The sequence below is a fragment of the Nuphar pumila genome, chromosome 12, assembly GCF_984573655.1.
Source record: "Nuphar pumila chromosome 12, dmNupPumi1.hap1.1, whole genome shotgun sequence".
Classification (NCBI taxonomy): domain Eukaryota; kingdom Viridiplantae; phylum Streptophyta; class Magnoliopsida; order Nymphaeales; family Nymphaeaceae; genus Nuphar; species Nuphar pumila.
In genome coordinates, this window is record NC_143260.1 from 93467693 (window position 1) to 93611871 (window position 144179).

Genomic DNA, 144179 nt, shown 5'->3' on the forward strand with positions numbered 1-144179 from the left:
TGCTGTCGGAGAGTCTTAAAGAATGATATATATTATTTGTCACACAAACTAAAGAAGCGTTTGTAGTCCAACGGTTAGGATAATTGCCTTCCAAGCAATAGATCCGGGTTCGACTCCCGGCAGACGCATTCATTTGTTTACTTCTTTTTATTATTTTCTTTGTTCTTCTTCCTCGTAGACAAAAATTTTCGTCTTCCCTCTAGCTAGGGCTGGACACGGTCTTAAACCCGACCCGCCAAACTATCGAGTCGGGTAAGGCCCGTAGCCCTTCTTTGCTTTGTACTATATTAAATACACAATTAAGTTAGTAAGGCTAAACATAATTGACTAAATTGTAACCTTTCTAAACCTAATTACCTAATTAATTAATAATAATCTAAACAGAAATGCCCATCTAATAAAAGAAATGCTAAAGATCCAACAAAAATAAAAGAAAGATTGTTTTTCCTAATGTTGAAAACTTGCCATTTATTTTTTACTTTTCAAAATTTTGTTAAAAATCAATGAAATATGAAACTTAGGATTTAAAGTAAACAAACCTGGCCCGTTTTAAGCCCATAAAACCAATGGGCGGGCCACGGGTTAGGAATTAGGCCTGGGCCCAACCAGAACCGGGCCTAGACCTGGCCCAATTGGTCAATGGTCCTGGCTTGACCAAATCTGAACGGGTAGGGCTCGCCCAACCCGCCCATGGTCCAACCCTACCTCTAGGGATGCAAACCATAGTTTCCAGGGTACGGGTACTAATACGACTATGTGAGGGCTCAAAATGTTTCATGTATGTTTTTATTTGAAATGCATATTGAAACGATTTTTAAAAATATGGATACCCAAAAAATATACATTGATATGGTTTCTAAAAGAATTGGAAAGAGTCCCTCAAAAGTTGATGTGTATAAAGATACCCAAAAAATAAAATGGTTAAACATAATATGTAAATCAATCATTACTGTAAAATGATTTTTTACAAACAATAATATTTATTACTCTTAATAAGAATATTGTTTTTGTAAAATAAAATTTTTGTTGGTACGCAAAAATGCTAATAAAAATGAACTTGATGCTCGTTTATAATGTAGTAAAAATGTGTTTCTATGAAAGAGGATATGCGTTTCTCAAGTAATCAAGACGGATTTCTTAAACATTTGATACTTCAGTTTATGGTTTCGGAGATGGTACTAGTACACTTGATACGTGGTACCCTAGGGTGCATGGAGTACCAATGTAATTATGATGCAAATTTTTGAATTTTGAATTGAAGTTGGGTCTAGAACTGCCAAAATTTGCAAAAGCCCCATTCTGATTTCAACCCATTTGCGACCCTACTTCCCTCTGGGGAAGTTTTTATCCTTGAGTTTGATTTAGTTTCTTTTTCTTCTTCTTTTTTTCTCTTGAAAGTGATAAACTCCTCACATAAGAATAGGGGTGTCAATGGGTGGTGTTTAACTCCATTCCACCCATACCAAACCTTACAGGGTCAGGGTTTGGTGACAAAGAAGAAGTTTCGGTTAGAAACCGGGTCAGACAATATTTATCTTGAAAGTGGTGCACTCACTACAAGAAAAACTCTAATTAGTGATGGATTTTTTTCGTTGCAAATTTGTGACGGATTAGCTAGAGAAAACTATTCATCGTTAACATTCGAATTATTTATGGAATTAGCGACAGACCAAATTCCATCTTGCATCCGTCGCGACTTAGCGATGGATTCGCGACGAAAACATTCTGTCTCGAACTTCGTCGCAACTCCGCAACGGATCATCAGTATAAATTTTATGTCGCTACTCCGTCGCAAATTTGCGATGGAATTTTGTCGTTGCTAAATTTCCCGTAAATCCCTAATGCAAGCCTCTTTTCCCTTTTTTTCATTTGTCGCACACCCGTCGCCCGTCAACCTCCCGTCACCCGACCGTCGCCTATCGACCTCCTGTTGCCCGCCTGCTGCTTGTCCACCTCCCGTCGCCTGCCTGCCCGCTCACCACTCGTCGACCTCCCATTAACCGCTCGTCACCCGTCGACCTCCTGCTGGCCGGTGACCTCCTCTATCGATGACCTCTTATTCCCTCTCCCGTTGCTGGAGGGCCGACGACCCCAGCCCGCCGGCAAGTAACCCTCCCCCTTTCTCCTTTCCTAGAGCCCCCCCCCCCCTATGGTTGTTGGAGGGCCAACAGAGGCCTGACAACCTTTGTCGGGCCCTCCCCACCCATCTATAGTCGGTGGGGGCTGGCATAGGCCCCGGTCGTCTTTGCCAGGCCCTCCCCTTGCCCCCAATCTCCGACAGGACAGGGGGCTTCGCCCCTGTGCTTTTGAATCCTGACAAGGCCCCCTTGTCCTCTTGACTTCTCCTGCAGACGGGCTCCACCCCACTGCCGGAGAATGATCGGCAGGAGGAGAAGCCCCCTTCCCTTTTATTTTCCCTGGTAGGGGGTGGATCCCCCCCCCCCCCTGTCCTCGATAATTTCAACAAAGGGCGAAGCACCGAAGCCCCTTGTTTGTTTTCCCGACAGGGGCAGATCCTCGTACCGAGAAATTTTGCCTCGGCAGGGGGCCATCACCCCTGCCTATCTTTTCAGTAGAGGGTTGCATCTCTCTGTTCGGGCTAATTTTCGGCAGGAGGCCTCCTTGTCATCCGCTAAATAACAATCATTTTAACACAATGTCTCCTACAGATTTTGCAACGGATCCCGCTTGTACCCCGCGACCCGTGGTAAGTAAGTGACAAAAGCAATGCAAATCGGGTAAATACCCGTGGTGAGTAAGTGTTGCATGTGCATCACAGGTTATTTAATTTCTTGGATGCAACACTTTTATGTTTACACACTCACTTAATTGTGGATATCTATGACTGCTTTGATGGGGTTCAGAGATTATACTGATCATGCTTTTAATGTATGAAAATAGAAGTGTTCTTATTTTTGGAGTTCGGATTTCATGTTAGTCGTGGTATTAGTTAGCGAGATATTGAAGTGTGTTTGTTGCAGGTACATGTTTGACATTGTTTTGATATAAATGATTTAAATGTATTGCAATGTTTGATGTGATTGTATTCATGCTTACATGAAGTTACTTTCAATTTGATTATGACTTTCATGTGAAATTGTATCATGAAAACATGCTTGAAATGAATGTATCGTGTTATAAATGATTTTGCAGATGAAAATGAATGATAAGTTATCAATGCTTTGCACATGAAAATATTAAGCTATCAATGCATACATCATTGTTCTTATGATTGAATGACATCATATATATATATATATATGTGTGTGTGTGTGTGTGTGTGTGATATATATCAAATCATTACATCTACCACGAATGCATGATAAATTTGATATTTTCTTCATCATAGCATTCTAATGATTCTCTTTTAACTGGTTAGGATAATATTTGTAACATCATACGACAAAATGACTGTGAACCGTGAATGGATGTATCGTAGGATAGTTGGCAATGAGGTATCGCTTAAATATATGGATGGTATTGACAGTTTTATTGAATTTGCAATGGCAAGTGTCAGTGGAGTGGATCTCGCAGGTCGGATTAGGTGTCACTGCACGATGTGTAAGAACAATCAATTTATAGAACCTCATGGCATTAGACATCACCTATATAGGAAGGGTTTTGTGAGTGATTATCAGAATTGGACAATTTATGGTGAAGAATTTAGGAATAATTTTGACGCACGGGTGGATGTGTTGCACAATAATCCATATGTAGATTTGATATTTGATGTCGTAGGACCAGAACTGGGTTCTGCTATGGGTCTTTGTAATGTACCAACTGGGGTAGAGAAAGAAGCACCAAATGATGCAACTAATAGATTTTATGATTTACTTAGAGATGCTGATAAGCCACTTTGGAATGGTTGCGAGAGTCACACTATCTTGTCTGCAGTTCTTTAACTACTGAATTTGAAGTCTAAATATAATTTGAATCAATCATGTTTTGACCGTCTATGCTCTATTGTGAAGAGTATGTTGCCCATAGATGAAAAATTGTGATAAAATTTCTATCGTGCGAAGGTAATGGTCAACGCTCTAGGTATGGGGTATCAAAAGATAGATGCTTGTTCAAATCACTGTATGTATTTCAAAGATCAAGAAAATAGCAGATCATGTCTGTCATGTGGGCATCCTCAGTTCAAGCCTAAGACAAGAAGCAATGGTAGCACGAGATCAAAAGAAGTGTCATACAAGTCTCTCTGCTACTTCCCTCTCACCCCTAGATTGCAACGATTGTATATGTCTTCAAGGACAGCTAAACACATGAGATGGCATGCAAATAAAGTTTGACATGATGAAGACAAGATCACACATTTTGTTGATGCAGAAGCTTGAAAGCACTTTGATTGTACTCATCATACATTTGCAATGAAAGAAATTTTAAGCTTTGTTTATGTACAGATGGATTTAATCCATTTGGGTGTAGATCAACTTCATACTCGTGTTGGTCAGTATTTGGCACCCCATACAACCTTCCTCCAAGCTTGTGTATAAAGCGTAAAAATCTTTTTTTGTCTCTATTGATCCATGGTTCGACCTCTCCGGGCTAAAATCATGATGTATATTTAAGGTCATTGATTAATGAACTGAAAATATTGTGGGATGACAGTGTTCTCACGTACGATGCCCACCAAAAACAAAACTTCAATATGAAAGTTGTTGTTTTATGGACAATAAGTGACTTCCTTGCATATGGTATGTTATCTGGTTGGAGTACACATGGGAGGTTGGCATGTTCGTACTGCATGGAGGATACAAAATCATTTAGATTAAAGCATGAAAGGAAGCCGTGCTGGTTTGATTGTCACCATCGATTTCTACCCAACGACCATTCGTTCCGACGACAAAGAAATGTGTTTCGAGCAGGCACAACTGAAATGGAAGGTCCACCTACAAGGTTGTCTGACATAGAGATTTTAAGAAGATTGTGATACTTTCCATATGAACTGACAGATGCCCGTAGCCCGATGCACTTCTTTGGATTTAGGAAGGATCACAATTGGACAAAGAAATCTATATTTTGGGAACTACCATATTGGCCAATCTTATTGATACGACATAATTTGGATGTGATGCATGTAGAGAAAAATGTGATTGATAATGTGTTCAATACGGTAATGAATGTGAAAGGAAAAATGAAGGATAATCCGAAGGCGCATATGGATTTAAAAGTAATATGTAAAAACCAAAATTGAAACTCAAAGAGTACAATGACAATAAACCATACGGTAATGATGTACTCCTCACTTAGGTGTAGGGTTGTCAATGGGTGGTGTTTGACTCCGACCCACCCATACCAAACCCTGTAGGGCCAGGGTTCGGTGACAAAGGAGTTCTGGTTATAAACCAGGTCGGACATTTCTCTTGAAAGTGATACACTTCTCACTTAGGAGTAGGGGTATCAATATGTCGAGTATGACTCGGGCCTGACCCATACCAAACCCTATAAGGTTAAGGTTTGTTGATAAAGAAGGAGTTCGAGTAGAGGTCTGGGTTGTATATGGAGTCATATATGGTTTGGGAAATTGTATACCAGACTCGAGCTTGGTCCTTTTTTTTCTTTATTCTTCTTCCTCATGCATAAAAATTTTAGGGATATTTTTGTCCTTGAGTTTGATTTAGCCCTTTTTTTTCTTTCTTTTCTCTTCAAGTTGATGAACTACGCACTTTGGAATAAGGGTGTCAATGGATCCGGTTTGACTCGGATATGACCTGTGTCAAACCCTATATGGCATGTGTTTGGTGATAAAGAAGGAGGTCTGATTAAAAACCAGGTTGGATTTGAAGGGTCCAATTTGTATGTTGAGCTGGGTATGGTTTGTGAAATTTCATACCAAATTAGAGTCCCACATGACTTTTGATTAAGATCCATGATTTTTCAATGTAAACAAGATAAAAGTATTATTTTACTGTATATAAACTAAGACTAGTTCATGTAATCATTATGGAATCCAGGTATGGTTTTTCTTTTGGTGAACCTCATCAGACCCGAGTCTAGACCCAGTACAGCACGTCAAAGTCAAAGCTAGGTCCAGACAGATCCGACCCGTTGACACCCCTACTTAGGAATGCTCCAAAGCACGAAATACGAAAGCTACAACCGAGAAATGTATTGCATCTATCATTTCAGTTTTCTCGATGAATCGATTGTACGCTAGGCCTTATCAACCAGCCAGATCTTACCTAATCATACCAAAAGAATTAGGTCACGTTTGTTGCATGGCAGGGTCACATAAAGAAACTTGCGCATGAAAGCCACCCCGTGTGGGAAAATGCTTCCCGATAGAGGGCGGGGAAGAATAATTTTCATATGAAACACAGTTTTGACTTTTGAAATGAATGCTATTAGGTGGGCCTTGTTTCACTACCCGTGGGGAAGTGACCCTCTTTCATATGAAAAAAACAGTGTTTTGGGGGTGAAAGAAACGCCCCTTGGGGTTTGGATCATTGTGATAGGTCTTGCTTTTGAGATTTTCAAGAAACCAGATCATGTGAAATCACATTGCACAAATGCAATGTACTCCTGCACCTCGCTGCCCTCCATCTGCAGTTGAGCCCCACCTCTGACAGGCTATCTGGGAAAGGTGGCAGGTGGTCAGATGCAGCAGCACATTGCATCTGTGCAATGCGATTGCACCTGATCTGGCCTTGACTTTCTAGGCAGTTGCGAAAATATGAATATTATTTTAAAAATATCAAGAAAATACAACCCTACTTATCATTAAAAATAATAAACATAACAAAAGCACACAAATGATTGATTAGAAATCTATGAAAATGATAGGGTGTAGCAATATGTTTGAATCAGATATTTTGAAATTCTTGTGATGTTATCAAAATTGCTTAATCCGCAAGATTTTCTAAATATCGACGATATTTTTTTTATTTGATTGGCAAGCTGGGGTTGGGCAGACCCCTACCAGACATCTCTTAAGACCCATGTTACAAAGGGATTCAAACCTGGGCCTTCAACTTGGCACAGGACCCCACTTACCACATGGTATACCACCTTGGTAAATATCAACGATATTTATGGCTATGGTCTGGACCTACCGAAGCAGGTACAAGTAGCTAACCAGGTCAGATCCATAAGATCCAAGTAGCAGATAGAACTAGAGCTGGTAATCGAGCACAATGAACCAGACAAAAGGTGTTTGGGCTCGGCTCGTTGAACATTTTGTATAACTCGAACTCAACTGGTGTTCACCACGAGCTGAACTCAGATCGTTCTATCACAAACATTATGTGTTCATGCTCATTTCATGAACAGTTCGAACAAGACTTTCAGATCGGCTCAGGTTCGAACTCACAAGATTATTTACATGTTCAGCTCGTAAGATCGTATGAGATCAACATGAACTCGAGAGATCGTGAGTGGCTTTTTGAATTCAAATATATAAATCAAAACATGTGCCTATTTGATACAATTAAATTGCATAAAATAAGAAACAAAATAAATTTTGTTGCACTATATATAACAAAATTAATTTTTTTTATTTATTTATGAAAACTAACATTCACAATGATCCATTTACTTTCGAGAAACCCTTAGAATCAATGCTTTTTGTTCACACATTCCAGCTGAAAGAAGTTTCTTTTGCCTTTTCCTTGCATGCATACCGTGGTTGAACTGATGTTTACCTTTTGATGCTTTATTCATTCTTTAATTTAAAATGGTGAACAATTCCCATTTTTTATTACATTTCATTGTTATACTCCAGATTCCCTTGGTTTCAAGTTTTCATTATATTGATCCTTTTTCATTCCTTTTCCTGGTTGTTGTTGGGTCCAGCTCTATCCCTCATTAATGGTGTGGGAAAGTGGAATAGCCACCCACTACTTCCCATTAATGCAGGAGAAGTTGAAGGGCCAGCCCTATCCCTCCATTAATGATATGGGAAAGTAGAATAACCACCCACTTCCCATTAATGCAGAGGAAGTTGAAGGGCCAAAACCCCTTCGATTTCTGGAATGAGTCTAAAAGGCTTTATGCCATCTATAAATAGGGGTGCAGAGGTTGTGTGCTAGTGCGAGAAGAGCAGAGTGGTTGTGTGTAGCGTGCAGAGAGAGAATAAGTAAGAGAGAGAGAGTGGAGAGAAGAAGAGGAAGGAAGAAGGTTCATTACCATGCATTGATCCTCAGAGAGAGGTGTTGGTTGTAGTGTGGGTTTTGACTCGGGTTGTAAACCCGAGAGGTAATCTTGTATCCCTCTCTTCCTGTGATTTCTTTGTTGTTATTCTCTTTAGCTTTGGACAAGCTATTAGACGTTGTACTCTCTACTCTTATTATAGTGTATTATTCTCTCTGTGCTTCGTGGATGTAGGTTGGGTTGACCGAACCACGTAAACCCTTATATTGTGTTTTGATTATGCCTTTGTTAAATCTTATATTGCTTCCGCGAAAATTTTTGTTACCCGTATTACTCAACAAGTGGTATCAGAGTTAGTTCGTGGAAAGTCATGTCTTCTAAGTCAGTTAGATCCAAGTTTGAGATGGAGAGGTTTGATGACAAAGGAAACTTCTCTTTATGGCAAAGAAGGGTGAAGGCTCTACTTGCACATCAAGGGTTGCACAAGGCTCTTGTCGAGAATGCGAATAAGCCAGAGACTATGACCGATGATGAATGGGATGATCTTGACTTGAGGGTCGCTGGTGTAATTGAGTTGTGTCTATCAGATGAAGTTATGTGTAACGTGATGGAAGAGAGGACAACGGTGAGATTGTAGTTGCGGCTAGAGAGCCTCTATATGACCAAGAACTTGTCCAACAAGTTACACCTCAAGAAACAACTTTATAGTCTTCGTATGAAGAAAGGTACTCTCATTCTTGACCATCTCAGTGTGTTTAATAAGATTATTGCTGGTCTGTTTAGTTTGGATGTTAAACTTGAAGATGAGGATAAAACTTTGTTGTTACTAACCTCATTATCCTCGTCCTATGAGCATCTCGTGACAACCATAATTTATGGAAAAGAAACATTGGATATGGAAGAGGTCACAGATACGCTCATTTCAAATGAAATTAGGAGAAGACCATCACCAAATGAGGATTCTGGTGAAGGATTGATGGTGAGTTCATCCAAAGGCAAGGGTTGGTCAAAGGACATGAAAAATGATCGCAGATATAGGAGCAAGTTCAGGTCAAGGAAGAACATCATTTGCTACAATTGTAAAAAGAAAGGGCACTTTCAGAATCAGTGCAAAGAGCCAAAGAAAAATCAGAAAAAGGGAAAGAGACAGAATCATCAGAAACCAAAGAAGATACCACAGTCACAGTTGAAGGTGAGCTTGTGATTTTGTCTACTACTAATGATCCATGTACCTATGTGTGCCAGGATACATATTGGGTCATAGACACAAGAGCCTCGTACCATGCCACACCACGGAGAGAGTATTTCAGTATATACAGGACTGGTAATTTTGGTGTTGTCCGAATGGAAAACATAGGAAAATTAGAAATTATAGGGATTGGAGATATTCATCTCCGGACTAGTCTTGAGTACATGTTGGTGCTTAAGGATGTCAGACATGTTACAGACTTAAGGCTGAATTTGCTTTCAGTAGGAAAGCTTGATGAAGTGGGCGGAAGTAGTGTTTTCAGCCAAGGACAGTGGAAACTCAGCAGCGGGTCATTGGTTCAGGCCAGAGGAAAGAGGTGTTCTACTCTTTATAAGATGCAAGGCAAGGTATACAAGGGACAGTTGAATATAGCTGAGGACTCTTCTATTGATTTGTGACACAGTCGATTAGACCACATGAGTGAGAAGGGCTTGCAGATTCTTGCTAAGAAGGAGCATCTTCCAGAGTTAAAAGGTACACATCTAAACCTGTGTGTTTATTGCTTAGCTGGTAAGCAACATAGAGTATCTTTTGTTAGAAATTCCTTTCATAGAAAATCTCACATTCTAGAGCGAGTTTATACTGATGTTTGTGGTCCTCTGAGAATAAAAACTGCTAATGGTTTTACTGATGTGAAAACTTTCAGTGATGTATTTTATTTTGTTACTTTTATAGATGACTTCTCCAGGAAAGTTTGGGCATACCCTCTGAAAACCAAGGATCAGGTTCTTGATATATTCAAGCAATTTCATGCTATGGTTGAGAGGAAACAGGAAAACGGTTGAAATGCATTAGGTCAGATAATGGTGGCGAGTACACAGGTCCATTCCATGAATATTATAAAATTCATGGAATTCGCCATGAGTTGACAGTTCTAGGTACCCCTCAGCTTAATGCAGTTGCAGAAAGGATGAACCGTACAATTGCAGAAAAAATCAGGTGTATGCTTGCACAGTCCAAGCTACCAAATAAATTCTGGGGTGAGGCTTTAAGGACAACAGTTGATGTGATCAACTTGTCTCCTGCTCATGCCTTAGCAAATAATGTTGCAGATAGGGTGTGGTCAGGAAAATATGTGTTCTATAAGCACCTGAGAGTATTTGGATGCAGGGCATTTGCACATATTCCCAAGGAGGAAAGGTCCAAGCTTGATGATAAGATGAGGCAATGCATTTTTCTGGGATATGGTGATGCTGAATTCGGCTACAGGCTATGGGATTCAGAGAAGTAGAAGGTATTCAGATCCAAAGACGTGGTATTCTTTGAAGACCAGACACTTGAAGATATCAAGAAAGAGGTGCCAATTCAGACTTCTGCAGGTGGATCTATCCACTTGGATCCAGTTACTGCTCCAGTGGCACAAGTTAAAGGAAGAGCAATGTAGGAAGATGATGCAAAGGCTGATGTTGATTTACCTGCAGGCCATGTTGAGCAGGAAGAAGTTGGAGAACAACCTCCTCTAGAACCCTAGCTGAGAAGATCTTCCAGAGAGTCACAACCTTTCAAAAGGTATTCTCCACATGAGTATGTGATGCTTACTGATGCAGGTGAACCAGAGAGTTACCAGAAAGCACATGAGTGTGAGCAGAAAGAGCAGTGGCTAATAGCTATGCATGATGAGATAGATGCATTGCCTTATGACTTGGTGGAACTACCAAAAGGTAGATAGGCTTTGAAGAACAAGTGGGTTTTCAGGTTGAAGACTCAAGAACAAAGTTTTCAACCAAAGTACAAAGCCAGATTGGTTGTGAAAGGCTTTGGTCAAAAGCAAGGTATTGACTTTGAATAGATTTTCTCTCCTGTTGTTAAAATGTCTTCTATTCGTGTTGCTCTAGGTATTGCTGCTAGCCTGAACTTGAAGATTGAGCAGCTAGATGTGAAGACTGCTTTCCTCCATGATGATTTGGAGGAGGAGATATACATAGAGCAACCAGAAGGCTTCAGAGTCAAAGATAAAGAAAATCTTGTCTGCAGGTTGAAAAAGAGCTTGTATGAGCTGAAGCAAGCTCCAAGACAGTGGTACAAGAAATTTGATTCATTTATGGTTGAAAATGGATACAATAGATCGGCTTCAAATCATTGTGTCTACATAAAATGGTTCGGTGAGAATTTTGTTATTCTCTTATTATATGTTGATGATATGCTTATCCTTGGAAAAGATATGTCTATAATTGACAGGCTCAAGAAGGAACTGAGTAAGACCTTTGCAATGAAGGACATGGGGTCATCAAAGAAAATATTGGGCATGTAGATCTCTCGTGATAGAAAAACCAAGAAGATATGGTTATCACAGGAGAAGTACATCGAGAAGGTGTTGGACAGGTTCAGTATGAACAATGCAAAGACAGTTGGTTTTCCTTTTGCAGGTCACTTTAAGTTGAACTCAAAGCAGAGTCCATCAAGTGACGAGGAGAAGGAGAAAATGAAGAAAGTTCCTTATGCTTCAGCAGTCGAAAGCTTGATGTACGCGATGGTATGTACGAGACCAGACATCGTATATGCAGTAGGTGTTGCTACAGATTTCTTGCAAATCTAGAAAAAAAGCATTGGACAGTAGTAAAGTGGATCTTTAGATATCTTAGAGAGAGCTCCAAATTTTGTTTAAGCTTTGGGGGTAGACCACCTGTCTTGACAGGTTACACAGATGCAGATATGGCTGGAGATATTGATATAAGAAAGTCCACATCAGGTTTTGTACTCACTTTTGCAGGGGGAGTTATATCATGACAATCAAAATTGTAAAGGTGTATTGCTTTGTCTACTACTGAGGCAGAGTACATTGCTCTTACAAAAGCTTGCAAAGAGATGCTATGGATGAAAAGATTCTTGAAGGAGTTGGGTTTAGAGCAAGACAAATACTTGGTGTACTGCGAGAGTCAGAGTGCCATTCATCTCGCCAAGAATCCAAGTTTTTACTCAAAGTCAAAGCATATAGATATCAGGTACCATTGGATCCGAGATGTGTTTGAGAAAAAATTACTTCATCTTGCAAAGATCTCCACAAATGATAATGTTGCAGATATGCTGACAAAGGCCTTATCGATGGAGAAACAAAATACATGTTGCAGCTGGCCGGCATGGACTCCAATTGATTAGTTGAATTGGAGTATCCCCTTGGGTTAGAGGGGGAGATTGTTGGGTCCAACCCTATCCCTCATTAATGGTGTGGGGAAGTGGAATAGCCACCCACTACTTCCCATTAATGCATGAGAAGTTGAAGGGCCAGCCCTAACCCTCCATTAATGATGTGAGGAAGTAGAATAGTCATCCACTTCCCATTAATGTAGAGGAAGTTGAAGGGCCAAAACCCCTTTGGTTTCTCGAATGAGTCTAGAAGGTTTTATGTCATCTATAAATAGGGGTGCAGAGGTTGTGTGGTGGTGGGAGAAGAGCAGAGTGATGTGAGCAGAGTGGCTGTGTGCAACGTGTAGAGAGAGAGAGAGAGAGAGTGGAGAGAAAAAGAGAAAGGAAGAAGGTTTATTACCACGCATTGATCCTCATAGAGAGGTGTTGGTTGTGGTGTGGGTTTTAACTCAGGTTGTGCACCCGAGAGGTAATCTTGTATCCCTCTCTTCCTGTGATTCCTTTGTTGTTATTCTCTTTAGCTTTGGGCAAACTATTGGACGTTGTACTCTCTACATTGTACTATCTACTCTTATTATAGTGGATTATTCTCTCTGTGCCCTGTGGATATAGGTCGGGTTGACCGAACCACGTAAACCCTTGTGTTGTGTTTTGATTGTGCCTTTGTTAAATCTTATATTGCTTCTGTGTGAATTTTTGTTACCCTCATTACTCAACAGTTGTAATGTTTCCACTTCCAGAAACTAGTTACCCTTGCCAAGGGTACAATAGAAGTTTCAAGCGAAAAGGATCCAGAACTGTTTTATCTGGCACACTGTGGTTTTGGAGGACTTGGTGTGGTAGCTGAGGTAACCATCCAATGTGTTGACAGACATCAACTGGTTGAACACACATTTGTCTCAAACATTAAAGAGATAACAAAGAATCACAAGTAATTACTGTTTACATCTGATGAATTGTTTATCATTTTCATTTTGCTGGAAAGAGGATTGCCATGTTTTTGTCAAGCAAATAGGTTTACTTGTATGGACAAATGGTTTGTGAGACATTTGGTTCCAGTGACTGTAGCAGTGTCAAATTCCTATTCAGTTTTTTTTCTGTTTCACTTTTCAGAAAATGGCTAGCAGAGAATAAGCATCTTAAATATTTGTGGATTCCATACACCGACACTGTTGTGGTGGTCCAATACAATTCCCCTTCTAAAAGTAAATTTCCACCAAAGTTTGTCCCCAAGTATGGGAAGGATGAAGCACTGCAACATGTCCGTGATCTATACCTTGAATCATCTAAAAAATACAGGTAAAACCAACTATTCTGATTTCAATTGAAAATGGTAGCTTACTATTCCAAGATTCAGATGGACTTATGTTTTGTCTTGCCCACCGGATTACCTAAGAAAGAAGTGGTTTTTTATTTCCTTAAATTTGTCCCCTCTTTTCCCCCATAACTTGTGAACCGCTCTATAAAAGAATAGCAGCATCAACAATAGTAACAATAATTGCAATGGCAACAAGACAGCAAAAATAAAGATATTGTTAAAATATGGTTGTTTTGTATATATATATATATATATATATATATATATATATATATATATATATATATATATATATATATATATATATCAGGGGTATTTTGGGCATTTCATTTTTTGTAATAGGGTCGGCCGAGTAGGGGCAGTTTTGTAGTTCTGTTTTTATCTTTTTGTTTATTTATTTCAGTTCATGCGACTGTTGGGACAGACCAACTAGTCGTTGGGCTGCTCCCAACGGTTATAAATATGACCATTGGGGGCTAGTCCAACAACTAGTTTGACACCTTCCCTTTTGTGTATGTGTGCTTTTTCTAAGCAATTATTGTGGCTCAATACAAATTATATTTTTATATTGTGATTCTATTGTGATTTTGCGTTTTGTGATTATCTCCATTGTGACATTGTGATTGACCCATTAGTGGTCATTTTGTATTTGTGCTCTCTTGTGGCCCTTAGTGGTATTCTCTTGTATTTGTTGTTGTTTCATTTCAAATATAGCAATGACTACAATGTTTATTATTGTTATTATTCGTAGTAGTAGCAGGACCAGTAATAGCAGCAGCGGCAGTAGTGGTAGTGGTAGTAGCAATAGCAATAGCAGTAGCAGTAGCAGTAGTGTTTCCTATCATCTGTTCCTCTTGTTATATATGTGTACTTCTGAATAGTATGGCATGGCTACTTGCATCTGTTTCTCATGTTATTGTATATACTTATAAATAGTATCGCATGGCTATTTACAGAGTTGGAGAAAATGCAAGTGACAGCCCAGAAAAGGAGGATGAGCATGATGTTAATGAGCTTTCATTTACAGAGCTTCGAGATAAGCTTATTGTACTTTACCCCTTCAACAAGGACTATGTGAGACGAGTGAATCTTGCTGAGGCTGAATACTGGAGGAAGTCAGAGGGTTACAGAGTGGGTTGGAGTGATGAAATTCTTGGATTTGATTGTGGAGGTGATCAGCAGTGGGTCTCAGAGACATGCTTTCCTGTTGGAACACTTTCAAAGCCTAGCATGAAAGATCTTAGCTATATAGAAGTGCTGAAGAAACTCATAGAGAAAGAAGGGGTACCAGCTCCTGCCCCTATTGAGCAGCGTTGGACTGCTAGAAGTAAGAGCAGCATGAGCCCAGCTTCAAGCTTGGCTGAAGATGACATATTCTCCTGGGTTAGTCACTTTGGCAACCTCTATTTTTCTAAGTATTTGTTTTACCCTATTCACAGAACTAGGTCAAGCTTGTTTGCCAGGTTTTCACTTTTCAGTAAGAAATGTTAGTTCATTTGTCTTCCAGTTTATTTTCAATTGTGCATAAGGTCCTCTGAGTTCAGCATGAATCAGTTTGGTGATTCTTCGGTATCCAAAAATCTAGTGACTTTCAAGTTTTTCATTTTTTTATTAGTTCCCATTTAGAGCCAGCCATTTAATAACTCTGCATCAGTAGGATCTATATAATGGTGATGGGTTGTCCCTGCATTTAGAGCCATGCTTTTTTTCTTTTATTTTTTCATAACCTTGTATTTCTTAAGGTAAAACTTAGATATTAAACTCTGTTACTATTTTGATGATTTTACTTTTTAACCTCAAAATAGGAACAATAAAAGAGGATTCAGATAGAGGAAATTTATAACTTCAATATTCACGATGATGCTGTCAGCTATGGCTCGCAAATTCTCTTGTTTCTTTTGTTTTGTAGGTTGGTATAATCATGTACCTGCCGACTATGGACGCATGACAAAGGAAAGAGATAACAGATGAGTTCTTTAAGTACCGTGATTTGACACAAACTGAACTATGGGACAAGTATTATGCATACGAACATTGGGCTAAAATTGAGGTCATCATCAAACTAGCTTGAGTATAGAAATTTTTCTTTGGTTTGGGGCAAGCTGTGGTCAAAAGCTATAGTTGCTTAGTCAACTAATCTTCTATTGAATTTTGAATAAGCTTTGTTCTAATTCTATTGCATCTCATTGCTCATTCCTGGGCCAAGTCCACTGTTATTTCTGTTTTCTAGAGTTCGTGAACTTTGTTCGTTCACTGGACTGTGGAGTATTGAACGATGTCACTTTTCTGTCCTGCCACTTGAAACAAAGCTATTTTGACATTCTTTGCTACATTGCAGGTTACAAGAGACAAAGATGAGCTCCATGAGCTACAAGAAAGGCTCAGGAAACGTTTCACTGTTGATGCCTATAACAAAGTACGCAGCGAGTTGGATCCCAACAGAATTCTTTCCAATGGCACTCTGGAGAAGTTATTCCCATCAGAGCAGCTAGAGAAGTCGACATAAAATTTGTTTGACAGTGTTGATTCTTTGTCAGTGGAGTGGGTGGATTCGTTTACTGTTGCTGCTATCGAGCTCCTCTTCTTTCTGCTAGTCTCCACCCCTCATTGCAGCCATATCTTCATCAAGTAGCGATGGTTGTATGAGTAGCTTTTTCCCAAACTTGAAATCATAATAAGGATCACATATTCACGTCTCTTTGTTCTCCCTGGCAACCGATCTCTCTCTCGTTGTCTCCATTGCCCATTGGCCCTCTGAGGATCTCTTTTCATTCCCTTTAGAGATTTGTTGTGTTTTATCTTTTCTTGTTCATTTTCTATTAGCTACTAGAATTGCTATTCTTGTTTTCTTGGTCGCAGCAGTAAAAAAGAATAAGCAAATTTTGGGATGTTTCACCTCTATTAAATGGCTCCCATATAATTATAATTTGTTATATTTTTTCCAAGGGTGTATGGCAAATTTTAACATGGGATGTCATTTGTGTAAACTGGGTTTATCTTAGTAGTGATGCTTATGGGCCGTACATCTCAAGAAAAATGGAGATTTGTCCATATTGATCCACAGCTGATCATGGTACTACTGCAATTCTATGCAAACATCGGAAGCAGAATTAGTGCTCCAAGGATATGTAGGACTGCTTTATATAGCAGGGCCAGAGGGGTGTGTGAAGACCAGATCAAATCCCGCTGCTGCAAGTGTGTTCGTAGCTTTTCGCTGGTTGGGGCACGTAAAGCAGGGTAGTCGTGAACTCTTCCCAGGTCTATCTCACAGGGGGCAGCCCCATTATGCAACCCAGTTCTCTGCAAGGTTCCTCATCATTTAAAACAAAAAAGAAAAAAAATGGACGGGAGGAATCGACAATGCACGGTTCCCCTATCATCTAGAGTTCTAATGGTAATTCATGTCTGAAACAACCAAATGGGCATTCTTTACTTTTCCAGTTTAAGATCTGGAAGAGTAAGTGTATATGGAACTTACACCTGGTTATTCAAATTCTCAAGGCAGGTTGTGCTGTTTTGGTTTGAGAAGTTGCAGTGAAATCACTTAGGTTTGAGCAGAATTATCGTGATCTTGCTTCTTCTTCTTTTTTTTTCTCTGTAACGCAGAGAGGAGAGAATTCAAATAAAGAAAACTTTAGGACCACTCCTTTACAGAGTGTGTTTGGACTTTGATAATGTGGTATAGTCTCATATTAAAGAATCTCAAGAAAGTTGTGGGCTTTATAACCTACATGAAGATTCTAACACTTGTTCCAAATAACAAGGGAGTAGGATGACTACCATACACGTGTGTGCGCCCGCCGGGCTCAGGTAATTAAAGAGTCATATTTATTCTAAGTCCAATGTCCTTTTTGTCCCGTATTACTTTTTTTATTTGGATTAAAATAAAGAGAAAAAGCAGAATGAATAATGGATCGATCTGTTGGATCGAATGGTAACGGGTCTCTTCCACGTCTTTTGTAACCGTTCAGTGGTTATAAAAAGGGCATGGTTAGAGGGTTACCGCAGATATTCACAGAACGTGAAAGGTTTCTGCTTTTATCTCTCTCTCTCTCTCTCTCTCTCTCTCTCTCTCTCTCTCTCTCTCTCTCTCTCTCTCTCTCTCTCTCTCTCTCCTGCGTTTTTCCAGAAAGAGGTTTTCTGCAACAGCGATTCTAAGAGGTTGTCTTCGAAGGGCGATATACCATCGAAGTGCACCGATCCAGATCGTCGGGGCTATTGTATCCTGAGGGAAGGACGTCGGACCTTTTTTGCACCGTATGTGGGGGCAAATCTTTTCTAAGGGGAGTATTTTCATACGCCTTAGCCTGTTACATAGTATTAACATGTTACTGTTGTTTTTATTATGTTTTGTGCATCTATTTGGTCCTTTGTATTTGTCTGAATTTCGGTATAATATGGAAATCGACATGTCTGCTCCCTGTTTTTGTTTCGATCGACTGTTAATCATGTTTATTGTGTTAATACCTATTTGAATTTATATCATGATGTTGATTGTGAAACGATGTGATCTGAAATATGATCTATCAGTCTTAGAGAAGATTTTAAGCATGTCGACTTCATCTAGTTTTATACCGAAAGTAGACATGTCCGGTATGCCTGAAAAATTTGTCAATTAGAATTTTACTCATTGGCAACAACGTATGAAAATCTAATTCACGACTATAAGCTTGATTTCTGTTCTGGAATTCGAATGCCCTACTATTTCTGAAACCGTACCTGATTCAGCCTCTGTTACTGTGGCAGTAGCATGGAAAGAGAAGGATGGTATATATCGTGGTTGCATTCTGTTGTCCCTATCCAACACTTTGTTCGACGTATACAGTTCCTCCTCTACCACTGCTAAAGCTTTATGGGATCAACTTGACAAAAAGTACAATACCAAAGACCAAGGTCTTGAAAAGTACTCAGCTGCCAAGTTTTTGAAGTACCAGATTGTTGAGGGCAAGTCTGTCACTGAACAGGCACATGAGTTTTTGTTGTTGCTCCATAGTTTGGCTGAGGCTGATATGAAACTTTCTGAGAAGTTTCAAGTAATGACCATCGTGGAAAAATTTTCTAAGTCTTGGGTAGACTTTGGTATGTCTCTCAAGCACCGTAGATGAAAGATCTCTCTGGATGATCTTATGGTAGCCATAGCTATTGAAGAAGAGCATAGGAGTCAGAAACAAGTTGTGATACCATCTGAACAGCTTAAAGTCAATATGATGAGCGGATCTTTTAAAGGCAAGGGTCAAAAATCTAAAACTGCAATGAAAAACCAATTCAAACCTAAGGCCAAAATCCAGAAAAAGACAAAGAGCAAACCGTGTTGAAATTGTGGACAGGTTGAGAACTGGACCAAGAAATGTTCTTCCAAGAAGGCCAAAGCTCATGGGACCACAGATGATACTCCTCAAGTCAACATGGTGACTCAGGTCTCAAGTCAACTTGGTGACTGAGGTCGTTGGTACCAGCACTGAGTATGTCTCTGTTAACCCTCAAATTTATCTTGCTTATGAGCCAATTGGGTGGTTGGTTGACACTGGGTCTAATGTGTACGTATGTGCTGATAAGTTTGTCTTTCTCTCATACCAGGCTGCTAAAGGTAGATTCGTGACTAGGGGCAACTCCACTGCTGCAAAGGTGTTGGGGATTGGACGTGTGGATCTAAAGTTTCCTTCAAGACGAGTTCTTTCTCTACATAGAGTACATCATGTGCCTGTAGTTAGAAGGAATATTTTAAGTGGGTCATGTCTAGTTAGAGAGAGTTATGAATTTAATTTTAAATGTAATAAAGTTGTTATTTTACATTCTGGAACCTTTATTGGCAAGGGGTATTTAGATAATAGTTTGTTTAAACTTCGTGTTGAACATGTTTGTAGTAATAAATTAGAGAATAATGTTTCTTTTTTATTCATTGTCTAATGTTATTTATAACATAGAATCATCTGAATTTAAATAAAGAAAACTAAAAGAAATACATTCTTGAATGTACCTGCAAAACTAAAAAACTTGTTAGTAAAGATATATTGGCTTTTCTAGATTTATCCAGTAATATTTGGAAATTACTATATTTATCTAGATATAAGCCATTTCCATGATTTCCCTGATATAAACATAATGAAATATGAAATAAAACTGAAGAAATAATATAAATAAATAACTTTAAAATTTGGAATTTTGGGAAAATTGACAAAAATACCCCTGAAAACAAGACTACTGGCTTGAAATCAGGATTTTCAGAAAATATTTTGGTAAAATTTTGGATTTAGGGCTCAAAAAGGCTCAAATCAAAACCAAATCGAATATGCAATGTCCTAGCATGATTCTAAACATGAAAAAACCCTAAAAACATGAACTTTTATGAAGAAAATATAAAATATCACAAAAAACATGATTTTGTCAGTGTTTTAGGATCCTCTGGGCACCCTATTTTGAAATTTAATCAATTTGAGCATCAAATGAGTTTTAAAATTGATAATAATCGACACCTGCACTTCTGATAACCCTAAAATTAAATTATAATCATAAAAATTCAATTTTGATATTATTTCAATTCAAAATTTGCATAAAAACTCTAAAATATGCTATATTTACCCACGAACACGTACCTGTCTCAGTGTTAGACCCAAATTAGGGGTCAATTCACTATAGAAATTCATAAAATTTTATAGAGAACTAATAGACAAAACAAAAAAGATTCTCTTTTTTACAAATTGGAAAAATCATCTTCGGTTAGGGAGATATCGCTCCGACAATCTGTACTTGAATTTAACAAATATAAAATCTATCAAAATAGATACTTCTGGTTTTAAATACAGGAAAAAATAACAAACCATATCAAAAAATTATAAAATTTTATCAGTGAATAGAAGATAGATAAATAAAGAGTTTCCTTTTTTATAGATCATCAATCAAATCTCCAGTTAGGGAGATACGATCAACAAAAGTTGATTTAGGGTTTGAATAAAGCATAACGAGTTCTAAGGAGTTGATCCTACTTTATGACAGAGAAAAAATAGCAGACAGTAGCAGAAAAATATAATAAAATTATAAAAAAGAATAGATTCTAATACAAAGCTACTACAATTTACAGATCATGAATCGAATCTCGAATGACAAAAATATCACATCTGCAACTTACACCTGAATATCAATAGCGATTTTAAGTAACAGGAATCACGATTTGACTTTTTATTTTTTTTATAGAATTCCTGAACCCAAAACCTTCTGATTTTTTTACAAAGACTTACTGACAAATCCATGGACTAAACATAAAAAAATCAAAATTTTCTACTGAATATTTAAACATGAAACAACATGATTTCTACAAACCTCGAATCAAAACACACGAAAATCTAATAAAACACTAAAAACAACTAATTTAAACATGAAAACTAATAAAAAATACATGAACAGACTAACAAAACTTAATTTAATGCTAGAATATATGAAATAAATACTAATATAATAAAAATATAAAAATATATATAAGGAATCCATGGATGGAATTGATTTACCCTTTGAAAATATGGATTTAGCCCATTTAACGGGTAAATCGCATATTTCATCAATTAAGAACATAAAAAAATGTATTTATAATGATTTTAATGGATTAAAATCTTAGAAAACATCTCCAAACTGAGTTAGATCATCTTTTTTATTCATTTTTGGGGTTTTTGGATGAGATCCATGGTTAAAAACTATGAACAAAGGGGGCGTCCATAGTGAAATCATGATAAAATCATAAAAAACTAATAAAAATTATGAAATAATGTTATAGAAACTCACCTTGGGGGATGCAATTGCTAAGAAGGAAGGAGAGGTGCTGGAGAGGAAAGAGAAACTCCAAGAATTGATGTGATAGAAGAATAGGGGTCCCCCCCCCCCCTCTTGCTTCTTTAAATAGAAAATTCTAAACCTAATTAGGAAGAATTCTAATTGTTTTAAACTCTTAAAGATAGGTCAAATGGGGGGGGGGGGGGGGGTGAGAGATTACTATCCTACCCCTATAACTAACTACCTAATATGAGTCCTAATTAAACCCTAAAAGATCCCAATGTGGCGCCACCTAGTGTGGGCCCCATTTAGGTTTTTGAAAACCCTAATTTTTAAAGCTTTTAAAAATCAAAGTTAAAAACAAAAGTAAAAATGGAAGTTTTAAAAATAAACTTTGACTCACCTAGACATCTAACCTAAGTAGGACACTGACTAACCCTAGTCTAACCCTGACTTCTTCAAATGTGGTACTACCTCGAGTGGGCCCCACATGAATTTTCAAAAAGAATTTTAAAACTTGAAAATAAGAGGTTTTTCAAAAGATATTCAAAAGTAGACTTTAAATTGAAAGTTTGAAATGACATAGAGTCCTGACTGGGTCAGAACTCTTCCAGATATGGCATCAACTGAGTGGGCCCCACATCAAAGTTTTTGAAAAATTTAAAATAAAGACTAAAAATAGCTTTGAAAAGGGGTTAAAATCAATAGCTGAAATTCAAAGATTTTAAAAATAAAGTTCTAAGCGAACTGAAACTCTGAACCAAAGTCATGAACCAATTAGGACTCTGAGATTTTAGAATTTTGAAAGCCAAATGATAAAGTTTTTGAATGATTTTATCAGAATTGGTAAAATAAGTCAGAAAATACAACCAAAGTTAGAGTTCTAACTCAATCAGAATTCTGAAATAGAGTCCTGAATCAACTGAAATTCCATAAAATGACCTAATTATTTTAAAAAACAAGTTAAGAAGGTGAAAATGGAGGTAAAACAAGATTCAGAATAGAGTTCTAATCAGATTAGGACTCTGAGACAGAGTCTTGATCGAACTAAAACTCTAGAATTTGAGTCTTTTCTAAAAAACAGATGAAAGCTTTTGCAAAAGCAGTGAAAATAGCAACGAACTGTGAAATCAAGACAGAGTCCTAATCCAACTGGGACTCTAGGAGCAGAGTCCTAATTTTCCTAGGACTCAAAATTCTGGATTTTCTAAGAAAATAGATGAGAAGATTTTGGAAAATAGGTGAAAATGAGGTAAATATTGAAGTCAGGTTAGAGTTCTGGTACAATCAGGACTCTAAAAAAGAGTCCTAATTCGATTAGAACTCTGAGAATTTCGGTTTTTTGCAAAGCAAATGATGAGATTTTAAAAAGAACTTTTGAAAACCAGTAAAAATGAAGTGAGAAAATGAACTCAGGATAGAGTCTTGATTCGATCAGGACCCTGGGATAGAGTCCTGATTCGATCAGGTCTCTATAATAAAATCCTAGAATTTTGGAACCATGTGATAGAAGTGTAGCAAATTTGAAATTTGGAAAGATAAATAAAGAGATTTTGGAAAGATTCTCTCAAAAATGAAATCAGGGTCAGAGTCCTGATCCAACTGGGACTCTTCGAACAGAGTCCTGGTTTAACAAAAACTCTGAGTTTTTTACTTCTCTTTGAGAGATTTTGAAAGATTTGGTTCAAAACAGGCAGAATGGCGGTAAAAGATAGAGTCATAATCTGATTGAAACTCTGGAAAAAGAATCCTGGTCCAATTAGAACTCTAGAATTTTGGCTAAAATAGAAGGTTTTAAAAATTAGGCGAGGGGGTTTTGAAAACAAATGAAGAACAGGAGTAAAGGGTGAAATCGGGATAGAACCCTGATTCGATTAGGATTATGGGAAAGAGTCCTAATTCGACTTTCACTCTAGAATTTTGGCCAAAATAAAATATTTTGAAAGGTTTTCTCAAAAATATGTAAAATGGTAGTAAAAGGTAGAATTCTGATCCGATTGGGACTCTGAAAAAAGAGTCCTGGTCCAATTAGGACTCTGAAAAAAGAGTCTTGATCGGATTGGGATTATGAGATTTTGGCCAAAAATGATATGAATGGGCAAGGGATATGACTATATCTGGTTTAAAATCAAAATGGAGTTTTAAAAAGATGAAAAGACAGAGTTTTGATCCAACTAGGACTCTAAAATTTTTGAAAATTTTTGATAAATAAAGGAATCCAGAAGCAACACCACCTAAGTGGGTCTCATCTGAGGATTAAAATCAATTGAAATTGAGTTTAAAACCAATCCAGATTGTTTTTTTCAAGAAAACAAGATCCTGGGGGTTAACAATTAGAAAATATTGATGCAAAAACCCAGGTTTGTGAAATTGATCTTGAAAGACAAGTTTTAAAATCGAATCTGGATTGAAAGATTTTGAAAATAGGAGTACTGGATCTCGAAAATGAGATGTAATGCTACGCAATGCAGTGAGGTGATATGTTAAATGCATGCAATGATATGCAATGGCACATAAAATGCAAACACTAAATAAGGGTGAAAATTGGGGTGTTTATAGAGTTACATTTCTGCATAGAATAGGATGCATTGCATATAGTTTGCTTTCATAAATTCTGATATCTGAAGAATGACAATTCATGCATTTTTGAAATCCACTATGGTTGACATGAATAACACGTGTATGAGCTTTTAGGGAGTTGACAAACTCAGTGGAATTTGTATTTATGGCCATAGTCAGAAAAAGAACGAGACTCAGATTTGTCATCTTCGTATAAGCCACATTCAGCCTACACTCTTAGGATATTTTGAAATTCACTGCATTTCTCAAATGATTTTCTTAAATTCCTCAGAAAATATTCTTTGAAGTTATATTCATTCATATTGGCTAATTTTGGCATTCAGCATGAAATTTTCGAGATTTATTGACAAAAATTGCTACATGAAATAACGATTGTTCTACACGTATGAATTAAAACCTATAGACCACTAGACAGTTATTAATGAAACACATGTAAAACAGTAAAGTAAACTAAATGCAATGCCTAGAATATGCAATCTACATGAAAACAACAATAAAACAAAAGAAAATCATAGAGATACGATATTTATTTGATATTTGTTGTTGAAAGGAGAGATATGATCCATCTATCGGACATATCATCTCACTCGCATAGCATTGACATTTAACATCTATTGTTTCATGCTTGTTCAAACACATAAATAAAATTTTCAGCAGTATGACACAGATCCCTATGCTGTGAAATAGAAAATGGGCATTAGGTTCCTTGGGACCTTAGTTGAAAAGGACTGGCTGGGTGTCTCCTTGGGTTTACACTTGAACCGGCTGAAGGGCTGCAATGGAATGGCTGAAGCAAGGAAGAGCTTGAAGCAGTTAGTTGCACCGGCTGGAGGGGCTGAAGCAAGTGGTTGCACCGGCTGGCGGGGCTGAAGCAAGTGGTTGCACTGGTTGGAGGGGCTGAAAAAGAGAAGAAGCAAAGGGAGCCAAGGGGGAATGCGTGAAAGAGGAAGAGAGAAAGAGAGAGAGTTCCAGCCGTGGGTCTCTTCTTGTTGTTGGGGAATTGGAAAGAAAGAGAGGGATTAATAGGAGAGGGTGGCGATAAAGAGAAAGGAAAGAAGAGAGAAGGAAGAAAGGAAAGAAAGGAAGGAAGAAAAGGGAAAGAAGAGAAGGAAGAAGAAAGGAAAGAAGAGAGGAGGGGGAAAGGAAAGAGGGAAAGGGAGAAGAAAGGAAAGAAGAGAGAGGGGAGGAGGTCAACCTCCCTAGTGGGCTCCACTTCCTCTTGCTAGAATAAATGACATAAAAAAAAAGAAATAAGGAAAGAAAGAATTTCTTAAAAAAAAGGTTTTTGAAATTATTATTTTTTTAGTGTGGCGCCACCTTAGAGTGGGCCCACATGTTTTCTAAAAAGAAAATTTTAAGATAAATAAAACCAAATGATTTGAATGTGGCGCCACTTAAGGTGGGCCCACATTCGATTTTTTTTTTTTTGAAAAGCTTTTATTTAAAATTTGAATTTGGAATTAAAAAGAAAAATAAAAGATCTTAGACTCTATTTTGGAATTTTTCTAAAAATTCTAACCTAAACAAAAATTAGTAAACTAATCCTAACCTATTTGAAATTTTCTTTTAAATGTGGCGCCACTTGAAGTGGGCCCCACTTATTTTCAAAAGAATAATAAAAGAAACATTATTTGAAAAATCAAAAGGGGTAGAATGATTTTATAAAAAAAAAATAAAAAAGAGTTTTGGACTAAATGAAAGATTTTTGAAATTTTTGCAATAAAGTTCAAAGTTTGAAATTTCATCCCCCCTTTGCAGAGCAAATCCAGTTCAAAAATTTGAAAATCCAGTTGAAAAGGAATCCAGATCGCTTTCTCGAGAGAATATTTTGAAATACAAGGTCATGGGGGTTTATCAAAGGGTAAAACTGTCAATTTTGAAACCTAGGGTTTAAAATTGATTTTGAAGGTTTTAAAATTCAGATCTAGATTAAAAAAATCTCAAAACTAGAGTTATGGACCTCGAGATGACATGTTGTGCATTGGAATGATGCGAAATGTTATACACTGATATGCAATGATATGCAATGAACTCTTAATGATGGATTTGAAATCTCAGACCCCTGACACAGACAAAATTTTGAAAATTTCCAGTTGAGGATGAGTGTTTGAGCCAAAATAGAGAAATATTAAGAATTTGAAACAAAAATTGGACCTCTGAGTGATCCAAGCTCAGGTGTCAACCCATTTGATTTTCGGAAGTCCCAGAGAATAGATCTCAATGACCTGTATGAAAGTGTTTGCGAGTGTGAGTGAAAATTTGGGGTGTTCATATCGGGTCAAGTCCTAAACTACTCGTCGAACCCAGAATGGGGTAGGTAGGATAATGGATCGAGTTGTGGTGTGAGAAGGCCTGGTTTGAACTCGATCTCTGATCCATAAAAGGATGGGTCTTGTTTTGACCAGGCTCAAATTCAAACTGGAGCTTCGTCCGGGTCCGATAGGGGTTTGGGTCGGCATGGGATCCATTTTGGGGTTCAAACATAGTGGGTTGGGTCTGATTCGGGGTGAACCGCGAATCGAACCCAACTGGGTAGGTCAGGTAATGGGTTTCGGAGCTCGGACCCCCCCCATGAGGCCCAAAGGATGGTCCCTTGGATCCGGGTCTTGGGCCTGATAAAACTGGCTCCTGACCGGACCCTATCAGGTTCGGTCTGACCCACAAGGGTCCACACCCCCCGGCACGCTGGTGGGCTGCGACTGATCCACCAAGCACGTGCGACGGGAGGGCTGTTAGGTCAGCCCTGACTCGGGCCAATGCAGGCGTGCTTGCAGCCTGGCCTCGCGTCTCATTCGAACCCTACAGGCCATGCCTGGCCTACAGCCCCTGTGTTGGGGGTTGATGTCAGGCTTGTGCACTCAGGCTGGCGTCAGAAGGCCTTATGATGACCCCCGCGTTCGACTGGAAAGTGTTGTTGATCTGGTTATTCGCTGCTATTGGGACATGGTTTAGAAATGGTACCGCCGGTGGGAATGTCGCATGACCAGCATCCCTGCGCAAGTCCTCCTCGGTGCCTTCCGGTTGCACGGTAGGCTGACAACTTAGTTGAGTGGGATCGATCACGGTAGTATTGACGATATTGACTACACTGTCGCCCACGCCCGTACCCATTTTTGATGTTGACGTCATGTGCGGCTCCACTGGTGACTCTAGGGCGATGAGCCGACCTTCAATCTCGTCCAGCCGTTTGGATATCTCTGCCACTTCTTTGTTCATACGCAATATGTTTTCTTGTATTTTGGTCATCATCTCCATTATACCCAACATCGGATCTTCGTTGCTGATTTCCTTATGCTCTTTTCCACTTGTAGGATCGTTCCTCGCCTCTTGAGCCATGCCGCTGACGAAGGAGAAAATTGTGCTCTGATACCACTTTAATGCAGAGAGGTATCATGTTGCACGTGATGCAACGTTTCTTGCTTGCAACTTGGCACGTAGGGGCTGAGAAATGAGATTCACAACTGCACTAGTCATGAAGTATGCTGAGAATGATATTGAAAACCACCCTTGAATGAACAGTGGTTGATTTTATTATCAGTAATAATCAATCTAACAAGGAAATGAAACAAAGAAACAAGCAGGTAAGGAGAACAATAAACAAACATTGAAAAAAAGGTTGATGAAAGGCAATCAGAAAACTCAAGAAAACAAAGCCTGCGATAATCCAATATTTTGTGTGTGTTTTCACGCAGCCCTAGACTGGCCCTTTTAAAGGGTGCAGTTGGATCTAGGTCTCGGGTCTAGTTCCGGACCCGAGACAACTTCTGTTTGTTGCTGGATCTGGAGCGTATGGGCCTGTGCTCCCTATGCTCGTCTGGAGTAGGTATGCAGGGATCTGGGGCATCTCGATACCGATTGGAACTGGGTCGGATCCACTGCTTGGGTCTGATCCTCGATCCCATCGTGCAGGTTTGATTCCCTACCATGGTCAAGCTATATGGATCTGGGTCAATCCTGCTCTGCATCATCACCTGAGTATAACTGGTTTCTGATTCAGTTCATTCCAATCATATCTAGTTCAAATTAGTTTAGACCAGTTTTGTACCGTGTTTCTACCCCTGCAGAGCAAAAACCAAAAAAATACAAATTTCTTTAAGACACTATTTTTGACATTTTTCTGAAGTAAGACAAGTCCCAATTCAGACTCGGATCAATTCCTTCATCTAATATCTTATCAACATCCAAGATCCAATCCATTTCAATTCGAATATTGGATCCAATGCTGGATTTGGTGTCTAAATTTCATCCTGAACCTGGATTTTTCATATGATTCCTTCAGAAATCCATATCTAGAGTCCAATTTATTCTTTGAACCTGAAATATCTCATCAGATATCTAGGATCCAATTAACCATTTCAGATCCATTTCAGTCTGGATCCACCTTCTGATTCGTTCAGAAGGTTGATTGAATCAATTTCTGAACTCAGATTCATCTAACATCTGAGATCCAATTTTACCTCTTGGATTCTGATCCATATCCCCAAATCCAACTCCATTCTTTTAGCTGGATCCAAGATCCAAATCCAAAATCCTAATTTTCAGTATGAATTTGGGATTTTTCATTCTTCAGAAATCCATATTCAGGGTTTGATTCCCATTTTCGAACCAATTTCGTTTAAATCGAGATCCAGATCCAATCTTTTTCAAAACCTCGAATCCAGATCCTTTTCAAAATTCAAATTTTATTCTAACTTCAAAATTAATTCTCGAATTTTTTAATTCAAATCCATCATTTGGCAAAAAACTTTTGAAAAATACCTTGGATCCAGTTCATAATTCAATTCGGATTTTGAAATATCAAAATGGATCCAGATCCAGTTTTAAAATCCAATTTTTATTCAAAATCAATTTGGGGATTTCAAATTCAAAATCAAAATCCAATTTGTATCCCAAATTTCAAAAATAATCTTTGAATTTTAAAATCCAAAATCAATATTTTTGCAAAAGTTCTAAAAATTCAATATGGATCCAGTTTTAACCCAATTTAGATTTTCGAAAATCAAAATTGGATTCTTGAATCCAATTATTTCCAAATTTCCCTTTTTATTTCACTTTTCATCTTAAATTCAAAAATCAAAAAGAAAAATATATTTTCAAAGAAGGGTCGCCACTTGGCATTTTAAAAAACAAACCAAAGTTGTTTTTAAAATCCAGTTTTAAAACCCCGTTTTGCTTTTAAAAGCACACATGGGCATCACTTGCCAAGTGATGCCATGTGTCAAATTTTCCATCAAATCCCTTTTCTATCCATTTACAAAACTTCAAAAAGACCCACATGGGCACTCACTTGCAAAAGGGGTGCCACATGTGCATTTTTTGCCAAAATCACTTTTTTGCCCATTTGCAAAAAGAAGAAATACCCACATAGGGTTGGCACCAACATGGGAAGGGGGGGAAATATTTTCTATAATTTTTGCCCAAAATGCTCCCATTTCAAGCTATAAATAAGACCCTTGGGGTCTCTCTTTTCATAAGTTAAAATTTTGAGAAATTGAGAGAATCAAAAGAATTCTCTCTTTCTCTTCTTCTTTCCTCTCTCTCTCCTTCCTCCTTGGGATTGGTGCCAAATAGGAAGAAGAATACCCCCTCTTCAGCCAAAGGTAAGTCCTTCTTCCCCCTTCTTTGATTTTTTATTTCTTTTCTCTTTCTTTTCTTCTTTTTTCCATTTTCAATTTTTGTAAATTAGATCTTTTCTTTTAATTTCTTTCTAATTTCAATGTAGATCTATCTTAATTCCATGTTAATTTTCATTCTATGTTTTTTATTCACTCAATTTGCTATTTACTTTGTGCATTTTCATTCTGGCCATTTAGAATTATGAAATTTGATCTTCAACAGATCAAATCTTATATTCAATGGGCTAAATCAACTTCAATTTATGCCTCAATGCTTTTCAATTTAATTTTTAAATATTTTAATTCTATTTTTACATCATTTTCATCATCATCCATGGTTTGAAATCATGGATCTCATGTTTGATTATTGGATCAATTCATTAATGAGATGTTATTCTATTCAATCATGTTTAGATGATATTTTTCATTATAGTTCATTTTTATTTTATCAATTCACGTATAATTAGGCATTATTTTTGTCTGGACATTTTATGACATCTTCATGCATATGTTTTTGGGATCTCCACCAAAAATCAAATCATTCTGAGTTGGTTTGGTTTCTCAAAAAACTCAAGATTCGAACCCTATCATTTGGCCTTGTCTGATTTTTTTTTGAAATTGGATCAACTTGTTGGAGTGATTTATCCCTAACCAGAGATTATCTCTTTAATCTATAAATGGAATGTCTCAAGCATTGAATCTAATTTCTTCATATACATTTTCATCAATTTCTATGGTGTTTTTATATCTGATTTTAATAAAAAACCACAACCCTATTACCCTGTATCATTTTAATGGTTCAGATTTTTGTCTATTTTGTCAGAGTTATATCTCCCTAATGGGAGATCGTTTTTTAGATCTTTAAAAAGCGCCTTCTTTATCTGCATGTCTAGTTCATACCAATAAAACTTCATCAATTTATATAGAGTATTTCTATTTCTTCTACAATTTAAGTCGTAACCCTTTCTATTTGTAATCTCAGGTGTTGCTTAGATCCAAGATCAACTTGTTGCATTCATATCGCCCTAATGGGAGATCATTTTTCAAATCTGTAAAAAGAAAATTCTTTTTTAAAATATCTAGTTTATGCATAATAATTTTCATAAATTTTCATTTCCTTTTCATTGGCCATTTAAATAAAAAACCAGAACTCTGTCGTTTTCTTTGTCAAATTTTTTATAAGTTTTTGGCCAACTTGATCAGATTGGATCTCTCCGATGGGAGATCATTTTCTAGATTTGTGAATTATATCTTTCTCCTCTGTTTGTTTAGTTTATCCCTGTAAATTTTCAATAATTTCTATGAATTTTTCATATCTAATTCTGATCGAAAATCAAAACCCTATCATTTTGCCTCATTAAGTATTTCTTAAATTTTATCTTAACTTGTTTAGATGTGTCCTCTCTAATGGAAACTTATTTTCAAAATCTGTAAAAAGGGTTTTCTTTTATTTTGGGTCTAGTTTATCCATATCAAATTTCATAATTTTTATGGTCATTTGCCTTTCATCCATTGCATTTTTTAAAACTGATTTTATAAAAGGCATTGTTTTGTTAAAATAAAGTTAAATTAAGCATTTTTATCACTTTTTAATTTATTTTCAAACATAATTCATGTATTTTATGAATTAAAAATAATTTTGATTAAGTTAGAATGCCTTAACTTCATTTTAAACAAACTTTAGAGTTTATTTGCTTTTTATTTCAATCATTTTCAATACATTTTCATAAAAATCTCAATTTCAAGGTTAAATTCATTTTAAGCTCAAGTTTTAAAATAAGCATAGATGTTTTAAACCCCAATTTCAAAATTTTAAAACTTTAAAACATATTTTCAAAATATTTTTACAAAGATCATGCATCATTTGCATTTATTTTTATTTTTTTTAGTTTTTTTGGGGCATAAAAGGCTAATTTGGATATTTTCTTTAATTTTTTAATAATTGAAGAAAATTCATAAATGCCTATATTTATTTTTAACATGTTTGCTAATTTTGCAAAAAAAATCATTTCTTTTTCAGTTATTGTAATTAATCCAAAGGTTGTAATAATTTCATTAATGAGATTTTTTATTTTATGCTTAGTTTAGAATGAATGATCATATAGATTAATTCCATATTAATGTGTTGCATTTTATTTTTCTTTAATTTTAAATACACTATGAAAAATACGAATGGCACTTGCACCATTTAATAAAAGATAAGTAAAACTAAGTAAAGTTCATATTTATGGCCCTAGTCGAAATACGAATAATACTTAGAGTTATTATTCTTTATTAAATAAAAAATCGTCCTACACTTTTAGGTCATTTTCAAAAATCATCGTTTCTTTCAAAATTAATTCTCTTTTCTTTTTTTATTTGAATTAAAATAAAGATTAATTTTAAATATATTTGTGTCTCTAGTCAAGAATATATTATAAATTAATTTTGTTTTAATTCTACAAAGGCACAAATTTTTATTTTCTTTCTTTTCTTTATTAGAATTTTAAAAAAGATTAAACCAAAGTATATTTGTGGCCATATTCATGAATATATAGAAGTTTAATCTTGTTTCAATTCTATAAAGCATAAAATTCTCTTTAAAATTCAAACAATTTTTCAAAGAAATGACATATTCATCATTTAAGATAGAATTGCATCATTTTTCCAAATTATTCAAGTCATTTTCCTAATTTTTAAGTGATTTTTGAAATAATTTTCAAAAACAATTTTCATTTCAAAATTCAAAACCATTTTCATTATCAAAATTCAAAGTCATTTTTTATTTTATTTTCTAAATACAAAATTAATTTTTGATTTCATTTCCTAATTCAAAATCATTTGTTAATTCAAAATATTTTCAAAATCATTTTTAAAATTTCAAGCATTTTCAAAATGTTCTCCAAGTCACTTTCAATTCATTTTCAAATGTTTTCCAATTCTTAAAATTTCTAAAACCTTATTTCAATTTCAAATATTAATTTTAACTTTCTCAATTTCTAAATTTTGATTTTTATTTCAAATACCAATTCTTAATTTCCATTTTCAAGTTCCAATTTTAATTTCATTTTTTTTTTCAATCTCCCATTTTCAATTTCGTAATTCCATTTCAAATTTGAATTTCAAAATTCAATTCTCAATTTCAAGTTTAATTCCAAACTAGAATTTGAATTTCACTTGAATTTCCAGTTCTAAATTCCAATTTCATTTTAAAATTTCATATTTGATTTTTAATCTTTCAACTTAACTTTCAAATTCAATTACATTTTCAATTTCAAATCTTCAATTTTAAGTTTTTAAATTCAAAGTTCAATTCTAAATTCTGATTCTCAATTTCAATTTTAAATTCCAAATTCAATTTCAAAAATTGATTTCTAAGTTGAGTTCTGATTTCAAAAATCATTTCAAATTTCAAAATCAATTCAAAATTTTAATTTCAAACTCTGATTTCCATTTCAAATTTCATTCCAGAATCAAACTCAATTTTCATATTCTAATTTTGATTTCAACTTCAAATTTCAAAGTTCAAACTTCAACCTTTTCAATTCAAACTCAAATTCATTTGAGTTTCGAGTTCAAAGTTCAGATTCAATTTCAAGTTCAATTTTCCAATTCCTTTGTAATTCCAAAACTTTCAATTTTGATTACAAAATCAATCTCAAGTTGTAATTTCAAAATAATTCTAAGTGATTTTAGATCAATTTCTAAATCATTTCGAGTCATTTCCAAATAACTTTTCCAAATATGTCTTCAAATCCTTTTCAAAGACACTTGAAAAATCCAAATTTCTAAAATATTTCCAAAAGCATACACATTTTTAAGCTTCAAAATCATAGCACAAGCATGATTCTTTGTGCATTTTAGGACTTAGAATAATTTCTTAGGCAAATTTGAACAAGTTAAAGGCATAAATTTGATCCTTGGTTCAATTACCCCTGGTAAAGGCGTCAGGAACGGTTGAACCTCGTACCGACGAGCGAGCCCCATCTCCTCATTTTCCTGCATTTTCTAAAAAATGGAGATGAGTAATTTTTCAAAATCTTTTCAAAAAGTCAAATGGACCTTGCGAGAGTTTTCTCTTTGCCTAAAAAGAAAAGGAAATTTTTTGCAACGATCACACTGAGGCTAGGTATTACCTAGGTCGGGTAGGGCCAGACTACCATAAGATGACTCTCCTTTATATGGCTTAAGGAGTGAGATATGGAACACAGGGTGAAACTAGGCTCCTATCAGTAGGTCCAAGTGATAAGCCAATGTAATGACCATTTCCAAGATGGGAAAATGCTTGTAGAAGTGAGGTGCCAACTTATGTTGTTGTACTCATCATATTGCTCATTGTCAGTGGGGCAACAACTTAAGGAGCACAAGGTGACCCTCCTGTAACTGGTGCGGTCAATGTTTTTGATCTTATGCTCTCTTTATCTTCTTCTAGGCAGCAGACATATTCTTACGCAACAAGAGTAAGAGGTGGTCTATCTCTATAAAGGTTAATCCCACTACTTTCTCTCCTGCAACTCCACTAACATAGTCAGCTATGGTCAGAGAGGGTCGCCTGTACACGGCTTGAAATGAGGTCACCTGTATGGAGAAGTGGTGGGTTGTGTTATAGGACCACTAGACCCACAAGCGGAGCCTCACTCATGCCTTGGGTTGTCACCTACAAAGCTGCGAAGGTAGTGCTCCAAGCACTGGTTCAGTACCTTGGTTTGTCCATCTATTTAGGGATGATAAGTAATACTCATGGTCAACTTGGTGCCCTGTAACCTAAAAAACTCTTCCTAGGAGGTACTGATGAACACTGAGTCTTTGCTACTAACGATAGTATGAGGCATCCCATGCAGACAAAACACCTTTCATACAAACAACTCTGCGATAGATGCAACAATGTATGAGTAAGACACCACCAAGAAGTGTTCATACTTGGACAGTCGATCCACCACCACCAAGACTGTGAACTTTCCTTGCATAGAGGGAAGCCCCTCAATGAAGTCCATAAATATGTCCTCCCAAATGCGGTCTGACACTGAAAAAGGCTGCACCAACCTAGTGGGGGAGGTAGCCTCGTACTTGACCCTCTGGCACACATCACATAGCCTCACAAACTACCAAACCTGCTTCTTTATAGCCCTTCACGTAAACTCTCTACTCAAACACTGATAGGTTTGTTGGACCCGCTTATGACCCACTATAGGAGTCGCGTACTACTCTACAAGAAGAGTCGCCATATCCGACTTAGGTGAAACTACTATCCGCCCATGGTGCATCATCAAATTCCCCTGAATCTCAAGTTCAAGCACCTTCCCTCTCTGAATATGTGCTCATGCGGTACAAAGGAAGTCATATGCCATATACTCTCGCTTGAGGTTGTCCTAGAAGGAGAAAGTGACTACGGTCATTCTGAGATACGTCAACTCATCCTCATATCCCTACCGCAAGAGGGCTCCAGCCACTTGATTGTTGCCTCCCTTGCGGTACTGGATCTCAAAGTCATACCCCAAGAGTTTTGAGACACACTTCTACTGGGTAAGAGTGCTCACCCACTGCTCAAGCATGAACTTGAGACTCCTATGGTATGTTCGGACTATAAAGTGTTGACCAAACAGATATGATCACCATTTGTCCATGGCCAAGATAATAGACATAAACTCCTTTTCGTACGTGAATAGGCTCTACTGAAATAAGTGAGGGGTGTTCATGCTACATAAGAATAGCCTCTATACCAAGCCCGAATGCGTCAATATTAACCACTAAAGCCTTCATAAAATCTGATAGGGCCAAAATGGGTGCCCGAGTCATGGCCTTTTTTAGAGACTCGAAGGTTGCGGTAGCCTCCCGGCTCTAGTGAAAGGTGCCCTACTTCAAAAGGACCGTCAAGAGGTGGGTGATCTGAGCATAGCTTTGAACAAATTTCTGGTAGTACCCGGTAAGGTCGAAAAATCCCTGCAGCCCCTTAAATGACTAGGGTATTTGCCAACTTTGCATTGCCTCGACTTTATCTTGTGTAGCTCAAGATAACGTGTCCTAAGTAATGGACATGGGACTGACCAAAGCTACACTTGGTTCACTTAGCATACAATCGATGCTCAGCGAGGATCTTTAGGGTAATCTGCAGGTGGAGCATATGGTCTTTCCAAGAGGAATTATAGATCAGGATGTCGTCGAAGAAGACCAGTATGAACTACTGAAGGTAGGGTCATAACATATCATTCATCAGACCCTAAAAGGTTATTGCGGCATTAGTGAGACCAAAATGCATTACCAGAAACTCGTAGTGATTGTCGTGAGTCAGGAACATAGTCTTATGCACATCGCCTAAGGCCATGCATATCTAGTGGTAGCCAGATCAAAGATCCACCTTCAAAAAATAATGTGCCCCATGCAGTTCATCCAGCAACTCATCGATTACCGAAATTAGGTACTTGTCCTTAATCATGATCTGATTAAGAGCTTGGTAATCTATACAAAACCACCAAGATTTGTCCTTCTTCACCAAAAGAATCAGAGAATAATATAGACACTTGCTAGCTTTGATGATCCCATCTGAGAGTATCTCTCTCACTAACCATTCAATCTTCAATTTCTAATCATGTGGATATTTGTAGGGCTCAACATTTGCCAGCTTGGCCCTAGGCTTAGTCAGAATTGAATGGTCATGAGACTAAGAGGGGGTAGAGCAAGGCCTCCAAATCGCTATGTGTCTCTGCTAGGGTCGTGGGCATATCATCCACTACCATCATCACAAATATCTATGACACCCTCTCAAACCACCTTGGTGGGCTATTTAGACTCAGCCAGGGAAGCAGGTGTTTGTGAAGGGGCTCAGATCGACATAGCTTCCGTAATCAAACTCTATAATCATATCCTTGAAGTTCCACCAGATAGAACCCAAGGATTGGAGCCACTGCATCCCCAACACCACATATGCACCCATAATTGATAATACAAACATATTTGTCATCGGGATCATCCCTTGGATCTCCAACCGAACTCCAGGGCATAGGATGGTGCATTTAAGTTTGCTACCATTCCCAATTACTACCTCAAAAGGTTGTTGAGGGGAAGTCTCATACTTGGCCTTCTTAATTATGCCTCATATTCAATGATGTTGCTCTGTTGGCAAATCTTGGACAACATAACGTGGTGATTGGCGTTTGCTGATGGTTCAAACCGAATCATCAAGGCTCTAGAAAACCCTTCCCAAGTTGGTGTCCCCAAATGAGTTTCCAACCAGTGGTACCAACTGATAGCCTTTTTCTCTAAGTAGATCGAGGCAAAAGCTAACGAGTCTTTGTTAGGCATCTTCGCAATATGAAAGTATTGCTTGGCTTGAAACAACCAACTTGAGGGGTCCACTCCAACCAACTTGTGGGGTCCAACAAACTTTGAAAACTCCATCCTAGTTTGTCGAGCCTGATAGGGTCCATTTGAGGAACCCAAAGACTGGCCGCCCGAGTTGGACTCTCTGTGATGATCGTGTTGTTTGTCCAACTGGTTTTGGATACCATCCATAGCCATGATGAGTTTTCGGAAAAACTTTGTCCAGTTTCTCATTGAGCACCACCACGGTCCCCTAGAGGTCACTCACTGTCTAATTCAAGTCATTGATTTAGTCGTCCACTTTACCAAACTAGGTCTCAAACGTAGTACATAGTTTCCCTACCATCTCCTGAGCTCTCGTCATGTCATATGTCTCCAGGTTTACGGATTCAAGAAGGGCTTGGGCGCTCACTGTCTAGGTTCATATTAACGTGCTAACCTGGTCATTGGGACCAGTCCTAGGGAAACACAAAGTTGATGAGGTACATAGAGAAGAAGTACGATAACGGTATTAGTCATGTCAAATGCATACAACAGAGTAGGTGTGGGGCTCCTACACTTAAGGCAAACACGTCCCAGAACAAGTATCGAACACTTGGGTTGCTTACCCTCCCAAAAGTAGCTAGGTTTTATTAGAATACTGCTAACTCCTCCAGACTCAGGGTGGATTAGCGTTGGGTCTGGTCTAACTCCACACACAAAAAAGATTCTGATGCACCGAACAAAGGCATTGAATCGAACTTGTACAAAAACTGGGAAGGGAGTGGTCCCTTCTTGCGGTGTCCATGGCGAACAGAGGAATGCTGTGGTTCTCAGGATCACTAGATGCTTTGATTGATACCAAATGTCAAGACCCAATTCTCAAAGGGGTCAGTCCTGCAGGTCCAGGTATGTCGATCAGGTTGCGGCTCAGAAGAAGGGAGCTCACATGGGGTCACAGCATGCCAAAAGGCCTGCTTGGTTGGTGGGCTTGCAAACAGACAGGGAGTTGCACGTGGGCGTGGCTCGGGCATGGTGTGCGGCAGAGGAAGGCATGTGGCAGGAGGGAGGCACAACATACTGGGGTGTCAGGGAAGTCGCAGTAGTGTGCGGCTAGGCAGAAACGTTGGACCGTGTCACGGGGCAAGGACACGGTCACAGGGGAAAACACCTTGGGGCATTCAGCAGGGGCGTGTCCTGGTGGAGGACATCATCATGAAAGAGAGAGATAGGGACATCTCCAGGGCAGGGGACATAGTTTTGGAGAAGGAGAAACAGACAAGCAAAGATGGATGGACAAGTGAGGGAGAAGCATTGTTCCCTATGGAGAAATCACACAACCAGAACTAAATTTAGAGGAATACTCAACAAATCTCATTAAAAAACAAACTAAATTGTACACGCCTACTTATAGAGTCTCGGAAGGACAAAAAGGTAACTGTACAGCTACAGTCCTACTATGGATGGGATTTTAGGGGGTGTCCTACTAGAGTCCCAGCCGGGGCAGGACTCTAGGGTGGACAGGTTTCTCAAAGAGTCCTGGGAGAAGTGAGGACTCTTTCTCTCTCTGCGTAATCCCAGCTGGGCATTTCCTATGGGGCAGATCCAGTTAGACAAATTCTAAGGATACAAAATCCAATTCCCATTAATAAAGATATATATCACATATATGGTGTTAGAAGTGAGAAAAAAAAAAGTCATTCGCTAAGTTGATAGTAAATACAATCAACTATAGCAAACATTTTAGGTGTGTATTGGGGGTGCTTCTATAGTGGTATTGTACCACCATAGCTTATAGTGGTACACAATTAATTTACGTTGATGTAAATGCAAAATCTTATCGTTGGTTCATGTTTAGCATGCTCTATTTATTATTTTCATGTATTAAAGTTGACTCGAGTATAAGATTTTATAACATGTTTAAACCACCCTTATTTTCATGAATTGTTAGCCATTGATTTTTGCGGTCTCAAAAATGTAATAGACTTTTGCCATCTCAAAAATGTAATTTTATGGCATATTAGACATGACAAAACATTCTAACATGGTAAATAAACTATGATAAACACATATATATGGTTAGATTTACCATTTTGTGGCTGGATGTATGAAAACAATTGTGTGTACCACCATATGGAATCATGGTACATAACCACCATATATTTTTTCCTATATATGTATATATAGGTAAATATTAGCTACTAATGAAGGTAAAGAACTATAGTAAAAATCACTTTTTTTCAAAAAATTCCAGTTTTTTGTTGATCAAATGTTACCCATATGATCTACATGGTTTGTTTAATGGGAAACTTATTTTGAATCATGTGATTATGACAAGTAATTAGATTTTTAAAGGGGTCTAAAAATCGGCAGCCTACAACTTGCCAAAATTTCTCAAAAGATCACATTTTTACATCACAAAGTCACGATCAAAGGTTTGATCCTTAGCAAACAAACCATGCCGAACACATCTATGTGTTAAGATTGAGTCAATACAACTTGAACTTATGATTTCTGGCTCATTAATTCCCTATCTTTATTATTATCAAATATTTTTCCTATATATATGTATGGACTTATATTTAGTTAGGGATGCCAACGAGTAAGATATTATTCAACATTCAACCTGAATCCAAATATAATTAATCAGATTTGTTTGCCGAATTAGGATCCTATTGGTAGTCAGATGTGGACTCAGCATTAGATTTTGCGTCCGAATCGGAGTCTAAGATTTGAATCCACATAGAGTTTGAATCCGAATACATGTAAATGCTAGATTTTAAGTTAGTCAGATCTAGATTTCACTTTAGCTGATCCCATCCAAATGTGAATCAGATTAGGCTGGACTTGGTAATGCTCAGATGCGGCTCGAGTAATCAAAGATGCAAACGGTATGGTCTCAATCTAACGACGTAGATGTGTTCAACATGGTTTGTTTAATAAGGACTAAAACTTTGGATTGTGTTTTTTGACAAAAAAAAAAAATAGTTTTTGAGTTGTGAATGTTTGGTACATTGTCAGCTGTTGATTTTTAAAGCCCTTGAAAAACCAGCTTACATGTTACAATCATATTATTTAAAATCCAATTTTAGTTGATCACGTCCATAAGGTCAAATCTACTAAAATAACTAAGATATATGAAAAAGGTGATTTTTACTTAATAATTTCGTACCATCATTAGTGCCAAATATTTCTTACCATGATTGGACAATCTAAAACATTGTTTTAGACCAAACAAACCATATAGGTCATATCATCCACAAAAATTTGATGGAATCGGTTGTTTCTACTAGAGGGTAGTACACTTGAGGGTAGCCAATCTAGTTGAGATCTCACAATGCAAGTTATTCTAACACTATCCTCATGGGTTTTAGATCTCTCATTTGCATATCTGATGCTTCAAATGTAATTTGCAAGTTTGGTGTAGTTGAAATCACCCCTTGGATCATGTTTCTCATGTGTATGTTGGGTTTTTTTGAAGATTGAGAAATCAAGGGTCTATAATATCTCTAATTTTTAGTCCTAAAAAATTGGTACCTTTGCATAAAAAAATGCAATCCAAAGGATGACCTTCATTTTTGTCCATGTCCAACACTTCCATTGGGTCGTATTTAGTCAAAACAACCTCTCCACATTTCAGCTAGGGGTTTGAAACCGACTAGGGTAGCCAATATTTATATATACAAAAAATGATCATAGTACTGTATGACAAAAATGACATATTTTTTTAAATGTCTTTAAAATTATCAAATCAATCTGTTGTCCAAAATCGTAAATATTGATATTTTTATGACCTTTTTGCCCCTCGTACTTATCTTTTTTATGCAAATTTTCTTCATATGTGATTTTCCTCTATCTCCACTAGAAACTCCACCATCGCAAATACTTGAATTATCATGCATTAAAAATTTACCAAATTCGCATAAAATAAGTGTGAGCGAACTTTCTTTTAAAATGAAACTGACAAACATCGCAAATACTTGAGTTACTTCACATAAAAAATTCCTAATTTTTCATAAAAAAATTGCAATTTTCTTTTTAACTCGAACCAACAAACAACGTAAATACCTGAGTTACCTCACATAAAAAAATGAAATAATGGTCTCATAAAAAATATATGTTTTTTTTTAACTCGAACTGTTAAACATCGCAAATACTTGAGTTACATCGCATAAAAAATATAATAAAGATTCATAAAAACTCTGCAAAATTTTTTTAACTCTAACCGACAAATATCACAGATAATTGAGTTACCTGATATAAAAAATCTGTAAAAAAATTGTTAACTTGAATTGACAAACCTCGCAAATACTTGAGTTACCGCACATAAAAAATATAATAACATCGCATAAAATATGTGTGAGTGAACTTTCTTTTAAACTCGAACCTCCAAACATCACAAATACCTGAGTTACTTTGCATAAAAAATAAAAATTGTTGCATAAAAAATCTTCAAATATTTTTTAAAATTTAAAACGTGCACCTTTTTAATGCGTTTGAGATGGTATCATGTCTGGATTAGGGTTATTTTTGCTTAGGGTTATTTTTGACCCAGTACCAGCACCTCAAAATTTTTACTTTTTTTTAAAACAAAATCTAGGGTTCTTCGTGGTCCCCAAAATCCCCTTCGCATGATTTTTTAGTTTTTTTTTATCTTCGATCGGCATTCTTCCCATTGACTCCTCTTGTTATATCGAAAGGTGAGTTCTTTGTAGTCCCTAACCTGTGGACTACAAAATCTCCTCCGCACATACAGTTTAGGGCCTTTTTATGAAATAATATAATATGGTTGTTTTCAAGATTTGTGTTTGCTTTAAAGATGCTTTATTTTATAAAAAAATAATATTTTTGCTTCTTTAAAGACCATTATTTTATGATTTTTTAATTTTTTGTATATGTGTATTGGGGCTTGGGTTGATCGTGTACAATGTGTTAATGTGGGTAGTTAGTTTTGCAGAGTGGTTGTTGTATGTATTTTATTCTCAATAGATGTATATTCCATGTGGTTGGTGTAGGTATTTAAGATGGCTTTAGTATCAGCTAAAGTGCACTACCATGTCGCTGATGATCATAATTGAAGATCTTTAGTGGTCCCTAAAAACATAAGCTTTAATGAATTAGTGGCTAGGTTGTCTCAAAAAACAAGACTAAGTGAAGAGTTAATCAACCTCTGGTATGCATATTTGATGTCCATAGGTGATGAACCAGGTTGGGTAGATGTTTTTGGCGATGATGATGTAGTATGGATGTTATTTAGTGGGGATGTTTACTTAGTAGTTCACATAATGCAACAAGTAGTTGAAAATGATGTAAAACAATTTATCAAGTTCATTGTGTTGTTGAACATCACACTATCCAAAGCAGTGAATAATGTTGATAAACCAAACATTCAATTGTCCCAAATAATAAACAATAGTAATGTTGTACAAGTGGAGAACATGCAGTTGCCCAAACCAATTAGGAATATAGATATTGGACCTGCAAACAACAAAAAACTTCTACGAATAATTAAGGGTGTATATTAACAGAGGATCACTAGTGAGGATGCATAACCACTTGGGCACCCTAGTTCTAGTGATCTGTATCCCAGCAATAATGCACAAATGACCTCTGAGAAGCCCAAACATTAGTATGTTATGTGAGTTTTGTGAGCATTTGTTGGGCTTTAGAAATGTTTTAGGTCTATACACTAATGTTTAAGGTTTACTAGGTTCTCAATAGATGGGTTATCTTTCGCGAAAGAGCAATTAGCATTCTTTGATGCAGAGATATCTCAACTGTATGAATAGATGAGTAAGGAAAGGCTTGATGATTGCGAACAATTTCAGTGGCTATCAACAGAGTCCAATGATCGGGAGGTTATTATCTACAAAAGGTTTAATGATGTCAATCATTGTCGTGATTTTTTGAAAGATCATGTGATCAGGAGCAACTACAAAATAAAATTCAAGAAGAGCTGCAACAACATAGTAAATATCGTATATACACAAAAGAACCTGCAAACTAAAATTGATTGCACCTAGAGGATCCATTGTACAAAGGTGCAGAGAGCAGTGTTCTTTCAAGTGAAGAAGTATCAAAGGGAGCATACATGCAGTAGATTATTGGGCAACCTAGAAGCAGAAAACATATCTTCCAAGTGGGTTTCATGTGTTATTCATGAACGGTTGCACGATAACCCGAAAATAACTCCAAGAGAAATCATGAATGACATAAGTCACGAGAAAGGTGTAGAGCTTAGTTACAAACAAACTTGACATGGACAAGAAGTAGGTAGGATAGAGACAGTTCATTTGAAGACTCCTTTAGGTTGCTTCCTGCCTATTGCAATCATTTAAAGATGATTAACCGAATATCGAGGGTGGTTATTGAGACTAATACGCGAAATCGATTTATGTACATGTTCCTATCTTTTCGTCCATGCATCAATGAATTTATTAAAGGATACCCTCCAATTCTTCTGCTAGATGACACCTTTCTAAAAGCAAAAAAGATATGGAAAAAGTGATGCAAAATGAAAAATTAGTATTGATTTTTTGACCCTTTCAAATGAGAGAGACTTTTTAGCTGAGAGAGTTTTTCTAAAAAGTATATTTTCTCATAGAAAACAATCCTCCAAAGGTGGAGGAATGTTGCCTACCAAGAGAAAATTTAGTTTTGCACTCCCCACCATCATCCATCTCCCCACCACTACCACCACCCATAATCTCACCATCACCACCATCATCCATCTCACCACCACCCACCACCATCATCACCACCCATCTCACCTCCCACAAGCACTTAGATTCGGCAAAACTTTCTTTTTTTATGAAAGTTTTTCTTGCTTCCAAATGTACCCTTAAGGAAAACTATTTTTGAAACTGCCTAGTGTTTCTCAAACATGTGAAAGACTTAAAAATGCAGAAAAAATCCATTTCTTATAAAGTGAGAAACTTGATTTACATTATATACGAAACTAATTTTATATGAGAAATTTGGCTTAGTCAAAAAGGCTAAGGAGAGAGAGAGAGACTATTGGAGTGATAATTTTCCTTTCCCATGTAGAAAACTAAAGGTTGGCGATCAAAGGACGCCTCTCTTTTTATTTATGTGCAGAGATGAGCCCATGAGGCTCTCCTTCTTCTGCTGCTTCTTCCTCCCTCCCTTATCCTCACCACTCTCCAGCTTCACCCTTCTTGACTCTCTCTCTCTCTCTCTCTCTCTCTCTCTCTCTCTCGTGGACGCCCTTCACCGAACCCCCAACAAACAAATCCCTCTCTAGGGTTTGCTCTCCCTCGATCAAGCACTAGAATCTCCCTCTCCCTACCACCCCTAGTGTTGCTCCGATCTTCTTCTCCTTCTTCTTGGCCTTAAGGATCGATCGGAAAATGGAGCTCGAGGTTATCGTCAAGAAGGACGTCGAGAACGGAGGGGAGAAATCGAGCCCCACCGGGCCGGCGCTCGTGCTGTCGAACTCCGGCAAGAGGATGGACCAGGCCGGGACGCCCAAGAAGTACGTGAAGCAGGTCACTGGGAAGCACAACGACACGGAGTTGCACCTCGTGGCGAAGAAAGGGGACCTCGCCGCGGTGCGCCAGGTCCTCGCAGGGATAGACGAGCAGATGGTTGGCGCAGAAGGGGCGGAAGCCGACGCGGAGAGGGCCGAGATCCGGGCTGCCGTGTTGAACGAGGTGAACGAGCTCGGGGAGACGGCGCTGTACATCGCAGCGGAGAGGGGGCATCTGGATATGGTGAAGGAGCTGCTGGGATGCTCGATACGGGAGAGCGTGGCGAGGAAGACGAACGCAGGGTATACTCCGCTGCATATCGCCGCAAAGAAGGGATACCAAGGTGATAATCCGGTGCTGGTTCTGTTATTTATGAGGTGATTTTGGTTTAATAGTGAAAAATCGGTGACCGGTTCGATCATGCCAAGGTAAAAAAAACGTGGTTTAGCAATCTTGGTTACGTTTAATGAAGTTAAACTGCTCTAGGTAATTGGATGAGAGCATTGAAACTTCAGATTCATATAAAGCGCCTTGATTGGGACTATTAACCTAGTAGTTTTGATGTCCTTTTATTTTTCGGTTCATATGGCTTGTGTAAAAAAAGAAGCTTGTTTTACCTATTCGAGATATATGTGGTTGTATCAATAGATAATATCGTCCTTATGTTGGTGAATAGTTTGTGATGTTGCTCGTTGTAGGTTTTGGGTTTGAGAAAGATGAAGTTCAAGATTCATGAATTGGCAAGAGTAAAAAATGCCAAGATGAAAAGAATGGAACTTGGAGTATATTGTGCAGTTCTACAGTTTATAGGAAAGTTCTTTTTTTTTTTTAATTTATGTACCTAATAAGATGGGTAGGCAATTGCAATGAGGCCTTGAAATGATTCGTTGTAGGTATGCAGTTGGTAGTTTATAGAAATATTTTTTTAGATTTATGTATCTGTAAGATGATAGACAGTTGCAGTCAGGCCTTGAAATGATTTACTATAATATTTGTCTTACATTTCCGTTAAAGAAGATTTATCTAGGACATTTTTGTGTGCTTCATTAATATCTTTTTGAACACAGACATCACATTGAAAAAGTTGGTTAAGAAGAAAGAGAGCAATGAGGAGAAATAGAATACTTGATAGTACACAGAGTGAGGAAAGTGTCGGGAGAAGAACAACAAGGAAAAGATAAAGGAAGAGTCTTTTAGGTTTCTGCCATTTCTACACACATACAGAGAAATAATAAGGTAAAATTTATTAAAACACAAGGAGAAGATTGAAGAAATACAAAAGTTACAACAGGGTGATGAGCATCACCTGCAAGGTAAAACAAATGACGCAAATGAAAAATCAAAAAGTGTCAAAACAGTGACAGTTACAGTTCCACTCGTACTCCCAATCCAAGAAAAGTCAGCTCTAGGCCATTTGATGAGAACACTGGTTAACAAATCCTCTGTGATTTTTTGTGTAATACTGTTCCAACTTCCAACTTTATTAACAACCTCGGAAATTTCATAATTCTGCTGCAACCAACTTCTCCACTAAGCTGTGAACAAAACCACCTTCATGCCATTTGCATTTCTTTTGTTTATCTCTCATCAAAGGATCTGGGATCAAAGTCAAACTACACAGTGTGATTCTCTGATTTAGAATATATAACAATTTCAACCAGGCTAGAAGGAAGAACTTTAGGGGAAAAAATTAAGAGAACAATACCAAAATAAATGCAATGAAGATTGACATCAACAATTGGACAAACCTTTTGCTAATGATAATGTTTGATGTCCATGAAGAAATGGATGCCAAAAATCATGGAAGAACCAAGATATTGGACAAGATAGAATCTAAAAAATTCATATATTCCTCATTTGAAACCAGTGATGGAGTTGATTTGGTTCAACGGGTTGGCAGTTGGTCATACATTTTTTTAAGTTAAATCATATTAAAATCCCATTTGCTGTTAGTTATTATCCTTCTCCCAAGAAAATTTTATGCAGGTGAGGACCTTTGTACCAAGTTGTAACAACCTTCACTTGGCCGGTCTCCTTAGACAGACCACTAATGCAGTTGAACCCAAATAAAATTGGTTTCTGCAAAGTCACTCTTTAAGAGTGACTACTAGAGCCAAGAACACAAACACCAAATGTGCACACACAAAACTCTCAAATATAGAAAATGACTTAAAGTCATAAGTTGGTTTTATTGAAGAAAGGAAGAGAAGGGTGTAAAAAACCCATGCATACAAGAGGGGAACACCTCCTCTATTTATAGAGGAGGAGGGCACTAAGAAGGGACCACATGGGGGCTCCCTTGTAGTCGTTGGGAGCCCCCAACGGTCAGAAATCTGACCGTTGGGGCCCTAACGACTACAAGAGTGGGGCCCCTTATGGTTCAAACAAAAAGTAAAAAAGAAAAATGTAAAAAGGAAAAAGAAAAAAGAAAAAGTAAAAAAATAAAAAGTACATTTTGCAGTTTTACAAGAATACCCCTATCGGGTATTTCACTAAAAAGAATATGTATATATATACATATATGTATATATATACTTATATATATACGAATGTGTGTATATATATATATATATATATATATATATATATATATATATATATATATTTTAACACGCCCCCTCAAACTTTACGGGGAGAAGATCGAAAGTTTGCTAAGGAGAAACATAAATCGTGGAGTTGGGAGCGCTTTGGTGAAGAAGTCAGCTAGTTGATACTCTGAAGTAACATATGGTAATGAGATAGTCCCTCTGAGGTATTCGTCTCGAACATAATGGCAATCAATTTCGATATGCTTTGTTCGCTCATGAAAGGTGTGATTGCTGGCAATGTATATCGCACTTTTGTTATCACAACAGAGCTTGGTAGAAGTGGAAATGAGGACGCCCATGTCAGCAAGGAGACTTCTGAGCCATACGATTTCCATAGTTGTCATCGCCATAGCCCGATATTCAGCTTCAGTAGATGATAAGGAGACCTTCTGCTGCTTCTTGCATCTCCACGAGATGAGAGATTCACCTAAAAAAATACAAAGACCCGTAATTGAGATACGATCATTGGGATTTCTTCCCCAGTCAGCATCAGTAAAAGCAGTCAATTCATGAGATGAGGAAGAGGATAAGAAGAGTCCCTTGGAGATGGTATTTTTGATATATCGCACAATTCTCATTACGGCCGCCATATGAACCATGGTAGGTGCGTGCTGAAACTGGCTCGCTGCATGAACCACATGAGCTATGTCAGGACGGGTGATGGATAGATAGGTGAGGGATCCAATTAATTGACGGTAGGGAGTTGGATCTTCAAGAAGAACACCATCTTCAAGTCTTAGTTTCGCATTGATAATTTCGGAAGTCTCAACTTTCTTTTCATCAGATATTCTTGATTTGGTACAAATTTCTGCAACTAACTTCATTTGAGATAAGATGTATCCTCGTGCAGAATAAGCCACTTCAATTCCTAAAAAATATCTCAAATAACCAAGGTCAGACATATCAAAAGTATCTTTTAGCATAGACTTAACATCATTTACTCCCTTTTTGTCATTCCCAGTGATGATCATATCATCAACATACAGCAGAAGCATAATAATGGAGTCACCTGTTCTTTTAACAAAAAGAGCAGTGTCAGTATAGCAAGAAGAAAAACCTAAATTGATTAATACATTACTAAACCTGCCATACCAAGCTTTAGGAGCTTGCTTAAGTCCATATAAAGCCTTTTTTAATTTTAAAACTTTTTCATTTAAATTCATACCTGGAGGTGGTTCAATATAAACTTCTTCATTTAAATTGCCATTCAAGAAGGCATTTTTAACATCAAGTTGAAAGATAGGTCATTTTTTAACAGAAGCTATAGCAATAAGGGCTCGAACACTAGTCATTCGAGCAACTGGGGCAAAAGTTTCATCATAGTCTACCCCATACTCTTGGGCATATCTTTTGGCTACCAACCTAGCCTTATATCTTTCTAATGAACCATCACTCTTAGTTTTTACTTTAAACACCCATCTACATCCAATGAGTTTCTTGCCATTGGGAGGATCAATGATTTCCCAAGTTTGCGCCCTTTTAAGGGCATTAAGTTCAAGTTCCATAGCTTCATTCCAATGAGCATATTGTTTAGCATCATTGTAATGAGATGGTTCGTGAAAGGAGTGAAGAGTAAGTAGACATGCTCGATTATTAGGAGAAAAAGAGTCATAAGAAACAAATCTATTTGGTATCTTGGGAATGCGATTTGATCTTCTTTGAGAGGTTTCTTCTAACGACTCACTTTGAGAAAATCTTTCAAGAGCACACAGATGATTTCTTTCATTCCTTCTAGAGTAGACTTGTATTTGTCTTGAAGCATTTTCTTCTAAGTTTTGATCATTATTTGGATGTTCAACAAGATCTTCATCAAGAGATTCACTAGGATCAACATGATCATCTATGATGTTTTCTTGAGGTAACAAGTCAAATAAAAAGGAATAGTCAATATTTTCATTTGGTTGATGCGAAAAACCACTTTCTTCTTCGAGGAATGTGACATCTTTTGAGATATAAAGTTTATTCTTAAGAATGTCAAAACATCGATATCCTTTTTGTTTTTCGCCATATCCCAAGAAAATACATTCAATAGCCCTAGGAGAAAGTTTATCATTTTTGCGAGTTAAAACAAAGCATTTACATCAAAAAATTCTTAATCTTTTATAATCGGGAGACATATTGTAAAGTTTTTCAAATGGAGAAAGATTTTTCAAAGAGGATGAAGGGATTCTATTGATGAGATATGTTGAGGTTAGAACCGCTTCGGCCCAAAAGGATTTTGGGATATTTTTTGAAATCAATAATGTTCTTGTAGTTTCTATTATGTGCCTATGCTTTCTTTCCGCAAGACCATTTTGTTGCGGAGTGTTGGGACAAGAACGTTGATGACAAATTTCATTTTCTTTTAAGTAACTTTGAAAATCATTAGACATATATTCACCTCCCGAATCGGACCTAAGAATAGATAGATTTCCCAAAAATTGATTTTTAACCATTGCATGAAATTCTTTAAAGAAGGAGAAGACTTCGGATTTGCGACTTAGGAAGTATATCCACGTAAATCTAGTGAAGTCATTAATAAAGACCACATAATACGAAAAACCTCCTTTAGACAAAATTGGGGAGGGTCCCCACACATCGGAATGAATAAGTTCAAATGGCCGAGTGGTAAAGTAACTTCTTTGAGGAAACAAAATAGCTTTAGATTTCCCAAAAATGCAATCTTTACAAGTCATGTGATTGTCTTTACACGTATTGTTCAAAAAAGGGAAAAGAGACATTTTTACAAAATTTGGATGACCAAGTCTCTCATGCCAAATTCCAATACTTTTGTCTTTAACAAGATTGCAAGATGACTTAGATGAAAGCGTCAAAAAGTCCATAAAATAGAGATCACCCCTTCTATGGCCTTGCCCAATCAGCTTCCCTGACTGGAGATCCTGCACGGTGCAATCTTTAGGTGAGAAAGAGACTTGGCATTCATGGTCGGTGATTTGAGAAACAGAAAAGAGATTTAAATTAATTTTTGGGACGACTCTTACTTTAGGAACAAAAAAGTTTTGAGATTTTTTGAAGTCAAGTGTTCCAATACTTTCAATTTTCAATGATGTTCCATCGGTCGTTGAAACATAGGAGGACATGGGTTCGGAAAAAAACATTTGAAAGAGAGTTTTTATGAGATGTCATATGAAAAGAAGCACCAGAGTCTAGTATCCACATACCTGGAGGTGATGAAGAGTAGGTGATGGCGGCTCCGGATGTTGAAGGAGAAGACTTGTGAAGGTGTTGGAGAACTTCAGAGATATGATTAAGAGTTTCTTTGATATCTCCTTCTTTGGTACTTTCTTCCTTCTTTGGAGAACTTTCTCCAACCGCGGCAACCTTTCCTTTAAGCTTTGGACAAACCGGTCTAATGTGCCCCGGTTCATTACAATAGTGGCATATAATTCCCTTTCTAGGCCCATTACTATTTTTGTTAAAGTGGGGAGGTCTATATGCTTTAACATTCGATCCGGGCCTATTAACGACCAAAACTTCATCACTCCTAATGCTCAAGCCAAGTCGAGTTTCTTTTTGACATATCTCGGCAAGGGCATCTTCAATAGGTAGGGCTTTGCTTTTATGGAGAAGAGATGCCCTCACTTGTTCAAATTCCGGGCGAAGTCCATGAAGGAATTGAAAAAAGTGCTCCTTTTCAATTTGTTCCCTTCTTAGTTCAATATCTTGTAGAGCAACCCATTTAGGTTCAAGAAGGGCAAGTTCATCCCAAAGAGGGGTTAGAGAGCTAAAATAGTCCCGGACACTCATATCCATTTGTTTGGTGGAACGAATTTTTTCTTGACAAAAAAATTGCCGAGCAAGATCCTTTTAGGTATACATACCCTTAAGGAAAAACCAAGCCTCATTGGCCCTTCTAAATTTGGCAATATTGGCACAATTTTTAAGGTCTACATTGTTCATAAACCATGCCAAAATTTTGGCATGGTTACTTTCCCAATCCTCAATTTTGGATTGATGTTCATTAGTGGCTTTGATGCGCTCATCGCCATCTAAAGCCTTTTCAACTTCATTTTCAATTTTGGTAAGAACAAGAGAGGGTTCGGGAGTAGTTCCCATAACAAAACCCCAAAGTTTCTTACCTCTTAGATGATTTTCCATAGCGGAGGCCCACATGAGATAGTTGGACCCATTTAGCTTGAAAGAAAGCTCCACTTTAGAGTCACGTTCCATCGGCACCAAATATTCTTCCTTTCTTCAAAACTTTGAGAGGCACGCGTTCCAAGATGACAAAGAAAAAGCCCCAATCACCAACCGAACTCTGATACCATATAATGAAAAGAGGCGGAAGCACCAATAGAGCAAAAAGTCACTCTTTAAGAGTGACTACTAGAGCCAAGAACACAAACACCAAATGTGCACACACAAAACTCTCAAATATAGAAAATGACTTAAAGTCATAAGTTGGATTTATTGAAGAAAGGAAGAGAAGGGTGTAAAAAACCCATGCATACAAGAGGGGAACACCTCCTCTATTTATAGAGGAGGAGGGCACTAAGAAGGGACCACAACCCTTGTAGTCGTTGGGAGCCCCCAACGGTCAGCCCCAACGACTACAATAATGGGGCCCCTTGTGGTTCAAACAAAAAATAAAAAAGAAAAAAAGAAAAAGGTAAAAAGGAAAAAGAAAAAAGAAAAAGTAAAAAAATAAAAAGTACATTTTGCAGTTTTACAACAATACCCCTATCGGGTATTTCACTAAAAAGAATATGTATATATATACATATATGTATATATATACATATATGTATATATATACTTATATATATATATATATATATATATATATATATATATATATATATATATATATATATATATATATTTTAACATCTGCTAGGCCAGTGGATACTCCAAGCCTTGTGTACCTAGCTCCACTTAAATTGGTTGGAGCTCTCTTTGAAAGCAATACTCTTTTCAAGGACTATAGGTGCTAATTTTCTATTGTATGTGCTATAATAACATATATGTTTTGAACCAATGTTGTAAGTGTGATATGTTACAATGGAATAATAATTTTAGAAAACAATGGCATGATACACCCCTAAAACTAGTTTTCATCGGTATAGGTATGTATTGCACAATACCCTAATATGGGGTGCATCTTACGACCTTGACATTATCAAAATTGTGATTCTAGGCATTTCTTTTTTTTGGCACAAGTTTAACCAATGTTTTAATTATCATATCGGAACTCGTATTGGATGGGCCTGATATACAAGTATATCGTATTGTAAGATATATAAAAAATTCGAAAATCACAAAAAAACTGAAAACTACAAAAAAGGACAAAAATCTCCAAATTTTATAAAAAATTCAAAAAATCATTGAATTCAATAAAAAAATGAATATGAATATAAGCATTACGAGCAGTATTGTTAAAAACGTGCCTCAAGGCGCAAAATGCATGTCTCGTCTGAAGGCAAGGGCCTTTTTTCCTTAAGGCGCAAGCCCAAGGCACAACTATGGTTGAGACATGCACCTCGTATGCTTTGAGGCACATGCCTCATTTTGACAAGGTCAAATGAGGTCAAAATCCTCATTTAAGCAAAAAGCCATGTAAAAAAGAACTACACAAAAGGTGACCCGATGTTAGGGCATTCCCCTTTCGTCTCCTCTCTTCTTTTCCTCTCCTCCCTCCTCTTCACTGTCAAAGAAGAAGAAGAGAGGAGTAACTGCATGCACCCTCTCTCTCTCAGGTACGTACTCTCTCTCTCTGTTACTTCTTCTCCGTCTCTCCCTCTCGTTGTCTCTCTCACTCTCCCTCTCTCGTCTCTCGTTTCTTGCTCTCCCCTCTCTTTCTCTCTCATCTCTCGCTCTCCTCTCTCTTTCTCTCTTGTCTCTCCCCCCTTCTCTCTCTGTCTCTCTCTCTCTTGGTGTCTCTCTCGGTCTCCCCTTTTTTCCTCTCTCATTTCTCTTTTTGTTTTTTTCTGTTATTTTTTCTTCTCTTTTTGTTTTTTTCTACACAAAATTGGTACCCATCTCATTGTTGTTTTATAAAAGTTATATGGATGAAAAACAAAATCTTTAGTTGAAACTTTAAGAAGAAGTTTGGAACCCAAATGGGTGATCTTTTCTTTTTTCTTTTTTGTTCTTTCTCTAAATGTAAGCCTATACTTGTGTTATGATGAAATTGATGCATATTTCTTTGCATATAAATAACTTGGTGTTATCTTTATCATTCAAAAGTATGGAGAAATTGATGGAGATGTAAATCATAGGATAAAGGTTGGGTGGATGAAATGGAAAAGTGCAACTGGAGTGTTGTGCGATCGTAGAATGCCATTGCGGTTGAAGGGAAAGTTTTATAGGACGACTATTAGACCCGCTTTACTATATGGTACAGAATGTTGGGCTGCCAAGCGACATCATATTCAAAAAATGAGTGTAGCTGAGATGCAGATGCTTAGATGGATGTGTGGAAATACAATAAAAGATAAGATTCAGAACGAGGAGATACGTAAGAAGGTAGGTGTTGCACCCATTGAAAATAAGATGCGAGAGAATCGTTTACGGTGGTTTGGACATATTCGGCGAAGGCCTAATGATGCTCCAGTTAGAAGGTTGGAGAAATGGGAAAATATATTAGTTAAAAGAGGTCGGGGTAGGCCTAGGAAGACTTGGATGAAGATGATAGGAAAGGATATGAATGCTTTGAACCTCACCGAGGACATGACATTGGATATAAATGATTGGAGGAAAAGGATTCATGTGGAAGACCCAAAATGAATTTCTTTTTTGGTTCATATCGTTGACCCCAATTGTTTTGGGATGAAGGCGTAGTTGTTGTTGTTGTATCTTTATCTCTTCTTTTTTGTTTAAATGCATCAAATTCTAAAATTTCTCTAGTTAAACTATGGTGGTACTTGGCTTGCCACATATCCTTTATATTTATACCTTAGTCAGCAATAATATTAGAATTTAAAAAAAATATATAATTAATAATGAAGAAAAAAATAGATTTTATTGATTGTTAGAGATTTTGTTACTTAATTTTTTATTAAATGCTCATATTTTATTTCTTAATACTTACATAGATCAAGTTGCTGCATTAATATTACTTTTACATGTTAATCTCATAATATTCAGTATTTATTTGAGATTTTCTATTTCTAATTAGTTGTTGCTTCATTAATAAAGCATTTTATTTATTTATTTATATTTTTAGATATTTTAAAAAAAAAATTAAGTTAAAATTTATTTTGAGGCTTACGCTTCACTTCAATTTTTTGGTGGAGCACCTGGCTACGCCTCAACGCTTTTAACAACATTGATTATGAGTAATTAAACATAAACATACACTAGTAAAACATTTGAAGCAAAACTAATAACACTACTAACAAACTTAGTTGTCAAAAGGGTGCCTAGGCGCTGCCTAGGCCGTCTCGGTGGGCTAAACATAGGGCAACCGCCCAGGCTTATGGGTCTAAGCGGTAGGTCCTTGTTTTTCCACCTAGGTTGTCCCCGCTTAGGCTGCAAGGACATGGTTATCCTTTTTTTTGTCTCTTTTTTTTCTTTTTGTTTTTTTTCTTCCTCTCACTCCGAAACACTTTCTTTTTTCTTCTCCCCTTTTCTTCTTCTTTCCTTTTCTTTTTCGCCTTCTTATTTTTTCTTTTTTTCTTATCCTTTTTTTCTTCCTCCTCTTTTCACCCATCCACCTTCTTCTTCTTCTTCCCTTTTTTCCTTTTCTTTTTTTCCCTTTTCCTTCTTTTTTTTTTCTTTTTTCTTCTTCCTCCTCTCACCCCTCCACTCTTCTTCTTTTTCTTCTTGTTCCCCCTTTTTTTCCTTTTTTATTTTTTTTCTTTACATGGATGCATGTGTTTTTCACACACACATATATAATGTTTTATGTTCAATGTTATGCAATTTTATGAATTTTGTGATATGTTACGTTGAATTACACACTTCTTTTGTAGTTACAATCATATGTTTGTTACTAAATTTAACTATTTATTATAATATTTTTGTTTTTTATGTTTTATTTATTTGGTTTCATCTAGACCAACTAGTCCTGCTTTGGCCCCAACTAGTCCTTTTAAAGGTCTTTCGCCTAGGCTTCGACTAGCGCTTTTGACAACTAAGCTAACAAACATCTAACAAAAGTCACAACTCACGAGCATGATTGTTTGATATTAGTCATATATTGCATAAAAAAATAAAAAAGAAGCATCCTAATCTATCTATGTTTATCATCATAACAAAAATGATATTCAAATGATGGATCTTCTTCTTCTGAGTTGTCTTCTTCTCCTACTTCCTCATTCAGCTTTGGGCCAACATAATCATTATTTTCATCATCTACCTAAACCTCCATCTCAACCTCTAGTTGCCTCCGATCCTCATCATCATTCAAGATACCAAGCTCTTTCTTCTATCTACTCATCTAATATGTCAACATTGTCACTATTGATGGGGTTGTAGTTGCTCCTTTGGTGTCTTCTTGATTCTCTTTGTATTTGTCTGCAACATTCATATATTAATTATAATGCAAGTTGTATAAAAAATCCACTAATATATCTTAATGTTACCTTTTTCTTAATCTCATATTGTAGGCAACAAATACAAGATCATTCAATCATGAATAATGCAATCTATTATTTTTCTTTGTGTGGATGTGCTAAGAAAAACTCCAATGTTTCTCACATTCACTCGCTTTGCATCCCTGACTCAATATATGTTGTGAAAACCTAGATAATGTAGGAGCATCTCCACCAAACCTATTTAACCATTGATATGAACCAACAAAAGAAAAACATATTATGAGATAAAATCCTTGAAACATAAAAAATACATAATTAAATATAATTACATTGAATTTCAAATGTATACCTGGCCACAATGAGCTAGGCAATGGGATTGTGTTCCTTCTTCCAAAGTCCCCATCATTTTGTTCATACTTAGTTAACTCCAAATGAAATTGTTTTGCAGACTATGATCTACATTTAGTTTCTCAATGGAGTTTAAGATGCCCTTTTTCACTTCTTTCGTATACGAATGTGGGGGAGAATTTGTTAGCAGGATTGAAGAGGCAGCAACATAAATGTCTTGATGGAGTTGGTCAGTCCATCTACCAACTACCTTCCAAAATGGCATATAATACTTTTTCTTGTCATTGAAATTTCCTCTAATATGCTCTTTTGCCCTGTCCATATCATCACAAGTAGCATAGCTGGGTTCTCATCAATATCCACTCTCCTCAACACTTTCACAAGTGGTATTGTCATCCTAAAAATTATGCTGCACCTCTTCTAAAACTCCATAGAGAAGACGATCTCCACCTATGTCACATGGATACAGGTACAGAGGGTACGACATGACAATTTTAGAAAACACAGGTATGGGGACACAACTATATGTATAATGTTTTGAATTTGGATTGGATTAAAATCCATATCTATTAAAAAATAAAAAAACTTATTTTTGAAAAATAAAAAAAGATGGGAAAGTGGTTACCCCCTTTCTCATCTTTCGTCTCTCTTCATAAAAGAAAATAATGAGGGTAATTTTCGAGAATGGCCTTGCCTTACTCCCCAACCTTCATAAATTAAAAAGCAAGAAGTGGGGCAAGGGATTCTCTGGAATACCACTTCTTTTTCTTTTTTAAATGGAAAAAAGAAGGGTATTTTCGAGAACCTCTACCCCTAATAAATGAAATAGGTGGGCCAATGATTTCTTGAAAATACCCCCTCTTTCTCTCTTTCTCTCTCTCTTTAAAAGGAAAGGAGATGAGTAATTTCGATAACCCCATCACCTCACAAGTCAAAAAAGGTAGGTAGGGGGCCTGCCTTTCATAAATTAAAAGGTAGGTAGGGCCTGCACCCTCATAAATGAAAAAGGTAGGTGGGATTTTCAAAAATAACCTTCTCTCATATAAAGAACACAAAAAACAAGGAAAGTAAAAAGGCACATGGGTTGTAACTGGACCTGGACCCAGACCAAACCCTTCACGTACCCGTGCCACACTCAGTACTTGTACCCATGTTCGGGCATGTCGACACAGGTACGTGAGGGCTAGAGCCGTGTCCCAGTGACAGATCTCCACTATCTCAACCCCAATAGGTTTCTATGCAATATTTATAGCAAACCACTCATTTAAAGCAAATATTTGCTTTAATTCATCATGATTCCTAGAGTTGGGAATTGTGATTCCCAGAGTTGAGAATCGTGATTCCCAGAGTTGGGAATCACATTTCCCCCAAAAGAGAGCCACCCTTTCCATTATCAAGGAAGTGTGCTTCCCTATGTCACACAGACTCTTCTAACAGGGCACCGCACCCGCACCCAGGCGGGTGCGACACTTGGACACAACTTCCTTTGTGTTAGGTGATGTCAACCACACTGAGGTCCATTTGTATCCAAAAGTAGATTCAGTTAACCCTAATCAAGTCCATTTTTATCTATATTATATATATAAATACATAAATACACACACATAGACGTAGTGTTAACTTAAAACTGTTAAAAATTATATATATATATATATATATATATATATATATATATATATATATATATATATATATATATATATATATATATATATACACCCTTCCCGCACCCCTGCACCCAAGTTTTTTTAAAGTGCCACATCCACACTCGTACCCGCACCCGCACCTATGTGACATAGGTGCTTCCTATTATTGGGAAGCTCGCTTCCCTTAAATTGAGAAGTGAGCTTCCCTTTCAAAAAATGTGCTTCGCCAAACATTTTGAAAGTGTTGTGTTTTGCACATCCAAAACGTGTTTCGGGGAAGCGTGCTTCCTCATGCCTACTGGTGCTTTCGATAACCTTCGGTTCAACATCCTTCACTACTATAAATATCACAAACAACTTATTTGTAGTCTTTACTTAATTAGATATATCAATAGATTTAAAAAACATGACACCTTTATGACAAGAAACAAAAAAGTTTATCAGATTTCATTGTCTCTTGTTTGTCCATCCATCTGTCATGATGGTGCAACATATAGTCTTTCACTTCTGCAATAGCTTGCTTCAAAATCATGTCCCTCAATGCATGATAGGAGGGCATCTTCTAACCAACTTCTATATTGGCTATTGCATTAGCCATATCCTGAAAATGATATTAGTTTGCAACGTTGAAAGGTGTGCAAGTCAAATAAAAAAATGCTCAATTGCCAGATCTGTCTACTCAATCATTTGTTTGGAGGTCATGGCAGAACGTATATTTGGTTGAGCTTCAGTGGTCGCCTTAAGCGAGAAATAGGTACCAATCCCACATCCTGGACTTGTAAATTCCCTCATGCACAATGCAAGATGTTAGAGAAAATGTGTTTTTGATCTATATGTTGACCACCATGTGATAGGATCTATATCATCATCCTCTCTCGCTAGTATTGCTTGGCCATAAAATCTCCTAGGGGAAAACTTTTCAAACTCGAGTATGGCTTGCTTGCTTTGTTCTCGAAAAAATTTTGTCATACACATATTATCATGCTTTGATAGCTCTAGATCTAGATTTGGAGGGACATGACCAGAACCTCTTGACTATAATTGGTAAACCTAGTGAGTCAACTTGGGAATCACCCGAGTCAACTCCGATCGGACCCCAAATGGGTCACCTATTAAGGTTACTGATCCTAATGCCTATTATAATCTTTTTGTCATGCATTTTATGATTTTAATGAACAATTCTTATATAAAGGCACTTGTTACGATTAATCTAATACTGTTAAATGAAAAATGTTAATGATCATGTATTGTTATATGTTTTTGTAGCTTAACTATTGACATATTACAACTTGAAGTTTAGTTATTTTCATGTCTTATTCATGTGCTTACACTATAAAATATAGTCCTAACTCATTCGAGTCATTGAGTGAACCTGCTAACTCGCGAGTTAAGAGTTGGTCCATTCGATTCTGAGTCACAAGTTTGCCAACTATGCTCCTCACTGCCACTTTTTTCCATAATATTTTGGATTGAGAGAATGCATCATTCATTGCATATGAGTGTTGCTTTTATCCCAAATTGAATGTATATGATTGCAAATTTTTGAATCAAGTTCATGACCTTTTCCTTCGTACTTAAAAATTATAGCTAGAACTTTTTCAATCATATTATACCATATTTCATAAACTTTGTCAACTTCCCTCAGCATTTCTCGAATAGGTTGTGTAAACTCAAGGAAGTACACAACTATATCTCAAAACTCATCATCAATAATGCACCTTTTTTTATTTTTTGGGCTTTGGCAACATCTAAATAATAAAATGACCAATTCTCATTAGTTACCATGTTAATCAATGCATTTTGGACTTAATGTTTTTCACCATCACAATGATGAACGCAAAACGTATTTCAACAATCTTCAACAACTTCAAGTTAGAATGCTTATTAAATATCACATTAACTTGATGGTGGTTGACAATAAATTTTTTAATATTTTTGACATCTCTCTCTAATTTCTCAATCCATGAACATAGTATATATGCAGGTGAATCTTCTTCCTTTTTTAGGTTGCAAATGCTCTTGAGGTTCATATTCAAGTTATGTGCTATACAGGAAGTCAAAACAATGTGAGAGAATTCATTTTGTAAACTCATTACTGCACTTTTACAAACTGGAGCATTGTTTGTAATAATCAACGCTACTTTCTCATCACTTATTTCTTTTATCACTTCCATAAACAACCCCTTTAAATTCTCAACATTTTTATATTGCCTAGATGCATAAACTGATTTCAAGAATATTAGCTCACTAGGCGAAGAAGCAATGAAATTAATTAGTGGATACCTTTGAATATTCATCCACCCATTAGAGACAATAGCGACCTCATTTTGCTCTCATGAAAATTTCTTAACTTTTAGCAGTCTCTCAACATTTGCCCTTCTCTTTTTCAATAATTATTGTTCATAGTTTTTTTAAACTTGGAAGTACATAGCCACTTAAATTATAATTTGCCAATAAAATAATTAAGTCCTTCAAATAAGGATTTATAACTATATTAAATGGAAGTAAACTAAAACAAAAGTACTTTCATGCTTTTCTATCCATCTCCTGCTTCTCATATGTATTGAATTTTCCTTGTGTCGTTTCTCTACCTCCTACATCCACTTTTCTTTTTTCATTTTTGAGTATCTTCTTTGTGATTTAAAAGAGATGTCTTGATTGTACAAGAATCAACCATTTCTTTACTCTTTCCATATTCATCTTGCATTTTTTTGTATTGTCTTTGTGCTGCCTTGTCAACTTTTTTACATCCCGAAATGCCATGTACCATCAACTTCAAAAAATGAGCTTTGACTCACATATAAGACCCAACAAAAGTTATCTCACAAACGTGCATTGAAATCTCACATTTCCACCACCACCAACTCCACTTTTATCAAGCTTCTTTACTTTTGTCCATAGTAGCTCATCCTCACATGATGCAGCCGAAGGCTAAGAACAAGCACTAACACTAGTAAAAGAAATTGCACATGCAATTGAAGACGGCACAATTCATTTTCCTTTATTCGTGATTTCTTTTCCTTCTCCGCCATTTTTGTTCTTAAAACAAACAAAAATAAATTTTTTATTTAAATTTTAACAAAGCTAAAAATTATCTAGCTATTAACATTTTTTAGTTGGGTGGGTTCAACCGAACCCCAATCCACCCAAAGCTGGGTGGGTTCAATTGAACCCCACCCACCCAGCCTAGGGCTGTGTGGGTTGAACCGAACTCAGAGGAGGAAGGAGGAAGGAGGAAGGAGGAAGGAGGAAGGGAGGGGACTTACCGAGAAGGAGGAGGGGGAGCAGCGCAGCTGCAGCGGCAGTGCAGGAGAAGAGGAGTGAAAGAAGGGGGTGGGCCAAATCATGCCCTAACCTGACCACCACCACCACCCCTTTTCCCCTTTTGTTTTTTTAGTTTTGTTTTTGGACAAAAGTGGACCCAGCCAAAATGATCCTGGGTGCGCGTTGACCACACCAGGTGCGGCGAGATCCGCATTGATGCTGATGCAGTGACACTTTGGATAAGTCTATGTGACATAGATCACCATTATATATATTTTTAATTTTTTTATTTTTTGCGTGATGCAAATTTACAGTTATGATGTGTGACAATACAATGCTATTTTCTAGCATTTATAATACGAGCCATGTTCCTATTTTTACAACATTGTTGCAAACGTTTCTGCTTTTGTTATTTCTGGAGGATAAGTGATGCTATATTTACTGGAATATATTATGTAAAGTTGCATTGACTATGAAGTTGTAGCATATTCATATTATTTCTTTGCCATTTTGTATATATGTAGCATTGAAATTTGTTAATGTACCACAAATGGCACTTGCTTACTAATACATATTATAGGCATTGTCCAGGTACTCTTAGACCATGATCCTGAACTGAGCAAAACAGCTGATCCTAAACATGAGACTCCTTTGATATCAGCAGCAATAATGGGGCATGTGGGGGTTGTAAATGTATTACTGTCCAAAAATTCGGGCTTGTTAGAGATATCAAGAACTAATGGAAAAAATGCATTACATCTAGCAGCGCGCCGTGGTTGTGTAGATGTTATAAAAGCATTGCTGGAGAAAGATCCACAATTAGCACGAAGAACTGACAAAAAAGGACAAACTGCATTGCACATGGCTGTAAAAGGAACAGACTGTGAAGTGGTCAAGTTGCTTCTTGATGCAGATGCAGCTATAGTAATGTTACCTGACAGGAATGGCAATACTGCCTTGCATGTGGCCGCAAGGAAAAAGAGGGTAGAGGTATGGTTCCATCTCATGAATTTACATTGTTTCCTTTCTTTTTTCATCTGAATATAACCTAAATAATTTAAAATGAATTCTTTAGTTGTCTTGTTACTTTGTTTGATATATCCATTTTAGATTGTGAAATTAGTCAGTCAGCAGCTGAGTTTCCAGGTCACCTTTGTTTCTAACAGTTTACTCGCAACTCTCTGTGTGTGTGTGTGTGTGTGTGTGTGCACATGCACATATTTATAATCTCACCCTTTCTGTAGTTCAGATCAAGAAAAATGTTATAAGCCATTTTTATCATGTTATAGTTTAGCAAGTTCCATTGTACCACTATTGTTTCTTGAACTAAATGATGCCCGCTTCAACCCTATTATGAGGAATGATGGTATCTCCAATCAAGAAAGAACCACTTGATTCTCATATTGAAGTCTCTTGCATACTGTTAGAAACTTGGAGGCATCACTATGTGTAAGAGCTTATGGAAGAAGTGAGTTACTTGTATGCCAAGTTACTTCCATTAGACAGAGTAAGGACAATAAAATTGTAAATTGATGGAGTTGTTATCTCAATATTCCTGGCATTCATTTGTGATAGATTTTTTCTGACAATCAGTTTAGATTAGTTGTGAACAATCTGTTTTAATTAAGTGAAAAAATTGGTACATGAGGATGTGGTGAATAGTTTATCATTAAAAACTCGATTTGGGAAGCCATAACACAGAATAGATACAAAATAATGTAACGACTAACATAAAATAAATCATTATATTGACACTTCTTATTTTTTTCCGTCATTCTTTTTACCTTTTTAGGTGAACTTTCTTTAAGAGGTTCCTAGTGCACTCTTCCTTTTTCTTTGGATCATTTGAAAGCCAAGGAGACTGGTTAGGTTGTGTTTTTTGCATTCAAGAGCAAATTCTCTTTTCCCATATCTAGGGAGAACCCTAACATCGAGAGGCTTATCATGACAGTCATATGATTCTCCTGAATATAATGACATCATCTCTTGCAACAATAGGGCCCAAGTGGTGGCATTTGATTCAAACAATAAGCAATAATTGATTCAATGAGAAACCTTTTTGGGCTAGCCCAAGGGAGAACACCACCCATCCCGTCCACAAATTACTAGGCCTCAGGATGGTAAACCCCTTGAGGCCCCCTTGCTCCCATCTGCATCCAGCTTGGACCTTGTGGCAAGGGAGAACCCCATGAGTTTCGAACTGTAGTGATTCCATGTCAGGTGTGACAAACAACAGTCACGCCTAGCCAGGAAGGCAGAGCCCTTGTGAACCTTACAATATGAGAACCTGTTGAACCATAAATGCACCACAAGATACAGACCGTCAGATATTTCCCCCTTCTTTGTGCATGTGATTTCCTAGAGTTTGTGGTTAATACATCACTATCAAGTCACACAATTATGTAGATTAGAAATCCTTGTAACTTTTTAATTTCAGTATAAAGCATGTCAAGAGCTCAAAGATCTTCTAGAAATGTAATTTAAGGTCTTTTGGAAATGTAATTTTCTGGCTGAAGATATTTATAACATGAGAACAGGATCCAGCTGTGTTCTGCTATTTATGACTCAAGATGATCCTTAATCATCTAAAAAGCATGTAAATGCTTCTAGATATGTAATTTTCTAGCTTCAGATATTTATGATATGAGAACAGGGTCCAGCTGCTGTTCTGCCTATTTATGATTCAGTCATGGATGATCATTAATGATCTCAAAGGCACATAAATGCTTTTACATTGACTAACCATTTGCTGTCTAAATGAACTTTGTTGGAAAAAACATGTCATCCAAGCATCAAAACTCAGCTAGCAATTTGTTTTCTGGCTTCAAGTTCTCTCGTGGTGCTTTTGCTATGAATCTTTGTCCATGGTGTTTTTTCTATTAATATTGTCCACAAGTCTTTCTTGTTAATAGCTATTATGGACACAACAACCCATTCCAGATGCACAGACGTCTTCAGGTCCCTGGCCTTGACATTGGCACTTGTCTGATTATTTTTCGAGATGTGTAATTATTGGCTTGTTGGAGGTTTCATGCCTAAATGACTCTATGGGCATTATAAGGATGTTTCTAGTCGTTGCCATGATACTTAATGTAAGTAATCAATTACCACTTCGATAGTCATGCATTCTGAAGGTCACACTGTTCATAATACAGTAGTCTTTACTTCAATTCACCATTATTTTTGTTACCCATTTTGGCTTGCAATCTAGTTCTATTAGAATGTCATTAGTCTACTTGTTATAGTTAAGCAATGAGAGAAGTTGGGTTTGCAGATATACTGATCCAGCTTATTCTTTTCAGGAGCTGTTTTAAACAAAGGCTTTAGGACCTGGGATTCATGAACTGGCTGCAATTTCAATATTTCCCTTAGGGGTTGTTTGTTTCATGCCCTTTCCTATGAAAGAGGCCCTCTTTCTTAAGGTAGAGGATGTCTTTCTCAAGGGAGGTAAAAGAAACATCTCCATGAGAAATTTGTGGTGGGATCCACATGTAAATGCAAAAAAGCAAATTTACTATCAAAATGGGTTCACACCTCCTCCATAGGGAAGCACTTTCCCTCCTTGGCATCCTTTTCAATGGGAAGGGACTTCTCTTGGGTGGGAATGTAACAAATGCCACCTTAGAAAAATAAAGACTGTGTTGCAGTTTTGCCCATTTCTTTCTAATCGCATGAATCTGTCACATGATTAAACTGAAGGTGGATACTTGCAAAAAAAGGGGAAAAAATGAAAGATGGAACAGTTCCATGTTTCATAAACTTGATATTTAATTGATGAAACATTTTTGTACATTGTGTAAGGCTCTCTGGTTCAGGATGTGGATTTCATTGACTGATTTGAGCAAATATTGGATTGCATGTTGCTTTCTTGAAACTTTGTGGCTGTTGATCAAGTTGCTGCATCAGCATCATTATCTAATCATGCTTTTTCACCCAGATAATGAATGTGCTCCTACAACTGCCAGACACCAATGTAAATGCCCTGAACAGAGCCCACAAGACAGCGTATGACATTGCAGAAGATCTGCCTTCCTCAGAAGAAGCCACTGAAATAAAGGAATGTTTGCAACGATGTGGGGCCCTTAGGGCTAATGAATTGAACCAGCCAAGGGATGAGCTGAGGAAGACAGTTACTGAGATTAAGAAAGATGTCCATACCCAACTAGAACAGACCAGAAGAACCAACAAAAATGTTGATCGCGTTGCCAAGGAGCTTAAGAAGATGCACAGGGAAGGGATCAACAACGCTACAAATTCTGTTACTGTGGTTGCTGTTCTTTTTGCCACAGTAGCGTTTGCTGCCATCTTTACTGTTCCAGGTGGAAATGACGATAATGGAAGAGCAGTTGTAGTTAAATATGCCACGTTCAAGATTTTCTTTATTTTCAATGCGATTGCTCTGTTTACATCATTGGCCGTGGTGGTGGTTCAGATTACCTTGGTACGAGGGGAAACAAAATCTGAGAGGCGGGTTGTTAAGGTGATTAACAAATTGATGTGGTTGGCTTCTGTCTGCACGTCTGTAGCGTTTATTGCTTCTTGTTACATTGTTGTTGGCCGACACCACGAGTATGCTGCCATTGTTGTAACATTGATTGGAGGTCTGATAATGGCAGGTGTCTTGGTTGCCATGATATGTTTTGTGTGCAAATCTGAGCGGACTAGATCAATCAGGAAGAAGAAGTCAAAGCTATCTAGGATGAGTATGTCTCATTCGTGGCATGGCCATTCTGATGTCTCAGCCTCAGATATTGAAACAATTTATGCAATATGATAATGTATAAGCCATGGTGAGTGGTCTTGATAGAATATCAAGATGCCTGCGGCCTACTTCTTTGTCCAATAATAGCTTGTACTTTTATATGGTGATTGCTCAGGATGCTTGTAATGTGGCACTTGTGGAGAGAATTGACTATGGCATCTCCAGTGAAAGGGTTGCTTGAAATAAGTGATCGAATTTTATGTATGAAATTATGCCATTTATGTATAATGGAGATAGCATGCTTATTCATACAATAGGGATGCATATAAAGCTTGCAGGTGCTATTTCAAGCTAAAGTTTAGGTGATGCATCCTGCTTATTGCTGTGAAAATCTGTCGTTCCTCGAACGAACCTGCCCTTCTTACATATAGACACAATCCCCTGTCCTGTGTGTGTGTGTATGTGTGTGTGTGAGAGAGAGAGAGAGAGAGAGAGAGAGAGAGCATTGATAGGCTATGTCACAAGGACACTATTTAGGTACTTTTTAGTTTCGTAGCAAGTATATTTTTATATATTAAAAAATTAAAATATACCACCTTCCTAGCTAGAGGTGACCGCAGTTTCTCACCTGAGGTGGATGGCCATAGTTCGAAATCTACTGGTATCATCCTTTGCTGCAAGGTTTAAGCTGGGTGTATTCTCGGTTGGGCAGAGGGGGCCTCAAGGGTTTTAACCAACAAAAGGTTTGCTAACGAGTGCCCAATGATGGGGGAATTTTTTCCTTGGCTTAGGCAAAAAAAAAATTTATTCCCATGTCTTAGTTTTCAAAAGTAGGGTCGCAAACGGTTCGGATTCAGGAAGCAGTTTTTCTAAATTTTGGCTATCCTGTATCTGAACTGATCGGACCCTTCAATGTATTTTGAGATCCGAAATGTTTGTATCCCCTGTGTATTCGTGTGTCTCATATTTGTATCGGACTTTGTCCTTGTGGCAGAGATGTGGGGTGCATGGAATGCCCATGGGCATGCAGCTAGCGTGCTTATTGGTCGTGCCTCAACACATTCTCCACCTGCCACTATAAAAGATTGTTCAGGTAGAACGTTTACGCAGAATCTTTTTATCAACAGTGCAGAGTGCAACATTTGGACTCCCTTTCCAACCAAATCATCTGAATTTTATACTCCCAGATGTTGGAAATGCTTGAACAAATAGGGTTGTCACCAAAACGGGTCTGGGTTGGATATCTGAACTACTGATAACCATACATCGATGTTAAATTTGTTAATGGGTCAGATCTAGTTTGGGGTTTTAACAGCATCCAGAGTATCCAGATTTTTATTAAGATCTTGCCTGTTTAAATGTTGAATAAATTGCTAATTTGATCAGGAACTCTAAAGGGGACATGTATACCTGAACATGGATGCTTTAATCCAGGTTCTCACTTGATTAAATCTTCGGAAAATGACCATGCTGTACGATAAAAAATTACACATTTTCTGAAATGACCCACAATTTTTGAAATTCTCCACATCCAAATTCGCAAATGCACGGCATTTTTAGAACCATTTTACCCTTCACACGAACGAACCTCTTGAGGTTTGTGCCATATGTTGCTATGCTCTCCGTAAATATTCAAATTTTCTCTCAAATATGTGAATTTTCTCCTAAATATACAAAATTTCTCTCAAATATGTGTATTTTCTCCTAAATAATTTCTTTCAAATATGTGAATTTTCTCTTAAATATGTGAGATACTTCTCAATATGTGATTTTCCTCTTAAATATGTGAATTTTCTCTTAAATATACAATTTTTCTTTCAAATATATAAAATTTTTCCTAAATATTGCATGAGTGAACCTCTTGAGGTTCGCGATCTTCGAAAATGTGAATTTTTTCCTAAATATGGGATTTTCTTGCAAATATACAGATTTGCTTCTAATTTTTTTCTCAAATATGTGAATTTTCTCTCCAAATATGCGATTTTCTTCCCAAATATGTGAATTTTCTCCTAAGGATAAATAAAGAAATAACAAATACAATGCAAACAAGGTCTCAAAAAATGTAAGCCTAACTTGGTGGAAGTTATCAAAATCTCCTAGAAGTCGGACAAAAAATTTCCTATAGGGTCTTCATTTCTTAGTCAAAAAATCAGGACAAAAAATCTGTTCTGTAGACAGTAACAGTCAGATAGTCTGTCTTTCGAAAGTCATTTATCTTTAACTACTCATTAGATGGTAGTGATCTTGGTTGCTTTGAAAATCTGACTCTTCATTCTTTTTCTATTATTTTTATTGTTTGTTTCGTATTTCCAAAGCTAGTGGCAGAAAAATAGCTTAGAACAATTGGAACAAGTACCCCAACATCTGTTTTTCTCCTATTTTAGAAATATTGCCAGGGTTGTATCTCAATGTCCGTTGGTTGTTTTCTAATAAGGTATCGTTAAAAAAATATTTGAGTTTACTTTCTTTATTATTTTTGGAGTTTTTTCGGAATCCTTTTTTTTCTTAGTCCAAAATCAGTGTCAAAATCCGATACAAATATTGGATTTCCAGAAAATTCGACAAAACTCTAGTTTTTGGATCGGATTTGGTTTTTTGGTCTCAGGATCCTATGATCCCATTACCCTTAGCTCCTATTTTGTTCTTGGTTGCTTGCATGTTGCGTGTGGATTCAAAAAAAAAATTGGGTAAAGGTTTCTTTTGGATCCAATATCTAATCCAATTAAGAAGTTAGTTTCTCGTGAAAACTGCTTTTATCTTTTTCGGAGAATCCTTGCTAAAAAAATATAGTGTTTTTGGGTTTTTATTTCTTGCATTATAGGAAGATACCCTAGGTAAAATTCGGTATTTTATTTACTTGCTTTAGTTTAGGGGATATAACTAGAAACATTTGTTGGAAAATATCCTGACATGGAGACTTTCCTAAGAAAATTTGACAACTTCCAACAAGTTGGACTTACATTTTGTGTAAGTCTTTATTTGCATTTCTTTATTTATCCTTGAGAGAAAATTCACATATTTGAGAGAAAATTCGCATATTTAGGAGAAAATTTACATATTCAAGAGAAAATCACATATTTAGGAAGAAATTCACACATTTGGGATGACAATCGCTTATTTAGGAAGAAATTCATATATTTAGGAGAAAATTTGCTTATTTGGTAGAAAATTCACATATTTTTGGAGAGCATACCGACATATCGCACGAACCTTAGGAGGTTCGCTCGTGCAATATTTAAAAGGAAATTCACATATCTGGAAAGAAAATCATATATTTAGGAGAAAATTCAAATATTTGGTAGAAAATCATATATTTAGGAATATCGTATATTTAGAAAGAAATTTGCAACTTTCAAAAAATGATCATACTGTACAACAAATATGATGCATTTTTCCAAATGCCTTAAAATTTTTAAAACCCGCCTGCTATCCAAAATCACAAATAGGCAACTTTTTAATTCCTTTTTACCCTTCACACAAGCAAACATCACGAAGTTCGTGTGATATATCATTTTACCTGTTGGCTAAGGCAAAACCTCAGTTAAATGTATATTCACACATATTTTTATGATCCTCAAGAAACACACAAAAAATTAAGTTATTTATATAATCTTTTCTGTTAATCATAAAATCACAAATACCTTATTAAAATTGAATATTTTATACCAAAGTTGCAGGAAATCGTGCGAACCTTCTTTCTCTTTCCTTTAATCATCACTTAAATGTATATTCACACTTATTTTTTTGCGGTCTTCATGAAGCACACAAAAACAAGTTTTGCAAACTTCTTTATGATCGTAACTTTGCAAATACTTTAGTAAAATCACATATTTTATACCAAAGTCACTGAACCTCATTTTTTTCTCCTTTCTTTAACACTCACTTAAATATACATTTGCACCTTATTTTTTGTGATCCTCATGAAAAGCACAAATATAACTTATGTGAACCTCCTTTAATTGTAACTTCACAAATAACATAGTAAAATCACATATTTTATAAGAAGATCACATATTTAATTATTCAAAGAGACACAAATATATTTAATAAGAAAATTACATACATATATTCATTCATTCAAAAATGAACTTGCTCACACACACACACACATATATGCATTCTATTCATTAAAAAATGTACTTGCTCATACATATATTAATTACATTCATTTACAAAATGAACATGTTACAAACATTCACAGAACATAACTTAATATTAAAGGATTTGATCTTTAGCTTGTTAATGCCAACTGGGTTATTGTTTTTGTTCATAGACCCTCTCTTCTTTCAAGCAAATGATTGAAGCGAAATCACCGCTTTTGCAATCCAACTCTTGAGCCTGCAAATCTTGCAATCTCACACCAGAGCATACACGTGTTCCTCCAATGGCTCATTTCTAATCAAACATAGTTTCACATTGCATTTTAGGTTTAATCTTTGGCTTTTTATTGCCAATCAGATTACTGTTTTTGTCTGCAGACCCTCTCTTTTTCTCAGCAAATGATTGAGGTAAAACTGCCTCCTCTGTGCACTCTCTACAATTGAGACCTTTCCTTTTTGCTGAGGACCATCAACATGATTCACCACCTCAACATATTCACCTCCTATCTTCTCCACCTCAACCATGGCATCCTCCCTTTATGTTCCAAAATCTTCTCCATCGTCGCTTTTTAAAGACGAAAACAAACCCTAAAATGTGAAACATAGCTTTTTGAATATCAAAGCATCATTTTAATATCGAAGCATCATAATTAATGCGGTTTGAGAAAATTTGCATTCCAAAAATTTGTGGAAATCACTATGTATTTATGGATCTCCTAGAAGAAAATTCACATATTTGGGAGGACCTTCGTATATTTGGGAGAAAATTCACATATTAGGAGGATATATCTGCGAACTTAGTCTGTATTTGCAAAAAAATGAGGTTTGAATTTAACAAGATGTTCGCAAATATAATTATGCAAACTTTGTGATGTCTGTAAAAAAACTTGCAGATCTCCTTTGTGATACCTGATGAGCAGAGCAATATATCACATGAACTTCGTAAGTTTCACACATGTGAAGGTTAAAAAGGTTCTTTGATAGTTAGCCATTTGTGATTTTGAACATCAACTGATTATGGCAAAGTGTAGGTTTTTTTGAGAAACATGTTTTTTTGTTGTATAGTATGAACAATTTTTGTTCTTTTTTACTTTTTTGTTTTTATTGGCCAAATGATCATTTTCCAATTGCCAATCCGTAAAGGTTATAAAACATTCTCGAACTTCTTGGGGATTGCATGGACAAAGAAAGGAAGCTGACACACACACACACACACACACACACACACACACACACATATATATATATATATATATATATATATATATATATATATATATATATATATATATATAGAGAGAGAGAGAGAGAGAGAGAGAGAGAGAGAGAGAGATTGTTATATAATGAGAACAAGGAACTTTTGTTACTATTCTTGGATCTTAGCCTATATTGTCCAATCCAAACATTGGTTAGATATTTGACTTGAATTTCCATAATGAGTATGAAATTCACAACCGAAGGTTAATAGGTTGTGTTTGTTTTCAAAAGGAAAGAAGAAGAAACTATCAGCCTGAGTTTTGACTTTTTGCCAACACTAGAAATTAAAGTTTTGAAATGATCTCATCATGGTTGACTCACCTGTCCCTCATATAAGCGAGGTGACTCAACACTGTTGGCATAGTTTTATAAAGTTAAAACCGAGCCAAAATTGTGTATATTATTTGCTTTTTTTACTACTTTTTTCATTTGTATTGTTTAATTGAAAAAAAATTAATCATATTTAGGAAAAGCTTACAAAGCTCATTCGTTAATGCACCCTTTCTCCCAAACAGAATGTTCTATGGAAGTTTTCAACTAAAATCCCTCATCAAGTCTCCACATTCACCAAAACCTTCCACCTCCTCGCACCAAATTTCTTTATCAATGATTTTCATCTTGTGTGAGACTTCTGAATATGTAAGACCGGAGGAACTCTTTGCTAAGGATCCATTTGTTTCGTGAGAAAATAACCCATTTTCGCATCAAAGGCGCCACCTATCAAGAAATAACCGGGTCTCAACGAAACATCAGTGGGGGTGGGGGGGGGGAGGAGGGTCTACCCCCGACACTACCTCTCTCTCTCTTTTCTTCCCTTCTCTCTTTCTTCCCCTTTTTCTTCACTCTTGGCTTCAATTAGGGCTTTGAATCAAATTTCTTTAATTAGGCCTTTTTGTATTTAGTTTTATTAGAGTTTTTCTTAAATTTGATTAGGTTTATTTATTAGAGCTTTGAATCAAGTATCTTTAATTAAGGCTTTTGATATTTAATTTGATTATAACTTTTTTCTTTTATTTTATTTTATTAGGAATTTGAATCAAATATCTTTAATTATGATTTTTTATATTTAGTTTGAACATGTTTGTCTCTCCTCAGTACAAATCGCTGACTTAAGAAGGAATGCCCATTTCTCTCTCTCATGCTCTAGGCAATCAGCCAGAAGAGAAGTCTCTCTATCTCCTCGTTGATCTCTCCCTTTGCACATGTTTGTTGCCCAAGACCCACATAGATTACCTCTCTCAAGGGTTGGCCTCTGACAATGATATCAAAGTGAGGTTTTCTGCAGGACCAAGAATGACGATTAGATATGGGTTTTTGGGTCATTAAGAGCCCATACTCTTCTCGATTCCATTTAGGTTCAATCTAACATTATTCTTTTGATTTATGTTGTACTTAATTAAATAAGTGTTAGATCTGTGATTTTCCTTACGCAAGATCCTACTCAAATCTGGTCTTTGTGTTAGATGCTCATTCCTGGTAGCTCTTTAGGCACGTGGCTGATTTATCCCATCTCGCACCAAGACTAGATTCTTGGTTGGCACCCGTTGACTTAGTCAGCACTAATGGGAGGGTTTGATCAACCCTGGTGTTTGGGGCTTTAATCCATACATCACATTCAATAATGGTAAGTGTGTATAAAAATAGTGCATCTTCAAAATGATGAGAAAGAGCATCAATCGCTTTGTTCTTTATGCCCTTCTTGTATTAGACTTTGAAGTTATCCCATGAGCTTCACGACCCACCTTTACTAGTTGACGGTGGTGATACGTTGCACCCCAACAAGCACTTAAAGCTTTGATGGTGGCTTCACATGATCAACTTATGCCCAAGAAGGTAGGGGCATTACTTCTCCACTACAAGAACATAGCAAGCACTTCCTTATTGTAGGTAGACAAGATACGATTTCGGTTGGGCAAGGCCTTGCTCATGAATGTAATGGTGTGTTCCTCTTGCGAGAGGACAACACCTACCTCACTGTTACACGTGTTCATCTCTACTATAACAAAACCTTGGAAAAGTCAGACAAGGCAAGAATGGGAGCTTGACACATGGCTTTCTTTAATCTTTTGAAAACTTCAGTGGCTTTATCGATCCATGTGAAGCTATCCTTCTTCAAGAGAGAGGTAAGGGACTGGTCTATGAGACCATAGTTTGTCACAAATCTTTGGTAGTACCCAGTCAGCTAGAGAAAACCTCAAAGTGCATGCATGGTTTGTGGATTGGGCCATGTTTGCATCGCATCTAATTTGTCTAGATCGACTCGAACGCCTTGGCTGAAGACAATATAGCCAAGATAGCTCACGTGCTCGTCTAAAGAGGCACTTGGACATCTTGGCATACAAGTGATGCTTCTGTAGAGTGTTCAAAACCTCATGCACATACTGCATATGTGTGTTCCAAGAGCGACTATACATCAATATCATCAAACAAAACAAACACAAACTTTCGTACCATGAATTTGAAAACATCATTCATGATAGCTTGGAAAATTGTGGGTGCATTGGTCAACCCAAAGGGCATGACCAGGAACTCATAGAGATCTTCACGAGTCCTAAAAGCCATCTTATGAACGTTGTTATGGGCCATACACACTTGGTGGTACCCTGAACAAAGTTTTAGCTTGGTGAAATAAGCGGTACCGTGCAATTCATCAAGTAGTTCCTCGATGACTGGGATTAAGAACTTGTTCTTTATGGTGATATCATTTAAGGCCATGTAGTCAACGAAAAACCTCCATGTGCCATCCTTTTTCTTCACTAAGAGCATCGATGAGGAAAAAGGACTCACACTAGGGCAGATGATTCCTTGGCCCATCTCTCCTGCAAGTTTTTCGATCTCATGGTAGAATTTAAAGAAAATTGAGATCCAGAAGGAAAAAAAAGAGTATACACCTGGAGTTTTGGAAAACATAAGAGATTTCAGAAAAGATTTCCAGGGTTTTTGAGAAAAAACTGGTCTGAAGAAGTGAAGATAGAGGAAATATACACCTAGGTTTTGAAAGTAGAAAAGAAATTTTGAAAGAAATACCCAGGGTTTGAGAAAAATTATTTTAGAAAAGGTAAGAAATATAAGAAATACGCAAGCATCACAAAATTAAAGTTGTACAAACAAGGATGCACAAACATCACTCTCTAAAAGATGACTCTAAAATGCACAAGTTTTGAAATGGTTGTAGGACCCTGATCTTAACTCTAAGGCTTAGATCATCTGAATCTAATCAAGATATGCCGATATACTTAAGTTAAAGCTCCAAGTACGTGGCATAAAAGTATCTCTGGTTCTGAGGCAATGATTTTCCAACATCCTTGAGCGCCTGCCGATATACTTTGGACTAGAGCCCTTAGTACGTGGCAGGGGGTATTAACCCAAATAAGTGGCCTAGTTGTGAGGCTTTATCTCTAACTATGATTCATGGAGAAAGCCCAGCAATGTGAAGAATGAGACAATATAGGTAGGGAAAGTTTTTAGAAAACATGATCAACATGCAAGAAATCAGATGTCTGTAATGCAAAGTCCTAAAGAGATAAAATTTTAAAAATTTGTAAGAAGCATACACTTGCATACATTGTTTGCATTCAATCCCTAGATTAAGGAGGGTTGTATCAGACCTAAGTCTAAGTGAGCATGAATACAGCTCCTCAATTTGGTCCTACCAAATCATACTTAAGCCTATATGCATCAAATGTCAGTTAGGTTAGAGTCTAGGCTCCTAAGTTTTGCATGAAAATGAAGCTGACATTTATGGAATAATGACTTAGACAAATTTAAACAAGGCAAAGGCATAAATTTGACCAGATGAAGATAAGTCCCATCACGGTCACCACTACTGTGATCGTTATAAAAATTTTTCTTTCTTTTTAGGAAGGGAAAACTCTTGCAAGGTCCACTTGACATTTTGAAAAGATTTTAAAAATAACTCGCCTTTATTTTTAGAAAATGTGGGAAAATGGGGAGACAGGGGCTCGCTCGTCGGTATGAGGTTCAATCATTCCTGGCGCCTTTACCAGGGGTAATTAAACCAAGGATCGAATTTATGCCTTTAACTTATTCAATTTTTCCTAAGAAATTATTCTAAGTCTTAAAATGCACAAAGAATTATGCTTGTGTTATGTTCTTGAACTTGAAAATATGTATACTTTTAGAAATATTTAAGAAATTTGGATTTTTCAAGTGATTTTGAAATAAATTTGAAAATATCCTTTAGGAAATGATTTTGAAATTAGAATAAAAATTGAATTTTAAAAAGGATCTGAATCTGAGTTTTTTTGAAAAAGATTGGATCTGGATCTCGATTTGAAGGAAATTGGTTCAAAATGGGAATCGAACCTTGAATATGGATTTTTGAAGAATTAAAAATAAAAAACCCTAAATTCATAATGAAAATTGAGATTTTGGATTTGCATCTTGGATCTAGCTCAAAGAATAGAATTGGATCTTGGATATGGATCAAAATCCAAGAAGTGAATTGGATTTCAGATGTTAGGTGAATCTGAGTTAAAAAATTGATTCAATTAACCTTTTGAATGGATCAGAAGGTGGATCCAGATTGAAATGGATCTGAAATGATTAATTGGCTCCTGGATATCTGATGGGATATTCTAGGTTAAATGAATAAATTGGACTCTGGATATGGATTTTTGAATGCATCAGATGAAAAATCCAGGTCCAGGATTAAAATTAGACACCAGATCCAGCATTGGATCCACTATTCGATTTGAAATAGATCGGATCTCGGATATTGATAAAATATCAGATGAAAGAATTGATATGAGCCTGAATTTGAGACTTGTCCCAGTTCAAAAATTGTTAAAAATGATGTTCTCAAGAAATTTTTATTTTTTGGTTTTCGCCCTGCAGGGGTAAAAACATGGTACTAGACTGGTTTGAACTAATTTGAACTGGATAGGATTGGACTGAACTGAATCAGAAGCTAGTTATACTAAGGTGAGCTAAATTTGAAGTTAAAACACTAGCTCAACCAGCTGGAGCTAGCTCAATTTAGACTAAATTGAGCTAAAATGGGGGTCCGAGTGTGTAAAAAGTGACTTTGAACTGAAACTGGACCATTTAAAATCTTGGTGAGCTCACATCAGACTCATGGAGATATGATCTACTGGGTTTGGCTGACTCAGGGACAGTCTGCCTAAAATTTGAGCTAAAATGAGCTTATTTCGTGAGAAATAAACCAATTTTAGCTGAAATGGTAAAAATGATTAGGATTTGCTTTTTGCGAGCTCAAGAGAGTTAGAAATGACAGATATTCTAACTTCTTTGAACTTGAGATGAGTTTGGTTAAATCTAACTGAAAGGTCTAAGGGTGACTTAGGAGTAAAATAATAATTTTATTGGCCAAACGAGGTAGACTGACCTCTAGACTGGGGTAAACCTAGGGATGAGACTCTACATCACCCTGCAGGGGTTTGGCATCTGCGAAAGGAGATGTCCGGAATGAACCTAAAAAATTTGGGGTGTTTACAAGCACTCAGGAGGTAAATATTCTTATCGACGTTGGAAGCACTCACAACTTCATTCGTGGGAGTGTTGTTTAGAAAATCAAGTGCAAATTCAAGGAGCACCCATCTTTTGATGTAATGGTCAACAATGTGACTAACCTCAAGTGTTTAGATGTCTATCCTGATATGTATTTATAGCTCCAAGAATCTAAATTTGTGATAGATCTATACATCTTACATATCCATGGTGTGAACGTGGTCCTTGGAATACATTGGCTACGAACTTTGAGTAAAGTAGCCCAAAACTTCTCCAATATAGAGATGTCTTTTTGTAAGGAGAGATGAGAAGTTAAATTGACTGCTATCAAACCTCCAACAATGGAGGAAGTGCAGCAAAAATGGGCATTGAAGATGTTATGTGGCACCCAATGTGCCAATTTGTTCATTGCCCAAGCGGTAGAGTCAAAAAATGGCTTGATCCCTATAAGCGTTCCCTCCAGTATGACAGACTTGTTGGTTGATTTTTTTGATATATTTAATGAGCCACATGGGCTGACACCTAAATGGTCTCAAGACCATCAAAGACTCTTTAAGGACAGCACAAGGCTTGTGAACGTGAGGCCCTATCGGTACGCTCACTCCCAAAAATATAAGAATAAAAAACTTATGGGAGAGAAGTTTGGTCAAAGGGATCATCCGTTCGGGTGTAAGTCCCTTCTTCTTACTGGTACTCTTAGTGAAGAATAAGGACAATATATGGAGATTTTGTGTAGATTACCGGGCCTTGAATAATATCATGGTGAAAGACAAGTTCTCGATCCCAGTCATCGAGGAACTACTTGAATTTCATTTGACCGCATTCTTTACAAAGCTAGATCTTCGTTAAGGGTATAATCAAGTATGCATGGCCTATGATGACATGCACAAGCTGTCATTTAGGACTCATGAAGGTCACTATGAGTTCTTGGTTATGTCCCTTTAGGTTGATCAATGCACCCACAACCTTCTAAACCATAATGAATTATGTTTTCAAAACTATATTCTAAAAATTTGTGCTAGTTTTCTTCGATGACATATTGGTGTATAGTCGTTCTTGGGACATATATTTGCAGCATGTGCGAGTAGTGTTGAATACATTACGGGAGCATAATTTGTATGCCAAGATGTCTAAGTGCTTCTTTGGACAAGAGCAAGTGAGTTGCCTCGGTTATATTGTCATCGACCAAGGAGTCTGAACCGATCCATACAAAATTAATGCTATGAGAGTGTGGCCCAAGCTACAAACCGTAAGGGCACTTAGGGGATTTTTGGGGATGGCCAAGTATTACCAGAGATTTGTGAGAGACTAAGATCTCCTTGCCCAGCCCCTTATCTCTCTCTTGAAGAATGATAGTTTCGTGTGGGCCAACAAAGCTATTGATGCTTTTAAGAGGTTGAAGGAAGCTATGTGCCAAGCTCTCGTACTAGTCTTGTCGGATTTTTCTAAGGTATTCATGGTAAATAATGATGCATGTGATAATAGGGTTGGTATTGTCTTTTTTCAAGGACACCCCATTGCATTCATGAGTAAGATTGTTCTTCAACCAGAGTTGTCTTGTCTACCTACGACAAGAAATGCTTGCAACTGTTCTTGCGGTGGAGAAGTAATAGCCTTATGTCTTTGGGTGTAAGTTCATCATGTGGACCGACCACCAAATCTTTAAATATCTGTTAAGTGGCACATTACCACTGTCAGCCAACAAAGATTGGTTATGAAGATCATGGAGATATGACTTTGAGATCCAATACAAAAAAGGCATGGAGAACAAGGCAATTGGTGCACTTTCTCAGCAATTTGAAGATGCATTGATTTTGCACATTTACCACTATTAAATATAATAAATGAAGTATGACATGTAATGCCCAAATGTACCACAGTGAAATCCAAAAAGTGGTGTGAATTGGGTAAGAACCTGAAAAGTCACCCTAACCACACAGTTAGAGGTGGGGTCCTATTTTATAAAGAACAAATGTACTTATCACCGGAGAGCGATGCAATCCGCGATCTTTTACACGAGGTGCATGACACCCCTAGTGGCAGACATGAGGGCATGTCCAAGACATATAAGAGGATGAAGTCACTCTTTTATTGACTGAACATGAAGGTTTGGGTCCGAGAGTATGTGTGTCAATGTGTGGTTTATCAAGCCAACAAGTACAAGGCAATGAAACTGCTCGGGTTATTATAACCTTTGTTGATCCCCGAGTGAGATGGCAAGATATATCCATGGACTTTGTTGAAGCCATGCCCTCATGTGAGCATAAAGGGGTCATTATGACAGTGGTGGATAGGTTTTCCAAGTATGCTCACTTTATTGAATTGTCGCGGGAGTATTCCGCCGAGTTGGTAGCAAAGCAATTTATGAGTTACGTGGTGAAACTACACATGATACTCTAGAGTGTTGTGAGCATTTAGGGCTCAATCTTCTTGAGTCAGTTTTAGACCATGTAAGTTAAGTGGGATGAAGATCTATAGCGCTGCCCATCACCCTCAAATGAATGGGCAAACCGAGATTATGAACAAGGTGGTAGAGACTTACCTTTGTTGCTTAGTAGGAGACAACCCAAGTAAGTGGCACCACTTTTTTTATGTACATAGTATGTCTATGCCATAATGAAAGATACAACATGTATTGTATGATATAGTGTTTGCAGACTTAAAAATAGGCAAAGTCGTGCTTTTATGTTTTTGGGTTTTAAAGAGCTTTTGAGGGCCAAAACCCTCATTCGTATAGAACATTCTTGAGAGCTTCCCACGCACCCTAGGAGTCTTGAGATCATTTTGGGAGCCGATCTTTGCGCTGAAGAGAGGGCTTTCGTTATTTCGTTAAGTAAGAGTGCATTTCTAATATTTTTCACCCATAGAAGTAGGTTAAGGTAAAAAAAAAGTACATTTTCATCATTTTTTCACTCAAGAAAATGGGTTAAAGTAAAAAATCTTTATTATGAGTAAAATTACAAAGCTACTCTCTAAAAAAAAATTGCCTTAGGGGGCACTACCCCCCTACACACACTCCCCCCCCCCCCCGCCAACTTATTGCAAAGTTGAATCTGCAAAAATTACAGATTTATATCAAGGTAGAAATCAAGCTCCACACTCCCCCAACAAAGATGACATCAGATGATCTAGTATGACAATGGGACACTCAAGTAATTAGTGGTAATTAATTTATAATCAAGTGCAACTATTGCCATAAAATTTTTGTTTATGTAATATGAAAGTATGAGTCTTGTGGCATGCTCTTAATTAAAAGATATTTAATAGTTTGCCTTGTTCTTGTGAGATAGTTGATGTTTGATGATGTCTTATGCATCTCATAGAGACATAAATACTTCATATGTGATTTTATGGTTGTATTTTGTGTATTTCATCATTATTTCGTATGTTATGGTTGTTTAGATTTTTTGCTTTTTTTTTGTTTTTTCTATTTTTTTACGATATGATACGATGTGTGTCTTATTTTAGGCCTGACCGATAAAGGTTATGATACAATACTTACAACCTTGCTACAAACCATACCGAGTTGAGGAGCATGTAAGAAAACTAGCCTATCGGCTGAGACTCCCCAAAGATGTGAAGATCCATCATGTATTTCATGTATCTTGTTTCAAACCATTCCATGGTGCCTCAAACCATTCTAAGGTGCCTCAAACCATTATGGATGTGCTTCATGATGAAGACTGTGTGCCCCAACCCATTGCCATCTTAAAGACTAAGAGATTGTGAAAATATGATAAGATGATGCAGAAACATCTAGTCGAGTGAGATCATGGTGAAAAGGATTCACCTATATGAGAATGAGAATTTGATCTGAGGAAGTGGTTCCCAAATTTTTGACCTTGGAGCCAAGGTGTATAGGAGTGTGGTGGAGTTATTACAATCCTAGACCCAAAGAAGATGCCAAATCTATTACTTCAGGATCCATATGCCACCTCAACAAGTTAAAGGGTCATCCCGACTCTAGATGGGGACCAAGGAGGTGACATCGCTGAGAAATAGGAAAAAGAACAAATAACTGACAAAAAACAATCACATAAATAACTATTTTTCATTGTTCACACCTATTTTAAGAGATTGTATTGACAAAATCTGAAACCGGGCCGAATATGTGAAACAAAGCTCTGCTTGTTTGATTTCAAACGAGCCTAAGAATGTGGAAAACAGACATTAAAAGAGAGAGGTACGCCTTTGTCACCATGATAGTGTTTTACAGAAACAAAAACAGAAACAAAAACAGAAATGACAGGATTTAGAATCGGGGTGGAGCCAGATCCGAAAATACAAAAAAAAAAAGTGCACCAACCTCATAATGCCATTTTTTTAGAAACTCATATCTTCAAGTTGATCGAACGTTCCATCGTGATCACCATTCTATGGATCCTTCTTTATTTTTGAAAAATAAAAAATAGGAGTTTTTTTATATAGTGGTTGTCATGCATCATCAAAAACTCGTAGTGGTTGTCATGTATCAAGAACGTAGTCTTTTGGACATCATCGAGGGCCACATGGATTTGGTGGTATCTAGATCTGAAATCCAGTTTCAAAAAGAAGTGTGCACCATAAAGTTTATCCAACAACTCATCGATCATTGAGATCAGGTACTTGTCCTTAATCGTAATCTAATTAAGGGCTTGGTAATCGATATAAAACCGTCATGATTCATCATTCTTCTTCACCAACAAAACCAAAGAAGAATAAAGACTCTTGCTGGTCTGGATGATCCCATTATTGAGCATCTTCTTCACTAACCACTTAATCTCTAATTTCTGAGTGTGTGCATATTAGCAGGCCATACATTAGCTGGCTTGGCCCCAAGCTCATCATGAGACTAAGAAAGGTCTTTAGGCTCACCAAACACTATACCAAACTCATAGAGCAAGACCACCCGATTGATTTGGGTCTCAGCTGGGGTCATAGAGCAACCTCATCTACCGCCATCATAACGAACATCTATGATACACCCTCCTGAACTACCTTTGTGAGTTGCTCAGACTCAGCCATAGAGGAAGGTGACCAGGGATGAACTTGAATCTCCACTTGATGTCCATTGTACTCAAACTCCATAAACATGTCCTTGAAGTTTCACCAAATAGAACCCAAGGACTGGAGACACTGCATCCCTAACACCATGTATGTACCTTTTATTGAAAGTACATACATGTTCATGGTCAAAATCATTCCTTGGATCTCCCGTTGGACCCTAGGGCAAAGGGCATTGCATCTAAGCTTGTTGTTGTTCCCAACTATCACCTTGAAGGGATGCTGGGGTGTAGTAGCACACTTGGCCCTTTCGGCAGTGTGCGCACACACAAAGTTATGTGTTGAATCAGTGTCTATCTACACAGAGATAGACAACTAACTGATTCTACCTAGACAACTAACTGCTTCTACCTGACACTCTCATCATTTGCAGTAGCTTCACACTGGTTAGTGCATGATACAAATTTTTTGAAACCTCTTCTGGAATGTCTTCACCTGAGTCTCCTAACTCAGCATCACTAGGCTCACCATCCTTGGTCTTACTATCACACATATACATATTCAGGACCTTACACTTGTGGTCCCTTGTCCATACCTCATCACATTGATAACATAGGTCTTTCTTGCAGTGCTCCTCCATATGCTCACGAGAGTGTTGCTTCACCTGGACCTTCAGGCATGATTTTGATATACACCCCGATTGCGAAGAGTGATCCCCAACCCAATCGGTAGATTGCTGAGGAACAATCTCACATGAAGGATGAGACACAATTCTACTGGACAACGAATTCACTAGGGACGTGAATCTTTGATTGGACATCTTGCTTGTATGGGTCCAGTGCGAGCCCATCTTGGAGAGTTTTTCCTCAGCCACATGTGCCAATTTGAAACATTGTATGAGGGAGATAGGTCTCGCGACCTGAACCTTGATCTATAGATCTGACTTGAGACCCGCAATAAATGTCCCACTCAATAATTCTTGGGACCATCTTGTAACAAAGTTGCTCAACCTCTCAAACTCTGCCTAATAATCAATAACATTGCCCTGCTGGCAAATCTTAGATAACATGACATGGTGATTGACGTAGGCAGACAAACCAAACCAAAATGTATTACCAGAGCTCTTGAAAATGCCTCTCAAGGAGACCTTCTCAACTGGGTTTCCAAACAGTGGTACCATCGAATATCCTCCTCCATGTAGATTGAGGTGAAGGCAACCTGATCCTTATTAGGGTTTTTGTATTCCTGAAGTACTACTCAACTCAGAATAACCAACTCATGGGATCTGCTCTGGCAAAATTTTGGAGCTCCAATCGAGGTTGGCAGACCTGATAGGGTCCGTTTGTGGACCTCGAGACTTGGCCGCCTAAGCTGGATTCCTTGAGCCATCTTAGAGAACGTTCATTCTGCCCCTGATTCTGAACAGTGTCCAGAATTATGAGAACACACTAAAAATGTTTGTCTAGTTTTCCTTTGAAACCCATAATAAATGTCTCAATCAACAATTCCTAAGACCATCAGGTAATGAGGTTGCTTAACCTCTCAAACTCTGCCTGATAATCGATAACATTGCCTTGCTGGCAGATCTTGGATAACATGATATGGTGATTGGTGTAGGCAAACAAACCAAACCAAACCGTATCACCAGAGCTTTTTAAAAGGCCTCCCAAGGAGATGTTCACAACTAGGTTTCCAACCAGTGGTACCATCGAATATCCTCCTCCATATGGATTGAGGTGAAGGCAACCCGATCCTCATAAGGGGTTTTCACTATCCTGCTAGTCTACTCAACCTGGAACAACTTGCATGTAGGGTCTGCTCTGGCAAATTTTTGGAACTCTAATTAAGGTTAACAAACTTGGTAAGGCCCATTTGTGGACCTCTGTAAACACCCCAAATTTTCCACACTCATTTCAGACAACCCCCCTTGTGTAGTGCCAACCCTGTTAGGTCAGTGTAGGAGCCCAATCCTGAGTCAGTTTAAAAAAAAAACTACTACTTTACCCATTCTCATTAGGAAAATTACAATTTCACCCCTAGGTCATCTCGGACCCCAGTCAGTCGGAGTCAACCAAGCTCATTGGTCAGTTCAGAACAATTAAAATATCAGCCATTTCAAGCTCATCTGAGCTCATAACGAGAAGGCCATTTTCATTTCTCATAATTCCTGCCAAAATGGGATCATTTCTTCAGAAATGAGCTCATTTTTTACTCAAATCCAAGCCAATTGTCTCTGAGTCAGTCATTCACAGTCAGTCATATTCCCCTAAGTCTAGCCTGAGCTCACCAGGAGTTCAAGCGCTCCAATTTCAGTTCAAAACCATTTCCAAGTGTCTAGGAGCCCATTTTAGCCCGTTTCAGCTCTTTCAGCTGAAATTGAGCTGAGTTCAGTCAATTGAGCTAATGTTCGAGCTTCAATTTTAGTTCATGACAGTATTACTGACCTTTGTTCTAGCTCAAACCCAACTCAGATTCATAATTCACTTCACTCAAGTGACCATTCCGTACCATTTCTCTAAAAATGGAAGTTTTTCTTAAAAATTTAGTCGAAAAGGTCAGTTGAGTCAGTGTCTGGTCAGTTCATTTGAGTTATGAACTCTAAAACCCAACTCAATTCAGCTCATTTTAGTTTAATTCAGCTCAGACCCTAATTTCCAGTGTCACTTTAGCTCGGTAGGACCTCAAAACCATTTCTTCAACCATTTTGCAAATTTTATCAATTTTAATGCTTTTTAAACTGGTACAACTGCCAATCGGGGTCTAACATCCAAAATTCTTCATTCAGGGTCTGCATTTCGCATAGCATTTTATATCATTTCTCACTATTTCATATCATTTCTCATCATTTCATAACATTTCATCACATGTCATTTCATTTTTGAATTCCAGAACTCCAGTTTTATAAATTTCAATCCAGATTGAGTTTTAAAAGTTTTCAGAAATCAATTTCAAACCCTGGGTTTCCAAAATTAACATTTTTACCCCCATGATTCTAAATTTGGAAATATTTTCTCAAGAAAAACAATCTGGATTTATTTCAAACTCAAATTTTCAAATTCTACAGTAGATTTGCTTCGCAATGAGGTATTGATTTTCAAAATCCAAGCTCGTTATAAAAATTGCCAAAAATAGCTTGTTTCGTTTGGAAATTTTATGAAAAGACTATTTTACCCCTCTAATCATCAAAATGAATTTCAAAAGTGGAATTTAAACCCGCTCTGAGATGGCCCATCCATTTGCATTTTCCTTTTTAATTTACATATAACAAGAAAAATTTTGTTTATTATATTTTCTTCTTTATTTTCTTTTTTTAGTTATTTTTTTTTTACCTAAGGTGGGACCCACAAAGTGGTCGCCCAAACCTCCAGCCCTCTCTCCCTTCCTTTTCTTCTTCCTCTTTCCTTTTCTTCTTCCTTTCTTTCTTCTTTTCTTCCTTTTTCTTCCTTTTCTTCTTCTTTTTTTCTTTCTTCTTTTCTTTTCCTTTTTCCTTCTTTCTTCTTCTTTCCCTTCTCCCTCCACTCACGTACATCCCCTCCAGCCCATCCTCCTCCTTCTTTCCCTCTCCTTTCTTCCCTTTTCTTTCCTTTTCTCTTTTCCTTCCCCTTTCCCTACTTCTCTTTCTTTTCTTTCCTTTCTTTTCTTTCTTTTCTTTCCCACTTCCCTTCCCTTTCTTCTTTTCCTTTTCTTTCCTTTCTTTTCTTTCTTTTCTTTCTCTCTTCCCTTCCCTTCCTTCCTTCCTTTCCACTTTCTCAGCCATCTTCACGTAAACCCATTTGCTCCCTTTTCATTAACCAAACCAAAACCTAGCGAAAGGAGGATTTTTTCCTAAGTTAAAGGCCAAAAAGAAAAGGCAAAAAAGAAAAACTCTCACGGCTGCAGCCCATGGACGTCTCTCTCTGTCCCTCTTTCTCTTCACCTCCTTCAACAGCAACATCCAGCCACCTGCAGCCTCCTTCATCACAGCCAACTCTATCTTGGTTCTCCACTACAACATCCAGCAGCAGCTTCGTCTTCAAGTTCTAGCCACACCTACACCTCTTAAAGCAGCAAGAGCACCACCTTTTCTTTCAACTAGTGCAGCCACCATAGCTCCATCTCCTCTACCGTGAAGCAGCACCACTAGCACATCACCTCCATTCCAGCTGATCCAAACCAATCTAAGGTAAGCCTGCATATGCTCTATTGATTTTTTTATTAGAACTCCATGGGCTTCTCATGACTGTGGGTTGCATAGAGGAAGGGATATGTCCGATGAATGGATCAAGTCCCTCCTCTCAATAGCCAAAATCAATGAAATACTTTATGCCTCTATACATTTCTGTTTTATCTTTTTCCATATAGTTTTTACATTGCATTTAAGTTCATTTTGTTATTTGAATTAATGTTTCATTCATATAGCATATTTTGTTAGTGCTTTGATTAGAGTCTATAGGTTTGAATCTTAAGCATTCAGTCCAGTCATCATTTCTTGTTTAACATTCCATCAATAAATTCTTAAAATTTTAATATTGTTAGATTTATATGTTCTTAATTTTTTATAAAAAAATTGGTTTCATTCAAGTTTTGTAACCCCATGAACAAAGCAAAATTCTAATTCGGGTTTTGGACTTCTCAGAAATTCCAATTTCTGTTTTAGCAGACAAGAACCTTCGAATTCACCCTCATGAGAGATTTGAATTTTCTCCTAAAAATCACAGTAGATCCACCGTAAAATCTACTATCTGTCTGAAAATTTTGAAATCTTTACAAGTAGATTTGACCTCTGTTAAAAATCACTCTTTTCAGACCTTTGGGAAAACCTCGATTTTTCCTTGTCAGGGTATAGACAGACACTAAGGTGCTGTGTCTGCTCAACCCGTAGCTTGAATGCAAAAACTTTCAACAATAAAGTTGTTCCTAACCCATTTTCCTGTCGTTTCGCAAAATTTGGGAATTTTTGAAATTGTCCAAGTATTTATCCTAAAATTATTTTTTCTGCCTGACATATGCCAATACCCAAAAATTCCAGAGATTCGGGTCTATGATAACAGTGTGCCCATTTCCAAACCGTAACCCAAATCTCAATGCTGTAAAAATATGAAATTTGCCTCTGTTTTTCAAGGACATTTTCTCACAAGTTCAGACATTTCCCCATCTGTCTGATATGTTTCCCATATTTTTTCCCGAAACCTGTCTGTTTGCCCTAAATCCTAGAGTCGTCGGATTCCGATCTGACTTGCCAGAGCTGTACAGCTCCGACCATAGGTCAAAACTAAAATCTGTAAAAGGAAAAAATCCTTGCCTAACTGTCCTCTATCACTCCATAAAATTTGGGAAATTTTTCTAGAAGTTTGATATCCGAAATCCAATTTAGAATCATCATTTTAGGCAAAATTCTGATTTTTAGGATTTTTAGCTATTTTCTATATTAAGAAAATACAAAAAAAATAGATTTTCGAGCTCCATTTTATTTTTAGAATTAGTCTAGGTGTTCATGCCAAATTCAGATCAATTCCAAGTTCATTTGCTATATATGTTAGTTTATCTTTAAATTTAGAAGCGAAAATCAGGCGAAAATCAAGTTAAATTTGATATTTTATGATATTTTGGTCATTTTAGGGTTTTTATCATATAAATAAGCATATAGAATCATATTAGGGTTAATTTCAATATCATTTTCATTTCACATTTTCTATTTTTGCAAAATTTATTTCAGAAAACCCTAGTTTCAAGGCTATAGTCTTGTTATCAGGGCATTTTGGTCATTTTGACCTAAATTTCGAAATTCTAATTTCTAATTCCATAAATTTTCATTCATATAATCATATTTCATCATATTATGTTTGATTTATTTTTTTTTTCAAATTTCCAAAATTTTATAAAAAGTCTTTCAGAAAACCCTGATTTCAAGGTCATTAGGGGCATTTTGGTCATTTTCTCCTAATTTCGAATTTTCAAGTTTATTTTCAAAATTTATTCATTATTTATCATGTTTATATCAAAAGGGGTATGATTCTGGGTTTATATCTTAATAATATCCGATAATTTTCCATATTTTTGGATAAATTCAAAAAAGCCTACATTTGTGTGCTAATATGTTTTCTAGTTTTGCAGGAGCATTCAAGAAGAAGATTTTATTTTCTTATTTCATTTCAATTCAATGTAATATTAAATGTAATAATTTGGAATAATAATTTACATTTCCTGCATAGAATAGGACTGCATTGCATATAGTTTAATTTTTGTAAATTCTGATATCTGATGCATATGCATATTTTTCAAAATCATTATGGTTGACACGAATGAAACATGCACAAGCTCTTATGGAGTTTATAAACTCGGTGGGATTCGTATTTATGGCCATAGTCAGAATACAAAGAAAACCAAAATTTATGATCTTCGTATTAGCCACATTCATCCTACACTCTTAGGCTAACTTCAAAAATGCACTGCATTTCTCAAAATTTCAAAAGGATTTTCCCAAATCCTCAATGAAATATCTTTCAAACTCATATCCATTCATTCATATCATTCAAATTGCATCATTTTCAAATTCATTTTTCAATTTCAATTTCAGAAAAATCAATTTTCCAAGAATTTCCAAGTCTTTCTCAGGATTTGATTTTCTCATAATTCTGGGTTTTCAAATGAGATTCCAACTATTTTCCAAGTTCAAATTATGATTTTCCAAGATTTCCACATTCTCAATTTCATTTTCAAATCCCAAAATCCATTTTCTCAAAAACTTTGAATTATTTCTGAAATTGATTTTCCTAGAATTCTCAAATCCTATTCAGAAATCGATTTTCTTAGAAAAGGCTATTCCAATTCCAAAAATCATTTTCTCAGAGTTTCGATTTTCCTGATAATCCATTTTCTATTTCAAAAAATCATTTTCCAATGAACTTTCTTGATTTTCTCAGAATTCTCAAATCTATTTTCTTAGAAAAGCAATCCAAATCTCAAAATCGATTTTCTCAAAAGTTCAAGTTTTTCCTGAGAATTCATTTTCCAATTCAATTCCCGATTTCCAATGAAATTCAATTATTTTCCTAGGAATTTAATTTTCAAATACTTTTCGAATCATTTTCCAAGCATATTTCAATTTTCCAAGCAAACATCATCCTTTCAAAACTTGCATCTTTTCAAAATTCCATAGCACATGCCTGATTCTTTGTGCATTCTAGGAAAATAGAGCATGATTTAGATAATTTAACTTAGTCAAAGCGCATATTTGATCTTTGGTTCAATTACCCTTGGTAAAGGCGTCAGGAACGGTTGAACCTCGTACCGACAGACGGATCCCATTCCACGGAATTTTCCCGTAAATTTTTAAAACAGAGGCGTGTAATTTTAAAAACCAATTTTCAAAACTTTGGTCGAGTTTGACTCGCAGAATCGTTTCTCTCACTCTCATAGAGGAGGGGAAAAAATTTTGCGATGATAACAGGTTTGACGACCGAGATGGGATCTGTCTTCGTCTGATCAATTTTGTACTTTGACTTAGCTCAATTATCAAAATCGTGTTCTATGGAATGTCAGCTTTTACTTTCTGACATCATGTGAATCTAGGAGCCTAGACTTGAACCCGGTTGACATGGATTGCATGTAGACTAGGCATGGTTTGGTAGGACCATATTGAGGAGAATTGTTCATGCTCACTTAGACGTAGGTCTGAAATACAACACTCCTCAATCTAGGATTTGTATGAAAACAATGTTTGCTTCTTAAAAAAAATTCAAAATCTCTATCTCTTCAGGTTTTAGAGCCCTCTGTTTGCATGCATGTGCTCATGTTTTAAAAAACCACCCCACCTATGTCTACCTAGTCTTCATGTTGCTGTGCTCTCTTCCAGAACCATAGTTCAGGACAGAGCCTCACAACTGGGCCACTTATTTGGGCTAACGCTCCTCTGTCACGTACCAAGGGCCATAGTCCAACGTATATCGGTAGGTGCTCAAGGATGTTGGTAAAACACAAGTCTAGAACCAGAGATGAATTTCTATGTCACGTACTTCGAGTCTCGGCTCGAGTATATCGGCATAACTGGATTGGACACAGTTGATCTGAGCCTACAGTCAGGATTAGGATCCTAAAGCTCTTTCAAAATCAATGCATTTAGAGTCAGCTTCTTAGGGATTGCTGTATGTGCATAATTGTTTGTGATTGAATGTATGATATTCATTTTCGTCTTATTTTATCACATTTTTCTCAATTTTTCTAAAATACCAAACATTTTTTTAAAATACCTCATTTCCCATCTTTTGTGAAATATCTCTTTTTTCTCAAAAACCCTGGACGATTTTTCCTAATTATCTACCTTTTCTTCAAAACTCCAGGTGATTTTCCATTCTTTCGTTCATCTGAACTTCAAATTTCCAGCTTTTTATTTTATCTTGTCTGCAATTTTCAAAATTTTTGTACTTTTCCAAAAGTCTAATTCCAATCTTCCTATCTTTCAGTCCAATGGCATCCAGTCAGCTCGACTCTGTTTTTCCTGAGGGTCACATCTCCTACGAGGTGCGATAAAGTCTTTCTGAGCATCGATCTCTCAGCACCGGACCCTTCTTTCTCCGGTGGTACTATACTTGGTTCAATAACTTCTCTCGTATGTTTCCGGACCATTTGAGCGATTGTGGGTTGGAACTGACATCTGTAGTGGGAAAGTTGACAGTCAACAACAATCTGATCCATGCACTGGCAGAGCGGTGGAATTCGCGCACTTGCACATTCTGGTTCCCTTGGGGCGAGATGACCCTGCTGATGGATGAATTTTCAGAGATCATGGGATTGCCTGAGCCAGCCGGTCAGCCTGGAGACCCATTAGAGCAGCAATTTTTTATCAATGTCAAGGGTCTGGACCCTAAAGATGTTGTAGCTCGCATGACAGGACGTAAGTCATGGCCACTGATTGAAGAAAATGTGAATGAATATGTGAGCCTGATCGAGATCTACCGACAGTATGGGGCATTTGCAGAAGTCAGCTCGTTATCCAGAACTGCTCGAGAGAAAATTCAACATGCGATGGTTTTGTGCACTGTGGGACTCATTTTCTGTCTAGATGGACAGAATTATGTAGATGTCAGAATAGTACAACTTCTAAGAAGATGGGGAAGTCGATAGACCAACCATCTTTCGATAGCCATGACCGCACTTGCTTTTCTATACAGAGGATTGACTCACTTTACGCTTAGAGAGTCCATTTTAGTCGAAGGGTGTACCTATGCTCTTCAGTCTTGGCTCCTTCAGCATGTACCGACCAGAGCTAGTTCGTTCAGATATAACGGCAAGGAGCTCCTTCCAGTTGCGCGGTATCGGTTCCTGATTGATTATCTACAAGAAGAAGAAGTGGTGTGAGACTATTTTGATCGAGAATTATCACCTCCCAGATACACTTATGCATATGGCAAGAGATTCAAGTTGCTTGGTCCATTCTTCTGCGCTTATTATCATTCAGAGTGGTGTGTTCGACAGTTTTCTCAGAGACAGAAGCACATAGAGATGCGACTGCTATCAGGAGTCGTGCCAGAGTTTGACCTTACATCAGCACAGTGGTCCATAACATACCATTCTGCCAAATATGGCTGGGACTCTTTTTGTTACTCTTCCACTTTTTTCGGGTCCTCGTGCCTCTGCTGATTATAAAGTGTGGTGGCAAATTGTTTGTCTGCCCCCTCTTTCCCAAGTTTATTATTGATGCAATCATGTTTTTCTTTCAATAAATAAAAATCTTGCAAATTCTTCAATTCTTGGTTTGACGACCTCGCCTAAGTAACAAGGCTTAATTTTCAATTGTTTATTTTCTTTGCAAAGGAATGACAACGCAATTGTCGCGATAACTCAATCCCTAGTAATGGGATATTCTTTCAAATTGTCTACCAAATTTCTCAGCAAATATTTTTCTTCTAATCCAAATCTCTCTAAAAAACCTAATCCTTAACTTTGCCTTGCAGAGAGCGTTCGTGATATTTAATGGTTCAGACAAGGTCAGGAAAGAAGACCGCAGAGTACTCAATGGCTTCAGAAGAGGAAATGGATTTCTTGCGGTGATTTAAAAGTCAAGGAAAGCAAGCAGATGATGGCATCGATCCTCAAATATATGCCATGTTTAAAAAGATGATGAGCAAGATGCTGGCAGAGCAAGCTGAGGCCAGTGCAGAAAAAAACCAGGTCAAGCAGAAAGCAAAAGGCCGGGTAGTCAAAAGGGTTTTAATGTTTTCCAAGAAGCATGTTCAGAATACTGATACAACAGATGAAGATGAATCAGTAGAGGACACTGATGAAGAATATGAAGCTCAACAAGCATTTCAAAGATCCCCTCATAAACAAGGGATAGTCTATAAATTGAAGAGTCAAGCAATAGATGATCCAGTCCAAGTACAGTTGAAGAAAATGACTGAGGTGATTAAAAATTTGCAAGACCGTGACAAGGGCAAGAAGGTCTTCGCGAGCAAAGACCTCTACGAGGGCATCACCCCCGTCAGGAATAATCAAGACTAAAAAAAGAAGATGATGTTCGCCTTGTTCATCAATGCCAACCACGATGATTGCAAAGATAACAAAGGCAATCATACAAATCAGAAAGAAAAATCTTCAAAGCAGAGTGAAAAATTTAGTCAACATAAAGAGAAGATAAAACATGACGGTTGAGGTTACGATCACAAATTTACCCCTCTAGATCAGCCCCTCGAAAAGATCCTTGAATACATGCTGGTCAAGGAAATGGTTAAACTCTAAAAGATTGCTAATCCTCATGTCGCAAAAGGCAAATGGAAAGATCGATTCTGCAAATTTCACCGAACAACGAGGCACGATATTGAACATTGTTTCATCTTCAAGAACATTGTCCAAGACTATATCGATAAGAATTTCTTCATTGAGGATGAGAAAGAATGCCAACCAGTTGTCTCGGCCAAGTCTGAGCAGAACTCAAGCACTCGACAAAAGGTACAACATGACAATTGAAACCAGGACCGTAAGATGGCCCCATTGGATGAAATGCTTGAGAGTTTCTTGGAATACATGCTCACAAAAGATATGGTCAGACCTCCGAAGGCATACTTCACTCTTTCTGCCAACAATAGCAAGGGTAACCGGAAAAATCATGATGACCATTCAGAAGGACCTGAGGACCAAAAAGAAAAGATCTCCAACAATGATAAACCTCTTCAATCTAGTCCTCAGCATAAAGAGAAAGATCGGGAGAAACCAAAACACAAAGATTGGAGCACTGATCGAAAGTTCACTCCTCTGAACCAGAAGCTCGAGACAGTTCTAGAAAATTTGCTTGCAAAAGGCATGATTCATTTACCAAAAGTCATCGATCCCTCGACCATCATGGGTAGGTTCAAAGAACAATTTTGTAAGTTTCATCGTGCAATAGGACACGACACAGAAAATTGTTTCATCCTCAAAAACGTTGTTCAGGATTACGTTGATAAGAATATTCTAGGGGAAAACAAAACAGCAGACCAACCGACTATCCTGGCCAAATCCCTTCAACCCTACTCCCAGCAGAAGGCAAACACTCAAAAGAAGCCAAAACATGAAGGTTGGAGATGTGATCGCCAATTCACCCCATTAGATCAGACACTCGAGAGTATGCTCGAGTATATGTTAGCCAAAAATATGGTCAGACTTCCAAAGGTTGTTGATCCTGCTGTCACTTTGGGGAAATGAAAGAATAAATTCTGCAAATATCACCGAGCATTGGGGCATGACATAGAACATTGCTTTGACTTCAAGAACATCGTGCAAGATTGCATCGACAAAGGATTGCTTGTAAGGGCTGAGTCCGAAGATCAATCAGCTATCTTACCTGAACACAAAGAAGAATGATGAAACTAATACTCTCATCCTTTCCATCTTACTCTTGTCATTTTGAAAAGAAGATGTAGCCCCAATTCTTCTATCAGTTTATTTTTCCAGTACATCAATAAAACATCAATTTGCCTTGTTTCTCTTGCGAGATATCTCTCACAAGAAATGACCTCTTCAAAGTCCCTGCAGAATCAATCAAAAGTCAGAAAGCATTCTTCAAATATCAATTACTTATCCTTTCATCCAACCTCTCACCCCCCAGTTATACTGGGGCATTATTTTGAAAATTGTCTTCAAAACATCCAGTATGCAGACAAGATCAAATAAATCTCTCATTTTGCATGCATGTGCATCCATTTACATCATTTTGCATTCATTTGTATTTGCATGCATTCATTCACATTCATTTGCATCAATATGTATCAAATTCACTTCCCCTTCAGGTTAAGGGATAAACCTGAGCTACCCATTCAGGATAAGGGATAAATTTTGAGACCCCGACAGTTGTCCAAGTCATCGTGAGGATGAAGACCGAAAATCTTCTATCAGAATCAATTGGTAATTTTTTTAAAATCCAGTGTTCGTGCTGATATTTTTTTCAAAAACCCAGTGTTTATGCTGGTAATTCTTCAAAACTCAATGTTCATGCTGGTAATTTTCAAAAAATGAGTGTTCGTGCTGGTAATTCTTCAAAAACCAGTGTTCGTGTTGATAATTTTCTAAAACCTAGTGTTCGTGCTGGTAATTTTTCAAAAACCAGTGTTTGTGCTGGTAATTTTCCAAAACCCAGTGTTCATGCTGGTAATTTTCCAAAACCCAGTGTTCGTGCTGGTAAATTTTTCTTCAAAATCCAGTGTTTGTAATTTTTTGAAATCCAGTATCCGTGCTGGTACTTTTCCAAAATCCAGTGCTCATGCTGGTACTCTTTCAAAATTCGGTGCTCATGCTGGTATTTTTCTAAATCCTGTTTTACTGGTTGAAACTCTTAAATCTGATTTTAATTTTTTTCCTAGTCAATGTTTCCAAATCCAATTTATATTGGTCTAATTTTTCCTTCCTTCAGATCCTAGAATTGGTTTAGAAAATTAGAGTTCCGACTCGAGTTTTCTTCCAAATCCAATTCAAATGTCTAGAATTGGTCTAGAAAATTAGAGTTCTGACTCGAGTTTTCTTCCAAATCCAATTCAAATGTCTAGAATTGGTCTAGAAAATTAGAGTTCTAACTCAAGTTTTCTTCCAAGTCCAATTCAAATGTCTAGAATTGGTCTAGAAAATTAGAGTTCTGACTCGAATTTTCTTTCAAATCCAATTTAAATGTCTAGAATTGGTCTAGAAAATTAGAGTTTTGACTTGAATTTTCTTCCAAATCCAATTCAAATGTCTAGAATCGGTATAGAAAATTAGAGTTCCAACTTGAATTTTCTCCCAAATCCGATTTGCTTAACTTTCCTTTAAAGGTCTGAACTCCTACTCAAACTTTTCTGCAATTTAGTAATTGGTCTAGAAGATCCAAGTTCCGACTCGAATTTTCTTTCAAAACCCAATTCATTTAGTTTTTTTTTAAAGAATTGAATTCTGGTTCGAATCTTCCCTCAAAACCCAGTTTAGCACCTGGTTCATTCAAAGCTCACAAGTTGAATACTTCCTTAAACTATGGTCCTTAGGTTAAATTCCTATAGAATTAATCGTTTGTAGGTTGAATCCCTGCTGAACCGATGTGATCCCTATGTTAAATTCCTATGAAATTGATAGTTCTTAGGCTGAATCCCTATTGAACCCATGTCGTTCCCAGTGAACCAATGTCGTTCTCAATAGAACCAATGTCGTTCTCAATAGAACCAATGTTGTTCTTAGGTTGAATTCCTATTAAACCCATATTGTTCCCAGTAAACCAATTCTCAATTTCAACCTCCAAGTCATCCAATTTCCAATTTCCAATTTCCAATTTCGACCTTCGAGTCACCCAATTCTCTATTTCGACCTTCGGGTCACTCAATTTCCCAATTTCGACCTTCAGGTCATTCGAATTCTCAACTTCGACCTTCGGGTCATACAATTTCTCAAATTTTGATCTTTGATTTCCCATTTTGACCCTTTATGTCATTCGATTACTAGATTCTCAAATTCAAGCCTTCGGGTTGCAATCTTACCAACATCAGTCATTTTTCTGCCTTCGAGTTACAACTTTATCAATATCTATCACTTTCCAAGCCTTCAGGTTACAACTTCATCAATGTCAATTAATTGCAAATCATCAAATTCAATTTTTCAAACAAATCCTGCTTTCGAGTTGGTCGGTCAATAAATCCTGCTTTCGAGCTGGTCGATCAACAAATCCTGCTTTTGAGCTGGTCGGTCGAAAAATCCTGCTTTCGAGCTGGTCGGTCAACCCAAATCCTGCTTTCGAGCTGGTCGATCAACAAATCCCGATTTCGAGCTGGTTAGTCAAAATAAAACCCAACTTTCGAGTTGATCTTTTACCGAGTCTTTTCAGGACTCAATTTAGTCAAGGATGTGTCAATTAAACCTCAAGCAATTTCTTTCACCAAGGATTTCAAGAACATTTTGCCAATTTGTCATTAAATATTTGTTGATTTCAAAATCTTTACTGCACAAAAGAATTACCTCAGAATACCTTTAGTATTACTTTCGAAAAGATAAAGCTTTCACGAAAAAGGATTCAAAATTCAAAATCTTTCTATTGGCCAACCAAAAGGATGAAGAATAAATCCTTGATATGGTCAGCAAAGGAAATTTAATGTTGTCGCAAAGCTATGAGTGATCAATATTGATCGCAGTCAATGACACATTTTTAAAGATCATTCTTGGAAAATAAAGCAGTCGAAGTATTCTGGGTGATACAGAAAAATCCATTCAATTTCCATATCTCCTTAATCACCTAAGCTGCAATTAAATATCTGCAAAAAGGATCTCTCAATTGTCGTCAAGATGAAAACGAATTATGCGAGTTAGACCCCCGGGGCCAAAGAAGATTTGGATCATCTCCAAGATGAAGGAGTTTGTGACAGATCCTTTCAGGGAAAGTTCAGATCACCCTCAAGATGAAGACGACTGCGATGAGCCTCCCGACAAACCCTAAAGGATATTTAATTTCGGCTATCATCAAGAGATTTTCAACCAAAGAGCCAATAACCGTCAATATAATCCCTAAGAGAAAAGAAGGATCAGAGCATCTCTGAGATGAAGGAGTTTGTGACGTACCCTTCCAAAAAAAAGAGAAAAAAAGTCAGGACATCTCCAAAATGAAGGATGATGTAATCCCCAAAAACCCAAGAGATCTCTAATTCTGCCAATAAAAAAAAAGCGGGCAGAAAGATCATCATGAGAAAAGAATCCCAAGATATCAGACTGCCAAATATGCCAAGAATCCTCTTTAAAATTTATGAAATTCTATTATCAATATTCTTTCACCAATTGCTTTCACAATATCAAGAATACTCTCTTTTCTGCTCATGTCAAGGAAATTGATAGCTTCCTTGAAAGAAAGTCAATCGCAAGCAATTTGAATTTGAATCTTGATTCTACGGAGTTAAGCCCAGTCGGAGGTAATACTTCAGGTAGAAAAGAGAGAATATTTTCAAAACAATGTGCGTCACTTTCAATTATTTTGAATCAATAATAATTTTCAACATTTTGACAATATTTTCTAGTTATCCTAGCGTGAAGCGAGAGCTTGAGGTTCATCTTTGGCGCATCCTAACACCATTTGTTATCCCTTTTAGGACTTGATAACGAGAGTTTTCAAGATTCCTTCCCTTCTTTGGTATAATCTGAGCGCCTGGGCTCTCAAATTCGCACACTTTCCTGTGTCCCCACTGTCCCACCATAGACAGTCCAATTTTGGCTTGAGGTTAAGCCACCAATCATTTTCTCACAAAAGGTCATCAATTTCAAAAGTTATTTAGTCTCAGCAATGAGGCACCCAAAATCAAACCCCTTTTCAAGATTTAGGGACCCCAATTTCATCCTTTTGCAAAACCCCTATCAGATTCATTGTGCGGAAGTCCGAAGATTCCATCATGGGTTCTTCTTTCAAGAATCCCATCATTTTCATTTCCCGGTCAGGCTAAGGGTTAAACCTAAGCCTTATTTTGATGAGGTATTTCATTTTCCGGTCAGGTTAAGGATTAAACCTGAGCCTCATTTTGATGAGGTATTTCATTTCCTGGTCAGGCTAAGGGTTAAACCTGAGCCTCATTTTGATGAGGTATTTCATTTCTCGGTCACGTTAAGGGTTAAACCTTTAAACCTGAGTCTCATTTTGATGAGGTATTTCATTTCCCGGTCAGGTTAAGGGTTAAACCCGAGCCTCATTTTGATGAGGTATTTCATTTCCCGATCAGGTTAAGGGTTAAACCTGAGCCTCATTTTGATGAGGTATTTCATTGCCCGGTTAGGTTAAGGGTATAAACCTGGGCCTCATTTCGATGAGGTATTTCATTTCCAGTCAGGTTAAGGGTTAAATCTGAGCCTCAATCTGATGAGGTAATTCATCTCCCGGGTCAAACCTGAGCTTCGTTTCTACACGAGGTATTTCCCGTCTCATCTAAGTTAAGGGCAAAACCTGAATCTCACTTCTTTGAAGTCAATCTTTCTTCTTCATTCTCCATTTCATATCTACCATTTTTATCAGGGCTAATTTCTTCATACCCAGTCAGATCCTTCTAACTGGGGCATTTTTATAGCCCAAATTTGGTGTGTTTTTCTTTGCCACTAAGCTCGTTCTCAAGCCGGCTTAGTAGCAAAGAGGGGCATTTATAAACACCCCAAATTTTCCACACTCATTTCAGACAACCCTCCTCGTGTAGTGCCAACCCTGTTAGGTCAGTGTAGGAGCCCAATCCTGAGTCAGTTAAAAAAAAAACTACTACTTTACCCATTCTCATTAGGAAAATTACCATTTCACCCCTAGGACATCCCGGACCCCAGTCACTCGGAGTCAACCGAGCTCATTAGTTAGTTAAGAACAGTTAAAATATCAGTCATTTCAAGCTCATCTGAGCTCACAGCGAGAAGGCCATTTTTATTTCTGACAATTCCTGCCAAAATAGGATCATTTCTTCAGAAATGAGCTCATTTCTTACTCAAATCCAAGCCAATTGTCTCCAAGTCAGTCATTCACAGTCAGCCATATTCCTCTGAGTTCACCAGGAGTTCAAGCGCTCCAATTCCAATTCAAAACCATTTCCAAGTGTCCAGGAGCCCATTTTAGCTCGTTTCAGCTGAAATTGAGTTGAGTTCAGTCAATTGAGCTAATTTTCGAGCTTAGATTTTAGTTCATGTCAGTATTACTGACCTTTTTTCTAGCTCAAACCCAACTCAGATTCGTAATTCACTTCACTCAAGTGACCATTCCGTACCATTTCTCTAAAAATGATAGCTTTTCTTTAAAATTTAGTCGGAAAGGTCAGTTGAGTCAGTGTCTGGTCAGTTCATTTGAGTTCTGAAACTCTAAAACCCAGCTCATTTCAGTTTATTTCAGCTCAGACCCTAATTTCCAGTGTCACTTTAGCTCGATAGGACCTCAAAACCATTTCTTCAACCATTTTGCAAATTTTATCAATTTTAATGCTTTTTAAACTGGTACAACTGCCAATCGGGGTCTAACATCCAAAATTCTTCATTTAAGGTCTGCATTTCGCATAGCATTTCATATCATTCCTCACCATTTCATATCATTTCTCAGCATTTCATAATATTTCATCACATGTCATTTCATTTTCGAAGTCCAGAATTCCAGTTTTATAAATTTCAATCTAGATTGAGTTTTAAAAGTTTTCAGAAATCAATTTCAAACCCTGGGTTTCCAAAATTGACATTTTTACCCCCAAGATTCTAAATTTGGAAATATTTTCTTAAGAAAAATAATCTGGATTTATTTCAAACTCAAATTTTCAAATTCTATACTAGATTTGTTTCGCAACGAGGTATTGAATTTCAAAATCCGAGCTCGTTTCAAAAACTGCCAAAAATAGCTTGTTTCGTCTGGAAATTTTCTGAAAAGACTATTTTACCCCTCTAATCATCAAAATAAATTTCAAAAGTGGAATTTCAACCCGCTCTGAGTTGGCCCATCCATTTGCATTTTCCTTTTTAATTTACATATAACAAGAAAAAATGTGTTTATTATATTTTCTTCTTTATTTTCTTTTTTTAGTTATTTATTTTCTTCTTTTTTTTACCTAAGGTGGGACCCACAAGGTGGTCGCCCAAACCTCCAGCCCCCTCTCCCTTCTTTTTCTTCTTCCTCTTTCTCTTTCCTTTTCTTCTTCCTTTCTTTCTTCTTTTCTTCCTTTTCTTCTTTTTTTCTTTCTTCTTTTCTTTTCCTTTTTCCTTCTTTCTACTTCTTTCCCTTCTCCCTTCACTCACGTACATCCCCTCCAGCCCATCCTCTTTCTTCTTCTTTCCCTCTCCTTTCTTCCCTTTTCTTTCCTTTTATCTTTTCCTTCCCCTTTCCTTTCTTCTCTTCCTTTTCTTTCCTTTATTTTCTTTCTTTTCTTTCCCTCTTCCTTTTCTTCCTTCCTTTCCTCTTGCCCATCCATCTTCACGTAAACCCCATTGCTCCCTTTTCATTAACCCAACCAAAACCTAGAGAAAGGAGGATTTTTTCTTAAGTTAAAGGCCAAAAAGAAAACGCAAAAAAGAAAAACTTCATGGCTGCAGCCCATCGACGTCTCTCTCTCTCTCTCTCTCTCTCTCTCTCTCTCTCTCTCTCTCTTTCTCTCCCTATTTCTCTTCACCTCCTTCAACAGCAACATCCAGCCACCTGCAGCCTCCTTCATCACAGCCAACTCTATCTTGGTTCTCCACTACAACATCCAGCAGCAGCTTCGTCTTCAAGTTGCAGCCACACCTACACCTCTTGAAGCAGCAAGAGCACCACCTTTTCTTTCAACTAGTGCTGCCACCATAGCTCCATCTCCTCTACCTTAAAGCAGCACCACTAGCACATGACCTCCATTCCAGATGATCCAAACCAATCTAAGGTAAGCCTGCATATGCTCTATTGATTTTTTTATTAGAACTCCATGGGCTTCTCATGATTGTGGGTTGCATAGAGGAAGGGATATGTCCGACGAATGGATCAAGTCCCTCCTCTCAATAGCCAAAATCAAGGAAATACTTTATGCCTCTATACATTTTTGTTTTATATTTTTCCATATAGTTTTTACATTGCATTTAAGTTCATTTTGTTATTTGAATTAATGTTTCATTCATATAGCATATTTTGTTAGTGCTTTGATTATAGTCTATAGGTTTGAATCTTAAGCATTCAGTCCAGTCATCATTTCTTGTTTAACATTCCATCAATAAATTCTTAAAATTTTAATATTGTTAGATTTATATATTTTTAATTTTCTGTAAAAAAATTGGTTTCATTCAAGTTTTGTAACTCTATGAACAAAGCAAAATCCGAATTCGGGTTTTGCACTTCTCAGAAATTCCAATTTCTGCTTTAGCAGACAAGAACCTTCAGATTCACCCTTATGAGAGATTTAAATTTCCGTCTAAAAATCACAGTAGATCCACCGTAGAATCTACTATCTGTCTGAAAATTTTGAGATCTTTACAAGTAGATTTGACCTCTGTTAAAAATCAATTTTTCCAGACCTCTAAGAAAACCTCGATTTTTCCTTGTTAGGGTATAGACAGACACTAACATGCTGTGTTCGCTCAACCCGTAGCTTGAATGCAAAAACTTTCAACACTAAAGTTGTTCCTAACCTGTTTTCCTGTCATTTCCCAAAATTTGGGAATTTTTGGAATTGTCCAAGTATTTTTCCCAAAATTATTTTTTTTGTCTGACAAACTTCAATATCCAAAAATTCCAGAGATTCGGGTCTATGATAACAGTGTACCCATTTCCATACCGTAAACCTAATCCCAATGCTGTAAAATATGAAATTTGCCTCTGTTTGTCAGGGACATTTTCCCACAAGTTCAGCCATTTTCCCATCTGTCTGATATTTTTTCCATATTTTTTCCCGAAACCTGTCAGTTTGCTTTAAATCCTAGAGTCGCTGGATTCCGATACGACTTGCCGGAGCTGTACAACTCCGACCATAGGTCAAAACCAAAATCTTTAAAAGGAAAAAATCTTTTTTTAACTGTCCTCTATCACTCCATAAAATTTAAGAAATTTTGATAGAAGTTTGATATCCAAAATCCAATTTAGAATCATCATTTTAGGCAAAATTCTGTTTTTTTAGGATTTTTAGCTATTTTCTATATTAAGAAAATATAAAAAATTTAGATTTTCGAGCTCCATTCTGTTTTTAGGGTTGGTATAGGTGTTCATGCCAAATTTGGCTCAATTCCAAGTTTATTTGCTATATATGTTAGTTTATCTTTAAATTCAGAAGCGAAAATCAGGCGAAAATCAAGTTAAATTTGATATTATATGATATTTTCGCCATTTAGGGTTTTATCATATAAATAAGCATATAGAATCGTATTAGGGTTAATTTCAATATCATTTGCATTTCACATTTGCAATTTTTGCAAAATTTATTTCAGAAAACCCTGGTTTCAAGGCCATAGTCTTGTTATCAGGGGCATTTTGGTCATTTTGACATAAATTTCGAAATTCTAATTTCTAATTCCATAAATTTTCATTCATATCATCATATTTCAACATATTATGTTTGATTTATTTCATTTGATTTTCAAATTTCCAAAATTTTACAAAAATTCTTTTAGAAAACCCTGATTTCAAGGTCATCAAGGGCATTTGGGTCATTTTTACCCTAATTTCGAATTTCCAAGTTTATTTTCGAAATTTATTCATTATTTATCATGTTTATATCAAAGGGGGTATGATTCTGGGTTTATATCTGAATAATATCCGATAATTTCCCATATTTTTGGATAAATTCAGAAAAGCCTACATTTCTGTGCTAATACGTTTTCTAGTTTTGCAGGAGCATTCAAGAAGAAGATTTTATTTTCTTATTTCATTTCAATTCAATGTAATATTAAATGTAATAATTTGGAATAAGAATTTACATTTCTTGCATAGAATAGGACTGCATTGCATATAGTTTAATTTTTGTAAATTCTGATATCTGATGCATATGCATATTTTTCAAAATCACTATGGTTGACACGAATGAAACGTGCAAAGCTCTTATGAAGTTTATAAACTCGGTGAGATTCGTATTTATGGCCATAGTCAGAATACGAAGAAAACCAAGATTTATGATCTTCGTATTAACCACATTCAACCTACACTCTTAGGCTAACTTCAAAAATGCACTGCATTTCTCAAAATTTCAAAAGGATTTTCAAAATTTCTCAATGAAATATCTTTCAAACTCATATCCATTCATTCATATCATTCAAATTGCATTATTTTCAAATTCATTTTCCAATTTCAATTTCAGAAAAATCAATTTTTCCAAGGATTTCCAAGTCTTTCTCTGGATTTGATTTTCTCAGAATTCTGGGTTTTCAAATGAGATTCAAAGTATTTTCCAAGTTCAAATTATGATTTTCCAAGATTTACACATTCTCAAATTCATTTTCAAATCTCAAAATCAATTTTTTCAAAAACTTTGAATTATTTCTGAAATTGATTTTCCTAGAATTCTCAAATCCTATTCAGAAATTGATTTTCTTAGAAAAAGCTATTCCAATTCCAAAAATCATTTTCTGAGAGTTTCCATTCTCCTGATAATCCATTTTCCATTTCAAAAAATCATTTTCCAATGAACTTTCTTGATTTTCCCAGAATTCTCAAAGCTATTTCCTTGGAAAAGCAATCCAAATCTCAAAATCGATTTTCTCAAAAGTTCAAGTTTTTCCTAAGAATTCATTTTCCAATTCAAATCCCAATTTCCAATGAAATTCAATGATTTTCCTAGGAATTCAATTTTCAAGTACTTTTCCAATCATTTTCCAAGCATATTTCAAATTTTTAAGCAAACATCATCCTTTCAAAACTTGCATCTTTTCAAAATTACATAGCACATGCCTGATTCTTTGTGCATTCTAGGAAAATAGAGCATGATTTAGATAATTTAACTTAGTCAAAGCACACATTTGATCCTTGGTTCAATTACCTCTGGTAAAGGCGCCAGGAACGGTTGAACCTCGTACCCACAGGCGGATCTCATTCCACGAAATTTTCTCTCAAATTTTCAAAACGGAGGCGAGTAATTTTCAAAACCAATTTTCAAAACTTTGGTTGAGTTTGACTCGCAGAATTGTTTCTCTCACTCTTGCAGAGGAAGGAGGGAAAATTTTGCAATGATAACAACCTCGAGGCTTGGCTACCTAAGCCAGATTCCCTATGCCGTCTTGGAGAATGTTCATTCTGCCCCCGATTCTAGATAGTGTTTAGAACCATGAGAACACACTCGAAACATTCATCTAGTTTTCCATTAAGTGCATTCATAGGCTTATGAACCTCGTTTAGGTTCTGCGTCAACTAGGTCATCCGCACATCCACCTAGTCGATGCCAGCCTGTAGCTCTATATGAAGCTCCCCTATCGTCTCTTGTGCCCACATCATGTCTCGAGTGTTTAGGACTACAAATGGGTTTAAGACAGAAAAATGGTCTAAGGATTCAAATTCAAGAAGGGCTTGGGCCCTTACTGGAGAGACACAAGACTAACAGGGTGTTGAGTTGGCCACTAGGCGGGTTCATCATGGCACCTTGTGGGTTTTTGCAAGGTCCATCACGCCAATGCCACTGACCTGATGAGATGACTTGTAAACATCACCAAATTGACAGGGTTTCATAAGTTCCTAACCTAGAAAGGGCATCCATTTACACAAGGTTGAGGTTGGGTGTACTCCCCAGTGTAGTGTATAGGGGGGATCTCAAAGCTTTTACTAATGGGAGTCTATGACACACAAAGTTTGACCAAGTCATTTTATGTCATGAGTCCCATACCAAAATCTAGTACTTTCGACTTATTTCAAGATTTTATTGTATTTAACTTCGTTTTTGACCTTCAAAATTGCATCCTCAAGGTTTTTGTCCAAAATATAAATTAAACTAGAAGATTTCAACTTTTCAACGAACTAAAAATTAGGTCAATCTGACATTAGACTAGAAAATTCTAACCAAAACAAGGTGATTTTTTTAGTAAAAAATATTTTTCAAGTAGGGCCTACTTTGAATGACTTTTTACCACCAAAACCACTAAATTTTGTTTTTTACTTAAAAAGTGAATTAAAGTTGAGGATGTTAGCTTTTCAACACAACAAAAATCACCTCAAACTGATATTTGAATAGGAAGTTATGGCCAAAACAAGTTAGTCTGTCGAGTTTGTTTTACCCAATTTCACTGATGACAAGTTCAGTTGTCATTAGCATTTTGTCTAAAGAGTGCTAATGACAACAAAGTTGTTAGAACTCTTTAAGGTATTGTTAGAGTTTTTTTACCAAGTATTATCTTTAGAGTTACTTGTTATTAGAGCAATTGTCAACAGAGGTCCATGACTTGTCATCAGAGCCAAGTTGTCATCAGTGCTTTGCCGACATCAACATGTCGTTAGCCGCCTTTTTTTGCATGCCTTTGGGATGAGATTTGCCTTTTCAGCCTACTAAAATCGTGTTTAGAAACCTTCCAAGCCCCAAAATCCAATTTCCTTAAAAAAATATCTCCAAGGCAATAAACTTTGGATGAATCTCAGCCATCCATTCAAAATAGCTCATCTATGAACCATTCATCTAAATGAATCTTGGATACGTAAGAAACATATTCAGATTTGCCTAAAACTACAAATAGGGGTGCTCTCTCCTTCATATTTCAAATTTGTTATTTGTCTCTTTTAGCATTGTCACTCTGTTGAAATCCTGACATACCCCAACCTAGCCTAGCCGACTAACCTTGCCCACTTGGCTTAGTCAACTAACTTAGTCTAAGCCTTCATTAAGCCCAGTCTACGACCCAGATCCCTTGTTTCACCATCTTTTAGAGCCCACACCTAGTCGAAGTGTCGCATGTGCTTCCCATGCTTGTCAACCATAGAAATGGCTAGCTAAGCCCGATGTGAGATTTGATTTTTTGTTTTATTTGTATTTTTGTTTATTTGTTGCATTTTTTATAAGTTTATGATTATTCTAATATTCGTATATTACCTATTTTGTGTGTTTGTTTTAGTTTTGGTGGATCCCACCATTGAAGCGACCTTTTTTATAGAATTGCACACAAGGTACGAATCTCTGCAATGTTGTCGCTCCAAAAACAACGATCAAAAGTTTCTGGTTAGGTTGATCTCTGATCAACGTAGGAGAAATGACTTTTTACCTTGAAGAACGATTCCCGCACTCTCTCAAAGTCTGAATCCATTTTAAGTCCATTTCAAAGAAAAAATATCTTTTGGTGAAAAACTTATGTTTTTAAGCCTTTTAAAAATTCAGGGATCTACAAAATGGTGATCATGGTGGGATTATTCGATTAACTTGAAGATTTGAGTTTTTTTTTTGGAAAATTGAGATTAAGATGTTGGTAGTTTCATTTTTTATGATTTTTGGATATTGGATCCAACTCAGATCCAAGTCCTATTTTTTTGTATTTTGTTTTATTAGACCCCATCACTGTGATAGAGTTATATCTCTCTAGTTATAAGTTTCTTTTTCATATTCTTAGGATCGTTGAAAAGCAAACAAGCATGGCTACGTTTCACATGTTTGTCCCATCTTCAGATTTTGTTTTACAGTCTATGAAAATAGACGCGAACAGTGAGGAATAGTCATTTTGATAACTGTTTCTTACTGAAAATACTCGCTCTTTGATCTGTATCTCAACATCCTAGTGTTGAAAACTTACATTTTTTGGCACATTAAAAAGTTGAGATTAAGATCTGAGTTATTCTAGTTTTGAACCAGAGCCAAAAGTCCCTCTGTGGATGTCGTTTTTCCGATTCAAAATTAGGCTACAGTTTTTTCACTATGCAATGAAACAACCAACTAGTTGTGATTCCAGTGGTGTTGGAAAGATAGCAAAATCTTCTTTCTCTATTTTTTTGACTATTTTTCCTGATTTCTGGCACAAATGCCCAAAAATATATGGTATCAGTCAGAACATGGGCAGCAGTTCCTGTTCAACACTTGTTTTAGAAGTGTTTTTGGGGAAGTGTCTTGACACTCATCTATCAATTTTTGACGTGTCATATAACATTGAAAAGGAATTTTTATTTTTTTATTTTTCTATTTTTCTCTATTGGGAGTTTTCTTGAAATTTATCATTTTCAAAGGCAAAAATTAGTAGCAATGCTTGCTACTATTTCTTGACTTAGAAATTTTTTGGGCAAACACCCCTCTTTTCACTTTGTTTTTTTTTTTTTGGGTGGGTGGGGGGGGGGGGAGGGGGGTTGGAGCTCCGGATCCTAAAACCCATGTCTGCATCCTGCTCCTGTGTGATGTTTACGTCACTTGGACCCAGATTTATCTTTTGGATAAGATTCATATCCGGATCCAAAACTCAATCCATTTTCTTTTTTCAGGTGAAAATCCCATTTTGGATACAAAAACATAGCGTTTTCTTATGTGATTCTCTTTCCTTTTTCTATTTTTAAGAAAAAACCCTAGGTAGATTTGTTGTTTCCTTTCTTGTCTTAGATTCTTAGCAAAAATATTTTAGAAATCCTTGTCGAGAATTCACATGCCATTTAATTTCTTTTTTTAGAAACTATTCAACCCTTGACAAGTTAGGAAATTCATTCTGATTGAGACATTGATTGCTTTGTGACTGTCCTTCCATGTATCCTCTCTCTTAAGATTTTGATTATAGAGTCATTGTTTCCTGTCTAGTTTTTCAAAACCCTATCTTGTCCCATATTTTGGATCTCTGGATCTCCCCACTAGTACCAGAAACCATCAGTTTGGGTATATCGGTGTTGGACCAAGAAAACCATAAATCTGCTCGCGGTACCAAGAACCTTAGTTCGATATATCGTGAAAGGTTTGATATAGAGAAAACATATCCTATTAGATCTTATTTGGAGTGACGTAACAGATTTGCGGAGCTTTCGAGAAGATCCACAAAACCTGTATTCAAAATCTTGATGTGTGTATTGTTTGATTGATTTGGACTATTGATTGTTCATAAATCCTAAGCCTTGGTTCTGTAAAATGATTCTACGAATCCAAACATGAACCTGAACATTGAGATAGGTCAAGGTTCTCATAACCTAGGTCAACCTGAGTTTATGGCCATGATTTCACCTAAGAATATCCAGAACAGCCCAAAGGCTCTTGATAATTATAATCTTTGATTGGAGAAGATGTGTTCAAGGGACTAGGGGGCCTTTCTGCCTGGATCCCTCAGTCAACTCACAGATGTAGAATTGAATAAACTAGTCAGACAATAAACATATCCTAAAGATCAATAAGAAGAAGAGGATGACAAAAAGATCTAGTATGGAGAAACAGATAAGGGAAAAGGTATCACAAATGAGTTCTCGGATCAATCAGTCTTGGAAGAAGTTAAAAATCCAATGCAACTCTGAGAACTATAATGCAAAGGTTACCACAATAATTTCTGCAAAATAAAGCTAAATTCAAAAGCTTTAAACAAAGTCAGAAGCATAAGGCACAACAGGTGCCAATCCGAAAGGTTTGATCAGTTTGGATCTCAAATCCAGTCAGAGCAACTGATTCACAACCCAGTGAATATGAGGAGCGAGTCCAAAATCTGAAAGAAGAATTGAGAAATATGACTCGTCAGATGAAAGGAACCAAAAGTGAAAGAAGAACATATAAGATCCGAGACTTCATTTTGAGTGAAGACACTAAACCTTTGGATCTCACCTCTAAAAAGTTCATGAAGTTCAACGGGACTAGGAATCCCTAAACCCATATCACTTTGTTCCTAGATGTCTGCTCAGACTGTCTCAATAATGACTGCACCTTGGTCCGATGGTTCTCAAGAAGTCTTGAAGGAGAGGCTTTGACCTAGTTTTTAACTCTAGACATCCTTCATATCAGACAATTTCAAACCCTTATGAACCTGTTCATTAAGCGATTCTGGCACAATATAGATGTTCTGCCAGCAATTAATCAACTCTATATGCTCAAGATTTCATCAATCTGTGGAGATCAGTGTATCATCGCATGAAAGACCCAATATAGAAGTTTCATGCCATCTCCCTAATCATGAACAACTTCAATCAACCCTTCAAGGGTCTCTTGGTTACTCAAAGGTGTGACCTTTGTGGATTTTATTGATGTTACCACTTGGATAGAAGAAAATCTTAAAGAGACATATATGATGCGATTATGGTCAAAACTTGGTATAAAAATGATAGATTCAAAAGAGTTAAGTCACCCAAAAGCCATATTAGTATGATTACTGCTTGAAGAAAAAAAAAAAGTCTAAGTCTCCTCAGCAAAACTAGGGACAAGCCCAAAATCATAGATGACCTAATGACAGTAAGTTCATCGAGATCCAGTAGACTCAATGTCAAGTCTTGGATATTTTACTGCAAAATGAAGATTTTGAATTGCTCAAAGTGTCAAACCCTCCTCAGATGAAAGGAAGAGACCCAACAAATTTCTGCAGTCAGGCTCTTGGCTATGACACTGAGAAGTGTATTTTCCTTAAGCACATAATTCAGAACAACATCAACAAAGGTGAATTGACCTTGCAACATAAAGAAGCTCTAGAGGAACCTAGTTGCCATTAAAATAAGGAAGTCCAAATGATTAGCAAAGCTAAACCAGTATTGAAACATTTTATCATAATTCTCAAAGTCTACATTGACTTTGCTTATCAGAAATTAGTCTCATAGTTATTGGATCCACCACAGTCTGCTTGCACTCAGGTCCATAAATGTGAGACTGAAGTCCAGAATGCTTTTGGTCTAGTTCTAGAAAAAACAATTATGCCTGAGTCATCCCTTGAGGTCATCATTATAAAAGAGAATGAAGGTCTTGCTAGGATTCAAAAGATGAAAGTCCTATTATGACTTTAGAAGAGGAAGGCCCTGCCAAAGCTCTAGAAGAGGAAGGTCCTCCCATGGTTTCAGAAGAAGAAGAAGCTTATATCGTGCTTGAATCAATCACTGGTTCTCCCGTCATGGAGGAAGAAAGTGTGTCTAAGAATCCTATCGAAGAAGAAGATCTTGAATTTGTTGATGCGATAAAAGATTTTAACTTATTCAGTTCAGCAGTTACAAACAATCAGGCTCAGATGAATTGTCCAGATTATGTCATGGAGATTTCTGAGGAAATTAAAATTCTTTATATCTCTCTTGAGGAAGATGAAAATTCTACTAATGAGATTTCTCGAAAAATTGAAATTCCTCATATCTCTCTTGAGGAAGAAGAAAATTCAACTGATGAGATTTCTCAAAAAGTCAAAATTCTTCATGTTTCTCTTGAGAAAGAAGAAAATTCTACTAATGAGGTTTCTCAAGATAGTTCAAAATTTGTTGAAAAAGGATGTAGCATTGGCATGCTTATGCTCATGTTATTCCTTAGTCTTATGATCTCAACCTAAACCTTAAGCAGTGTCCAAGGAAAAACCAAAATTTTTGCAAGCTCAATCTGAGCTTCGACCACAAATATTGAATATAGTGAAGGAATCACCTGCAACTTGCACTATACAAAACAAGTCTATGCTAGATCAAGAGAGCTAAAAGATCAACAAATATTTTCAGTAATATGGAAGATCAACATCATCTTTCATTTTACAGAGTCACATCTGGAGCAATAGTGGAGCCAAAGTCCAAATCCTTTAAAAGATTGAGGTTGGAAAAGAGGAAGACAAAATAAGAATATGGAAAAAATATCATGGATCCATCCTCACAACACTTAATGTTTATTGTCAGGGCAGATCCAAAGTGCACCATGTTCTCTGCATCGGGTTAGAGAATCACAAGAGATAAAACTGCACCATATAGTGCATTCATCATTCTCATATCTTTTGAGAATATGAATAATTTGTATGAATGTCTTTGTGAATAGTCATTTGAAAAGTAAAAAAAAATTAAAAAAATCTTGAAAAATCCAAAAATCTAAAAAATTTAAAAATTCTTGAAAATCCAAAAAAAACAAATTTTTTAAAAGGATTGCCTCTTTCATTGAAAAATTTTGTCATTTGAATAGATATTTTCAAGAAATCATTGCAGTTATGAGAAAATCACATGCACTTAATCTCACTCCTTGCATAATTAGCACTAGAATTGACAAGAACCTTGGTGGGGGCCCTTCCATCCTAAAGGAATTTCAAGAAAAATGAAATTAGTCTCGATTTGAACTGCTTCGAGAGATGAAAAATAGCAATATGATGCAATGTGAGACTAGAAAGATATAACACATGCCAAGTTTTAATTCTACCACGAACCTTTTCTTCAAGGGCAAGCCACATATCTTGCGAACGCCTTTTGTGCAGAATTTTTAGGCCCAAGTAATCCAAGGGGAGGGACGAGTTTTGATCACCAAAAAGGATTACTGCAAGGCGAACATATCGAGGAGGCGCATTGACAACAACTAGCTTACACTTATCTTAACTAATTGTAAGACCAGATACCATCTTAAAAGCTTTTAGGAGCAACCAAACTCGAACTAATTGTATTGGGTTAGCCAAACCAAAGAGGAGGACGTCATCCACATATTGTAGTAATGAGAGACCCCTAAGATAAAAAAAAAAAAATTGCTATTTTGTTCACCACTTTGAAGCCAACAAATTCGTGATCTTTGTCTTCATTTAATCTCATCCTGACAACGTCAAGCTTGAATGTTCTTGAGGTTTGAAATGGGACACATGACTGCATCTCTCGAAGAGTCCCCAACAGATAAAGAATCTGCATTTGGTTGAAGCTGCGATATTTGTTGCTCCCACTCACATACATCAGCAAAATGTACACCATTGTCCTGCGATATTTGTTTCTCAGTTTAATTAAGTATTTTTTTATTTTTATTTTTAAGAGACATTAACAAAAATAAAAAAAGAATTATGCTTTCCAAGATGATAGATGTTGACCTGAGGTCCCCTACTTGACTATTTTGAATAAAAGTTTGGCTCATATTTACAATTTCCAAAAAGTATGGCTCATATTTAAATTTGAGTGCAAAAGGTTGACCGTTGACCCCTTAATGAAATTTTCTTTATAAAAGTAACTATTATTATTTACTTAATTAATTGCATTAATTTTATGAAAACTAAAAAGATAATTAGTTGAGTACTTGAAAACTTGTTAATTATTTATTTTTTTACCTAATTAGTTGCACTAATTAGTTATGTTTAGGCCGAGCCGTGTCATGAGCTGCTCTTCAAACCCGAAGCCATTAAAAATCGGTCCAAAGCCCAGCCCATTAGTAAATGGGCTGACCCATCTCCGGGCCAAACTCACTTAAAGCCCAATGGGCTAAACTCTAAACGGGCCCAAGCCAGCCCAAAGACCACCCCTATTCTCATTTATCCTTTCACATTGGTACCAAAATCTAGTACTCAAGCCTTTCAACTGTACTGAGATACCCAACTTTTCCATTCCTTCAAAAAATAAAAAATAAAATCTCTACTAAGATACCCATTATCTGACATCCAGGGGAGAGAGACAGAACTCCCGTCCCTCAAAACTCCTCCGGGATTAGGGTTGTCAATGGGCCTGACCCAACCCTAACCAAATTTTATAGGGTCTGGATAAGGTGATAAATAAAAGGACCCGATTAAGACTCGGGTTTGAACTTGAAAGTCCGGTAAATATATAGACCCGGGTATAGATTGTAAAATTTTATACCAGACCAGAGTTTGGATTAATACCAGCAATTTTTCAATATAAAAATGATAAAAATATGGTTTTACCAGGTATGGTTCATGCAGTTCTTATCAGGTCCGTGTATGATTTTTCTTATAATGGATCTGATTAAATTTGCGAACCTAATTAAACTCGAGTCCAGACCCATATCATACCCAAAAATCTGATCTAAGTCTGATTCCACCTAGGTTTGAACCAGGGGCTTAGCTAGGATTCATGTGAGGTGGGGGTGGGGTGGGTACACTAGGATTCATGTGAGGGGGGGGGAAGGGGTGTAACAAAAAAAAAAAAATTTGTGTGATAGGCAGCACCCCCGAAAAAAAAAAATTAGACAAAATAAAAAATGGCTATAATTATTAATAAAAAATTATAGTGGCCGTAGAACCGGGTCAGATCCAACACAGGCAGGTGCCCGCCCTCGCCAGCAGAGACGGAGCTGGGCTCCCGAAACAATTTAAAAAAAAAATTAAAAAGCCCAGTCCTAGCCCAGTCCTGATTCCATATGAAATAGATTTTTATCCATTTTTTTAACCCAGTCCTAACCCGGCCTTGACTGCAGCAAATAGTTTGATTTGTCCATATGAAATAGATTTTTATTAATAATTGTAGCTATTTTTTATTTTATCTCAAAAAAAAAAAAAAAATCGGGGGCGCTGCCCCCCAACTATCACAAAAAATCGGGAATTCGGCCCTTTTCATAATAGACGTTCATTCGCGAATAATACCATATGAAACAAATGGAGGAACAGTGACAGCCACTAGTAATGGGCCCCATCCCTTGAGTAATACGAGAAGCCCCAACGTAGGTGAGGCGGCTATGGCTGCTTTGGTTGCCCATAAACGATGGATAGAAAAGGAGAGCACCCACAAGAGAATTCGGCCATTTTCGATATTGGTCTTCTGTTTTCTTCTTCTTTCTTTTGGTCGAATGAATGGAGCCTCTGAAGAGTCTGCAGAGCTTCCGGAGGAAGAAGATGACCAAGCAGCTCACGGGCAAGCGCGACGACACGCCCCTGCATTCGGCTGCGAGGGCGGGGGACGTCGTTGCGGTTAACCAGATTGTTGGCGGCTGTGGTGATCGTGCCGCTCTGGATGATATTCTCTGTAGGCAGAACCAGGCAGGGGAGACCGCCTTCTTTGTTGCTGCTGAATATGGTCATCTTGATTTGGTGAAGGAGTTTCTGAAGTTTGTGGATGTTGGGTGTGCTGGGATCAGAGATAAAAATGGGTATGACGCTTTTCACATAGCCGCAAAACGGGGAGATATTGGTAAGTGATCTTGATCAGTTGGTAGATTGTTGTTTAAAAAAAATGACATATTTTCAAGGGAAATTTTGATACTTATAGCTGCTTTGCCATTTTAATTTTGTTTCTGTAGTGATTAAGGTGCGTTTATTAATGAACACCTGTTCTTCTTTTTCTTTTTCCTATCGGGTTTTAGTAGTTTGTCGGATATGTGGTGTATGTTGTATGTTATGTTTTAGTATCCTGCAAGTGGGTTTTCTTGATAAAAAAAAAAGTTTCTGTGCATTTGTAATGCTGGTTGAATAGAAGATGACCCACTGCATAATTAATGCTCTTTCTCAATTTATATTGCAAAAGGAAATATCTTTGTTGTTTATTTGCCTGGTAACTGTGTTGGTTCTCTAATTTTGATTCTAGTGAATCTTTTATACTTCATAAGATTGCTTTTATGCTTAGTAATGCCAGTGTTTTTTTCTCCTAGTGTATTTGTTGTTTTAGTTGTTCCGGGGGTAAAAATTTCTTCGTTTAAATGTATATGTTTGTGTTTGCTGCTATATTTTGTTACGCAATCTATTCCTTTTGATAGATATTATTGCTAAAATTTTCAAATATTTAGCAAAACAGGCATTTTCTTAACCATCGAGGGCCTTATATAATGCTGAAACTGCTATAATGCAGACATGGTGGAGGAGCTATTGAGAGCCCTGCCAGAACTGGCAAAGACTGTTGATTTTTCAAATACTACAGCACTACATACTGCCGCAACCCAGGGTCATGCAGAGATTGTAAATTTGTTACTAGAAGCAGATGAGGGGCTTGTGAAGATTGCAAAAAACAATGGTAAAACTCCGCTGCATTCTGCTGCTAGAAATGGACACCTGGAAGTTGTCACAGCTCTAGTAAGAAAGGATTCTGAGGTTGTTATGAGGAATGATAACAAAGGGCAGACAGCACTTCACATGGCAGTAAAGGGACAAACCCTTGAGGTGGTGGAGGAATTGCTGATGTTTGGAGCTCCCCTGATTAATGCAGTGGACAAGAAGGGAAGCACGGCATTGCATATTGCAACACAGAAAGGCCGTGCTGAGGTGCAGTGCTTTTAAAACTTTTCATACTGGATTCATTGATGATGTTGGTGGGTAATGTATTTATTGATTTTGTAGCTGTATTTTAGGGATAAGGAATGAAATCAATGAAACAACATCAATTCAAATAGAACCAGATTTTCAGGTTTATGAAATTTAAGTTGCAAGTTTATTAATTAAACTTACATGCTTCCTTAATTAGAAGTTGTAGGTAATAAAAAAAAGATACTGTTTATTTATGGTGACAGATTGCCATGTGTTGGTTTTTGAATCTGAAGCAGTAACGGAAGTGAAAGGATATTAAAATTTATAGCCATACAATATAGATCCTGTGTATTTATGAGTTGGCTTACTGGAAACCTGTCTTTGATCTTCCCTTCCATTCCATACTTTTGCCAAGTGACTGGTAAAAGAAAAAGCTTTATGTGATTAAGATTTGAAGTTCAAAGGAAAATGGTAAGTTGACTAGTAATCGAATAGATGCGTTCATTAGCTTTGGTGAACCTTTACTATTTCCACCATTCACAGCTTAAATTTCTGTTGAACCCTGCATGTAGCTAGAACTTGGATAGTGAATTGTGTGGATAGTTGCTTGTGCAATGCATCATACTTATTTGTGGACCTTGATTGCTTCATTTTGATCATCAAAAAACTTTTTATTCTATTAATCAGAATGTTTGTAGAGCAGGTAGTTAAGGAAGCTGATTGGTGTCTCGAGGAGGATTCAGAATCAATGTGGAATAAGATAGCGGGTGGCATGAGAAAGGTGGCTAAGGAGGTATTGGGTGAGTCTAAAGGCAGTGCACCGCTAGGTAAGGATACATCATGGTGGAACAGAGATGTCAAATTAGCTATTAAGGTTAAAAGAGAGTGTTATAAAAATCTAAGAGTTGTGATAATGAGAATTTGGAGAAGTATATGATAACAAAGAAGGAAGCTAAAAAAGTAGTTTGAAACGCGAGGGATAAGGTATATAAGGAGGTTTATGACAAGTTGGATACCAAAGAGGGCAAAAAGGATATTTATAGGCTTGCAAAGATGAGAGATAGGAAATCGAGGGATCTGGGTATAGTTAGATGTATCAAAGATGAAACACAAAGGATTTTAGTCAAAGATGAGAAGATTAAGGAGAGATGGAAATATTATTTTGATAAGCTATTTAATGGAAGTCATGCTCAGGATCTTGGAGACTTCTCCATTCCTTTTCATGAGATGAATTGTAACTTCATGCATAAGATTTAAAAGAAAGAAATTGCAGAGGCTTTGAAAAAAATGAAATCAAGAAGCGCAGTTGGCCCAGATGGTATACCTATCAAGGCTTGGAAATGCTTGGGTGAGAAAGGTTTAGAATGGTTAACAAATTTTTTTAACAAGATTTGGCGGACAAATAAGATGCCTAATGAGTGGAGGAAGAGTACTTTGGTGCCTATATATAAGAATAAGGGTGATATACAGGATTGCACAAACTATCGTGGTATAAAACTCATGAGTCATACTATGAAACTTTGAGAGAGGGTGATTGAGTATAGGTTGAGGAAGGTTGTCATGATATCGGAGAATCAATTTGGTTTTATGCCTGAAAGATCAACTATGGAAGCTATATATCTTCTTAGACAACTTATTAAGAGATATAAAGAGAGGAACAAATATTTGCATATGGTTTTTATTGATTTGGAGAAGGCATACGATAGAGTACCTAGAGATGTTCTCTGGTGGACAATGATGAAGAAAAATGTTTCTCTCAAGTACATTAGTATAATTAAAGATATGTACGAAGGAGTAGTAACCAATGTCCACACTTGTGAAGGGATGACAACCAATTTTTCTATAACGGTTGGGTTACATCAAGGATCTGCATTAAGCCCTTTCCTATTTGCTATAGTGATGGATGAGCTTACGAGATCAATTCAAGAAAATGTGATGTGGTGTATGTTGTTTGCTGATGATATTGTTCTGATTGATGAGTCTAGAGTTGAGGTTAATGCTAAGTTAGAATTATGGAGACAGACATTGGAAGCAAGATGTTTTAAGTTGAGTAAGAGTAAGACAGAATATATGGAGTGTCGGTTTAGTAAGCAACGAAGTAGTGATGGGAGTGTAGTGAAACTTGGTGAGCAAGAAATACCGGTGGATGACTGTTTCAAATATTTGTGATCTATCATTCAAAAGTATGGAGAAATTGATGGAGATGTAAATCATAGGATAAAGGTTGGGTGGATGAAATGGAAAAGTGTAATTGGAGTGTTGTGCGATCGTAGAATGCCATTGCGGTTGAAGGGAAAGTTTTATAGGACGACAATTAGGCCCGCTTTACTATATGGTACGGAATATTGGGTTGCCAAGAGACATCATATTAAAAAAATGAGTGTAGCTGAGATGAGTATGCTTAGATGGATGTGTGGAAATACAATCAAGATAAGATTCGAAACGAGGAGATACGTAAGAAGGTAAGCGTTGCATTCATTGAAAATAAGATGAGAGAGAATCGTTTACGGTGGTTTGGACATATTCGGTGAAGGCCTAATGATGCTCAAGTTAGAAGGATGGAGAAATGAAAAAATATATTAGTTAAAAGAGGTCAGGGTAGGCCAAAGAAGACTTGGATGGAGATGATAGGAAAGGATGTGAATGCTTTGAACCTCACCGAGGACATGGCATTGGATAGAAATGATTGGAGGAGAAGGATTCATGTGGAAGACCCAGAATGATTTTCTTTTTTGGTTCATATCACCAACCCCAATTATTTTGGGATGAAGGCGTAGTTGTTGTTGTTGTTGTTGTTGTTGAATCAGTTAGCCAAATGACAGGACTTCAATGCAATTGTTCTTACCAACATGTAAAGATATATTGTGCATGTAGATAATTATGTGAAAAATGCAATTGAAAAGTAGTTGAAGAAAGTCTATCACAAAAAACATGTGTATGATCTTCTATAGTAGATTAAAATTGCAAGTTTGTGACCAATAACTTCCAATATTGCCTTTTGGAGTGAGTCTTGCATATAAACTTCATCATTAAAGCACCAAGACACAGGAAGTCACCAAGTGTTGGTTTGAAGTGAAAATATCACAGGGTGACCAGTTAAGATACTTTTGTAGATAATTGAAGGGTTTGCTCACATCCCATTTTGCGTGAAAGTTGTAAACAACATATTGTTACTTCTATCAAAACCACAATATGACACTGGTATTAGTATTGGTACTGATCTATGTCACATGAACTCGACATAGAGGCCGCCGCACCCGCATCGAGTGGGTGCGACACCCGGTGCGGTCAATGTGACCTTGGGTGCGGTCAACCCGCACCCAGGGTTATTTTTGTTAAAAATGAACTTGGTCAACTTTGATCAAGTCCATTTTAATCTATTAAAAAAAGAAAGGAGCTCGACACTGCCTCGAGAATGGGGTACCTCGAGGCCCCCCCTAGGGGTACCATCTATCTTTATGGGTCCCAATAACAGAGTTGGGCTAACTCCTATTAGGAAATGGTTGCCTTGTAGAATTTGTAGTTGAAAAAGTTGTGGTAATTGGCAATGATATGCAAATTTTAGGGTATATCATTTCAATCCTGTGATATGCAACAATGTAATTGATACTGTTCATTGTGGACCATTGGCCACATTTTGCTGTTCATGGTTCTGGTTTGAAATTTACTTTCTTCTTCAATGTTGTTGACCAGTTCTCTATCAGTCTATTGGCATTGCATTGCTAAACTAATTGTACATGAGAACAAGAAATTATCCATTTCATCTTAGTATTTATTAAATACTTCTTGCACATAGCATAAGTACCTTCTGCTATAAAAGTATATGATGTTAACACTCCTATGCATGGAATCAAGTTAAGGGTAAATGCCCCCACTGAAATTTAGGTCTAATTTGAATATATTAATCTGTTTCATTTTACATTTCTAGGCATATTTTAATTTCCATTTCATTAAATAGCTCAAATCTGTAATTCTGCTATTTGATATTGTTCAAAGAAAAGGAGAATGTGTGACATTTTTCTTATTATTTGATGAGCATCGTCTGCAGCCAATAAATTTACCAGATTTTATACAAAAGTTCACAATTGAGATTCCACAAAGGTACATGACTGTGTATGAATGAAAAATCCTAACAGATACATTAGTAGCATTTCTTGAATTTTCTATGAATTTGTCATTCACAGTCTTCTTCAAGGCCTAGAGTTTTCTTGGTGCTGATACTCACTGAACCAAATTATAACTAAACTCTGTCTTTGCAGGCAGTTAAGATGCTGCTAAAATTCAATGGCATAGATACCAAAATTGTGAATAGGTTTGGAGAAACTGCCCTTGACACAGCAGAAAAGAACAGTCAGCTTGAGATTGCATCCATACTCCGCCAAGCTGGTGTGGAGTATGCAAGAAGCCTTAGTCCCCCAAGTGCTGCAAGAGAACTAAAAGAATCTGTCAGTGATATAAAGCATGGGGTCCACTCACAGGTTGAGCATGAGATTCAAACACAAAAAGGGGTCCAACAGGTTGCATGTGGTTTGAAGAAACTGAAATCTGATGGGCTAAAGAATGCCATAAACTCCACTACGGTGGTTGCTGTTCTCATTGCTACTGTTGCTTTTGCTGCCATTTTCACTTTGCCTGGTCAGTATATAGAAGACAGAAATAAAGTGAGCAAAAAATTCTCTCTCGGAGCAGCTTTCATTTCTCCTCAGGTCCTCTTTCAGATATTCTTGATATTCGATTCAATTGCATTGTTCATTTCTTTGGCAGTCGTCGTGGTTCAGACGTCAGTGGTAGTTATAGAAAAGAAGGCCAAGGAACAGTTGATGGCTGTGATCAACAAGCTTATGTGGTTGGCATGCGTGCTGATGTCAGTTGCTTTTATAGCTTTATCATTCATAGTGGTGGGAAACAGTTCAATATGGTTGGCAATAACCGTAGCAGTCATAGGGGCACTTGTAATGATGGTGACACTGGGGGCACTCTCTTATTTGGTGATCAGGCATCGATTCGATGCTTCCAACCACAGGAGCTTCAGGAGGTCATCACTGAGTTTGTCGAAATCCTGGTCAATGTCACATGTATCCAATTCAGAGTATGTGACAACCGACCATAGGAATATATATGCACTGTGAGCAAACTTTTTCTCTTTATTCATTGTTCCCTGCTCTCAGGCATCAACCTGCAAATCACACGGGGTTTTGCTAGTTTATCTAACACATAATCCGTATCTGTTAATTGTAAATGTAAATGAGATTGCACCTGAAACATGCAGGAATGTGTATGGAGTATGAAATCAAGTAGGATTTTGCTTTGTAGATATGAACTGGGATGAAGTATTTGGTAATAAGAGCACCAAGTTCCTGAGATAAAAGGGTAATATTAACCAATATCTATTGATTTGGTTGTTTTGGATATTAAGGATACATTTGGCATTGTCTGAAACACGATCAAGATCTTGCACTGCAACAATTTTTGTAGTGGATGTTACACTTAAGGGGACTGTCATGATTATGGCTATGAACTCCAATTATTTCTCCAAGGTGCATGCATTTGGCATCATGTTGATCTTCACTAAAGCCCTAGAACATGTTCCTGCCATTTTTTCCACTACTGCTAGTACTACCAGGAAATGTCGTTCTTTTACTTAGTTTTGCATAAGTTGGTTACGTTTTTCACCACAGTTGAAAGTATCCCATTGCAGAGTTTAATGGCTTTGTACATCAAAGACTTCTTGGTTGATTCTTGGAGCCCCATACCATTTCATTATGGGCATCACTTGCATTGCACCTTTGACCAATTTTTGGAACACTGATTTTTCCAACGGTTCTTCTGCCTGGGGTGCTTGTACCTTCATAAGCGTCCCTGTTTGTTTCATTCCCATGGAAGGGAAGGGTCTTTTATGGTCAAGGACACGGTTTTTTAATAACTCTTGCCGGCTCAACTTTCCAATGAAAGCCATTTCATGTGTTAAGGTATGAAGGGATTTACACTAAATAAAGAAGAATGCGGTGGAAAAAACTGGGGCCCACTTGTGCCATCATGTCACTTTCCACCATGATGCAAAAGGGATGCTAGCTCAGTAATCTCCCATGAAAACTACATGAAGCAAACAGGCCAGGGTATGATGTTCATCAGTAAGAGTAATGGGAGGAGATTCGCATCTGTCCATCTTCATTACATGTGTCATAGTTGATTATGCAAGAAGAAAACCTCATGGATGAACATATATTCACATCTGTAAAATATATTTGGGCTATACATTTCCTATTGACTGCTTTAGTTGAGCCTTTTTAACTTGCATTTTTGAAAGTCTATTTCTTGGGAAAAGAATAATATAAATTGCCATTTGTAATTTCAGAAAATGACTACTATACGAAAAAAATAACGCATTTCCAAAAAATGCTTCATAATTTATCAAATCTGCTGAATGAACAATATCGCACGTTCTCAATTTTTTTACGCTTTTAGATCTTGCAAGTGCGATTTTTTTATTTTCGCACATCATGACGCTAAAATAATAGACCTACAGAACTCGTTAACAAAATTACATCTGAGGTTGCAATTTTCTAAAAAAGATTGTGAAAGTTTAAACAATTTCTGATACATGTGATAAGTTTTGTGCGATCACCTTCGAAAATCATAAAATTTGCAGAAGTCTGATAATTGCAAAATTGCATACGAGTATCGCATGAAATATTGCAAAATTTCTTTTTCTTGCAAAAATTCGTATGAGCATAGTATAAAAGCAAAGCTAGGGTTTCACATAAACTAGGTTTTTTTTGTCTCCAACCAATGAGAAATTATGGTCATTTTTTCAAGGCCAAGTATCAGCATTGAGAAGATTGGTGGCGCTTCATCAGTGAAAAATCATCGACAAGTTTTTTCGGTAAAGGCATCTTATGGTATGAGTGAGATAGAAAATGAAATCATCAACTCATTTTCATCATAGAGAATGGAAACAATGATGATGTATTTCTCCATCCACACGGAGTCGATGTATTCGTTCATGTGGTATGGGTGAGATATGCAACATTCTTAAGGCCTCTACTTTACTAAACTGAGTTTTTTCGATAAGCGCATCTTATGGTATGAGTTGGATAAGAAATCAAAGTCCGCAAGTTGTCATCTAAAAACCCATTCTCATCATGAATAATGATGATGTAGAATCGATGAATGGCCTCCGTTTTAACGAATAGTGATAGCTGGATAGATGTATTTTCTCTCCATCAACACAAAGTTGGCGTATTTCACAGTTAGAGATGGCAGTGGATTGAGAAAAAAATGAAAATTTGTCTGAAACCACCTCGTTTAGGGTGAGGATAGAGGACATGAAACTGAGAATGGATCAAGGATGGAGGTGAAAATCAAAACCCGTGCAGGAATGGAGGTGGGAATGAACTTACTCTTGCCCCCGCCCCACCCCATCCCTGATCCCCATTAATGAAACTACTAATATATCTTTATTATATTATAAAATGATATTTACATCCTATATATATATATATATATATATATATATATATATATTCTAACCGTAAGTTATGGATCATCTTTCTCTCCTCTCTCCTTCCTCTAATGGATCTAAAGGGCCATTTAAATCTTGTACCGTGGGAAAACTGGGATCCATCTGAACCCGCCCTGTTTGGGGTGGGGATGGAGGACATGAAACGAGAAATGGACCAAGGATGGAGGTGAAAATCAAAACTAGTCATGGGGATGGATCGAGGGTGAAGAGCTTGTCCCCTACACCCGCCTCGGTCCACTGCTATCCCTATTCACAATTAGCATTTGATCATGTGATATGGGTAAAATAAGAAAAATCAAATGTAGTGATATACAATATTCTTGAAACCCAAGAGATGGAGGTACCTATGCACATACTCTATTTTTTTCTCATCAAAGAGGAAGTGAGAAGTAGTATTCTTGTGAAAGAATAAAATGAATGCAATGTATGAACGACTTTATTTTATGAAAGAATGAAATTAAAGCAATGTATGAGCAACTTCGCTTTAAAAGAATAGAATGAATGTAATGTATGAGAATCTTTATTTTGTGAAAGAATGAAATAAATGCAATGTATGAGCGACTTCATTTTGTGAAAGAATGATGCTTCATTTCTCAACCCTTTTTTGCATCTGAATGCCCTATTTTCTTAAACCCTGAATTTTGGCTACCCTTCAACGATCTTTTCGACGAATGGTAGAGGTGAATAAGAAATAAAAAAAAGGAATTTTGTAATATTGGTATGATACTAATAAAAAATTACACAATATTGAACTTTCACAAATTTTCGCACGTACCTTGCAAAATTCCTTTGTGATTTAAAAAGAATGAACAAAAATTCGCATGCACATTGTGAATTTCATTTTTTCATTTAAAATGAATGAACAAAAAATTGCATGCACCTTGTGAAATTTCTTTCTGAATTAAAATAAATAAATTAAAATTTGCATGTACCTTACAAAATTTCTTCCTGATTCAAAAAATCACCAGTTGTGAAATTCATATGTACCTTGTGAAACACATGTTCATTCTCTATTATATACACATTATACACAATTGATTCTCATAAACAAATCAATCACCGGTTACATTCGCAACACATATCAAACAAAAAATAAGATCAAACTACTTTATTTTCTGTTATATACACAATTCATTCTCATAAATAAACAAATCACCTGTTATATATACAACACAAACAAATAAATCACCTATTATATAAATAATTAATTCTACTCAAAAAATAAGAATCAAACAACTTTATTCTCTTCAAAAAAATGAGAATCAAACAACTTCATTTTCTGTTATATACACAATTCATTCATAAACAAATGCATATACATGATAAAACTCTTCATGAACTTTCACTGCCGCAAGTGCAATGGTCGCCTTCACCAACTGTCATCCACAAGCTCAAGTGCATCCTTCGGCTGAGACACTCCAACTTTCATTGTCGTAAACTCAACCCTTATTTTTTGGTTCCTCTAATCTCAAGTATTGCATATAGAAAATGATATATATTCCACAATCATACCTCTAACATTTATATATCAAGTGAATAAACATGTACAAAATGAGTTACAAACATGTATAAAAGTAATTACCATTTTGATTGCTTAGGAATGTCTTGCACAACAGTGGCCGACCATTCTGCATAAATATCGAAACCAATCCATACAGAAAAAAATGAACCTGCAACATGACATTAAACTAAGTAAGTACTTGAATAAAATAAGCATTTAATTGAGAAAACATTATATAAACTACAAAGAAGTATGTCATAGACTACTTTTAAAATGCATCGAATATTCATACATTATTTCCTAATCGTGTTTTTGCCTGTTATGGCCAAGCTGGTGACATACATTGTACTTATATGACACCACCTTCTTGTGTTCCGTTCTCCATCTCTTCACTTTAGGTCGCACTATTTTTTTAATTGGCATTGGTGATAAGACGAGAAAAAGGATAAGAGGGGTGACGTGTGAGACATTATCGACCATCAGATGAAATGGATAAGCACCATATGCAGCTTGATACAATTCAACTATATATAACTTGTCACAATAATCATCTGAAAGATTGCCCAAAACAAAATGCATGTGATGGCATACTCGCAAGAAATGTCGCTAACCTACCACTCTTCACAAGAGCATTTTATACTCTCAAGATTAATACAATAGCCGTGTTTCCGGTCATGAACTTCGTAATGATAGTAGAGACAATGCACTACCATCACGAGTAGCTTTTGTGCTTCTATCTGATGCTCTTTAATCTTTGTAATTACCTTAGATACTACAATGTCAATCATTTTTTCTTCGTTAGTTCTTTTTTCATAAAGTTTCATCAATATTAGACAAAGATTCTCAATAAATGAGATTAAGGGATTATCATGTAAGGAAAAAATTTATGAATTAAAGCACTCTATTATATTAGAGGTTAAACACCTTTACCTTCTAGTGGGAAAATGATTGTTAGCCCAATATATCGATTTTACCTTATTAGCAATATATTTGTATATTTTTTAACTTTGCTCGCGGATCTTTGAAATATAAAAATGACATTGTCATCTCATGGGTGCTTTGGTGGCGCTTCACTAGTATGCACTAAGTGGTGCATCAATTTTTTTTGAAAAGTTCTCAGTCATGTGCTTCATGCAATATCCATAATGGTAGTTATGTCATGTGCGAAGAACAACATATGAAATAAGATGACAATTAACTATTATTTAACATTGAGCTTATTATTGTCGTAGATATCTATTTGGTTCTTCAAATGCCCCAAAAACTATTTTCATGACTTTTTTGACTCATTATCCACCACTCTAAATGCTACAGGAAACATATAAGCATCAATAATGTGGGTAGACAATAAAATACCCATGTATTTTCTATTTAACAAGGTGTCATCTACCATAAAGAGTGGAGGACATCCTTTGACAAACCCATTAATGTACAACATGAAGGATAAGAACATGTACTTAAATATATTATCCATATTAGTCTCAATGAACACTATCGATCTAAGGTTAGTCATCATCAAATGATGACAATAAACGAAAAGCATCCCAAAGGACTCCTTGAATGAACCATATAGCATCAACCTAGATAAGTCATGTTCATGCCATGTTTGTTTATAAGAAACCTCTATACTTACATCGCGACTAAGGTCGTTCATGATTTCTCTTAGAGTTATTTTCAGATTATTGTGCAAATATCCGTGAATAACATGTGACATGCATTTCAAGACACTTTTTCCGCAACAAGGATGCTCACTGATCCACCACATGTATGCTCACTTTGATACATATTCACTTTAAAGAATGTTGCTCCACACATCTTTATGCAGTGGATCTTTCAGAGATAATATACCATAGTCTGTAGGTTATTTTTTGTATATACAAGAGTAACTATGTTACTCTAGCTCTTCACAAATTTTATTTTAAAGTTATTCATAACCACACGATCTCTCAAAAACTCATGAGATTGTTCAAGATCAGTAAACCTTTTGCCACAAGCAATTCCCTGACCGTTTGACTCCATTGATAGCCACTGAAACTATTTGCATTTATTAAGTTTTTTATTGCGCAATGCATCATACAACTGAGAAGCCTCTTCATCAATTATTTTCAATTGCTCTTCAATGAATGAGAATTTGTTCATTAAGAACTAAGGGTTTGACTTTCCAAATGTTATTAGCACATCGTTCTCACCCACTAGTACTTGTTCCAAATCATCACTAATTTGGTCTTCTCTTATCATTTCTGAGTCCGATTAAGCCGATATGATATACTCAGAATCATTGCTATCATCTGATTCTGTACTGTGCCCATTATTACTAAAAGACTGATGGGTTGCATAATGTAAATCAAAACTCATCGTATCTATAACTCTCTTTGCTTAAAAAAATGCAACATTCTTGCATTCTCAACTTTCAAGATTAACAAAAAAAAATACCTTCAATTTAAGCATACATTTAAAAGATCTACTGAAATGATATTTGTAAATTACTATAGCACTGAGCAACCCCTTTTGAGATCTATAATGGTTTTTAAAAATAATAGCTATAAGAAAATTATAGCAATAATGTCTCACAAAATTGGATATATAAAATAGTTAATGGTCCTCCAATATAAGTGCACTTCAAAATTAGATGGTGAAGATATATAGATATATCTCTTGAACAACGATGATATACAATAAATGTTATATAGGGGCAATATTTACTTAGTTGGTAGTAAAGCTACACGAATTGATAATGTTTGCGAAGTTAAACAAGAAGTTCAATGATGCATAGTTAAACATCAATCAACAGTTCAAAGTGATGTACAAGACGTGGTTGAAAGCAATGTACAAGAATAGAATGATGAAAATCTTGTGGATAATATGCATTTATCTCAACCACAAGCTAATGGGCTCACTCATTTGGTGAATATCTCACTATTCCCAACAGTTCGATGAGAGGATCATTGCAAACGATATGAAACCACTTGAACAAACTAGTGTAGGTGACAGAATGTTGTATGGCACCCAACCTTCCAATGCGGATGACAAATCTAAGTAAGCACCTCCAACCATAGGTACTCAAGGAAGGGTACCATGTAACATGGGCATCATGTCCACTTAGTACCTGATATTGGTATAAATTTTGATTCAAAAACTTCACTAAGTACTTGAGAAAATTGTCCCAATTTTCGAGTATTTTTAGGTTTTAGCATATGAATTTGAGTGTCCTTATTCAAATCGCCCGAACCGGCCTGAAAATGCTTGATCTGATTCTTGAGTATACCCTAGCTGATCCAACTAGGTCTAATGTGAACAAGTTGGTTTCATTCTATTTGTTGTAGATTGGATGATGAAAAAACTGTTGATCCTGCAAAAAGGTTGAAAAGTCTGACAAAAAAAAGGTGATGCCGCATATTTGAACGATTGAATACTTTTATACGAGCAAAGGGGGCCGCCCTCTAAGCCTGTAAGTATTTTCATTACTAGATCCAACCCTGTAAACCATACAGATGCAAATGGATTGAATCCAATTTAAGTAGGTTAGATGGCTCTGATCTGATCTCTTATGATCCAACAATCCATATCCAATTGGTTGAGTCTTTAGGAAATTCCTCTAACACACTGGAATAGAATAACATCCAAACAAGGGAATTCGCTCATGGATGAAAAATAACTTGTGATTCCATTTCAGCATTTTTCTTGGCAAAGCTTACTGTATCCAAACGCAGACTTATTTCAGTTTCTTTTTTTCCATCATCATGACTGTAGAAGTTTATATGCAGCCTGGTCGGTGAATTTCATGCCAAAGTAGGAAGAAGCATTAGCTGAACTTGAGCTTCTGATGAAAAGGTGACAGCATGTTGCAGTGAGGACTTATTATTGAAGGTATTTTTCTTTCATCTGCATTTCTGAAAATATTAGAAGACTTTCTTCATGAGTTTTCACTTTTCAAAATGGTGTCTGAGACATACTTGATGGAGCGTTGTGTATATATGGTCTGAAATTGAGTGAGTAAATAAGTGGACTTGAGTTGACACAGAGTGATGTTATTTTTTGCACCCGTGGTCAATGGTGTTCTGTGTGATGATTTAATCTTGACTTTGTGAATTGGGTCTCTTTTGTTTTATGGTTTTATTGGTTTTGAATGAGACCCTCATGGACATTTTTTTTGTTTTTTGAGAGAAACCCTCATGGACATTTGAATTGAGTTTCTTTCTTAATGAAAGATCAATCTAAACTTGACATTTCTCTTTTGACTTGATATTCCTATTATTCTGTGGTCAATGGAACATGCTTTAGATATTATTAGTTTTTTCTTGTGCAATTTGGTTTGTTTTTAACAATAAATTCACAGCCAAGAAATTGCGGTTTTAAACTTTTGCTCGCTATGATTTGCAGTGTTTTTAAAAAGGAAACGTGGGAGGGGCCACTATTTTTTGGGGCAAAAGACAAAAGCAGCTCTCTAAAAAGAAAGTTTAGAATTTTTTTCACACCATATGCAACGTTTCTCTGCTTTACACGTAGTCTGGACTGAACCAACACGCAGCGCTTGTTGCTTTTGATGAGCAGCTGCAATCTCAATAGAAAGACAAAGAGGAGCGAAACTGATGCTGTGTATGGCTCCTTCTTCCCTCCGAAAGGCTCTTTCTCATGGTATCTGCAGCCGTTGCGCAAGCCTTCTCTCTTGCCGAAGCCTCTCTTCATCACCACCATCGGCTGCTGAGCACCATTCTGCAGAGGACGGTGAGAAGAGAAGCAGCAGCATTCATGGGCCCTTCTCTTCTCTCCTCAGGAGCCGCTCCGTTATCCGATTCCGCGGCCCCGACACCGTCAAGTTCCTGCAGGGCCTCCTCACCAACGATGTCCGCCGCTTCGCCGAGCCCCCCAGGGAAGAGCTTGCCTCCTTTCCCACTCCCAACCAGCCCCTACATTCGACTCCACCCGTCTACTCCACCATCCTTACCCCTCGCGGGCGCTTCCTTTACGACTTTTTCCTCTATCGTCCGCCTTCCCCCGAGCAGATGCTGGATCGCACTGGTGCTGGCCCTGGCCCGGCCGCCCCTGAGATGACCCTGTTTGCGGATGTCGATTCCCAGTGCTTGGACGAGATCCTGGAGTACTTCAAGAGGTATGCAGGAAATTGGGACTGACCATCTTGAACAAATATATTGATATTTGCAGAATTGGATGCACCCACTTGTCCAGAAACGGGGGGCTAAGTTGGGATATTGCGTTTCAGGAAATTGGGTTTACCCATCTTGAACAAGGCTGTTGCTATTTGCAGAATTGGATGAACCCACTTATCCAGAAATGCAGGATAAGTTGCGATACTGCATTATGGAGCATAGTGTGATATCCTAACTTTCCCTTGTTTTTTGGATAAGTGGGTGGTACCTGTTACTAGAGAATGGGTGTAGTTCTCTTAGTGGCCTTTTGAGCTATTACTGCATATAGGTTTGCGTTTATGTGCCTTGGGTTCCAGGTTGGCTGGGGTAGGTTTTGGACATTGCCTTGTGAAACATAATGGTATTCCAGCTTTATCCCACTTTTCTGGATATGTGGGTGCATCCAAGTAAAGGTACTATTATTATTTTTTGAATTGTCTTGATGATAACTCATAGTTAAGACCGATCAATTAGTTTTGATGCGCTTCTGTGAGTAATTGATGCTTAAATTGGTGAGAATGACCCGCCATTGTTTAGAAGAGATTCCAATAAATCTCTTTCATATGTGAAAGGTACCGCTTGAGAGCAAAGGTTGATATAGAGAATGTGGCTCAAGAATTCTCTTGCTGGCAACGCTTTGGAATTTTTGACGAGCCCTCGTCTACTGGTGAACCTGAGGCGGCAGCAGTGGGTTGGGGCGGTGCAGTTGATGATGCAGGCAAAACTGCTGCACAAGGAAATAATCTTGGATGGAGATGGTTCAGGGACCCTCGGTTGGCTTCCCTTGGTTTTAGGGGGATTTTCCCATCTGATACATCTCGTAAGATTTCAAGGCATTAAATGTCTAACCATTGTCATTCTCACATATTGCATTTCTCAGTCTTATTTCTTGAGAACTTGTCTGCAGTTATTGGTTTAACTTTCAAATACATCACTTAACATATTGATGGTGATTCTTCCGCCTCCTGCAGCACCATTGGTTGAAGCCAATAAGGAAGTCGATGAGCATTACTATGTTCTATGGAGAATAGAGAGAGGTGTTGCAGAGGGTTCCACTGAAATCCCCAAAGGTGCATTGCTTCTCTTACACTTATATTCATGTTATTTAGATTGCTCCTGTTCTCTTATGCCTAACAAGTGCAGAAAAATCGAAGAAAATTCTTCTCTATCATGAGACCAGAAATGTGTTATTTGCTAGTTGTTCACATTTTCTTGGTTGAGCCTTTGTTGTTGTGGTCTCCATTTATTGCTCATGTTATAAATTTATGTAGTACAGAACCATAGATAGACATCAGAGTATGACCCATTTATAATTAGTAGCACACTCTCAAATGTTCTCTAGGTTTATGAGATGGATTTGGAAAATTTATCTTGCATTAGCTGTGTTTGGTGCAGGGTTATCGGGAACATTATATGACTCGGGGAAACACTTCCTCGAAACACGTTTCGGAAGAGTGAAACATGGTGTTTCCGAAACGTGTGGGGGAAGCGACCATTTTAAATGGGTAGTGTGCTTCCTGTTAATGGGGAAGCTCGCTTCCCATTTAAAATGGTCGCTTCCCCACACATTTCGGAAACGCCATGTTTCGCTCTTCCGAAAAGTGTTTTGAGGAAGTGTTTCCCCGAGTCATATAATGTTTGGTGCAGGGTCATCAGGAACATTATATGACTCAGGGAAACACTTCCTCGAAACACGTTTCGGAAGAGAGAAACATGGCGTTTCCGAAACGTGTGGGGAAGCGACCATTTTAAATGGGTAGTGTGCTTCCTGTTAATGGTGAAGCTCGCTTCCCAATAGCAGAAAGATAGTTTCTTTTTTTGGGGCTTGGACAGTTTTAGCCTTCGATAATATTTTTTTACCGAGAAAATAAGGGACTCTGTTTTTTAAAAGGGTAAAGTAGTAATTTTGGTTCTTGTGAAATATCAAAAACAAAAACCGAGTAGGGTTTGGGGTTTTCAATTCCCAAACTCTACCCTCTCTCTCCTCTCTCGCTCAGTCCCTCTTCTCCGGCGAGCTCTGGCGAGCTCTGGCGACCTCCAGCGACCTCCATTTGTCTTCAGGTACTCTCTCTCTCCATTTGTCGCAGTCTCCCCCCTCTCTCTTATTGGAACGTGAAGATCTGAAGATTCAGATATGGATCCAGTTGGGCCCAGACCCAAATCACGTCCAAATGAGTCTTTATATTGTTTTGTATGTTCCCTTTTTGTCCTTTGTTTCTATCATCTTAGAGATAAAGGTTGCAGGGAAATTCTGTAAAATATCAAAGAGGGGCTGTTATAATAAAAGGATTAGCTAGACGTTTTCTTCAATATTAGAAGAACGTTTTCTGAGTACTCCTGTCCATCATATTCTTCTCATCTTGTTCTGCAGTAAACCTGAGATAAAATGGTGAACCATATTCTACATGGTATCATAGCAGGGCCAGTCGATTGGATTCCTTCCAGGTATGTCCTCATAGATCTTGTTCTGCCTTTTGGGTAACCCTTTTCCAAATCTCTTTCTATCTCTCCAATCTTCTCTTTTCTTTTCTCTACTTTTTTGATCTTCTTCTTTTGGAACTTTGATCTGACATTGATCAGATCTGATCAGATCACATCTTTTTATTTTTCCAAATCCCTTTATTTTTATTTGTCAAATCTCTTGTTTTCTCTATCTATCCTTTAATCTTTCCTTTGATCTCTGGTCTGACATTAATCAAATCTGATCACTGATCTGACATTGATCAGATTTCTTCTTTTTCTGAATTCTGTTTATTAGATCTGATTATCAGATCTGATCAGATTCTGGTACCAGATCTGACACAATGCCTGTTTCTCTCTTGTTCTTTGATATAAGATCTGATCAGATCTGAATACTGCAAGTTTCCCTGGGCTCTTAATTTATTTTCTGATTCATTTTTGTATCTGTCCTCTTATCTTTCTGTTACATATATATCTTGACCAGAAAGTTTCGTTATATATATATATATATATATATATATATATATATATATATATATATATATATATATATATTGTCCCTTGTTTTGACCTACTTTGAGATTTATTCAACATCTGTTCAAGGCTTCTCCCAAAAAAAAGAAAAAGAAAGGGGTTCTCGTCTATGCCTTGATACATGTTTAAAGTAAGTAGTTTGTTTGATTTTCTTGTGCAATATTTTCCTTATTACTGTCTCAATTCCATCTTATTGTTAAAAAAAAATTGCTTGTAATGGATTTGAGCCCTTCTTTCTCTCCAAATCTGTCCTCCAATTTTCTTCTGCAGCTTGTCTGAAAAACTCAATAATTCCAATTTTCTGATTTTGGAAAATGCAAATTACTCCTTCTATATGGAGTCTAAGTATATATATATATATATATATATATATATAAAATACCTGATAAGGGTATTTTGGTCTTTTTACATAGTTGCTTCTAGAAACAACTATTTCAAATAGGGTAGATTTTTTTTTATTTTTTCTTCTTTTATTTTTTTCTTTTTTTGTCTTTTTTATTAAGCATTTGGGGTCCCACATAGAGTCGACACCATGTGGGAGCCTCCAATGGCTCTCATTTTCCCCTTTTCTTTGTGTATAAATAGGGGACTTCTGCCCCTGTATTCTTGCTTGTGAGCTCCCTTACAATAAAGTTATTTACTTTTTACTTATTTGTGTAGCCTTTTAAAGGCTTTTTGTATTGTCCCATAGTGGACTTCTCTCTTATCTCTCTTGTGCCTTTGTGCTTTTTCATTATTGGATATTGTGAATGCATTAGCATTCTTGTATTACATTTTCGCATACTTCATTACATGGTATCAGAGCCATATGGTTCTTGTAGTTGAAGTAGTGACAACGCTCTTCCTTTTCCTTCCATATCTTGTCCGCACAATAGAATCCAAGATTGATCTCTCCTTCAAATCGGCATTTGCAATGGAGAATAATCTCAAAAGGAAAAAAAAACTTTGGGGTTATGTAATGGGTTCTATTCTCGAACCTCAACTAAAGCTCACAAAGATAGAAGGAGGTCAAGAGAAAGCTCTTGAGGGAGATACTCGCCTCAAGGCCATTGAAGAACATAAAAAAAGGTGAAAGATTGGGAGAGCAATCATGCAAAAATTCTTGCATGGTTCATGAACAATGTAAAACTCAAGGTATGTGCTAATATTGCCAAATTTTGTAAAGCCAATGAGGCTTGGTTCTTTATGAAGAGTATGTATACCCAAAAAGATATCGCAAAAGCATATTTCTTGCAAGAAAAAGTGAGAACCACCAAACAACGTGATTTGAGCATTCAAGATTACTATGGTGCTTTAAATCCTCTATGAGATGAATTAACACTTTTAGAGCCTAAGTGGGTTGCCATTGAGGATGTGGAACTTAGGCAAAGACAAATGGAATAAGAAAGATTTTTTCAATTTCTTTTCGGGCTTCGTCCCGAATTTGGGCAAGTTAGATCCTCCCTTCTACATAGATCTACTCTTTCTCCTTTGAAAGATGCTATTGCCGAAATTATTCACGAAGAAACTCAGCTTAGCATGAGTAAAGGTATTGATGAGGTCTTAGTCGTGTCTAAACCCGGCAACAATGTTAAAACATATAAACCCCCACACTTTGGGAGGCAAGGTAACTATACCAACAATAATAACTACGGTGGAGGTAGAAAGATGATTGTTTGTCATCATTGTAATAAGTCGGGTCATATTAAACCCGCTTGCCCCAAATTGAATGAAACTTTCAAGTATAAGGTTGCTTCCGTTGAAGAACCACCAAAAAAAAAGATGAAGGCAATAGTGGAGATCTTAAAGATACACTTGGACAAATTTCCATAGCTCTTCAACAAATTCTCAAAGCTACCTCCTCTACTTCAGGTGCCGCCATTGCCTTCACATCACCCCCCGATACGTATTCTTGGATTTTAGATTTGGGAACATCTTTTCATATGGCTCTCTATGAAAATGCTTTAACCAATGTATGCACCAATTCAAAAATATCTTGTGTCTCTATGGCCGATGGAACCTTTTTAAAAATAAAGAGTATAGGAACATTAAATCCAAAAAATTCTCAAATTTTTTTGTTCCAAAAGTTAGAGTTGTTCCAAAACTAAACCTAAATCTTTTTTAGGTTTCTCAAATTGCCGACCATGGATGTGAAATATCTTTCTCATCTAATGATTGTTTTGTAAAAGATCTCCAGTCCGAGAAGCTGATTGGGCAAGGCCATAGGAAGGGAGACCTTTATTTTATGGATTATTTGACTCTTCCTTCAAACTCATTTTGTACTTATGTCCAAGACAAAAGTATTAAAACTTAGCATAAAAGACTTGGACATCCAAGCTACTCAAAAATATATCTTTTTTCTTTTAAGAACAAATTTTGTAACGAAAAAGATATGACTTGCAAAGATTGTATTCTTGAAAAAATAAAATATATTCCATTTCCAACTAGAACCTTTGTTTCAACAAGACCTTTTGAATTGGTGCACTCGAATGTATGGGGTCCATCTCCGGTTATGTTTAAGGGTGGTTATTCATATTATGTAACATTTATCGATGACTTTACTAGGTATATGGATTTATTTTCTTAACCTTAAATCAGAAGTTTTCTCATTTTTTAAAAAGTTTTGCATAAAAGTTAAAAGTCAATTTCAAAGTAATATATCTATTCTTATATCCGATTCGGGTGGAGAATATTTATTTAATGATTTCTAAAATTACCTAAAGCTAAATGAAATTTGTCATCAAAGATCTTGTCCTAGGACACCTCAACAAAACAGTTTAGCGAAAAGAAAACATAGGCATATTGTAGAAACTGCTAGAACATTACTTATTTTTAAAAATATCCCTCAAATTTTTTGGGCTGAAGCCGTTCTAACCTCCACTTATTTAATAAATTGTATGCCATCATCTACATTAAAAAATATCTCTTCTTATGAAAAACTTCTCAACATGGCACCAGACTTCAATCACTTATGAGTTTTCGGTTGCAAATGTTTTGTACTTTTACACAAAAGAGATAAGTTGTCTTCAAAAGCGATTGAGTGTGTTTTCCTTGGATACAGTGAAAATAAAAAAGGATATAAATGCTTTGATTTAAAAAATAACAAACTTTATGTTTCCAAAGTTGTGACATTCTTGGAAGATAAAAATGGTTTTGAAAATCTTGATAAGATGAAATTGACTATATGTTCTTGTATGATCTTTCTCCAACGGAAGATATGCACCCTAATGATGATTCATTGAATCATTTTAAAATAATAGATGATACACATTATGAAAACTCTAATATTGAAACATCACCAAGTAGTGATGACATCATTGATAATTCTAAAAATCTTCAAGTTTATACTCGGCGTGAGCAACACAAACCTATTAGTGCCTTAGAAAAAATTTCTTAAAATAATGAGTCTCTAGAAAAAACCTCTTTTAGACGATCTACTAGAGAATCCATTCCATGAAATAGGTTTGTATCCTATGAAACACTATCACCTAATTATAGGGCTTGCTTAATAACTTTACACTCCTATCATGAGCCCGTACATTAAAATCAAGCCAAAAATATACCACATTGGATTGAAGCCATGAATATAGAACTAGATGCACTTAAGAAAGCTAACACTTGGGAGGTAGTTAAGCTCCCTCTCAACAAAAAACCTATTTGATGCTGGTGGGTTTTTAAAGTTAAAACTAAAAGTGATGGAACTTTAGAACGATGTAAAGCAAGATTAGTAGCTAAAGGATACTCACAAGAATATGATGTTGAATATGAGGAAACCTTTGCACGCATAGCTAGAATGACTAGTGTTTGGACCCTAATAGTTGTTGCGTTAACCAAAAAATGACCTATATATCAATTGGATGTTAAAAATGTCTTTCTTAATGGAAAACTAAATGAAGAAGTCTATATGGATCCTCCGTTGGGATTTAACATTGAATAAGGAAAAACTCTTAAACTTTTAAAAGCATTATATAGTTTTAAGCAGGCTCCTAAGGCCTGGTATGATAGATTCAGTGATGTCATGACTAGTCTGGGTTTTCGTTCATGCTATACTGACACTGCACTCTTTGTGAAAAATGCAGGAACTAGTTTTGTTATTCTTCTACTTTATGTAGATATGATTATAACAGGGAATGATAAAATTGGAGTTAGTAATGTTAAAAATATGTTAAAATATAATTTTGATATGTCTGATTTAAGATTCTTAAGATATTTTTTAGGAATTGAAGTTGAATACTCTCCTAGAGGGTATATACTTTCTCAAATGAAACTTGCTGCAGATATATGTATTAAATCTGGAATTTTAGATGATAAGAAGGTGAAAACTCCTGAGGTGGTCAATGCAAAGTTAAGACTTGAAGATGGAACTCTTCTTGAAGATCCTACACCTTACAGACAACTAATTGGATCTCTCATTTATCTGCTCATTACCAGACTAAATATAGCTCATGCCATCCACTCTGCTAATCAATTTCAGCATGCTCCTACAACTGTACACATGAGTTCTGTGCTAAAAATTGTTAGATATATCAAGAATACCATTACTAAATGACTATTTCTATCATCATCCTCATAATTAAATTTACTTGCTTATACTTATGCTGATTGGGGGGAAAACCTTAATGATAGAATCTCAACTATTGGTTTTTGTGATTTTTAGGAGATTTTCTGGTTACCTAGAAATGCAAGAGGCAACAGAAGGTCTCGTTATCCTCTACTGAAGCCGAATACAAAGCTATGACAACTCCAAACTATGAAATTAGTTTGGTTACGAAATCTTCTTAGAGGCATGAGTGTAAACATCTCTAGTCCTTCGAAGCTATGTTGCAATAATAAGAGTGCAATTTACATTGTCAGCAATCATACCTTTCATGAGCGCACTTAGCATATAGAGATGGACTACCACTATGTACGTGATGAATATCTGGAGAGGAACTATTACATTGCCTTATGTCACATCAGAGTACCTGTTGGCGGACTTCTTTACCAAAGCTGTTCTTGCTCTCCGTTTTATTTTTCTTCTTAACAAACTTTCGGTCATCTCCCCGTAAAGTTTGAGGGGGGTATTAAAATATATATATATATATATACATATATACAATACCCGATAGAGGTATTTTGGTTTTTTTACATAGTTGCTTCTAGAAACAACTATTTCAAATAGAGTAGATTTATTTTTATTTTTCCTTTTGTTTTTTTCTTTTTTGTCTTTTTTATTAAGCATTGAGGGTCCCACATGGCTCTCCTTTTCCCCTTTTCTTTATGTATAAATAGGAGATTTTTGCCCTTGTATTCTTAAGCTTGTAAGCTCCATTACAATAAAGTTCTTTACTTTTTACTTATTTGTTGTGTAGCCTTTTAAAGGCTTTTTGTATTGTCCCATAGTGGACTTCTCTCTTATCTCTCTCTTGTGCCTTTGTGCTTGTTCATTATTGGACATTGTGAATGCATTATAATTCTTGTATTACGTTTTCGCATATTTCATTACAAGGATCTATTGGGGCACTTGGATGGATCCGTCTCGGTTCCACCAGAATTTATTTTACAGGATAAAAAGGATGAGAACGAAAAGTCATTTCTTAATCTCAAATCAAGAATCTAGAGTTTGGCAATTGGATGAAAAGAGATCAGGCTCTAGTTGTGTATATTACTTCAACTCTTTCACAAGAAGTTTTGATCAGAATTTCATATGATTGTACGGCTATGCAATTATGGAAGTATTTGGTAGAAACTTATTCTCAGATATCATAGTCCAAGGTAATGTTTTTGAAGCGTGAATTTCAAAATTTAAAGGACACCACCACCTCTATCATGGACTATCTTAATAAGATTAAGAGCATAACCGATCAGTTGGCTTAGATCGGATATAAGGTATCTGATAAAGGCAAAGTACAATAGACCTTAAATGGTTTAGGGCCAGAGTATCATGTATTCTTTACCACTTTGGAGTGTCTTGATGCTCTCCCCACTTTTGAACATTTGAGGCCTAAACTTCTTACCTATGAGATGTCTCTTAAAGGTCTATCGGACAGTATGAGCAAAGGACATTGAGATTCCCAAAATGTGCTTTATACTTGATCTTTCTGTGGGAGAGGCCGTGGATTTCGTGGAGGCAGTGACAAAAATAATGCAGCAGGGCGAGGGTTGTTGCCTACTCCAAATATACCTTTTTTAAACAATCAAGCAGGAAGAGGCATCCCTACCTATTGTGTGTGCAAAAAACCTGACCACATAAAAGCAAATTGTTGGTTCAAGGACGATCCCAGGTACAATACTCAGGTGAACATGGTTCAAAATAAGCCAGATGGTGGAAGTTCCAGGCAACAGCAAAAGGCACAATCCAGTGAGACCGACAATGCTACGTTGGATAAACATGTGTTATTAACAACTCTCAATGGTTTAAACCTAAAACAGAATGACCAAGGTATATGGTACATCGACTTTGGGGTAGCCAACTACATCGGTAATGATATGGGTAAGTTTTCTGACTTAATTCCTTATCATGATAAAGGCAATGTTGTTACTGGAAATGGAACTCATCACCCCATATCTCACTTTGGTCCAGTGTCTATTCCTATTTCTAGTTCTAAAATCCTTTCTCTATCTAATGTTCTTTATATTCTCAATATCAAGAAAAACTTGAAATCTATTTCTAAACTTGTTAATGATGTAAAGTCAAACGTCTCATTTACCCTTGATTTTGTCTATGTGAAGGATCTTATCACGAATAAGACGTTCGCTGAAAGGGAGGGATACGAGAATATTTACATCTTCAAAGAAAATTAAGCTGGAAAAGCCACCGCCCCTAAAGTGCTATCCAAACTGAAGTTGTTGCCGCTTGGGTCATCTTTTTTCATTTATGTCTCTAATGTTGATGAGTCAAATAAGCCTGAAATGTGGCATAGTCGTTTAGCTCATTGTAATAAGTCCTTTTTGAGGAACTTGTATCTAATTATCTTATTCTTAGGTCCAGTTTATGTGAAAAGTCTAGGTCTTGTATATTTAAGTTGTCAAATATGTAAGTCATGTTTTACCTTTTTCTTTTTCTAGTAATGATACTTTCAAACCCTTTGAAGTTATTCATTTTGATGTTTGGGGTCCTGCACCTAAGAATTCATTTTGTGGAAGTAGATATTATGTCATATTTATTGATGACTTCACTCGTTATGCTTGAATATTCTTTATAAAGCACAAATATGAAGTATTCAACATATTTCATAAGTTTCATTTGTTTGTGAAGAATCATTTTCCTAATCCTATTCTTAATTTTCAATGTGATGGGGGTGGAGAATTTTGCTCAAAGGAATTCATTGACTATTTGAATGATAACAGAATTAATCATAGAATATCTTGCCCATATACACCTCAACAAAATGGCGTTGCTGAAAGAAAACATTACTATATTATAGAGAGTAGTTTTGCCATGATTCATACCAATAATATACCTATATGTTTATGGACAGAAGCTTTTCATTCTGCTATTTTTGTGATAAATAGGCTGCCAATGAAAAGATCAGGAAATAGGTCTTCATTCTATAAGCTTTATGTGAAAAACACGAATTATGATGACTTGAAGTCATGGGGCTGCACGTGTTATGTGCACATAGACAAGTCTCTGAGGATTAAATTTGATAAAAGAGCTTATGTATGCAGGTTTGTTGGGTATGCAGATGATTACAAAGGGTACTGCTGTTATGACCCTCTCACAAAGTCCATTAGAATATCCCGAAATGTGATTTTTGATGAACTGTCTTTTCAGGACGCTACTAAAGACAAACCTGTTCAGAATATGCTTGAATCTGCTCCACACACGGAGTATTATCGGCCATGCCTGAATGATGAACTTTTTGACCTTCCCAACCTTAAAGCTAATTCACAGGAATGTACCAAGTCCAACTTGAACATTGAAGAGATGCTGCCTAATGTGCAGAACAACAACCTTAATGATGGACAATCACCAGCTGATTTTCAAATATACAAAGGTGTTCTATATACTAGATGACCAAAAGAGTCAAGCACAAAATTAACCTTTAAGGGAAAGCCCATATGTTCCGAGTGATATTATTGAGCCAAGGAGATTAACAAGGATTCAACATCCAATTGAAAGATGGGTAAGGTATGACAGTTTCTTTGTAGAGCATCAATTATTTTTTACTGAAATAGTTAAACATGATACACTAAAATCTTTTGATCAGTCAAACACAAAAGATGGGTTGAGGCAATGAATGAGGAGACAAAGGCCTTACAAGAATATCAAACATGAGATGTAGTACCAAGACCAAATGATAAAAACATTGTTGGTTCAAAATAAGTGTACAAAATAAAGTATAAACCTGATGGTACTATAAAAAGACATAAACCCAGGCTCATTGGAAAGGGTTATATACAAGAATATGGTTTGGACTACGATGAGACTTTCAGTCCCGTTCTCTATGTCTTAATGGTTGATGTGAGTACGTAGCTTAACACGAGGGTCTCCTTGATGCCCGACACTTGATAGGTGGGGAGGTGTGGCAAAAACATTGGACTGCAGACAAAGCTAGTACCTTGTTTCACACGAGAGCTGGGTGTTGTGAGCGGGAAATCTTGCTGAACGAGGTCAGAAAAAGACGAAACAAGTGTCTTGTCACTCAGAATCGCACGGAAGATGGTTGACGCTCCTCTTTGAAAGATGCCAATTTTATTAATATGCATATTGGTTCACTTTTTGCCACTACTGAAGGAGCGAGTTTGAGATCCATATCCTGGATCTGGTTATTTTGAAGCACATACGAAGAAAATGAAACAAGTGTCTTGTCACTCAGAATCGCACGGAAGATGGTTGACGCTCCTCTTTGAAAGATGCCAATTTTATTAATATGCATATTGGTTCACTTTTTGCCACTACTGAAGGAGCGAGTTTGAGATCCATATCCTGGATCTGGTTATTTTGAAGCACATACGAAGAAAATTCTCAAGTGAATGCAAGTACATTATTAATGTATCTGGGTTTGGTTTCCTCATGGCACATCTGTCCAGTTTCTTAATAGAACATCATCTGCAGGTTGCTGCTAACCAGCATGAAGATCTCAAGGATCTCACCTATCATTAAAGGCTCATGCCTCGTTTATCTGCACATGAGACAATGGTTGCTTTGTATGTGTGTGTGTGTGTGTGTGTGTGTGTGTGTGTGTGTGTGTGCAAGCGTGTGGTCGCCCTTTTGTGTGTGTACTTTCCTTATAGGTAAAAGTATGTATTTTCTATTGGTTGCTTTCTGATATGGATGCTTTCTATTCATTTTCTTTCATGGTTCTCTGTTCAACCTATATTTAGAGGAATCCTAGCTGTACTTTCCTCTAGGAAGTATGTGTTTGCTCTTCTTTACAGAATTGTAATGCAAATAAAAAATTTGCCATACGGTTAGTTTTTGCCTGAAAAGCTCTACCATAAACTTGCACAGGTGAGGCAATCCCTCTTGAATACAATTTTGCTGGTTTGAATGCGATCAGCTTTGAGAAGGGATGCTATCTCGGTCAAGAGTTGATTGCTCGGACACACCACTGTGGTGTAATCCGCCGGCGTTTGCTCCCTATGATCTTTGTCGATGGACAGGGTAAAGGTACTTGTTATATGGATGGTTATCTTTGTTGATGGACAGGGTAAAGGTACTTGTTATATGGATGGCTGGGATATCTTTGCTTGCAGTTGCATTCTTTTTCCATAAGAACTGCTGATTACGGACCATTGTCATTCTTAATGGTGGTTTTATCTTTTGCTTTTTCTCAACAGAAATAGAAGCAAAGGTCAGTCGGGGCACAGAAGTTGTGAATGTTTCATCCAGTAAAGATGCAGGTTCTGTAACGACGGTGGTCGGCTGCCGAGGTATGGGTGTGTTGAGACTGGAAGAAGCCCTCAAAGGCTCTAGTTCACTGAGAATTAAAGAACAGGAGGATGTCCATGTGAAAGTTTTCTGTCCACAGTGGTGGCCTGCAGAATGGGGTCATGGGGAGGAATAGCACCCTGCCGTTGCTTAGACCTGTATAAAATCTCATATTTTCGTTCGCACTCTTTCCATCCATTGCAATATTTATGTTGAGAAGTATCTTAACCTGCCCAGCTAGCTGATGGGCTTCACAAGTCATAGAGATGATACAGGCATGCTTCAGAAAGATTGAGGCCTCAGATTCGGATGTTTAAACAGAACCGTAGAAAATTGAGTATGAAGTGGTGGTGCTACCGAGGAATTTACAACAAAGTCGACTTTTGGTTAAAGTAGCTGTAGCTAGCCACTGGCGCAAGATAACATTGTGGGACTTTTCCAACACAACTGCCAAGGCCGTGCAATAATTTTCGGACGGAATGTACACAACATTGTATAACAAAACTTCTCTAATACCACTTTTGCAAATCAATCCCTCTCTAGAGAGAGAGAGAGAGAGAGAGAGAGAGAGAGAGAGAGAGAGAGAGAGAGAGAGAGAGAGAGAGAGTCTTTTTTTTTCTTTTATGGTACTGTTATAAACGTTCACCAAATTCAATTTCATGGCCATGATGTTTGTCTGACTTCCGTGGCCAACTCTCACATCTTGCCTTTTGTGATTGGTTGTGAATTCCTTCAATCTCTGACTCTTTCAGTGGCAAGAGATTCAGTACTTATAGGCTTGCCCTTTAAGGTTCTTTAACAAGTGTGGGGCCGGTCTGTTTCTTCTCTTTTATTGCCTTTCATGACGACTGCTTGTTAGTGCAATCATTTTGTGTATGCCGTTCCATACATGCCTTGCATATGTCTATTTTATCTTCTTTGTTTTCATGCACTAGTTTGTGTCTGCATTTCTTGAGTACAGGGTCTCACTTCTGAGTAATAAGAAATTATCTTTTCTGCTTGTCTGTACTTTCAAAAATTGTCTTTTATTCATCTGCTATATGGTTATAAAGTAACCGTAGGAGAGGTCACCTCCAATGGTTACATGTCTTCCAATTCCATGTAACAAATAACTATGAATCCAAGGGATTCAACCCTTGAGTTGAAAGGGCACTTCTTCATTAGACATGCCCAATTCAGCTCCCTTTCAGGATTATAAGAAGGCTTTAGGGTTAGGTTCTATGATTTAATGAAAATATAGAATTATAGTTTCTGAAAAAAAAAATCAATAATGAAAGGCTAGAGATTGTGATCAAACTATCTATCCGTGATGACTTCCTACGTAACTGCGTATGCTCTTCGATTTGGGTTCACCCTCTTATGTATTTTAACAGTGGTATCAGAGAGCAGACTGGTCCATCCTTACGGTGCTCGAACGGTCCTTGTGCATGTATTGATTCGCAGGAATCAGCCACCATCAAACTGAAAAACGCAAAAAGGGAATATTGTGAAAGGTCAGTGATATTTTATTTTTCAAACAAATAGTGAAAAAGAAAATTCATGTTTTGTGTATGCCGAAGGGGTTTCATTTTTTTAGAATGTACCATGTCTCTGGTGAACGGCACCAAAAGTGCTCACCACTGGTTGCCTGTATAATCGGAGTGCTTCCGGCAAGCCCAAAATCCACTCTTTTTTGTACATTAACAGAAATAAACCAATAAAATGAGTGATTAAAACAGGAAAAAAAAGAGGAACAATGGATTTTTTGTGTCGTCGGAAAATTGGGTGTTGTCAGCATTCAAAAGTTGTCGACGAAGAAAAACCTTAAGTGCAGCCCTCTGAGCACTCGACATTTCCCAAAAGAGGGAAGAAACCCTTACTCAGAGAAAGAGGAGAAAAGAAAGAGCAGCAGCAAACGCGGTTTGACACGTTAGGGGCGGCACAAAAATCCTCTAAGGCTGTCTGGTCAAAGAGTGCCACTGCTCGGTAGCGGCTTGGATGGAGGATCATTGTTGGAAGCTCAAAGGAAAATGGCAGTGGTTGGTGTTTTGCCCTTTCTGTTTTTTGGAGAAAGGAAGGGTTGAGAACCTTTTACCCTTTCGTTTTTACCTATTATACCTTGCTTTTATGATTATTTAATGTTAATTACGAAATAAGTACATAAATTCATACTTGTTTCTTCTTAGGACCTGTAAAATTCTGATCAAAGTTTTTTTTTTTTTGAATAAGGACGCTAAGGCATTACCCCCAGAACAAATGAGCACCCTTGAAAGGGTAGCCAATCTGGGGGCTTATCCTTCCAAAGAAAATGACTACCAGAACCTAACATGAACAGGACATGACCCACAACCAACAGGTACCATTTACACAAAACTCTGTCAAAGCGAAAGTTGCGAGATAAAGAGAGCCGAGGGAAGAAAAGGATGCCCTGCACCATCTCTGTGAATTCTGAACCACCAGCACTTCAAGCCCACTGGGCAAATCAGAAAAAATAGTACAACAGTCTCCACTCTATGGGGATGGAATTCTTAATACTCTTTACACCACCCAAACAACAAACAAACAACAACAACTCCTTCATCCCAAACAATTGGGGTCGGCGATATGAACCAAAAATAAAATCATTTTGGGTCCTCCACATGAATCCTTCTCCTTCAATCATTTCTATCCAATGTCATGTCCTTGGTGAGGTTCAAAGCATTCATATCCTTTCTTATCATCTCCATCCAAGTCTTCTTAGGCCTACGCCGACCTTTTTTAGCTAATATATTTTTCCATTTCTTCATCCTTCTAACCGGAGCATCATTAGGCCTTCGCCGAATATGCCCAAACCATCGTAAACGATTCTCACTCATCTTATTTTCAATGGATGCAATGTCTACCTTCTTACGTATTTTCTCGTTCTGAATCTTATCTTTTAGTGTCTTTCCACACATCCATCGAAGCATACACATCTCAGCTACACTCATTTTTTTAATATGGTGTCTCTTGGCAGCCCAACATTCCGTACCATGTAGTAAAGCGGGTCTAATT

General features: G+C 36.8%; 3 protein-coding genes, 1 non-coding gene and 1 pseudogene across 5 annotated transcripts; all 5 read left to right on the forward strand.

The window, feature by feature from the left end:
- The first annotated feature begins 56 nt into the window (after window positions 1–56).
- Window positions 57–128, forward strand: TRNAG-UCC (transfer RNA glycine (anticodon UCC)). The gene has a single exon. It is a non-coding gene; the product is annotated as a tRNA-Gly (tRNA).
- Window positions 129–8494: 8366 nt separating this feature from the next.
- On the forward strand, window positions 8495–16248 carry LOC149821196 (L-galactono-1,4-lactone dehydrogenase 1, mitochondrial-like; annotated as a pseudogene).
- A 27799-nt stretch (window positions 16249–44047) lies between these two features.
- Window positions 44048–65802, forward strand: LOC149821197 (ankyrin repeat-containing protein ITN1-like). The gene is made up of 3 exons (XM_089983836.1): window positions 44048–44806; window positions 61367–61776; window positions 64724–65802. The coding sequence occupies exons 1-3, from the start codon at window positions 44344–44346 to the stop codon at window positions 65558–65560; spliced, it is 1710 nt and encodes a 569-aa protein (XP_089839962.1). The 5' UTR covers window positions 44048–44343; the 3' UTR covers window positions 65561–65802.
- A 46897-nt stretch (window positions 65803–112699) lies between these two features.
- LOC149821198 (ankyrin repeat-containing protein At5g02620-like) lies at window positions 112700–119848 on the forward strand. The gene is made up of 3 exons (XM_089983837.1): window positions 112700–113122; window positions 113777–114186; window positions 118428–119848. The coding sequence occupies exons 1-3, from the start codon at window positions 112786–112788 to the stop codon at window positions 119295–119297; spliced, it is 1617 nt and encodes a 538-aa protein (XP_089839963.1). The 5' UTR covers window positions 112700–112785; the 3' UTR covers window positions 119298–119848.
- Window positions 119849–127765: 7917 nt separating this feature from the next.
- On the forward strand, window positions 127766–141718 carry LOC149821199 (putative transferase At4g12130, mitochondrial). Of its 2 annotated transcripts, XM_089983239.1 has the most exons (5): window positions 127766–128301; window positions 128911–129158; window positions 129310–129408; window positions 140748–140906; window positions 141077–141718. In XM_089983239.1, exons 1-5 carry the CDS (start codon window positions 127781–127783, stop codon window positions 141301–141303), a joined length of 1254 nt encoding a protein of 417 aa, XP_089839365.1. In that variant the 5' UTR covers window positions 127766–127780; the 3' UTR covers window positions 141304–141718. The 2 variants fall into 2 exon arrangements, with proteins under 2 accessions (XP_089839365.1, XP_089839364.1); XM_089983238.1 differs by lacking the exon at window positions 140748–140906.
- The last annotated feature ends 2461 nt before the right edge of the window (window positions 141719–144179 follow it).

What these genes read in the sequence shown, in the direction of transcription:
- LOC149821197 (XM_089983836.1), top strand. Translation starts at nt 44,344, where the DNA reads ATGGAGCTCGAGGTTATCGTCAAGAAGGACGTCGAGAACGGAGGGGAG. An exon ending in CGCAAAGAAGGGATACCAAG is followed by an intron (nt 44,807 to 61,366) that starts GTGATAATCCGG and finishes TACATATTATAG; the next exon opens with GCATTGTCCAGGTACTCTTA. An exon ending in CAAGGAAAAAGAGGGTAGAG is followed by an intron (nt 61,777 to 64,723) that starts GTATGGTTCCAT and finishes TTTTTCACCCAG; the next exon opens with ATAATGAATGTGCTCCTACA.
- LOC149821199 (XM_089983239.1), top strand. Translation starts at nt 127,781, where the DNA reads ATGCTGTGTATGGCTCCTTCTTCCCTCCGAAAGGCTCTTTCTCATGGT. An exon ending in TTTCCCATCTGATACATCTC is followed by an intron (nt 129,159 to 129,309) that starts GTAAGATTTCAA and finishes CGCCTCCTGCAG; the next exon opens with CACCATTGGTTGAAGCCAAT. An exon ending in TGTCGATGGACAGGGTAAAG is followed by an intron (nt 140,907 to 141,076) that starts GTACTTGTTATA and finishes TTTTCTCAACAG; the next exon opens with AAATAGAAGCAAAGGTCAGT.
- LOC149821198 (XM_089983837.1), top strand. Translation starts at nt 112,786, where the DNA reads ATGGAGCCTCTGAAGAGTCTGCAGAGCTTCCGGAGGAAGAAGATGACC. An exon ending in CGCAAAACGGGGAGATATTG is followed by an intron (nt 113,123 to 113,776) that starts GTAAGTGATCTT and finishes GCTATAATGCAG; the next exon opens with ACATGGTGGAGGAGCTATTG. An exon ending in CACAGAAAGGCCGTGCTGAG is followed by an intron (nt 114,187 to 118,427) that starts GTGCAGTGCTTT and finishes CTGTCTTTGCAG; the next exon opens with GCAGTTAAGATGCTGCTAAA.